Source organism: Lichenostomus cassidix, chromosome 11 (assembly GCF_008360975.1).
Source record: "Lichenostomus cassidix isolate B80296 chromosome 11, HeHo_3.0, whole genome shotgun sequence".
Taxonomy (NCBI): domain Eukaryota; kingdom Metazoa; phylum Chordata; class Aves; order Passeriformes; family Meliphagidae; genus Lichenostomus; species Lichenostomus cassidix.
The window spans coordinates 5,051,169-5,195,347 of NC_139492.1; the positions used below are offsets into that span (position 1 = coordinate 5,051,169).

At 40.5% G+C, this 144,179-nt stretch overlaps 1 long non-coding RNA gene across 1 annotated transcript; it reads left to right on the top strand.

Moving 5' to 3' along the window:
• Window positions 1-13,979: 13,979 nt before the first annotated feature.
• Window positions 13,980-96,214, top strand: LOC146432101 (uncharacterized). Its single transcript, XR_014854403.1, has 6 exons — window positions 13,980-14,150; window positions 16,652-16,728; window positions 33,066-33,189; window positions 43,823-43,964; window positions 67,105-67,279; window positions 94,690-96,214. It is a non-coding gene; the product is annotated as an uncharacterized LOC146432101 (long non-coding RNA).
• Window positions 96,215-144,179: the final 47,965 nt, after the last annotated feature.

The following is a 144,179-nucleotide window of genomic DNA, read 5'->3' on the forward strand; positions in this document are numbered from 1 at the left end:
TCCCTTATATATTCCTTTCCTCAGAGCTGAGGATGTGAGAGGTCAGCATGGGAATTGCTCCTCAGAGACCTCTCTGCTCTGCTGATTTTAAGTCCATTGGACACTCAAATGGACCTGGCAATATTGCTTTTTTGAGCATCTTTTAACACTTCTGTCCCACAGATGGATTCAGAGTGATCCAACACAGCCTTGCTGGGTCATGCAATGAAACCCAAAAGCTGTGTTTCCACTCCTTCACGCAGCACAGCTACCACAAGTCATCCACTTGCAAGAGGGGCTGTTGAGGAAAGACAAAAAGGAGATCATGGTAATGCCATGTCTCAGAAATTACTGTATGACTATTTTCTTGGTTGCTAAAACAAGGCACAAAGCCTCCGAAGAAAATATTTATTAAGCCACAGATGGCAAAGCTGAGCCTCTGATTTCCCTAAATCCTTAAGAGGATTGTGATACAGCTTATAGGAGCATCTTAGTGGCTGGATGCTCAGCTTCTTATTAGATATGTCATCCATCTATACACCCACAGTGACTTGAGGAGAGACAGTGTTTGCATCCCAGCTCTGCTAATTGCACACCTTAAATTAGGGTAACAGAGAACTATTCTTTCTTTGTTATTTTATGTTTGTGCAATGCCAGGCTTCTCAGCACAATGCAACAATCCCATTTTTTATGTCTGATTTTAGATATGCTGTATCTATTGTCTTGATTTTAGTTACAAAATTGGGAGAAAGCTGAAACAGAAAAGTGAATGATCAGGGTAGTCATAACTTTGTTTTGAACAATGTGAAGAAAAGCACAGGATTGCACAGATAAGTACAGAAAAAATAAAGGAAAAGATGTAATTACTTTTATTGATGTGCCTTTTTTTCTGAGATGCTGTTTTACTTGCACTCCTTTGTTCCCTGAAATGCCTGTCTCTTGTTCTCCTGCTCCTATTCATCTTCATTTCTTCATATTTTACAGTTGCAGAGAGATGAGGACTGAAAATGTGTTTGGAAGAGATCACAGTAATCTTTGTCCAGTCTTGGCACAGACTATTTCCAAGTCCTGTCTCAGCTGTCTTCATTACACTGTCTTACACAGTGCTGGGATTCCTCTGGTTCCTAGTGGTTGGTAATGGTGGTTTTTCAGCAGAATATGCTCAGTCCAGACAGTTGACAGCACACCCTAATTTTGCTGAAAGTTCCCTCATTCAGACCATGGCTTTTCTAGAAAATCCAGAGCAGTTTTTCTAGTAAAGAATGTGACCAGATGACAGTAAATGTGATTTTTCAAGGAAAAGCCAGCACAATAGATTTTTCTGTTTGTCCATTTTTAGATGAGGGTAACTCTCACATTTCCTGACTGAAAGAAAACATGAGCTAATGTGAGGGAGTACAGGAGAGAAGATGTACAGCAGTCCTGTGATGCCACCCAAGTGAGTAGAAACAAATCTCTGCTGCTGGACCACATTTCTCAGGTTAGTTCTCAGTGCTGATCTTAGTTATCATCCATACCTTTATTACTGAGACAGAGTATTTGAGCTAAGTGCTGCTTGGAAAAGGGCTTGGAAGTTTGGCCATATTAGCCATCTTCCCTTACTTAGTTTCTGCAGCTTTAGGGAAATGAAACTTTGTATATTGCTTGACAAGATTAATTGGATTATAGGAAAGTAACAGTTGAGTTTACATTAATGTTATCTTCCTGTCAAATTAATAGATTCCAAAATGCTGCAAGCAGCCAGATCCAAGGAAGAAAGTCACTTTATAAGCACTCATGCACCAGATTTTGACAAGTTGCAGTCAATTTTTGAACTTCTCTTTTTGCAACAAATTCTCAGAAGGATTCTGTGATATCCACTGAAAATTACAAGCAGCATATTATAGTGCTCCTGTCTCGTCTGTATTCTGGAGAGATCAAAGAAACCATCCAGTGCAGAGATTTAGCATAGTCTGGTTGTTCTGCTCCAGAAGAGACCTAGAGACAGTCCAGCATGGATACAGGGGGAATGGTCAGGAAAAGAAGGTCTTGGGTTGCAATGGGGAGTGAGAAAAATGAGCAATGTAAATATAACTGGAGAATTCAGCACTGAGTACATTCAGTTTTCAATTGCCATGATACTAAACCAAACAGTAACAATGACTGTGAAATGTAATTATAAATATCTGAAATAAGGTCAGCTAGGATAAAAATCAGGCATGCTGTAAAGTGTATAGAACCATGATTTTTCCACTCCATAATGGAGACACACCTACCAAAATCATACCTATGACAGAGGAAACATTATTTCATAGAACAAGTAATATTTTCTCCTGACTGACTTACCAGACTTCCTAATTCATGGAAAACACTGTAATACCAAGGGAAGTTTCTTGGGTGTTGACTTTAAGAATACATCCAGTTTTTTAGTTTCTGAAAATCCACTGGAAAGTGGAACTATCTGTGCAGCCTCAGGTATCAGCTGAAATACAGACTGTCTGGAGGAAAAAGAAAGTGCTGCTTATTTTTGAATGGCAAAAGAATGTTGTGGTTTCTGGCTAACTTTGAACAAGCCATCAAGGATGAGTTGTTCCTTAATAGCATGATGGATTATGTCATGAGAAAATGCCCTGTGCAGGACAGAGATCATCTGTGATACAAAGGAACCATGCAATTACCTCAGGATCCTGTGCTGCCAACCTGGGCCACTTGTCCAGCTGAAGGGCAGAACTGATAAAGTTGTGGAATTTAAAGGCTGACTTGCATAATGCTGGATTCTGATTGCAAACCTGTTCTCTTGGATAATTTGCACTGTAAAAAAACCTTTGAATATTTATTGGTGGTTGCAGTGTTCCGGAACCTGTAGGAGGATTCCTAGATTAGCTGCTTTTTACCTCATTCCATGCTTTGTAGGGTAGTTTGGGGCAATTGTGTTCCAGAAGAGTCAGGTGAAACTGGAGAGCACAAAGGGAAGGTTTTGTGCCTGGCAAAGGTGTCTTTGAGATTTGCTCAAGACTTTCCTCCCTAATTAAATGGGTGTCTTCCTTGACTTTGATCTTATGAGTCATTCATCTAGAAACTACTGACATTCTGCAAGACATCCCTGAATAAGTCTCTCAATGTATTTATATCTGTAAGATGATTTAATACTGTTAATGATTTAGGGACCTATCTGATTCCCAAGAAAAGCCAGAGACTCTCACTGTCCCCAACTAACCAACTGGGTATAATACCTACTTACATTTAAATACCGTTTACATTTCCACAAAAGAATTTATATTGCTTTCTAATACCTTGGATGCAGAGCTTTTTATAGATTACTACCCCATAAATTGTTAATCCTTACTTTTAAAGTTATCTTTCATTAGAAATGGAACAAAAAACAAAGCTACAATTACAGACCTAAACCCTTCACATTTTGAGAAGTTCCAGATTCAGGTACCTTGAACATAAACTTCATTCTGTGGCTTTAGATTTAGACTAAACAGAAAATAAGCCTATTTTCAGGTTCCAATTTGAACATATGGTAAATTCTTAGGAGATTATTTGGCCTGATGGGTTTGTGACACTGGAAGAAGGCTGAAATCAGAAAAGGTAATTTCCTTGCTCTCTACTGAAAAGCAGTAAAATTGATTTGTTGCTGATATTTTAGGGAGATTTGTTTCTAGAGACAGTGGGGAAAAGCCAATTCAGCCAGAAAGTCTTCCTGTTTTCCAGGACAAATCTGTCTGTTTTTCTGTTACATTGTCATTGCCTTCAGCAGATGGGGAATTAGTAGCCAAGGAGTACAGGCGCTGCTAAGAAATTCCATCTTTGACTTTAGAAATCTAATGCATGGAAAATTAATTTTTGACTTGGGAGCTCTGGTGGCACATGCCTGCCTCACGAGGCAATCTGGAAAGACACTTTGGGAAATTCAGGAGCTGAGCACCATCTCTCTTTGGCTGTTGGTGTCACTGAGGCATCCAGTTCCTCAGGAGCTGAGCTGGGCTGATGAGAGCATGGCTCTGGGTGAACACCCAGGACAGACCCAGCAGAGATAATAATTCCTGCAAAGGCGGGTGGGGAATGTCTCGCTCTCACCGAGGACAACACGGAGCCAAACCACCCACGAGGCATCACCAGGATGATAACTTAATTGAAAAGAGTTGCTCAAGCATGTACCACGCCTGGCACAGAGTTAGAAACTTCTGCTTCAGGTAATGTTTTAACAAGTTGTTTTCTTTTTTCTGTTGTCACCTGAACCAGAAGATTCTGGTGCCTGCTTATTGCGTAGATACACCTCGGGTTATGCACTACGACTGGTTTTTTTTCTTTCCTTTGTTTTGTTTCTGAAATGTTGTGTTCATGAGCTCAGACCTCTTCAGCACTTCAGATCCCAAGTGAAACAAAAAATGGGAGGATGCAGAACAAAGCCACCATGAGTACACAGGGGAGAGGTGGAGTGTTCTACTTCATTCCAGAGAACAGGAATCATATCTGGTCAGTCAAGCTTTTATTCCAGCTCCAATTTTTATAGAAAATATTTGCAGGGGAAAAAAAAAAAGCACTTGAAGTTAGACTCCCAAATCTAAATTGTATGGGCTGATTAATAACAAGAATCAAAAGTCCAGCACTTTTTTATTGATTGTAATTCAGGGTTAAATGCAAAAAAGTAGCATCAAAACATCAGTTTTAATAGTAGCATAAAACTATCAATGATACGCACCAAAGTAAAGAGGAAAAACGCCCTAACCTGCCTGACAATTCCTTCTCCTTTGAAGACACCCTTGCCTCTTTTCCTGTCCTCCAGAGAAGCAAATTACAGCGTATCTAGAAGAATAACTAATTTAAGCTACTCTGGGCAAACAGGAGAGAACCAATTCCTATGACAAGCCTCTTCAAACAACACTGAAGTTCTGAAGTATTGAATGGGTTGGAGCTTGAATATTTTGGGTGAGGTGCACTGTGCCTCTCTCTGGTGCTCTGGGTGCTTGCAGAAGGACAGAAATTTACTGTGCTGCAACTGCTGCATTGCTGGTCTGGTCTGGTCTGGCTTTGCACAGGGACCTGTGACTGAGGAGAGGGTTGGTGTCTTGTACACCTTCAGTTTCTGGGTGACTTGAAATGGGACTACTGGCAGCTCATGACTTGTGAAGTCCACAGGGAAGGAGAATATTTAATGTCACTGTTTGTGGAGGAAAGTGAATAAAAGCTGTGGGAAGCTGTTTGTCCGAAGGAGACTGGGGATCTTAATCAGATTCTCTGAATTGTGAAATGTTGGCAACCAGCCTCCAATATCTCTGTTCACAATCTGTGCCACTTCCAGACCTGATCTTACCCTGCCATGTTAATAAAAGACACATTCTTGCCTTCCTGATGTCATCAGAATTGACACTGCCTCACTCCTGATAGCCTTGCCTGTGCATTTAGTGAAAGGAAGCATAAATTTGGAACTTTGTAAAAACACCCCTTCGAGTACAGAAGAGTTTATGATGGTGACAGATATGTCCAGGTGACCTGCTATCAGGGAGTGAACATCTTGTCTTTTCTTAACATGACTGTAAGAAGAGATCAACCAACCCAATCAGCACAGCCTGTACCATACACACTCTGGTGCTTGGATTGACAGAGATCCAGCTGATCTGAGCCCCTGGAATGCTGCTGTGTTTTCTGTGTGGGGAAAGAGAAGTTTAAAGAAGATATCGTATTGTTCCTTATGTCCAAAAGGAAATCACAGACTGGTTTCTTTATGAAAGCACCAACAGTGTTTCATTTCAGTGACCTGGCAGCCTACTGCCCAGCAAGCTGGCTCACAGGTAGAGGTTTACTTCAGCCTAGCCCCCCTAGCCCTAATCACTTCTGGGAAAGTTAAGCACTGCTGAAAGCTTCTGGTGTTGAGTTAGCAGGGAGCCTGCAGCCATCCACTAAACCCCACTGAGCACAGGGACTGGGGGGTCTGTTTGCAGCCCCTTGTGTGTTAAAGCTGCAAAGTCTCTGGGCACAGTCCAGTTGGATGTAAACAGCATTCCTCTGCTGGGGTGGCAAACGATACCTTCCTCCCTGCTGGGCCTCAAAATGTAGCCAAAACTTGTTTACTCTGTAATTTAGAGTTCATTGTAATCTAAATAGGGATTTTTGCAATGCAAATAGGGCTGTACAGAATGTAATACATTTTATTTATCGCTACTGTTAATTATGACTTTATAGCTTATCACTCATCACATAGCCTGGATTGCAAAACACAATGTTTCAAACACACTTAAACTCTCAGATCATGATCAGTAAAGAGAATATATTATACTTTTAATATGCACTTTCCTCCACAGAATTTTACAATGGCCTGCATAAACTCCATTTTGCAGAAAAGGTTTCCAAGAAATGAAAAAAATAAATATCTTGATTCATGTGTAAAGGTAGTTTCTGACTGTGTAAAGCGGGCAAGAAAGGTGTCCTTTTATTTGATTTCCTGAAGTGCCTGGTTGTCCTGGCTAGTACACATCTTTGAGGGAGCCTGCTATTAACCCTGAAATTCTGGGTGTTAAAAGATCATCCCAAAATGATTTAATGCTAAGATAAGTAATTGCCATTCGGCATGGCTAGAACAGTGTGATGGACTCAGTGCTCTTTAAAATACGAAATGGAGTGCAGAGATTCAGGACCAACCATGTTCAGTGAAGGAAAAGTCTCCTCTCTCCTCAGCCTGTAGGAGGTGATCTAGGTTTGCCTTTTCTATAATTTACACCTGTCATAAACTGATAATCATGCTCAATAAAAAAAATGAAATTAAAATACTGCCCAGTGAAGAGGGATGAAGTGGTTAATGTTTGTTACATATCCTGATGCTGGACCTTGACCTTCTGACAACACCCACCATTCTCAGGGTGCCATTGCAGATAAATGATTCCCTCCAGAGAGATAAAGTGCTAAATGCTTCACTGTTGTCCATGGAATACCATGACCCTTACGCAGCCCAGAGGTTAGATATCTTTTATTAGCTGATTACTGTTCTAAGTAAATGTATTTAGGCTAGGTCTAAGAAGCCTGGTTCTGTGAGTTTTACAGAATCCTCCACCTCTTCCTACACCCCACTGCATTTAAGAGGGCAGTAGAGCTGTGAAAGGTCACCCAGAGAGACCTGGAACCTCCATCCATCCATCCATCCATCCGTCCGTCCGTCCGTCCATCCAGGGAGGCTTTCAGGACCTGGCCAGGCAGAGCCAAGTTTGATCTAGAGCTGGCAATTTCCCTGTGCTGGGAGGAAGGTGGAACTAGATGGCAGCTATGGATTTCATCCAGTCTGTGCATCTCCTTTCAGCTACCCAGCTCCAGTCAGTCTGTGATAAGTGCTGGGGTGGTGTAGGTTTTACACATCGTATTTGAGACTACGGTTGGTCCTGCAAGGACTGCAAAAGTGAGAATGTGCCAGGAGATCCCAGTGCCTCAGGCATCTGTCTGAGTTCCCATGCAGCCCATGCACCTGGGTTCCTTCCCACAGTACATGAGCAAGAGGATTAGGTTGTGATATGCTTCTGGATTTTGGCCTAAAGTGGAATTGAGGACATGGCTGAAGAATATGAGTAGACTGAGGATATGCTGCACCTTCTACAGATCAGACAGAGCCCCAGTGCCTAAAAGAACTACTGATTTATGCTGAATTTTGCCACAATAAATTCTTTTTCAGCAATAAACTTAGTGGTGAGACTGGCCACCATAAGTGAGCACAGTGCTGGAGGGAGACACAGAAATCAATGCAGTTATTTGGCAAACTGGAATATCTGTGACAGTGTTGGAATTAACAAAGCTGGTTTAGCATTTCCCCTGCCAGTATCCACTCTTGTAAATAGAAATTTCATTTTTGTTGATATAATTGCAATCAGCAAAATGTTTTGTATGGAGAGAAGTTCTCTCTACAGTATTTTCTCTGATACCTGAAATTCAGAATGAACATGACATATTGTTGTGCTTTGACTTTCATTTAATTTGGGCATTATGATAATGCTGAAATAATGGGGAAGTGGTAGCAAACACTCTGCACTTGAATATGTTACCTTAGGTCTCACCAGCTGCACAAGTTACATTTACATAGACAGATGGTGGTGGAAGAGCCACCACTACTGACTGTTCCACAACGTTAAGTAGTTTTTCAGTCTGTGTAAGAGGCAGTGCTTATTGTGTTCGGAGTACTAGCAGCAACCTGTTTTCTTTTTTTCTTATATAATCAAAAACCCCAACAACTCCAAAACAGTAGTCACTGTGGAGTTGCTGCTGTAAAGACGGAGGCAGTAAAACTGTCATGTTTGAAAACGCCATTTGGGAGCTTCCACAATTTATTTTCTGAATGATTAGGGAGGCTGTCACAATGTAAAAGATTGGGAAGTAAACCGTCCAACGTTCAAAGGTACGCGGCTTGTCACAAGAATGGTTACACTGCAGCTAAATCCTTGGTGATGTAAACAGCTGTCAGCTCTCAATTAAATAGGGATCACTCCATGGTTTTGCCCTGCCTCTGAGATAAGCAAGCCTTGTTGTTTCCGTGCCAGAGCATCTACCTGTGCACAGAGCTGCTCAGCACGTTGCTGGTACCTGTTCTTTTCCCTGCACAAAGTACTGAGTATTACCAGGAAAGAAAAACCCTGACATTTCTGCCTCTACCTGAGGTTCATTGCTGCGCAAGGGTCAGGAAAATCCCTCCTGGCTGAAGAGCAGGGAGCAGCCCAGCTCAGAGGGTTGCTGGCCCAGGGGTGCCTGGCACTGATGGTGCTGTGGCCTCTGTCTCAAGGCCACAGGTTGCTGTTGGTCATGGTAGCATCAAGTAGCACTTTCATGCTCTTGGTTGAAAGGAGGCAGATTGCCTTGTTTTTTGCTCTGTGCTCTGCTTTCTCTCTGTGTAATGTATCAAACGTAGTCATGAACATAATGAAATATTTGCAACCATGTACATGTGCACAGGGCAGTCTAGATTAAAACATAAACTGAGCAAGCTTTATGGTATTTTCTCCAAGAACCCGATTAAAAAAAATGTGCTTTCCATCACAAAGATGCTATCAACCCAAAAACCTTACTTTATATTCCCAGGACAGATCATTAATAGTAGTTCAATCCAAATTTGATTATAATAATCCTAACCTGTTTAGTACAAGCCCTGCAGAGCTTTTGTTTTTTTAACTGTATGAAAATAATAACAATGCCATCATCAAAAAACTTTTAAAAAAGATATGTTTGATACAGAGGTAATTTGAACTCATTTCAGTAGAGATTATAGACTAGGGGCAAATGTTTTCTATAAAGCTGCTCCTTCTGAACACCAGCATTTATGAAAGTCACTAAATCCGTGGGTCTGTCTCATAAATGTTTTATCTAATTCCAGTGTTGCTAGCACGTCAGGGGGTTGTGCTTTTTGGGAGGTATCCAGTTGCCTGGTAAAAATCCAGTTGCTTATTCATGGATGAAATCTGATCAAGATGGAAGATATAGCAATGAGTGGAGTTACCTTTTGGCTTTGATGAGCTCTTCTGAAACTGGAGAGAGAAGCAAAATTCTATTATATATAATATTTTCTCTCCAGTTTTATTTATTTCCTTTCCCTCCCCTCCATCCTTGCACTTTTCTCTGGCACTTGGCAAATCCACAAGTGCCGCTAATGTTGTTCCTTGGCTGAACATTAAATGAGTATTTCTGAACACAACCTCCCTATCTTGAGCCTCACTGAATGCCCCAATACTGTTGGCTGAGGGATTGTACTTGTTCTTGGAATATCCCAAGGGAAATCCCATCACATTTCCCCCGTTCACATGACCTAATGATTGTTTGAAAGTGCCTGATTTTGCAGCTTCTTTCTTTTAAAGTCTGAGTTTTGAAGTTTATGTATCATATTTGGCTTCAGAGAATTTTAATTCAGTTTGCTTCTTTTAGCCTGGGCGTGAAAAATTTCACTGGAAATTATATGATGTCCATGTAAATACTGAGCTGTAGTTGGGCACTGGGTATTTGCCTTAAAGACAGAACACAAACAATGAAAATACACCAACCTTTAGCCCACAGTCATTATCTGTGGTACCTTAGTAATAGATGTAATGCAGAGTTCAAGGCTCTCATATTTATAGACTGAGGGATTTTCTTCCCACAGAGTTAAAAAGAAAGTGTTGTAACTAAAGACAACATTATTTTTAACAGTTTAAAATGTGTAGTGAATAATCTGAACAAGTACAAAAAAAGCCCCAATGCATGCTAGTCACTATTGGATATTTTTATCTGCCATTGCAGTCTACACCACTTCTGTATTAACCATCTTAAGCAAAAATATGCCAGACCATTTGGGCCTTAGGATAATGATGTTGTGATTTATTGCACTCTGCGTTTCCATCCTGCAGCAATTACCAGAAGAGCTGATAATGGTCTGCAATTTGTTTTCCAGAACTGGGAATAGCTGCCAGCGAGAGCCACTCTGAGGGAAAGGCAGTGGCTGTTTACCTGCCCTGCTCAGCCAGCCCAGGGAGGACAGGTCAGTGAAATCCTTGGGGATGCACAGCAGAGTTCCAGCCTGTTGAACTGACAACTCTTTCTTTTGAGGTGCTGCAGTGGGACCCAACTGTATAAAAACTGACTTGTTATTAAGTCTCTATAAAAAATTTGAGACCTGACTACACGAATGGGCAATGTATTGGTTTTTCTACCCTCCAGTTCACTCACATCAATTTAGGATGTGTCCTTCATTCCAAGAATCAAGTGTCTCCACCCCGTTTTTAAAGAGCTCACAGCTCCAGCTATTGGTGGAGGTTCCTTATATTGGAATTTACTGTAAGCACTTGCCATAGTTATATGGAATCTTTATAGTCCACGGGGTTAGAGATGTTTCCTGTTTTGAACTGGTTTCTTGATGACCTTGGTGTCAATGCATTGAGGCTCCACACACGTTTTTGGGGACTTGGTCCTGCCCAGCTGTGACAGCTGTTTGTCAGCTGCCAAGAGATGAGACCTGCTGAACCTCACTACAAAGGACAAATATTCATCTTTAAATATAAGATGATTTCATACTTATTGAAAGCTTTTGGGGTTCTGTTACTATCAGCAAGGTTGGTTTAGTTCCCTTTAATAGGAAAGGGATTGTAGGCTACAGAAAAATAGTTTGGCAGAAGGTGCCATAGCCTAGGTCTTGGTAAATATGCAGAGTAGGATTTCAGCACTTAATGAACTGAGAACATCAAGTGACACACAAATATTTTGCAGACAGAGAAAAAACTTTTTGGCTTCTCTAAGAAAAAGTTGGTCTATATGTTGTCATTGGAGAATGAAGCTAATTTTTTAAAAAAAACCTGCATTTGACTTAGCCTGTATTCTGTCTCCTCTTTTGCTGGTTCTCCTTGTGTGTTTAGAGGCCTGTTCTCTGTTCTGCTGTGCTCAGTACCTGGTATTTTTCATGAGCAGTCATATAAGTAACTGTATGCTAATGGATCATAATAAATACTGATTCTATGATTTTAACTTCTTAAGGCTTGGCATTCAAAGTTTTGGTAAGGTATAATGGACTTGTATTGTGCTTTATTTAAAGGAGAACAATTAAATGGTATACCTTCCTCAAAATAACTATTTTCCTGTAACATGGCTCATGGAAAGAAAGAAGGAATCCCATTGACATTCCCACTGGTGAAAGTCAGAACATAAGGCTCTGGATCACATCCAGTAACAGAACTAAAACCAGTTTTGTGTCAAGATGATGTAACCACCAGGGGATTGCAGATGCCAAGCACAGGTAAGAAAGGACTCTGCATTATTGCTTCTTTCTTCTCTCTGCTTTCTTTCACACATGCACTCCTGTTTGTGAGCATTCTCCCCTGCAATGTCCAAAGTCAGTGGAATTCCCAATAAGTTTTCAGCAAGAACAGGAATAGCAATAACTGCAGGCACTTGAATGCACTTTCACTTTGGCAAGGAGATATAAGTATTTTCCCACTATTCTTGTCCCCATTAGGAGCAGCAGCTCTTTCTTTTTTTACCTTCTTTTTGTCCCTCAGTCATTTTGCTCCAACACTTCAAAGGGGTTTTACTGAAATTACTTTTCAGTGAGAGACCAAAATAATCAGGTATTAATTACAGCTAAAGAACAAGGTCCAAAGCATGATTCATTACAATTCTTCAGTTCATCTAGAATAAATAGGACCTTATCTGTGGGGCTGCCCAGGTTTTTGACTTCAGTGATATGTGGAAACTATAGCTCAAGATCTTGGAGGAAACTTTGAACCCACTATACCAGTTTGAACAGGTTTGTGGCCTTTGGCTTTTTAATCTTTGCCTTGGTGCACTGTTAGATTTGAATGATTGCCAAGTAGTGTAAAAGCCTGGAAATTGGATATTAATCTTGAAACTCTTTCTTAGATTCTTTTCCCAAGGAGGATGTTGCACAATAAACATTGCCCATCCATCTGGCCATGGGAGAGTGTTTTCCACTTTTGTGTCAACTTTAGTTCTCAATAAGAATGGAAGAAACCCAGTGCTTTGCAAGAGTAGACACTGAAGCTACAAAGCAATACCAAGATGTCATGGTTTAAATGAATGTGTGGTTATTCTCATTAATATGGCTTTGCACTAATGTTAAACATATCCAGTAAAAGGTATCAAAAGGTTTGCAATTTATAATTCACCAAGCAAATACTTTCATTTTTGTGTCATCACAGAAGAAGTTGTGCTGGAGGTGGGAAGACATTGTGATGTTTAAGTGCCCCAACTGGCCTAACAGAAAATATTAACCACTTGTATATTATTTTAGTCACTTAAATTTCTACAGCTCTTTTGAGACAGTAGGGATTTGAATAATGGTTTCATTTTATAGATAGATATATATTAGTATTTCTATAGTTTCTATGTAAGTATATTGGAAGTTCAGCCTATAATTCACATAATTGTTTTGAAAACTCTTCCTTGCATGGCAACCTTTCAGTCTTTTGCCCACATAATTCCTGTTGGTTGAAGGACTCCAGCCAGTGCTCAGTTGATATGGAAACCAGACAAACAGACCCAATTAGTAATACAAATGGTTATTCCCATCTATGTATACATATATAAATAATACTTAAGATTTATGCCTGGTAGTGTTTTTTAGCTTCAGCTGGAGTATATGAAGAAAGTGCGAAGTATAACCATCCCTTGGTTATTTCACTAAACTTCCTTTTTGTGCCTTTATTTAAGTGACAAAGAGTGGTGTTTCCGTTCATCCATGGATGAAGGTGGCATCCAGAGCTTCTCAAGGACTTTGTAAGCCTCCAACTTTCTCCCACTCTAATGACAATAACATCAATTTCTCTTCCTGGGAGGTTTTAAGATCTGAAATGAGCTGTCACTGATTTTAAAACATTGAGTTTGGGCCCAAGGCAGACCCTGATAATCTTGATCAGGAAAAAAGCCCAACACAACTCATAACTTGGGCGAGCAGACCAAACAGAAAGAGTTCAGCAATGAAGCCTGTGTACATCTTAAAGGTGGTGTCCATCAGGTGCGAATCAGGTAGGTCCAGCAAAGTTAGGATTTGTCATCTGTGCTGATTTACCCTGGTTTTGGTCTGACCCTTTGCTCCTGACACTTTTGCAGAGAGCAAACTCTATTTGCAAGTCTAATAATGTGGCTGAAACTGGTAATTACTATACATACTTCTGGAAGATCTATAATATAATTAGCAGCTGCTTTGAGTTGCAAAATTACAATACGAGAAGATTTATGTGTCTCCCTTTAACTTAAGCATGGTTTACTTCGATAAATACAATTCTGAGATAAGAATAAATGCATATTGCATTGAGCAATCTTCCCTGTGACACTGAGATATGTATTACCTCTTTGCTCCAATTATCCAAAATGATGTTGCTTTCCCTTTTTCCCTGCTTTGATTACCTTTTCAAGTGTTCTGTACCACCCTTGCCAAAGGGGTGCAATTATCCCTACAGGTTAAACCTCTCGACTTTGGGTGGAGAAGTTGTGTAAATGTGTTGCCAGTGTGGCGGCTCAGTGAATCAAACCTTCTGCCCTTTCATAACTGCTTTCATTAGGAGTCCCACCTGAGAGTCTGAAGAAGCCTTGATGGTTTGGGTGGAAAATGACTGAAGCCAGTGAGCAAGAAAGCTGTTCTTGCCCTGGTCTGGCTGGTCTCTCACCATTGCTGTGCTGCCAAAGCTTGGTGCTGGTTTGCCTCCTCCCATCCTGGATGTTCCAGTGCAGAGACAGATGTAAGTGGCAGCCTTTGGACAATCATTTACCACTCCTCTAGACCTTCATTAAGCAGAAGCTGACCTGAAGTAGTGAATGAACTGTTGCCAGGGTCTTCTTAGGCTTTGAAACTCAAGGCAGGAGCCTTGCTGGCAACAGGTCCACTGATTTATATCTCAAAAGCCCAGAGGATTCTCAGTTCTTAAAGGCCAGCTCCACCACAGGGAGTCCTTCCCGACACAGCTTTTTAATTAAAAAATTGTGTGAATGGCCTCACCAGAATTTCATCCCTTTCAGGCATGGTTTCTCCAGGGGGACCAATGGCTTAAAGTTCTTCTGCTGAGGGTTAGGATTGCAGAGCTCATTACAGGGGTCTAAACTCTACTGAGGGTCTTCCTTGCTTTCCACCCGTGTTTAATATGGCAAAGACAAATTAATTCCATTGCCTTTCAAGCCCTCTGTGCTCAGAAGCAATTAAGATTTAAACCTTCTACTTCCCCCTCAAAGAAGGTGGAGTGAACATCAAAACAGCCTTGTGACTGAAAGTCTGACTGAAGCTAATAAAAACCTCTTCTCTTGAAACATCCTTGTTCCTGCATGAGGAGCACTTCTGTAACCTGCCAGCCTTCAGCTCCATTGTGCTGCTGTGGTGCAGTTCACTGATTAGAAACAATACCAGATGCACTTGTGATAAACTCTTTGTTGGACCTCTGATCTGTGCATGGCTGTGCTCACCTGAAATGGGGAAGCACAGACTACGTGCTGTGCAGCACTGCTCACCTCGCTTAGGCAACAGCTAAAACGCCAAAGATCTTGACAATAATAATAATAATAATGATGATGGTGATGATAAAAATAAAATGACGTAGTTGGAAAATCTCTCGTGTTACCTTTGCTTAGCCCAAGCAATTTAGAGAAAAAGTCCCGGTGCCCAAATCTTGGATTGGGAAAGAAACTCCCAGGCGGCAAAATTAGAGGCATAGTTATAATTTATTGAACAATGGAGTGGCTTTTTGGAGGTAAAAGAGGAGATGCTTTAGATTTAAAACATTAACGTTGCCTGAAGCACAGTGAGTGAATTGATGATAATGTGGAACCCTGGGTTTGACTCTTCATGGATGTGTCCCTATTGCCAGAATTTCAGTCCGAATTCAGAAACATTTTAACTATTTTTCAGAAAGGGATTAGACCCAATGAAAGCTTTTAGGCTGATCTTGGTAGGATTTTGAAAAAAACCCAAATGATAATAAGGTTTAGCCAGTGTATTTTCTGGTTCGCTCTTGTAGTTGTAACACTGCTCTCTCTAAAAACTGCAGGATGATCTGGGACTTCATCCAACTCATGCTGAAGTCTTTCCACTCAAATAGAATCCTTGTTGAAAAAAATTAGAGGTGATTCCTCAGTAAATACAATGCATTGTCTCTGCTGGGTCTTGCAGTTACTCCTGCATTTATTCCAAAGCCTGGTACAGGATGCTTAGGAGAACTGCACAGTATTACAGGCCTTTGTTTGAATTCTATCCTTTTTATTTTGCAGATTTTTTTTTTAATATGAAAAAGGAGGAGGAAATTTATGAAAATGTAGACCATGTCACCTTAGTTCAATTTCTCAACTTGTCATCTTGTCTCAGTTCTAACTGGAAGAGCCTGAAGAAGGCCCTATGGCCAACTTGTCAGCTCTAATCTCCCCTTCCACTCTTAGCGGATATTTTATTAACACTTTTTAAGACTTTTTTTATTTATTTTGCAGTCTACATGCTGAGGCAGCAGCCAGTTTGGTTTTCTTCATCTTTCTCTCTTCTTGCTCTCTGCTGCCTGAGAGAGAGGTTGGCTCCTCTGCCATCAGAGTCCACAAATCACAGCAAAAGGGATTGTTGCAGTTTTCATAAATGTGGTGTTACTTGAAAATTATAGACTGCAACTGCTTATTGCAGTTCTGTGCAATGGCTGTAAATTGGGCCCTGTATCTTTCTGGTGACAGTCATTCCCGCAACAGGCCTTTTAGGAAATTGGAAGGGAAATTAAACAAGAGCAAGGGGTAGCTTTCCTTTTATCTTTGACACGCCTTCCTGAAATCCTTATCTATCATATTCAGGCAGAGATGCTGCTGAAATGGTGCTGGATTTAGATGTTGTCTGTCTCTGAAGCCACAGACTGCTGATCCTGCATGCTCTTTGAAGCAGGGCTGTTGACGGGGTCCAGATACACATAAAATTTTGTGAATGATGGACCAGCATGACATGGCACCAGTGGAATATATTATTTCTCCATTTTCACTGTCCATTCATTTGAAAATCAGCTTTCTCAAAGCCGTTTAAAGTTGTTGAGCTTGCCACACTGTGGCCACAGGTAGGAAACAGTTTGCAGAGAAGATTGAGTGGTCAGTAAAGGAAGGTTACATGGTGACCTAACTTCTCTTGCCCAGGAGATCAAGATGAATGAACTGAATGTTCTGTTGTCCCCTTTTTTGTCTATCTGGATTATCTACAGAGTCTACCTGTTTGGTTTCTCATTCTATGCAGGATGTTTGTGGAGATGTGGACAGCTGTGATTGCCTGCTCATCCAATGGCCTGATTGCCTGAGCCAGTGCTAAAGATGGTAGGTAGTGCACAGAAAACTAATATAATCTACTATAATACATAATATATGTATATTTGTGTATATATCTTATATATAATGTATAATCTAATAACGATATAATACCATATAAGGAAGGAAACTGCAAATGCAAGGTGGTTTCTGAGACTCAAAGCCTCCTTGAGGTGATGCAGATTACTCACTGCCCTGTGCTGGGATGTGCCCAGTCCTAATCCAGCCCCGAAGTCCTGGCCTTCCTTCAAGTTTGGTTTGATGGGAAGGGCTCCTCACCTAACCTTACCTTTCTCTTCACCACACAGCTTGCCTGAAATGAACTCTGTGTTGACACTTGTGCAGGCAAAATGTCTCTGTCTGGAAAGAAAAGGCCTTTTTATATCTGTTCTACAGAAGAAGAACACATGTTAATTCTGGCTATGGCAGATCCTCTAGGCCCACACCTCTGACACACCCAATATAAAGAGAGTTGAAACAAGCACTTACCCTTAAGGGTGGGAGGAATGCTCAGTTTTATCACCTCACCACACCCCAGTCCTGGTTCCTCCAGGCTCTGTCAGAACAGCCAGGCTTGTTCCCTGTGTGTGGTGAGTGCTGAGATTGTGTCCATCAGCAGTCACCTGCTTCAGGATACCCTGAAAAGTGCCAGCTCCACAAGCACCTTCTTGCACAGGTTGGGGAGAATCAGTCAGTGCTAGGAAATGATGAATTTAACAGCCTCACACGTCTCAAACCAAAGCAGAAACCTCGAGACACCTGTGCCTCTGCAGCGTTGCTGGTGCCAGTGGAACAGAGCCTCACCTGAACCCAGGCAGCAGGACAAACCCCAGACACACCCGTTGGGAGCTGGCACAAGTCCCTGGCTGTTCTCAGCCCTCTGCCAGGGCAAAGCTGCATTGCTTCTGTGCCATGGTTAAATGAGCATGGGCAAATTAAAAGGTAGTTAAACCCAGTGATCTGCTTATCTTTGCTCTTAGTATTGCTTTCGATTATTCTGAATGATGGATGGCAAGAAACCAGATTTGCTTTTGATCTTTAATACCATGTGTTTACTTTTCACTAAGCCCAAACAAGGAAAACCTATAACTCTCTTTCACTTTTGTCTGTCCCCTATTTGTTTTCATGTATGAGCACAGTGCTTCAATGTTCAGGCTGTAGATGATGCCAAAGAAAATTGAACTCCAAACCAAGAAGCTGCTTTCACTGGAATTTAGAAAAACAAATACAGAGAACTTTCTGTTGCTCATTTTATTTCATTTTCAATAAATCTAAATTTTGGGTCAACTCAACCTGACAGTGTTTATCTAAATAAAAATGCAATGGGAATGAGAGCTGGACCTTAAATCAGAGAAGGAGGAGACTTTGATTAGTATTTGGCTAGGAAGAAGGCAAGTGTCTAAAGCAAGAGGATTTGAAGACCTTGCCATGTTCCACTGAAGTGGGTATAAATTTTATCAGTACCTTTGAAGCAAGTAGAATTGGACTCGAAATTAGTGATTCTGCATTTCTTAATAACTCTTACTCAAATCTAGTGCTTCTGGCTAACTTCAGTTTTTAGCTGGAGAGCTAACTGGAGGGGTTATTTGGAGTTGCCTTAAACCTATATTCTACTAAATGATTTACTGGATATTTAGATACCTATAATCCTGGAATTAGACCTACTGGGATATAAATCCCTGAAGCTCACAAGCAGTTAAATAATGACTAAACGGAAAAAGAAAAACCCATCTAATCCTTTCCATGCTAAGGTATATAATAGCACAAAATTGGAAAAATCCATCTTCTACACCAAATAGAGTGATTACAAATGAAGGCGAGAACATTATCCAAAAATATTGGAAGCTGGAGAAGTACTATTATCAAGTACAACAACAAACAATTCCTGAAAGAAAGGGAAACTACATTAATATTTATGTATGTGTTTTACAGGGTCTGCACTGACACCGAGTTCCTTCTGTACACACTTTTATCAAAATTTTTAGCCAAAAGAATTCCATAAGTTTTTTGCAAAGTTTTCCTTTTCCTTTGTCAGGAGGGCATATCCAAAGCTGTCATAAGGAGACTGAAACCATAGGCTGGATTTGCTAAGGTCTGTAAAACTTCTTCTGCCTTATTGGGAGCAAATATGGTCTGGATATGCTGCCAAGATGGACGTTTAGCAGCCTTTCTTCAAAACCTATTGTAGACAGCAGAAAGCTGCCTTGGGACTTCAGTGGCCCAGGAGCCAGGCCCTGTGAGTATCCTTGCTCTGTGTTTTCCACTTCCAAAGGGCTGGTAATACAGTTTTCATTGTAGACAACCAAACTCAGGAGCAACATCCACAGTTGTGGTTGCATTGTGCCAGGACAAATAGTTTTGAAGGACATCAGCATGACTCAGTGCTGATCCAAAATGCTGCACAATGGTGAAGAAATGAGGAAAAGAAGTTGAAGCTTATAGAATGGTGCTTTGCACAGCTGTTGCTGAAAGGGGAAAACAGTGTTCATTTGAAGGAATGTGTGACGCTGCATCTCTTAGATTGAGGGTTATTGGATGCACTGCAGAGATCCTGTGGGAGAGGATGTTGTATGCTTCCATCCTGATTCCCAAAGTATTCCTGGAAGAGCCAACAGCCAACTGCTGAACTGACTGTGGTGCTCCCAGCACCTTCTCTGGTCATTCTGAAATTTGTTTCACAAATATTTCATGTGTGCCAGCTGTCTTGATAAGGTGAACTTTAAGAAGAATTGACTCTACCCTCGCTCTGCTATGGAATCTCATCACCTTAATATTGTGGAAGTTCCTCTGTGTCCTGCAGTGCTGGTGTTAAGAAATTACGAGCAATTCCCTCAATAAGGTGACTGATGGCAAGTACTGCAGGCTCTCGTCCTGCACCACTTCTGTGTAAATGTAATTTTGTACAAACAATCACGTTCATGTGCGACTAGTGGATGTATTACTTTGATCATTTAACAAAACGAGCAGAGGCAGGTAATTAATTTTGGTTATTAGGTGTTTGCCCAGTATTCACAAGTAGGAGCAGATCATGGTTACTCTGCCTCTGGGGCTATCTTTGCATAATTTCCTTTGTTTGGAAACAACGTGCAATCCAGCGTGTCGGGGATGGGTCATATAATCCCTTTCTGGTGGAATCTCTGTGTTTACTAATACCCATGGACAGTCTGTGCAATGTATTTGTGACCAGTCTCTGCCCACTGACCTAGGCTGTGTTCCCATGGGGAAGGACCAGTCAGCACCTGCCCATCTCAGGAGGAAGCAAGAGGCCTTGGCCAAATGTGGTGTGCTGGAGTCATGTGTTTCCCAAATGGCTCAGTTTTATGTACTTTGCCCTTCAACATCTGATTTATGTTAGTGAGTTTTGGAGTCAGTGCTTCCCTTGGTGAATTTTATTCTGTGATGGGAGTTACTGAGATGGAGAAGTGACAGAGGTCACAGACCAGCATCTCTCATGTGCAGCACTGCCTGTCCTCCTCCCCCGGCTGCTCAGCATCAGTCAGTAGGGACTGGCTGTTTGATGAGCCTCAGGATATGTAGCAAAGCCACCAGCCCTTCTGAAATTTGCTGCTAGGTCAAAAAAGCTTCCTTAGAGGTTTATTTTTTCTTGGAGATGCACACTTTAAGAACTCCTCCAAACAAGAGCAGAAACAGGTAAATGTTCAGCTTCCTTTGCATTCCACAAGAGGTCCCAGCTGGTCTTTCTCTTCCAGTAATAACCCTGGGGCAGAAGGCAATGCTTTTTATTTCCTCTCACACTATGCAAAACAAAACCTTAATAAGGCTGTCACAGTTGTTCTTCTCCATGTGTAGTTTGGGGGGGTTCCCTAAAAACCCCTCTGGATGATGCAGGGTTGCCTAAGACATTCTAAACACTTTGGCTGAAATTCTATTCAAAGTTTTATCACAGGATTTTGCATGTGGAAGAATTTCAACCATAATTTCTATTTCATCTGATTTTTAAGGCCAGCAAGAACCATTATAATCATCTTAGCTGACTCCCATAAGCCAGAGCATTTTGCTTGGTGATTGTTGCATGAAGCTTGTGGTAGAGCTTGAGCACATAGTTTAGAAAGGCATTCAATCTTGATTTAAAAACTCAAGTGATAGGGAGTTTGTACTGGGTAGTTTAATACCTATCCTGGCTTGTTCTTGTGGATCAATTGTCTGAGTCACAGAATTTAGGCTGTACAAGAAAAGGAAGCAAAATATAGAAGTGTCTCCCTCCACAACCTAAGCCTCAGATAAGACTAAAAATTGAGTATATTGAGATTTACTTTTTACAAACCAGTACACAAGTAGTTTCAGAATTTCACAGAAATACACATTAAAACAAGACTCCCGGAGAGCTGAAGCTTTTTCTTTAAAATATTTGTAGTGAGGTTGCCTATATGTTATAAACTCCATAGATTTAATGGCAGTTGAAGAGTTTATTTAGGTACCTGGAGGCTTGATTCTGGGGGATAGAGAGATTGCAAAAAGAAAAAAAGATGCCATTCAGCAAGCCAACAGGGAGCTAAGAGTTGACAATTTGCTTTCAAAGAAAAAAGTATGTATTGCATGTACTGAAAAAGTGTCTGGATCTGTGTTGGTTGTGCTGAGGTTAACCTCTGCCTGACTGGACCTGTAGCCTTGTGCTCAGTCCAGCCCCTATCAGCTTCTTCTGGAAGTTTGCTGAGTTCACTGCACTCATTTCTGTGTTGATAAATGGAGCCCCAATACTCAGATTTCATGCCTCACCCTGATCTTGTTTGCTCATTATGGGAGCACATGGCACAAGCTGTAGAGTGGTGACCCCAACCTTTGCTGGCCTCTTGGCAAGAGTTTTGGTGAGGAGCAGCTGCAGGCAGCCCCACCTTTTACTGTCCTTGCTAAGCTGGACCCTTGCAGGAACATTTCCTTTGGCATCAGGGAGTGTTGAAGGCTCCTTGGGAAACATGCTGGCTCTGAGTCATGGGAACACTACTGTGAGAGACCAGGACAGAGGGCAGGGTACCAAAAAGTTATATAACGTTAGACAAGTGCAGGTTAAGGTCCTGTGGTAATAAAATAAGGGTTGTTCATAGGAGCAATCATTTTCTTGGTGGTTTTTTTTTGTTTGTTTTGGTTTTAGTTTTGGTTTGGCTTTTGTTTTGTTGTTTTGTGTGTGTTTGTTTGGGGTTTTTTTAGTATTTTTCTTTCTTACTCTGTGAATGTCTTATCAAAGTTCAGAAAGGAAGTCTCTACTAACAAACATGGGGAAGAAAATGTTATCAGCTCAAGGCCATTTAAGACTTTGCTTGTGGATGAGAATAATTGCGTCAGTAGTCGATTAGGCATTAATATCTGTAATTAATATCTTAAACCACTGGGAACTTGTAAATGGGGTAGGTATTATCAAACTGTCTGGGTGCTGTTTGACTTCAATAAACCTTAAAGAACCACCAGGAGGTGGTCAGAAGCACAAGGGTGTTCTGCAGGTGCTGCTACTGCCTCTCCTCTGCTTTTTTAGTCCAGACTTTACTAGATGAAAATTACTTTCCTACTGAAAAATGGAACATCTTTAACTATCCAAACTTAAACTGAATTCATGTGTTTCATTGTCAATAAATTAAAGAAAAAAAAAATTAATCCTTTGTAGGTTTATGCATCCAATCTTTCAATATTAAGCTGCTATTTGGACTATAATGCTTCTGTGTCTTTAATAAGGAACATTTTGTATGTTACATAGAGTACCTGTTTTTAAAATGTTTTCATTTACTAATACAATTGTTCTCTATACTTATATGAGACAATATCTGAATCACCTCATGATGCTAGGTAATTTTTAATTTTATGTAAATGTCAATATAGTATGTACATACAGAAGTACACAGTGAAGTCTTTAGGACAGGGGAGCACAAACCAGAGCTGAGTGGTGAGAATGAGAACAGCAGTCCTCATGTGAGAACAAGAAATCAGAGGGAAAAACCCTTTTTCTCTGCATTTAATTTCAGGATTGATGTATGTCCTAGATTATATAGGAACAAGATGTCATTGCCTCTCAAAATGTTCAGTGCTAGCAATGGATAGGCTCAGGTTCAGCAGAAGTGCCATTTTTGGCAGGGATGTTGCTGGGAATGTGTGTGAGGGACATGAGCTGCAGGTGCGATTCACTCTGACCCAGTCACATCACAGTAAGTGAGAACTTTCTCAAGGCTCCAATTATTTCCATCTGGCAAAGGAAGGATGCGCTTGACACAGGTGTCTGCTGGCCTTTTCAACTCTGAATGGCCAATCTCCAACTGGCTCAACGATGGGACTATTCACAGAGGAAGGGGAAACATCCCTGCGTGCACACTTCCTTTCAGAGCAAATCTTTGTGTGGTGAAGAACCTAAGATATTTCATCATGCTTTGGATTGAATTGGTTATCTAGAGAAAAAGTTTGATGCAGGTATTTGCTGCCCATTTTATCTTAAGCAGTGGGGAAGAGCTGGTTCTCCTGTGCTCTAAATCCTGGAATCAGAAGTGCCAAAGCAATGCCCTCTCTTTTTTTAATTTTAAACTGAAGAGAGCCCAGCGTGCTCTAGCTTTGCTTCTCAAGTTTTGCCCTTTCAATTTCTTTTTTTCCTAATAGGGACAAGCCTTGAGCACAGGTGGTTGCTGTGGTTTTTTATTTCTGATGATAGCTATTGACCTGCCAACTGGCTATTCTCATGGTAGTAGTAAACAGGTTCCTAATGGTTAAACTTTCTTCCATTTAAATTCTGTAGTCCAAAAATAATCTCGTATTTTATTAACCAGGGAACATATTATTAAACACATACATCATTTTTACCAGACGGTACCTCTATAAACCTAAGTAGTTTTAAATAAATGTTTTAGGGTTTTGTTGTTTTGGGTTTTTTTCTTTTAAAAAATTTGGGATAGGCCTCCAAAAAATGGAAATTAAAAAGTGAATTGAGTGATTTATATGTAAGTAGAAGGCCTGGGAGTTAGAAGCTATACACAATTTTGACAGTGTGTTTGAAGCTGCCTGAGAAAGAGTATCTATCTGACAAGTAGCAGACTCCTTGCTGGTTATGATAGACTCAGAATCAATAGGTGATTTCAAGGAGTATACTTCTCTGGATTATCTTGTTTTATATGAGTTATGACACGTAGACCTTTTTTTTTTTTTTGCTATTTACATAACTTGTTTAAATTGTAAAAATCCATTATACTTTCTCAGCTATTAAAAGAAAGGCAAGACCTTCCTGGCATCAGCTGCATGACCCCTTGAGTTAACTGTGAAAATATCAGAGTTTTCTTATGCTAATGTGGTCTGGGCCAGACCCCTTCTGGTGTAGCCAAACCAGATGGAATTTATATCTCCGTCAGTGCATGGGAAAATGAGATTATTTACTCCAGGACATGGTAATGCTCTCATTGACTCTCTGAATCTTTGTGAATGAGTGTGAATGCTTGGGGAGCTGACAGGCTGCTATCACAGGCTCAGCCCTAGCGCAATCCAGCAGGCTCTGGTCAAGCTCTTGCACACGCTGCTCTGCCAAAGCACTTCAGCCTTCATCTACAACATCCTTGTTTTTCCATTACTAAGTCTTTCCCAAACATGCAGAGCCAAAGGGACATATTAACACATGCCTGCATGCCAGAAGGCACAGCATGTCTCTGTGACCAGGAAACACACTGGTTATTTAACAATGGACGGAGCTCTCTGCATTTGTTTTTCACCTGAGTTAATCTTAGCCACCTTAGTATCATTTAGGTCACCTAAAATGTTATGTAAGTGAACTGTAGCTGGCCAGCATATCCAAATTTCCTTTTCCCACAATAATGGGAAAAGACAGCTTTAATTTTTCTCTTGTTGCCTCATTTGGATGTCACTTGGGTACAGTCCTGTCCTATTGTGCTCTTCTAGAAAGGTCTGTGGGTTCAGCATTGATGATCCAGCTCATCCCTTTGCAGGACTAAAAATCCATGTGCTATTACAATCAGTAACTTCTACCGTTGGCATGGCTGCTTCTTCTCCTCAGTGAAAGTCTAATTTCCTTTTTTTTTTCAAAATATAGTCCTGCTCTGTCTTAAAGCATTTTTCTACCTTTCTACCTATCCAAACTAAAAAAAAAAATTCAAAATGGGATTTTCTGGATTGCTCAGTTCTTGAAACAACCCTTGGCCAAAAATGGGTAGTCTCAGTGGAGAAGAAGGCAGAAGGCTCAAGAGGAGGAAGTGCTAAATGGCATGAAGATCAAGTGACCTAATCTAGAAATGTGTGGTCTGGGCCAAATTGTGGTTGTCTAGGTTTTTTATTTATTTGGTAGTTGTTAGTGAGAGAAGACTGCTTACTCTAAAATATTTTCTTATTTTTCTGAATAATTATAATGCATTTGGAAATTTTTTTTGTTCTTCTTCAAGAAGTGTTTTTGAAAATCCTAATTTTTTAGTCATTTGTGATATACATCCAATTCTTAATACATATGAAACTTAAAAAGTATATTTCTGATTTTTTTAGTGTAAACACAAACTTGTAAATCCACATGAGCTTTTCTCATGAATAATGAAAACTGAACCCAATGGGAAGAATTGGAGGACAGAGAAAACCTGGACATAATTGGTTCAGGGATAGGAGAGCAGTGCCAGAGAGGGGATTGCTCCAGAAACCTTTCCATGGCCACATATCCCTGCAGCAGGGCTCATCCTCCTGGGGCCTGATCACACCCCACTGCTTTGCACTGCTTCCCTTGCTGGGGAACTTCCCTTGCTGGGGAACTTCTCTCCCCACAGCTGACTGAGGAGAGCAATCTCAGGTTGGGTCACAGAGCTCCCACCTTGGAGCTCAGTGTGGAATTTGGGAGCTCTGTGGGACACCCAGAGCTGCTCGTTAGCTGCCCTTACATCTCAGCAGCAAACTGGCCAAACCTCTGCTCTCCCTGCCTCTGCTCTGCCCCCAGCACCACAGGCACGAGTGCTTTTGGATAAGTCTGTACTGAAGTTTGATTTAATAAATCCCTCTAATAAGTGCAACAAAGGAACAGGAAAGATCCCTTTGGTGGCTGAGCCAGCTTAAATGAGCAGAATGCTTTCTAATTAACAATCCAGTGGTTCACTTCACATGCTTGGCTTTTTATAAAGACCAAAGTGAAAAATACTTTTAAAGCATTCAAAGACATCTTTGTTTTAAAGGAGTGGAGAAATGCTGCTCTAGCCACTGACCACCACTGATCCTAAGGCCCTGCAGCCCTAGGTCACTCTCACAAAATGGTTGCCAATATTTTCTCAGCAAACTCTCTATTGATTGCATAAATACAGTACAGTACCCATGAGGTAGTGTTGACCTGTCACATAGTAAAGATGTGGCAAGCCCCATAATTCATTACCAGTTGGAAATAGAACATCATTGGAGAGATAAGGATAACAATGACTTTCCATCCAATGATAAATTACTAGCAGCTGCATTATTTTCCCTCACTTATATATGGCTCTCTTTATTGAATTTAGCTTGAGATAAATAAATGATCTGCCAGGAGCCTGGTTAATATTACTTCTCTGGGACCCATTTCAGGCCCAACTAGGCTTTTGCTGATAATATCTTTAAGCTTTTCAGTAGGGAGAGACATAACATTTGTTTCTGACAAGAACCCTATGTCGCCTTATCTGTTTCATTTGAGAGGCCGTCGACCTCAGCTTCTTTAGTTAAAATGAGAGCTTTACTGTAGAGGCTAAGTTTTTGAACTTGACTCTCTTCTTACAATGAGATTATATGTCCTGGTTGTAAATTTGAAGCCACACATGATATACAGTTATTCTTAGCATTTCCTGTTGATCACAGGGTGGTATTGATTGCCCCTGCTTTTGAATCTTTCTCTGATTTGTTTGAAAAGGAATTCCATCTTTTTTTTTTTTGTATTATTATTTTTCAGCCCACAATGATATGTGAGCTTGTTGATGCACTCATATTTAACGTCAGGCATTTGTTCCATTTGCAAATGACTGTTTTTTTCACAATCTCTCCCTCCTCCTTCCACCTTAGGAACAACATCTTAACAAACATATCCATTTGGTTAAAAATAAAAAAAACCAGTCTGAGAACAAAAGATTTACTCTTTCTGTGAATTAAGATGCCAAAGGAGGCATCTGAAGTCCCAAAATTCTTGTTGTTACCACTAATAATTTCCATACTGCTTCAGTGATCTTGGTTTTGCAGGTTGCTTTGGGAAATTCAAAGCAGGGAAGGGATGAAGTAGAGGTGTGAGGCAGCAGGCATGATCAGCCTGTGCTGCACTCCTCCAGTTACTGTTTGGATACCTCCATTGTGGTATTTTTGTTATTTCTGGGAAGCCCTATCATCAGGTTTTAGATTAAAATCGGACAGCTGCCATTTTTCATACCGCGTGAATTAGAGGAAATTAAACCCAACCACTTCTGATAAATCCTCTCATAAATAAGCTGGCTGGTGGTGTTAAATGTAGGTCCAGCCACAGTTTGATTCACATTGTAGAGAACAAAGAACAAGTTCTGTCTATTTTAATGCTCCATCATCATTATTGTTATTTATACTATAGGAATGCCTGAAGGCTCCAGCTGAGTTTGGAGACCCCATCTGCTAAGTGCATAATCAGACTTGCCTGGAAGGGTTTGCAATAGGAATAAGATAGAAAAAAAAAAAGAGGGAAAGAACTGTTATACCTCCCTGTGCCTTTTACTTTACAGTCAGGAAACTGAGGCTCAAGAAGGAAAGCAGTCTGCTCAAGGCAGCAAGGAAAGGCTTTGGCAAGGTTGGCAACTTCCAAAAGATCATCTGAGCTTCTGCCAGGTGCCTTGATGTAAGACCCTTTCCTACAGTCTTTTTGGGGGGTCACCTGTCTTCTTTATGCTTTCCCACTAGGCAAAAGTTAGAAGATAAAATGGGAATATGACGATAAATCTCTTTTATCTGATGTTAGAAGAATTTGCGGTTAGAAAAAGAGGCACACCCTAAATAGCATCTTGCATAGATTTGTGTAAAAGAAGATGTAATCTGTGTGCATTTTAATTTTAATTCAAACAATGCCATGTCTTGAAATGAAATAAGGAAAATTTGCCTTTTTATATAATAGGAGTAATTTTGGCATGTACTGGCCGTTTTCCATGTTGCATTGGAAGACAAAAAAATCTTGCACAATGGTTCTAAAAGGCAGAAAAGGTAATGTCTATTAAATCAGAAAAATAGGACAGTCACATGACATGCAATTGGTGTCAACCAGAACCTATTCTTGTTTGTCTTGAGAGATTGACAGGATCTTCTCACCAATGATTATTAGCTAAGCTCTTCAGAAATCAATTTCACTTCCAATCACAAACACAGGCAGCAGGGGAAAATAAAAAAGAGTGGTGGATATTAAATAAATTATTTGTTGCCAAAGAATGAGAATGCATTTTCCATTTCTGCTGTGCTGCCGTTCTAACATTTCTCTGAGTACCCAGAAAGTATCAGGATGAGATTCATACACTTGCACGAAGCCAAATTAAAGAGGCTTCACGCAGAGCTTTCCACAGAAGACTGAATTGACTTTGTGCCCTTGTGTATGCATGGTGTGTGAGTAGAGGGAGGGGAGGGGACTGCAGCAGTTGTAGCAGTCCCCAGAGCAAGCTGGGACAACAGTTCAGGGGGTTCTGACCAGGGATTCCATAGCTTTTGTCACCAGATAACTTATCTCATTTTCTGTGTGGTGATGCCTTAGGGCCTGGAGGTGCAGGGGTTGCTTCGGGAAGACATCAGACACCCCTCACTTCTGTCAAAGCCATGCCATTGCAGAGGGGAGGGTGATACCTACCAGTGGAAAAGTTTACTCTGATGAATCATTCTTGCTAAGATCTTGTGCAGTGGTGGGTAAATGCAGCCTCTCCTTTTTGTGAGCCTCAGAAATGGAATGCTTAGGTCACTTGACCAACATGAAGGGAAGCTCAACTGGGAATAAAACCATTCTGGATTTGATTAATAGAACAGTCCTCCTTTCCTTGCTAGGAAGGGACTGCTTTTTCCTGGTACATGGGTGGTGCCTGGATTACCAGCCATGTGGCATTCATCTGTTGCTCTGTGCTTTCTTCACTCTGCATGGAGGACTCTTGATCTGTATTGCTGTTTCCACAGAATTGGTTTTTCTACACAAACCATGTCTATTGCACAAAGTATTTGCCTGATCTACTCTGAGGCTACCAGAGAATTTCATTTCAGTGAGCTGCTGAGAGGTTTTACAGCATTGCTGTCAGTACATCTTTGACAAGGATCTTCTGCAAACTCTGGCAGAGGAAGTGTAGCTTCTGTATCTACCTCTAAATCCGGTTTGGTTCAGCTGAACCACAGACTCCTTGTCTTTTGATGTTTAGTCATCCTCCACTCTGACCACCTGTGTGCAGTGACGCTGCAGTAACTTACTGCCAGTCACTAGATGCCACCTTTACAGGCAATTAGACCCATCTTTGGTGATGATTGTTATCCCTCCCACTGGAGTCACTACAGCTGATTTACAGCAGCAGATCACACCAATGCTCTGTGGCTCCTGCCAGTGTCAAGTGTGCAGATTTAACCTGTCTTCCTCACTGGTGCCTCAAGAGTGGTGAGGTGTTGGTCACTCGCAGTGTTGCTCACAGGGACCTGGGCCAAGGCCAGCAACTCAATTCACGTTATTGGCTGAGTAAGAAAAATGACACTGGTGCTGACCTTGTCATAAATCTGCAGCCTCTGTCCCCATGCCACCAGCTGTCGAGACCAGCCTTTTAAAGACTGATTGTATCTTGTTCTCTGGTTGCTCAAATTGTTTGGGTTTTTTGTTATTTCGGCTCTGTGGTCTCAGAGGAGAAAATTCCTCTATAATTTTCCTTCTCATCACCACTCTGTACTGTGTGCCAGCAAGGCTGGAGAGCAAGGCCATCTTTAAATGAAAAAGCCCTGCCTTTTCCTCCTCACAGTCATACAGGTTAAACACGACTTCTCGCTTCTGTCATTCATGCTATTAAGAAAACCCCAGACTGCCAAGTGCAACCTCATTTGCCAGTTTCCAGGGGATGGCAAGCACTTACACCTGAATCATAAACCCTAAAGGAAGGGCCTTATCTGATGTGGTACACCAGGCTTAATGGGCTGGTCTGTGCAGCTGCATCACCTTGGGTAAGAACTTCAACAGCACCTCTTAAAAATAGCCTGCTTGATGTTACACGCTCTGTGCTGAAGGATTTGGCTGTTTGTGTTTACAGACCTTGAACTTCACTGCTTCAAGTGGTTCTTTGGTGGCAAAATCTAATTGAGCAATATTCTAAACTGGTTGGATTCAGTTTGAATTCCAGCTCTGCAGTGAGATTTTGGGTTGAATGAGGTTGGATCAGTTATCACCCTCTCTTGGCCTCACTTGTAGGATGGAGATGCATTAATGTGTTGATGATGTAAGACTGGAGGAAGACTTTGCTTGTAGCCATTATTGCTGAACCAGTTGTTCTGATGATTTACCCAGAAAGCCCTAAGTGTCCTTATAAATGTAAAATTTCTTTATCTTTTTTTTTTTTTTTTTTTAATTCTTGAGCAGATGGAAGACTTAGATGGAAAGGAATAAAAACATAATTTGCCAAAGTCCTCAATTAATCATAATCAAGTTTGTGCATGTTATACACTAGAAGGGTAACAACAATGAAACACAAGGAGAAAGGGATGCTTTCCTCAGGCAGTTCTGGAGACATAAAAGCAATAAAGAAGCATACTTCAGAATAATGTGGAGATATATGACTGCATTAAATAAAAATGCTTCTTTAACGTACTGTAAAAATAAAGATGTTTAGTTAGATTTATCATTCTTGTTACAAACACAAATTGATCCCTTGGACTACAGCACTGGCTCTGAAAGTATCCAAGGGAAGGTTGCAGCCCACTATTTTCTGTAATTACTTAAACATTGTTTTATTTGTTAAAGAGCTAACTGGATTATTCCTTCTTTTCATTCCAAGATTAATATATGGAGCACTTGATCATGCAGATAGGGATTTTTGACTTTTACACTATATTCAAAACATCTTTTAATTTGGTATCCTGAAAGGAATGGTTTGCTTATTATTTTCCATGAGTCACATCCAAACCTGTGAAAAGACATTTTTAAAACTAGTTTTACAAATAGCAACACAAGGTAATTGAAAGCAACCCCACTCCCCAAATCCTCTCCTGACTGACTTGAGAACATTCAAAACCAGTGAGATTCGTTTCTGCAGCCTCATTCAACCATTGCAATGAGCAAATGAAACAATTGTTTTATTTGTAAGAGGAGATTATCCCTTGAAGGCAGATAGAAGGATACTGCCTACAGAACCCCATTTGCAGGCACAAAGAGCGCTTAGTCAATTTTTGGCAGTGATACTGAAGCTATTAGTTTTGGATATGAGTTCACTGATGTTCAGTGCTGTAGATTTCCAGTTAGTTCATGAAGGGCCTTTAAAATTACACACAGAGCTTCATTAATTGCCTCAGAAAAGAAGCAACAAATATCAGGCCCTTAAAGTGTGTGTGCACAGAATGGCCATTGATTTCAATGAATATTCCCCACTGGGGAGCTGGTCCTATGTCCTGGGAAGGCAATCACAGTTTGTACAGTAATTGCATCAGCATTGCCTCAAAGTACAAGGGCTTTTGCAGGATCAGGCCCTTGTAGCTGCTTTTCCTTCCTTCCTTCCTTCCTTCCTTCCTTCCTTCCTTCCTTCCTTCCTTCCTTCCTTCCTTCCTTCCTTCCTTCCTTCCTTCCTTCCTTCCTTCCTTCCTTCCTTCCTTCCTTCCTTCCTCCTTCCTTCCTTCCTTCCTTCCTTCCTTCCTTCCTTCCTTCCTTCCTTCCTTCCTTCCTTCCCTCCTTCCCTCCCTCCCTCCCTCCTTCCCTCCTTCCCTCCTTCCCTCCTTCCCTCCTTCCCTCCTTCCTTCCCTCCTTCCCTCCTTCCCTCCTTCCCTCCTTCCCTCTTTCCTTCCCTCCCTCCCTCCTTCCCTCCTTCCCTCCTGCATCCATGTTTTATATACATGTCCACATGCATACATAAAGATAATCCTGGTTCAGTGTGTTAAAAATCTAACAGTGAATGTGTTAAGTTAGAAACCAGTACAAGATGACAAAGTCAGGGTCTTTCAAAAGAAAAAAATATAAATCCATCTCTGTGGTGTTGAAGGTTTTTTTTGTCCTTTTTCCTTTTGATGGGATAGTGCCTGAACATTTGTTCTGCAAACAGCTATCCATAAAGGAGAATTTCCTATGCTTTCCTTGCAAACGGCACAACCTCATGTGATCCCTGATCACAACAAATTGATTTATTTAAATAAAAATAATGATCTTCTTTCCTTTCTCCAGCCCCAGCAGCAAAATCCCATGTAACCCTGATCAGCAAATTGATACAGTTATCTTCTTTTGCCCTCCTTTCTCGAACCCAAACAATACCATCCTGATCCCCAAGTAATAAGAAAATGATTTATGCAAACAAAAATAATTATCTTTCTTTGCTCTCCACCCTCTGACTGTATAATCTCAGCAGCTCCTTGTTTAATAAATTGATTTATTTAAATTAAACAAATAGTGATCTCCTTTTGACCTTTATGGAGCACCTCTGTGGCAGACTCAAACCACTGCAACCACCTTACCCGTGTGCTTAGAAGGATGTATTTTAAAATATAACAGCACTTCAAACTAACCTTGGTACTTTGTAATCCCTTTAATCAAAGCTCATGGAAGTTCTTTTCCTGTGAAATGAAATTAGGACATATGTCATCTAAAAATTAGGAAAAGTAAGTTAAATGTTACTGGACCATCACTGATGAAACTTTCATCAAGCAGAGGCAGAGTCCTGCTTGTCAGTGGTTCCACTGACATGATCTTGTTCCACGTTTGACAGTCCTGAAGGTGTATAAATACATATATACGTGCATACATTTGTGTATTTTTCACTGTGCTGGTTTTACTTAAATTTGTATTTTCTGTGCTGTCCAACCAATGCCTGTGTTTTGTGCAGCTGCTACTTCAACAGTCATTTGGGCATTATACAGAATTACATAATTATATGTGCCATAAGCAAAAGTGCAAACAGTCCCACTTAGCACCTAATCAGATGATATCTGTTGTGAAATGCTGGCGAAGGAGCCAATAGATATGACTTATTTTGCTATTAGCTCTGCTTCTTTGGAGGCAAGCACGGACTGCAGCTGGAATTTGGCAGAGATGGAAGAGGGATTAAGTGGTAGTGGGAGCCTGAGTGTGTTGTGTACAGAAACATTCTTTCCTCGAGTGAGTTTCTGTGGTGTGCAATGCTCAGAGCAGGACAGTGCAGTCTCCCAGATTTTGAAATACTTTTGTTTTTTTGTGGTTGGTTCACACGCTGTGTCTGCTTTGGTTTCAGACCCACGGTGCTCTCCGACAGGAGACAGTGACATGACAGGAATGGTGACACAAGGCTCTCACTGTTCCATTCAATAATTGATTCTCCTGGATGGATTGTGACTCCCTAAAGGTTGCAAAGAGAGGTAAGAATGATTGGACAGCTTCAAAAACATTAGTTCCTTCCAAAGTCAGAAAGTTTTCAGTCCCTTGCATCCTTCCCCTTCACGGTCTAGCACTCTTTGGGATTCTGGAAATTCATGGAAAAATCATCAAGAGAGATTGTTGTTATAAACCAGGCATTTTCTTCTTTAATTTTTGGATGGTTTTGAGTGGTTTTTTGTAATGTTCAACACTGAATTGGAAACACCATGTGAAAAACCTGATTGTGTCTGATTGTCACAAAGTCTACATGGAAAATCTAAATGAAAGGGAAAACATTGCAAAAACTGCTCAAGAAGTTGCAAAGTAGAAATATAATACCTCTAAAGGTTTTTAATTCCACTTTTGGGGTTTTTTTTGTCCATTTGAAATATAGTTTTTTATTCTTCCAAAATCCAAATAATTTAGGTTTTTGCATGTGAACACCTTTGGAGATATAATCTCGAAATATACTTGGACATTTGGTTCAGAATATTCCATTTCAAAATTCAGTCCTTCCTGTGCATTTTCATTACCTTTACTCGCACAATAGAATGAGTTGATACTCACGCTATAACATTATGCGAAAATAGTCCCATAAAAATAATAATCTTATTCTGAAATTATACACAGAAGATTATTAGAGCTGCAGCCATTTAAAAAATTCAGCCACTCTCTATTGACTTGCCAGAGAGGCAGGTATTTCTACAGATGGCTTGGAATTAGTGGAACATGAAATAATGTCAATGGTACTGGTAAGAGGATTAACCAGCAGTTCTGATGTTATTGAACGGTTTGCAGAGACCATATTAAACAGCCACATCAGTCCACAGGTCAGCCCTGCAGTTCTTCTGCTAAGCAAACACAGATGTAGAGCTCCCTTTCATGGCCATCATTTCATGCCTTTGACATATGTTAGGCTCTCGGGACTCAGTGGCATATTTACAGCCTGAATGTTAAAGATTCCTTTTTTTAGATCATTAGTGGACACCAATGTCTAAGTTGGCAGCAAAAGGAAAAGCAGGAGCCCAGGACAGTGGGGATGGATGAACCCCAGCAACACAAATGCATCAGTGAGAAATTAAGCTGCTGGAAAGTTCCCTGATGAAATGCTGGGGGCTTTTTCAGTTGCTGACAAAAATTCTCCTTAAGAATGCAGTCAGTGTTAAATCTCTTTTTCTTTCGGGTTGTTCTCCTCTGTGTTTGGCCAAAGCTGCCTATGAAGTCGCAGCGGTTGAGTTTCACAAGGCAAGAGGGCTCAGCTCATGTCAGCACTGCCAGGCTTGTTCAAAGTTTGTGCAAATCTGCTGGGACTACAAATTGGCCAGAAGAAACTGAGGGAACAGTCTGTCTTACAATATTCCTGTTCCTATTCTATTCCAACAGAAACTTTGGCAGTTCTTTAATATTTTCCTCATTTTTTTGCTTCTCTGAAACTAGGAGTCAGAAATGAAGAAAATAAATATCACAACGGTGAAAAACTGGTATTTTTTTGATACACAAAATTCTCACTTGCATATGTGTAGTGAGAACAAGGTGGACAGGTTCTTCTTGTTTGTCTGAATAGTTTTAGCTGTCTCAATCCTGAAAACTTGTCAGTTTTCAAATAAAGACATAGGTATAGGCATGCTGTGTTCAGGGTAGAGTTCCTGAATGTAAAGGTTGTTGACAAAGAATTTGTATAGAAAGGAGAAGATAAATTGAGTGATAAAACACAGAGCTTTTTGTCAATAATTATTTAATATGATGCAAATTTTAAGTGAAATTTCCAGCATACAACTGCTCCACGTGTAGCCACTTCTTCCTGCAAGGGGAAATAAACACACAACTGGAGAGTGTAACAATGAATTACATTCAACCTAGAAGTGCTTTAGCATGTCTTCAAGAGCTGCTGCCTGCTTCAGTGATGGATTATAAGTTAGCATGGAATCCCACAGGCATGGCAAGGTATTTATGTAGTGTTCTGATTCCTCAGACACTTCCAACAAATGTACAGCCAGAGCAGAAATCAGAGTATCACCGTCTCCCACTTTATTTCATTTATTTATATTTAGCAAGTGCTGGAGTATTACAAACCACCAAGCACAGCTGTAGCTGGAATATAGTTTCCAAAGCTTATTTACAGTAGCTCTCACTCACAATGGGTAATGGTGTATTAGTCCATCAGTATTTCCATTGATTTCAAGAGATCCATTAGAGAGATTTTATTCCTTGCACAGCTGAGTGTATCTTGATTTCGTCCCATGGTTGGAATATAGAAAGATCTCCTTTACTGCAGTGTTCTTAAATGCATGAACAGTTTGAAAAAATCCCTACTCCAATCCCTCACCCAAAAGCTTATAATAGTGCAAAATACTGATGAGGCTAGAGGGATGCAGGTTTTGCAATATTTTATTTCCTTGCAGAAGCAGTGATACATGTTCTCCAGTTATACACAGATGAATGTGCATTCCATGTGCTGTTTTCAGCTGTGTACTTACACCAGTCCAAAATCCCAGCAGAGAAAAGGAAAAGCTGAGATTCACATCAGTAGCAAAGAACATCAGGTGATGTTGATTTAAAGAAAACATTAATCAATCCAGATTTGCTTGGAACGGAGCCCAGGTTCACTCAACAGGTTGGTGAACCTTAGCAAATGTTTCTGTGAATCTGTTCTGTGTTTTGACTTTGTAACGTGATCTGAAATCATCTGAGTTTCATGTGGTTTTGTTGTGCACGTTTGGAACACTCATGAGGCGAATCCAGGGGAAGACAGAGGTGCTAAATTTTGCATGACTTGCTAAGGTAAGAAGTGTTTCACTCTTACTGACACTCCCTGATACCAAAGTGAGCAGCAGTTGATGCTGTCAGCACAGTTTTAAAAGAGGAGACAGTCACTGTCTGTCAGGCTCCTTGTGTCTCCAATAGTCTTTATTTCAGAGCCAACAGACAGTCTTCAAATCATATCCTGAAAAACCCTATCATGAGTTTTGGACTGTTATTTTCTTTTTCTCTGCTGCTGGTAAATGTCAAAAGTTTGACTGCATAGGCAGGTACTGGAGTTGTGAACAGTATGTTATGTTTCTTGATGTTTATTGGTTTGAAGAAGTTTTATAGTGCTTCTAAAAATTAGGGTTTTATGTTGAGGCTGTGGATGAACAGCTTGTGTTTTAACTTTATTCGGTTTGTATCTGAATTCATAAATAGGTGTACTCAGTCTCCATAGCTGGATATAAAGTATTTAAGATCCATCTACACCAATCAGGTAAAAAATATGATGAGGTGACACTTTCTATTAATTTTATTTTCAGTCCAAACTAGAGCCCAGAGCAATAGAGATGTGAGACACTCTGCACAAAAAACAAGATCTAATTCATCAGAGGATGCCAAATTTTTCATTCTGTTTCAGGGTGAGCAACAGAATTTTGCTGGAGCTGAGATTGTGGAGAGAAAGGCAGGTGGGAGAGGCTGTTTATTATTTTACACTGATTCACTGCCTCATAATTGAGACCTGTTTTTGGATCACTGGGGTGACAGGGAGCTTGCAGAAAAGGAGGTCAGTGACTGTAGTTTAGTGGTCTGGCACGTATACAAGGTCAGACTAGATGATTTAACTGTCTCTTCTGGCTTTAAACCTGAGGAATCTCAAAGGAAAAATCAAAGTCTGCAGAGGTAGTAGGTAAAAAAAAAAAAACAAACAAAAAAATTAACAGGCTGGAGTGTCCTTCAATGCCCCAAGGTTCAGCATTCCCTGAGCCATTGAGGAGGCTGGGGTACAGCCACAGATGGAATGGTCCTGCCAGTCCATTCAGAAGTACAGGAGGAAGGAAGAGCAACTTGCCAGTAATATTCAGGCTGAAGCTGATCTCTCTATTCTCTTCTAGAAGAGTTCAGTTTGCACCTGCTTGCATCATTGCATTTTTCCACTAAGGTTGTCTCACTTATTTAACTTGACACAGGGAGTCCCCTCTGAGGGCTTTGAGACTCCAACCAGCATTGGAAGTGACAGCCCAGCTAATGCAGGTAATCATATCAGACCTTGGGGGACCTCACTGACTACTTTTTAATTGATAATTCCAAGTTTCTGTAATAAATTTATTTCTTAATTATATACATCATGTCATACATGGTGGCTAATGATTACCACTAGTTGAAGTCTGCAGCCTTCAAGATGTCCTCCTCCCTACCATATAATCATAATTTTCCTTCCAAATTGAGATTGTCTCGGAAAAGAAAAGAACAAAACCTGCACATTAAATCCAATTCCTTCCAAATAAAACAAAAGTAGGTAAATTTAAGACACTAAGTTGAGTAAGCGATTTTAATTAGCGGATCATTTCAGGAAGATCATAAAACATTTAAATAACACTGAAGTTATGTATATTTAAGCAGTTTTATGGAGAATTAAAGTCTTAAATGGTAAATTTCAAATGTAAATACAAAAGTCGATGGAGGAATGTTAATTGCTTTTCCTAAGTTTCTCACATGGCCTAGATGTTATGAGAGGTATCCAGAATTACATTCATAGTAATAATGTGCCCAATTCAAAGCTTATTAAAGTCCTTGGAATTTTTCCATGGATTTTAGCAGCCATTGTATGAAAACAACAAATGCTTTTCAATGTTTAACTTCCAGTACTGTGAAAGTCGCTTATATGTCAAAGTTATATATGTGATGTCAATATTCTAACATAATGGTAAATTTTTAGTTCTAAATTCCTTTTAATAGCCAGGAAATTTAAATAGACCTTGGGAACTTATCCAGTTTCCTCTTAAACAAATAAAATTACATCTGCAGGAACACACATTTTACACCAGCAGATGAGTTTGCATAAAAGAAAACTTATATCCAAGGAAAAGCTACTGTGATTAGACAACAAAATGTGGCAACAAATTGAATTATCAAGAATGTGAATTCTCACGTGCCTGTCTGTACGTCAGCAATACTCTCACATTATTTTTGACTTAAATAGATCAAATTAAAACTTAATTTTACAGTTTGATAATAATGAAATGCATAAGGCTTGAAAATAATGAAATTAAAATCAGGGATAGTAAGGCTGAAAAGTCGTGGTGTATACATTTTCTAAATTCCTTATTGTAAACCACTTGGAAATGAATATCTCATTGGAAGAAGGAGCACAGAAATCAGTCCTCAGCAGTTTTCCTTGATTCTCTGAAATAATTTGCTTTTCTGGGAGAGCCTGGAGGAACCACGGGCACATGTCTTCCCACGTCAGTGTCAGATTGCAGGTGGAAGTGGTGCAAGCTTTTTACTCCATGTAGACATAGGAATCATATTGCAGAGGCACCAGCAGTCAAAAAAAAAGTGGGAATGCTGTCACTGGAGTCTCCTTGTGATGAAATTGTCAGCATGAGTGAGGAAAAGATACTTTAAGGGACTTGGAGTTCTCAGTGCCCAAAAAAAAAAATCCAGAAGAAGCTTTTTTTTTTTTCGCCTCTAGAAAAGATTTGCCCGCTGTGCTGGAATGATTTATTTCAGAATTAGGCAGCAGCTTAGGCAGTGCAATGTTTGTTTTCATCTGGTCCCTGGTGAGCCAAGTTCCATAGTTTTTTCCAGGGAAAGCTGTCCTGGTGCAGATGGCAGTGCCCATCTCTCCTGTGCCCCAGTGCCTGGTGGAGGTGATGCCAACCTCAAAGGCCATCCAGAGCCTCCATGGACATTTCTGGGAGAGGGATGCATGTGCATGGCAGGAGTTCAGCCTCATGGAGAAGCCACCTGCCCATCTGTGAGAGAGAAGGGCTGGGGGCAGCATAAACCTGCTCTTTTCTTTCTCTTCAAAGCCTTCAACATCCTCATTACGCACAATCCGAGGCACACGATCCAGGATGCTGCTCTGCCTCTGTTTCTTCAGCTGTTGGATGGGGATATTATTCTGCTCTTTTCTTGGATGCTGAGAGGGTTAATTAATTATGTTTATGAAACCCTTTGAGATTCTCAGATGAAAGGTGGCTTTGGAATTGTTAGGTGTTATTATAAGAAAAAAAGAATGATTTTATTGCTTTATGTTAATGGTTAACATCTGCACCACAAAACCTGCTTGATCACATAAAGATTCTGCTAAGCATTTAATCCTAATTTGCAGGCTGATGCATATTCATTTTATTTAGAAGATTAATTTAGTCATCAAAGGTTAATCTGCCTCGGGTTTGTAATTAGACAGAGCAGTGACTTGGCGTCTCTGGGCTCACTCAGGTTGCACTGGGTTTTCTGTGGGCAGGGCTGTAACTGTCACCAGTTTTCACTTCCACATAGTGCTCAGAGGGGCTTAATTTCTGGGGAAATGGTGAGTGGTAAAAGCCTTGGCCAGTTTGAAGATTGAAAATAAAAAGAGAGGCACAAGCCAGTGAACAGTCAATACAGTGAATCTCAGAATGCTGCTTTAATTCGTCCCTGGCAGGCTTACTCAATGCAATGTCAGGGGAATAAGCAAGGGATTTTTTTTTAATATGTATATGTAAGAATGATTTAGCAGATTTCACAATCTTTGCTGTATGAATCCTGCCCCTCTTTCAGAATTACTGATAAGCAGTATGCAGAAAGTTTCTGAAATGAAAGACAGTGAGGCTTTCTGCTGAAAAGCTCAGATTTTAACTTTTACCTGCTGTTAGGAGACACTGCTAAAAGGTTATAAAATGTGACCTGTAGCTGCTTGTTCCCCTGAAAATTAACCCTTTTGTGCTTAAGGTTGGCTCCTTTAATGAGAAGTCACTAAAGAAAATGTGGTCCTTGTGTAGAACGAAAACCACGTTTCCTTTGCAGGTACACCAGAAGGCATCTTTAATTACTGTTTATAAAGCTGTCTGTTACTAAGTGTGAAGGATGATTAGTGCCAGGCTATTGTCTTTTGAAGTGAGGAAGAACAGTGGCTCCTCTTTGTCATGTGCTCATGGTTTCCCTGTTGGGAAGCAGTGGGGAGGGTGATATCAGAGGGTGTGTGTTGTGCCTCTGTGCCTCAGCATGGAGTGAGGCAGCCAGGTGGCCTCCAAAAAACTGGGGGATGTGACCCCAGGGTGGCTTGGGACATGCTCATCCTCACTGCCAGGGGCTGTCAGAGGGCAGCTCTGTGCTTTGGGGATCCGACTCACACAGGGCAGGGTGTGGGGAGCTCAGTGTGGGAGACAGGGCTGGGAAATGGCAGAGGAAAACCTTGCAAGTGGAAAATTTGTCTGAAAAACAGCGGTTTGCCCAATGTGAAATCAATACGTGCTGCAAAATAAGGACTGTAAATGAAAATGGTGATATTAGAATTTAGGAATTTGGCCAAAGTTTTACATTTCATTGCAGCTTGGCTTTGGTTGAGTTCAGAATCCAGATTCTGTGGGGGGGTTTACTTTTTGTTTCCCAGCACAGCTCTCACATCTCTATTATGATTTGCCAGCTTTCCCCTCCTCTTTCTGGTGCAGAACCTCAGAAGCATCCAAGAAAGTATTTTGGAGACCATAAACAGTTCTTAATTGACAACAGCCCAAAATCGAGTTAAGTGCTAGCTTGACTATCAGAATATAAATGAAACTCTTTTATTAAAGCATTTTATTTTAATTATTATGAAGAACAAGTGGCCTAACGTGAAAAAGCTTTGAACATAGCAGTTATTTGCTTGAGAGCTGATAAGTTAATTTTGGACAGATGATTATAGCTATTGCTTCTTCTCTTCTTCACTTTCATTTTTACTTGACCTAATGAGTGCTTACTGATTTTCGTTTGGACTTGTGGTGAACTCCTAATTCAATTGCTAATAAATTCAGATTGTTTGAGGCCTGTTATTGAAATCAGGCTTCCTATTTCCAGTTTAGAAAGCCAATGGAGTTTTGCTGGTGTTTTGAAGGAAGTTGGAAGTGTTTTGCAACTGATGATTTGCAGAGCTGTTTGCGGGTTGACCCATCGGTAATCAACAGTAAACACATCTCACTTTGTTCTTTACAAGAAGGATAACCAACCATGCAATGAGAGAATGTGATGGCAGTTCACTACAACTGGGGAAAAAGCCCCAAACAGCCAGAGTAGGTGTCACTTCAAGCAGGTACTGAACAATAACGTTAATGTTACCATTACATCATTCAAGCCCTTTTCTTTTTTTGTAGCCAAGAAAATGAGAGTGGAATTACACACAGGTTTGCCACAGATTTTAGACTTTTTATGCTGTTTTAGTTCTCTCCTCAACCTTTAGTGTCTTCACTTGCATCTTAATCCTGCTCTGATTTGTCTGAATGGTAGACAGGTAGCACTGAAATGGGGATCGTGAGCTTCATCTGTCATGCCTGCTGCTGCAGCATTGACTTCAGAGCTTCCAGAGGAATGAGTCTGGCCCACAAGAGGATGTGAACTGTCAAGAAGACAAACCTCTTTCTCATCCATTTGAAATGTTTGTGGGAAAGAATGCCCTAAATATTTAGCAGGTTGTGTAATTTGAGAGGCAATGCAGGGTTTTTTAAAATTTTATTTTTCTCCCTACCTTTCCATTTTCTTTATTAAATACAAGAAAACCTTGCCTTAGGCCCAGTGTGCTTATGAGAGGAGAAAAATATCTGCCAGAATCTCCATTATTGCTCAGGCCTGTATGTATTGTTATTGCTCTTGCATTTGTAATAGCAAAAAGTGACTATGTTGCTCATGAAAAATCCTGTTTGCAGAAAAACACCCTCTTCCATCCACCTTTCCCAAACCCAGCATAGTGTGTAAAGAACCCAGGAGCATTTTTGTTGGTTCTGTTAATGCAGCAGGGCTTGAAGCAGCATGGCTGTGAGGGCTGGGCACGTGCCATTGCAGTGATGTACCTGAGTGATGCAGCTCCTGGAAGCAGGAGGAAGCAGAGATGTTTTAAACCAGTTTAGCTTCCTCTCCCTTGCATATTTGGATGTCAGTGGAGCTATAGAGAGAGCATCAGTCAAATCTAGTACAGCCCACCCTGGCTCCTTCTGGGCAGAAGAGCTAATGTGGAACTTCAGTGCTGCAAATTTCCTATGTCCCTGCTGTCACCTATTTCAGCCCTTCAAAAAGGCAACCACACTGACTACTTGCTTCAACCACCATCAAAGGTCTTGCCCCTTCCTATTTCAGCTGCAGGGAGCTGCAGTGAGTCAGGCTTGGGTGGAGGGGGGAGATCCTCCACCCAGATTGCCAGCTCAAGCTTGCCAGGGCTTTATCTTGTGTTCTTAGGCAATGTGTTGAGTTCTGCTTCTGGAGGAGCTCAGGGTCACACTCTTAGAGCAAAAGCAGAATCCATCACCATCCTGTACCAGTGTCTGGCTGCTGCCAAGTCAGTCCAGTGTGGAGAAGGACCCTGAGAGACACCCATGTCTGTGCTTTGGTGGAGATGGTTTACATTTCATGCCTAAAAAGGGGTGGCACAAGGCTGGTGAATAATGCTGAGCATGGGAATATTCTCCCTGGGAGTGGGTCTAAGGGTATATGTAAAAATTCACATTGATGCAACACTGAATTTATACAACACTGTCCACAAAATCAACCTTTTGGAGCATTCTTAGCCTTTCTCCCTTTTGCTGGATGACACTGAAGCAGATTCTCCTTGACTGGGATATCTAGGCAGCAGGTCCCTGGCACTGCTATCTATCTCTCCAAGAGGTGTGCCAACTCCAAGGCTTGTTGCTGGTACCTTCAAAGGATGAGAAGTTGGCACCTCCTTTGGCTCCTGTGCAACTGAGTGCTCCTCTTTCCCAGCAGAAAGATCTCTGCTTTCTGCCTTTGCCCTCGCCTAAGGCTGAGATGTCTTTATCACATTTACCCTGTGGGCACAGGAAGTGATATTATATAAGAAATAATTTTGCAACCCGATTTCTACTAATCTTTGCCACTCCTACCATAATAACAGACAGATGCAACATACACGATTCATGTTTCTATTATTTTTTGCTACAGTTTGCATGTGTTTTCCATTTAATTACAGTATATGAATTTCATATCTCTCATTTTCTCCCTTCTTGCATTTAAAATTGAATTTGATAGCTGTGATATATAGATAGGCCTGTGGTAAATCGTTTGATGCACTTTACACTCTTAAGTCTGTCTCTGCAAATCTCTTAAGTGCTCTGAATATTTTCCAGTTTTGTTGGTGATGCAATAGTATCTGGGATACTATTTGAGTAGTTTCTGCATAAGACAGAAGAGTAGCTTGAGCATGTAAAGAAACTTTGCTTGACAACAGTACCAACACCAAAACCAATCACAACTATTTTTAGTTGTTAGAGAACTCTTTGCACCTTTATATATCAAAAAAAATTTCAAAGGACTTTGCAGGAGGAGAAAACTGAGATGTTCTGTTCAGTGATGACCAGGATATCATCAAGAGAGTAGTGACAGCACTGAAGTAGAAACCACATTTTTGTGACTGACCTGCTCAATGGGAAACACGTCTTCAAATAATTCAGGCTTGAAGAACCTGTGGTGTGCTGCTCATCAGATTCTTTACCAACCTGTAATCCCATGTTTGAATTGAGCATGTTGTAAAACTTGAGCCAGGAGATTTCAGTCCAAGTTTTACATAAAAAAGACCAGCTGAACCAGGGAGAAACAACAAAACATTGCTAAATGTTTGTTCCTACCCTATTTTAATGTCAGTTATTGGAAATCTTACTAACAGTAGCTTCTGCCTTCACTCTAACTTTCCATGTATTTCAGAAAGAGTTGAATTATCCTGCTACTCACCAAGAGAAAAACAGCCTAAGAGCATTGGTTGAAGGGCATGTTTTGGATTCACACTGGATCCTGGAAGCAGAATTGTCCCCTGTGGATGTAGAAGTATCACAGTAACTCCCCCCAGGTATAGTCAAGCCTTATTTTTTCTGAAGTGCAATCACAGTGTGTTCGATCAACTGCAAATGACACATTTTTAAAACAGTGGTGAATGCCTACTTAGTTCACACATAGCCCACAGAGGTTTTGAAGGCTTGATGTACTCTATTGAGTAAATAACTATAAATAAAACAGACTATTAAAAAATCTTTAAATGTGCATTATGCCATCAAGCTATGCTGTTTGGAAAGAGCTGTGGTGTTTGGGAAAAATTAAACATTTTCAACAACTGTCCAAATACATATTTAGACATGGTTTATGATGTACACAAAGATATGTCTGTGGCAACCCTTGGGCCCCAACAAGTTGTATTAATTACTCTCTGAATACAGTATTTTCAGTCACTTAAACACTGCAAGTAGACAGGAGACAGCTAATCATAGAGAGAAATGCTGATTTCAAGGGGAGTTGGAACTTACTTCTCCCACAACCTTTAGTAGGAAAGGTCCTAATATTGGCATGGGATGTATGGAATAGACCTGTATGGGGAGGGGACAGAGAATTGTAGTTCATGTAGGCCTTTGGTACATGTTTGTTCAGCCAGGTGAATAAAAAGGCATTTTTCCTAGTGAGAGCTCTCCTGGTCAGTTCCAGCTGGAAATGACCACCACTAGGGCTGTTGTCACTGAAGGTATTCTTCATTAACTTGTATGCCATCTATGACCTGCAGATATTTTGGTATTCTGAATTCCCTAGACACCAAATATTAGATGTTTTCAGTGTCCTAATTCATGTTCAGTCAATGAGAAGCAGAGTCCATGGGCTTCTGTCTTCGTTGTTTAACAGGGTATAGTGTGATACTGGAAAGACAAAATTTCTTTTGATAAGAAACTTCAGAGGAGGGACCTTACTTTCCTGCTTGCCTGTGATGTTATCAAGCAATAATCCTTGTTAAGTAAGGATTAATGTTCAAACATGATCACGCTGATGAAACGTCTTTTTGGCTGCAGAGACCTGGCAGAGCTTCCCTCTGCCTGCCTTTGGATTGTTTTATAGAGCTCATTCACATGAGCCACTTTACCTGAGTGGGGTGGGGAATCATCAGCTTCTCCCACTGCCACTGAGGAGCATCTAGGACTGAGATCTCACCTGCGTCTGGGAATAATGCCCTGCAAAAGCATCGTTTAGTTGTAAAGCTCTGAAACCAAGTTCTGTGACTCGCTATCAGCTCTAAAGTTGTTTTGGATTTCATCAGCTTTGTTTTATCACATGCTAGAGAGTGCCAGTGTTAAGAAGACTTGTCTTAAGCAATCCTCTTAGTGTTCCTGTGAGACGTGGCTATATTTTAAATAGAGTGAGTCAATCTGTTGTCCATCTCTCATGGACAACTTGATCAGACCCCATGGGGCAAAGTTAATGGAGTCTTGTAATATCTGAAAAGCCCCTTTTGCAGCAGCACCATTTACTTTTCGGTTGTACTGCTTATTTGCTAATTCCCATCTCGATGTAAAACTTTCTAGGTACTGTGATTTCTTTATCTGACCTGTTAGGAGTGAACATGGCCCTTAAGGACTCCTTTATTTTTGGACAGTTGTCAGTTTTACCAATTAAAAGAACGCCTTTGGATGGTTATCAGAAGCTGGAGCTGAAAGCATGTTTGTAATTACTGATGACATAGCTGTTTCTATTTGCTGCTCTCTCTTTTAATTCCAAAAAGTGATATTTTTTTTGGCAGTAGATATGAGAAAATATGTCACTGTGCATAATTACAAAATGCTGTTCATTTCTGTCTTGTAACTGTGGGGGGTTAGTTGGTACAATACATTTGGTTCATTCTTGGCTCACTCAACTGCATGACACACATTTAAGTGTATTATTAATTGTCATGTTAATATTCATTACCATGTTAATTTCCATGGAATCATATAATTCTGCATGCCTCCAAATTGATGTTCAAGGGTATATGCAAGCATGAAAAAGCCCCACTGAATGGTTTTCTAGGACATTGTAATAAGACTCAAATAAAAGCACCTTCTGAATAGTTTCCTCTAGGAGACCTGGGCTTTTTCAGCAGACTTTGACCCCACCATGATAACTGCTACAAAACAAGATTCATCCCTGGGAATGGGCTTTGTACAAAACTGATTTAAATGTTTGTTGGGCTTTCAACCAGATTCAAAATACAAATCCACAGTAGTGGCTTTACTTTAATTTCCTAGGTTGCATCTACCATCTTATCAGAGCAATCTGACTGCACAGTGCACTGAAGAAGCTGCATAATATTTTTAGTGGCCTGAGTTTTTCACTTGATATATATAACAAATACATGAATAATGGCTCTAAAAGTATCTGTGAAATCTTCAGTAGATTGTTTTGCAAGAGGAAGTTCTACTAGAAACAGTAACTAAGGAACAGTGAATTTGTGGGATAAGAGGTGAACTCAATTTAAGTGACTGCTGCCTGGGAATTTAAAAGAAAAGGATTGATACAAATATTTTGGGCTCAACCTCCTGCATGCACAAACTCCTGAAATCAGTGAGAATTTTTCATTGGTTTTGAATATATATCAGACTTCCAATGCATGTATTTCTCAAAGAGAGAGGACACATAATGTCTGAAGTGCTCTATTTTTCCAGAAAGGCCCATCTGATGAAAACTTGTCCATTTTTGAGAAATTAGTTACAAGTGAGTGCACCTGCTGCAGTTTGTAGATGGGTGGGTTCTTTTCTCTAATCCTGCTGAAGCCTTAAGGGGTTTCAAATAGGTTCATTATACTTCTGTTGGAGAACACACAGGCTTAGGCAAGAGAGAGGGTGCCTTTAGCTTCCTGCCTCGACTGGGAAGTTGTCACTCTGAGCAGGCAGAAGGCCATGGCACGAAACCAGGGTGGGGTCACAGCACTGGAAATTTTATTGTGGCGTAAAAATAGCTCCCTGCCAAAGTCCTCGTAGAGCAATGCATTTCAAGGTCAGTTGCACTCCAGAATCACCTCAAAACGTGCTTGTAAATAAATTGCATGGGCTTAGCTCTGCTGTCATTGACATTTCCCCCCAGATAAATGCCAGGCCTGCTGTGGAGAATATTCCACTGACTGAGAACCTCACACCTGAGCAGGCTTAGAGCTTCTCCTCTCAGCTGGGAGTTAGTAGTCTCAGTTCTAGGTGGCAGCAAAGCCCTTCTCAAACCTCTGGGCTGCCTGGGGTGCACCTGCCCTGGGTAATGAAGAGCAGAGCTACCTGAGTCACTGCTGGACAGGGCGGCTCTGGAATCAGCCTGGCTGGAAAGCAGAGCTGGAAAAGCAGGACACTGCTGCTCCAACAGGAGCTGGGGCTGAGCAGGGCTCTGGAGACACAGCTGCTTCCCAGAGATAGCCTGTTTATTTGGGCAGGAGTTGCATATTTTTCTGTGCTGTAGCTTCAATTCCCAGGGTAGGACTCTGCTGCACTGTGTCTTTCTGCTGGGTGACAGCACAGGCAGTTTCAGGCATAGGTGAGCTCTTACCAAGCATTTGTGTATTTGCCTACAACAGCTAGCTCTGTTTCATCATCAGCATTATTATTATTATTACTATTATTCTTTTAATCAACATCTTGTATCAGAAGTCATAAATCTTGTTTAAGGATAAAGACCTGCTTGAACAAAGCCATTAAGAAGTGCGACATCTAAATTAATATATTGGTAATGTGTTAGGAAGGATATTTTGGAACTTCTTTTTAAGCAGAAATTACCATTTTATCTGAAAATAGTAATGGAGAGAAAATTGTGTAGTCTAGCAAGGTATATAATTTAGACTTGATGATGGAATAATTGTTTTCCATCAAGCAAACAGAAGAAGAATCCATAATAAAATTTTACAAGTTAGCTGCCACCAAGAATAAACTCAAGAGCACTATATGAAATGAATTGTGTGTTTTAACTGAATCTTCTCTCAGGACAATAACTCTAATGTAGAGCCAAGGTCTGAAGAGGTCACCTGCAGAAAACCCTCCTGGGGCATTTCAGAGGAGAAAGGAAATATTCTTCTCCCTGTCAGGTTCACTTCGTGTCCTAATATGTCTGAGGATGTGCATTGAAAACATAATCCACAGCCACCACTCTGAGTTGGGGTTTAGATAACAAGGGTCATTAAGAATTCTCTGAGGATGACAAACTTAACCCTGTATGAACTTAAAGATCATATCCTGCTACTAATGCGAAGAGTAAGTCTGGTTGATTGTAATTGTGACTGAACTAAAATGTCATTTACCATTAAGATCAATTTCTCTTTTTTTTTTTTAAGAATTGCAGCATTTCTCTTAAAATATATGTAAGATCATAACTGGCATCTATTGAACAGAGTCTGTACTGATCTTTTCCAGTGCTATATGAGAGAACATCTGGATTTCCATATGTTTCCAAAGATTTGCCATATCTCAGATTGCATTTGCAGGAGCAGGGTGTGGTAATTCAGTGCAGGATCCCAAATTAAAATACCTATTGAGAAACCTCTACATTTGTCATCAGAAGGATCTAACTCCACAACTTCTGCTCAGGCCCTTTGGGTAAACCAGGGTGCATCAGGACTCTTCCTGCTCCCAAAGGATGACGTGTGCTTCCTGAAGGATGTGCAACACTCCTGGCTGTGAGTTTGGAAGCATGGGTGCTGCTGGGCTCTCAGTTGGCTGTGCTGGGATGAAGAACTCCAAGTGTGTTTTCAGGGATTCCCATGTTAGCAGTGTGGGAATGTCAGGATGTTTGCCTGTTAGGGTGGTTGGGTACTGGAATAGATTTTCTGGGGCAGTGGCCACAGTCCCAAGCCTGACAGAGCTCAAAAATATTTGGACAACACTTAGGCACAGGGTGGGATTGTTGGAGTGTCCTCTGCAGGGTCAGAACTGGACTTGATCCTTGTGGTTCCCTCCCAGCTCTGCATATTCTGTGATTCTCTGTGCCATATACAATGGAGAGAGTTTGAAGTTGCCTTGCCAGTGGCAGTGTGAAAGATTCCTGACTGTTGGCATTATAAAAATCATTCCCTGAGCATTCTCAGAGCTTTATCACAATGGCCCAATTTATGCCTGTGAGAAGCAAAGAGGCCACTTTAACTGCCCTTGCCCAAATCCCCATGCTCCATCCTACAGGCATGCCTTTGAGCCTTGAGCCTCATGTAAATTTTTATAGCTCCATTAACTGGGATGTCATCATTTGAACAATTACAAATTACAATGATATTAAAATATCCAAGCAGCACTAGCTAGAAGTCAGCAAGGATGACAATTATCACATTCCTTGCTCTTCAGTCGTGTTGAGGCTCCTTGCTTGGTTTCTATGCCGCTTGTCTTGCATCAGGGGGTTGGGGTGTCAAAGTTTTCTTTGTATTTTAGCTTCCTTGAACTGCTAAAAGTGAAGGAATTTGGCTAAGCACAGAATTTGAGAATACTGTGTTTACCTAAGGGATTTTAGGTGCTTACAGAAAACGCTGGCTAGATAGAAACTAACTACAAGGATTATGGGTGAATTTTATTTAGCTCTACTCACTCAGTCCCATTCGGTAAGGCTTTTTGGATTTCTAAGCTGTGGGTGTCTTTTGTTCTAAGTAAAAAAAAAAAAGAAAAAAAAGAAAAAAAAGAAAAAAAAAAGAAGAAAAAAAAAGAAAAAAAGGAAAAAAAGAAAAAAATTCTCTTGGGCATCTTTCATGGACAAGAATGATAGAAGGAGCCTTCTTTGCTTTAGACAGAAACAACTACATTGCCCATTTGTCAGTAGGTCCGTCTCTGCATTGCTGAGCTGGTGTCAGGGTGCTGCAGATGACAAAACCATCTCCTTTCTCCTGGGATTAGCATGAATGTTTGTCTCACTGTTTTTTTCTCTCAGAATGCTTTTTTGATTCCTGATGATCGGATGCACTGGCTTTATAGCTTTTTCTCCCCACTTCTTTTTCTCTTGGTTTTGCCACAGGACACAGTTATGTTAATTTTTAGGGTGATCCAAGGTGCAGTATATAATTGAAGACACCATGCAGCATAGTGTCTTTGGGATGTTAATAGCCACACAGTCACAAGGGAGGGACAAATTCAAGTCCCTGGGAGACAGGAAGCCCTGCTTTTTGGAGGACTTGTGGTCTTGAGATGAAATAGGCTCAGACTAATACTCCTTTCAGTACAATAAATCAGGAGTGATTTCCTTGAACTAAAAAAGGGTCACAAAGAGATAAAACTAGTGACAGGAGAATCATTGCCCTTCTCTCTTAAGAGCAGACAGTTGGTTAAATTCCTTTGCTCCTCAGATAGTGTTGAATGTCATGCAAGTGATCATTGGGTCTGTGGGGAGTGGCATAAAACCAGGATGCTAATGTGCTGCCAGTGCAGCTGTTTCTTCCCTGGTGTCACCCATGCTTTGACTCACCTTTGCTGCCAAAGTGCTCCTTCAGTGCTGTTCATTGGTAACTCCAATCTTCACCTGCACACATTTGTGACTGAGATTTGAAAGAGACAATTTTATGCTCTAAAAGGGCAGAATTACTTTACAACTATACCTGTTGTCTGTGCAACTGCTTGACAACCTCGCAAGAATTCCTTTCACTCTGTCCCTCTGGTTCTCTTTGTCAGTAAGAAACAGAACATGTTTAGTTCTAAGTGTTGAAAATCAAATACTGACGTGATATATTAGCTTGTCTTTCCCCCCCTCTGCCCCCCAGTGTTCTAAATATGGCTCTACTTTGAAATTAAGTGCACTACAGAATATTCGGTTGCAGCACATTGCTGGCATACAGTTTATAAATTGTTAGTGTTTGGCAGCCCTTGGTTTTTAAATTCCTACTGATCACAAGTAGCTGGCACTAATCAGCTCCAATAGAGTTACAGTGCTGTGTACCTTCTTAAATGGCTGGAGAAGAGATATACATCTAAAACCCCATATATAATAGCCACATGTCAGAAACACTTTACTCTGAGCAGGGTTTTTATTTTACTTTTTACATCTCTCACATTTTACATCTGGTTCAACAGTTCTGAAGGAAACTACATCTGATGTGATAGCAGGAGATCTATATCACACATCTCAAAACCTGCCAGAAATGCAATTTAAATATAGTTTTGGACAGAGTAAAAGAAGTATTATTGGTATCAGATATTTGGGCAGTGAGAAGTTGAGCTCCATCCCCCCGTGATTTTTTTTGTACAGAAGGAAATCATAATGTGAAATTCTAGTTCTGCTAAAACTTGTGAGAGCTTTGCTGTTGATTTCAGTCCTCAGTTTCACCTTGAAGCTGTAAAGTACCTGCCAAGTTCAAGCCAAACTGTGTAGCTGGAGCAGCAAAGACAGACCTGGATGTGGCCTTTTGCAGAGATGAGCAGGTTTTGGGCTGGTTTTAATAACTATCAGCTGTACTGTGTCACAGACTTCAGAGAGATCTTCTACAGTGTTTGGAGTCACAAAAAGTTTGGGGAGGGCAGGCTGGTTCTGGTACACGTCACTTCATTCCAGTTTATTTTCACGGTGCAAGTTTAGAAATATCTGAAATTTCAGATAATCTAGTTCAAGTCAGGAGTTTTATGCCTTGGTCATCTGAGAGTGCACATAACCACCTGAACTGAACTGCAGAAGTTTGTGGGAGTCATTCATCAGCAGTGGAAGGAGAACACGACCTGCTGGCTGCGTCTGTCACAAATTAGCACCTCCATGGCTCACGTCTGAAGGGACTCCTGCACGTCCTCCCCACATGGCAGTGGGCTTAGTTGCTTGGAAATAGGATAGCCTGTGTGTTAAAGAGGTGTAATTTTAAGGCTGTTGGTACTTGGGGTTTGCTGAAAAACAGACCTCACTGATCCAGGGCACTGAAACCTGCTAATAACAGCTGTCAGTCAAAGGTTGGCAATGTGTTCAGCCACTTGTGTGCCAGCAGTGTGCCAAAGCACCTAGCATGTGTCCCAAATGCGTTTTGTTCTTGTGCTGGGTATGTAAGAGATGTCATTGAGCTAGTCTGGGGCTGCCTGAACACACAAACCGAGATTCACTTGGTTGTTAGGATCCTAATTGTTATTATTTCATCACCCCAGAGCCCTAATGAAGGACAGGGACCCCAGTGTGATGGACTCAGTAAGAAGACGAGCTTCAGCCCTTCCTTTGAAGCAGCTACGTTTTTGTCTCATTACTCCTGATCACAATCCAGCACCAAAAGAAATCAAAAGCTGTCTCTGAATTCAGTGAGAGCTGAGGGCACACGAAAGCTCTCAGGAAATGCTCAGTGTGTTGTCAGGATCAGGTCTGTAATGTGTAACTCCAGCCTAGAAAACTCATTTCCTTTGAAGCTCAGTTGAGTGTTACTACTACACATCAGCATGTTGCACCACACAGAGTATATCAAATTTGATGTCATTTTTTTTTCTTCCTTTTTCCCTGGGAACCTGTAAATATCCTTTGGTAGCAAAACCAGAGAGGAATAAATTCTCCTCGATGTATTTACAAATGTGAGAAGCTTTTCAAGTTGTATTTGCAATTCTCTTTTTTGCAATGACCTCTATTTTCATAATCCTTCATGGAATATCATGGTTTAAAGAGCTTTCTCTCCCTGCTGTTTTTGTTAAAAGGTTTTTGGTGTGATATTTGGAAAGTCAAATTCTGCATTTAAATGTTGTGTTTTCACAGATATAAATGAAAGAGGTCATATTTATCTTTTCCCCCCTCTTTTCCCTTTTTCTGAGAACATCAAGCAATTCCACTTTTCTCCATGTATTGTTAACTAAACCGTGAGAGCATACAGCAGCTTTAATAGTAAAGCAATTGTGATTACATCTTGCTTGTAATTACATTTATTTCCTCACATATGTCCAAAAAGGCAAGCATTAGTTTGGCCTGTATAGGCATGTGCTAATGGCAAGAAAATCATCTGGCAGCTTGACAGCAAGGAAAATAGCTTACAGTCACTTAAAGTCTTTCATGTCATGGACACTTGCAAAGACTCTGAGCACTCAGGCTTTCCCTTGCATGCTTTTAAAATCGATTGCATTCTGAGAGAGAGGGAATTTGCCATGTGCTGAGGATTTGCATCTAAATAATCCAAATATGAAGAGATACAATTGGCAAGGTATGGGTGTGTGATCACAAATTTGAAAAAGCCAGTGATGGCACTCTACAGAACTAATCTGCAGATATCTGTGGGCACTGTGCTCTGCTCTGTGTCAGCCTGGCAGAAATGCCTGCAGCTGCCCACAGAACAAAGGTGGGCAAATAGAGAATCCCTGGTACTTGGAAGGACTCTGAGGCTCATTTGTATCCCACATCCCAACCCATTGATTGGACTGAGCTCTGTGTGTAGGACAGTGCAATTCAGAGTGACCCAGAGGGTCACAGCTCGTTCCTGTTGGAACAGGGCTGTGCCAACCTGGCATTCCTGGCACCAGGTGACCACACTGGTGAGTGTTCTTTTCACTTTTTAACAGAAACCTGGCTAGAATTTTTACAGACTGATTTATGACAAAGCTGAAATCTCATGCATTTTTTCAGTGAAGAAAAGTTTCTTATCACAAATGATAAATGTAAAAAAGTCATTCAGAAGCTGCCATATAACATTTAACTGAGCAGTGTCCCAAATACTCTCTGGGAAGAATGAGAATATTTCAGTGTTCATATAATCCACAAACTAGGGCAATTTCCAGGATTTTCTGAAACTAGAGGTACATTTATATCTTCAGTGTATTCTGCTTGCCTTTTGCTGCTGTGGCTACCAAGAATCTCAACAAATTCACTATTTTCTCCACTGGAATGAGTGCCTAGCCAGAACAAGTACATTCCCAGAAGGTATGCCTTGATCCTGTGTTAGATCTTTCCCAGATTTGTGGGCACTCACAGGACATTTGATTGCCAGTATCCATGGTCCATGACTACACAAATTATATCCACAGCTATAGAGATCATTACTGAAAATTCAGTCAAGAGTAGGTAAATACATAAACAAATGTTAATCTGCACACCCAACTTGGCAACTAATGGCACGAGCTTGCAAATTTGTCCAATTTGATATTTTTCTTGCTTAGCTAGAGGGGAGCCATGGCATAAATCCTGTAGCTCTGTGCCAGGTGGTGAGACAGACAGACAGACAGACAGACATATCCATGGGTATAAATGACCCAGCTCCACTGGCAAGGCTGGCAGTCCCTGAGTTCCCCTTACCAGATGAGCCATCAGCCACTGGTTTTTGCTGAGTAATTGGGCTGGGCAAGCAGAGGAGCCAAACTAATGCTCCTGCAAAGCTGGCTCAGCCCTCCAGGCAGCATGGACAAAGAAACAGCAAAATAATAATGGAAGTTGTTCACTGGGTCTGTTGCTGCTGTCTGCAAGGGTCAGGCATGTTCTGGATTTCTTGGGGCAATAAAGTTCTCAGTGAATGCTGGGCAAGGTCCTTGTCCTCTTTGTAGACATCCCTCATGCTTTAGGTGCTCACAAAATTGGCAGTCATTAAATCTTTTAAAATAGAATTTTCGAGGGTAGCTGGCAGCCACTATAGGACTCAAACCCAAGGCTTTTTTTTTTGTTTATTTTTTTGTAACTCTGTAGCTTTATTGTGTTTATTGTTCCCTGTCTCTCAAACCTCCCATTGAGCTAAAATCTTTCACCAGCAAGAGCACAGAGTAACTCTAGTTAGTATTTATGATTTACCTCCCAGCAAAAGAGGCTAAGCTTTCCCCTCCAAGCATTATAAAGGAAGGTAAGATTATTATTTGCCATGGAAATGGGAGAATGGAGGAATTAGTATGGACACAATGATAAAATAAAGGTTCATGATCTGTGTTACGCTGCAGAAATGAGGTTTGTCTTCTGGCTAGAATTGAGGTCAAATTACAACATCTGAGTACTGGGTGAGGAAAAGCAGAAGGTTGGACTGGAGTTTTGGTCTGTTCTCTGTGCCAGAATTTAGGGAGTGCTGAGAAATCTGCCTTTAGATCTATTTCTGGATTTGTATGCTGTGTCTCTAAGCATTATATTAGCTTTTTCCATGCTGCCATCTGAAAATGTTAATATTTAGGGGAATTTTTTTCATAAAAACAGCAACAACGTGGAAAATATTAACAGGAAACATTTTAGATGCTACAGGAAATTACGGCTGTGAAAAGTGTTTCATATTGTATTAGCAGGAGATTGAATGAGGCTTCTTCCCATCCAAACTTAAATCCATGAAGAGGAGGAATGTCTCTGACTCCATGTACCTGCTCTGAAGTGGTATGAAATCTTTAAAGAATGGGTATTATTGTTTGATTTGCTTTCACTGGCCTGGGAATCAGCAGATACACTTAGGTTTTAAGACAGCTGAGTTGCACAGTTCTGGGGATTGTGAATGAAGTGACAGAGACGTCACAGCTGATGGTCTGATATCCTGACTGGGGTGCTGTCAGTGGGACACAGTGTTTGGCAGGCAGTGTTTGCTCCTGCCTGGGATCCTGCTTTCCAAAAGGGAGGATGGTCTGTCCTCTGTCCCTCACATCAGGGAGGGAAGTTGGTATTTCAGAGCTGCTCTTGTGGGATAGTGGAGCTGCAGAGCCACCTGAGCCTGCAGCTCACCAGCAGCCTGGACCTGGCAAGGTCAGAGTGAGCAGTGAAGCTCCCTGAGCCACCCGTGAATGAAGCAATGCTGAACTCTGTTTTGTTAGCTAGCTAGCATAGGTCTGCTCTGGTTACTTCAATATTAAATTTGCAGTTTCACAGTTTATATCCCTCAAGCAGTTATGGTGACTCACACCAGGTGACTGGTTTGCTCTCAGATCCTGCCTGTGTTCCTCCATATGTGGTTTATTTTCTGACTCAACTGACCTAGAGAGAATATTGCTGCTGGATGAGCCTTTCCATGAGAAGATGATGTGCTTGTTTCATCCTGTTTAGAAATCTCCCTAGACTGAATGCACAGAAATAGTAACAACAACAAAAAAATAATTGAGGTTATCTCGAGAGGAATTCTCTACTCTGGAAAGTGCATAAAATCAGAGATAACCTCTGCTTCTGCTGTGCCTGTCCTCAGGCCTGTAGGGAACCACCAGATTCCCTGTGAGCTGAACCAGCTTTGCTCAGTTTGTGGTCTCAGACCAGGCACTGCCCTGGAGAAGTCAACCCTGGCAGTGCTGGGAGTGTGTTCTGTGCTCCCCAGCATCGCCTGCCCTCCCTGAACATCCACTTTCCACACCCACAGGATGGCATCCCTCCTGCATGTGCTCATATCCACAGAAGTGCTGTGCTCTGCAGTCTGCCAGGGGCGGATAGAGCTGATCTGCCTCAAACTAACAAATCCCCCTGTGCTCGGAAATAAAACAAACCTCAGAAGGGGGAAACGTTCCCTCTTCTGAAATGATCAGATGCTATAATACAGTTTCTTTTGAGCCCAATTCTGTTGGGCAGAGAGCTATTGATGTGGTCCCCATTGTCACTTAGGTATTTGGTCTATTCATTATTTTCATTTATATTGTTTATGTAGAGCACCTAGAGGCCTGTGATAAGCAAATTTCACCAAATAAAATAAGCCAACTTTAGTAGGTCAATTAGCATTCTCCAAAGATCATGCATTTTAGCAGGGAGGTTTGCAGTTTACTGTTGTCTAAGGAGAAAATGGAAAGTAGACCCCTCCCCTCGTACACAGTGTCAAATATCAACTCTAAATTAGAATGTTACTTATTCTTACTGAAACTGGGAATTCATTGTATGAGCTGAGTAATCACAATGCTGTGCTCTGATTTCATTTCTGGAGATCATCCAATGAAAACAGCCTGTTGTTACCTACTGGGAAGAAATAGGCAAATACAGTCATGTCTCTAATATGTGTACACAGTATATCAGTGCTCTCCAGGTTGCTTGCTAAATGCAGCTTAAGAATGTTCTAAGATACAAGCAGGGAGATTTGTAATGAGACCTGTGCAATGTATTTCTAGTGTCTGCTGTTTTCTTTATAGTTATAAAATCAATAAAACTTAGGTGTACCAAAGAATATAGCTCTGTAATACAGTTGCAGGCTGATGGAAGTGGTTCTGATGGGGAATTTATTTTTGATTTGAACATTACGAGCTTCCTGCTTTCCCTACTTACACAGCTTCTGACTGTTTTATTGTACCTTTCTCTTCATTTGGTTGTCCTCTTTTAGGGCTCCTCTGAGATGCTTTTTATTCTGCATAAGTTTTCAGCAGTTCTTTCATGATGCCTCTCTGCTCAAAACTCTTTCCTTATTTTAGGTACCCTTTGACTGTGACTTTTTCAATACTGAGAGTCCTAACAAAACCGGTTAATTGGTAATACTGCTGCAGCACAACAATATAACATTTATACATTGTCTGCCATACTAAGTTTGTGCCTTTCATCCCAGTTTACAAAGGTCAATTTGCCTAGAATTGGTTATTTTTACCTTTATAGCTCTTCATCTGAATAAGTGATCTAATCTTTACTCACAGTTTTACTGACTTCTAGTTCTTGACTTGAGCTTGTTGATTGGTTTCTGGTTTGCTAATTTTGGCTTAAACTTTCTGCCCGACTCAGCCAGACCAAGCCATATGAGCTGTCTACTTTCACAGTCTGCCTCATGTCTGCTCTTCCAGTCAGCTTTGGAATTCCCAGTTTGGGAATCTGACCTTCCTAGGAATCAACCTCAGAAACTGCATTTTATTTTTTTGGGAGGGGCTAAGTTTGTTCTGACCAAAGAAGTCAAGAAGAGGTGCATGAGTGGGCAGAAGAGTTGGGAGAAAAGAAACAGGGAGCGGAAGGATTGCTGCCATCCAGACTCCTGGGTTCAAGGCTCATGGTCCTGGGTGAATTCCAAATGCACAGAGAAATGGAGTGTGGGAGGAGCTGTGCTAGATATGGTCAAATCTGAATGCTGGAGTGCAGAGGTTTGGAGTCTCAGGTCTGCAGTTTTGCCTCAGAGCTCTCAGTGTAGGTGGTCAGCAGATCTGTCTGTTAAGGGGAACTTTCTCTTCCCTCTGGCACTGCAGAGATGCCAATGATTCCAGGCCCTGAAAGGTAGTTGGGTTTCCAACTCCAGTTGATTTTTGTGTGTTCAAGGATGATGAGAAATGAATTGTTAATGAATCCATGAAAGTCTTACAGCTCTTGTTGGTCAGAGTAGATAAACAAACTGAAGAAAGGGAAACCACCATTTAAAAGATGTCCAGAATGACTGTATTAATGTAAAATGTGAAATACGAGTTTTTTCCAGGAAATGTGGGCCTTGAGTACCTAAAGCAGTTCTCAACTCAGCTACATTGATTTTTTCCCATGGTTGCTGGTGTCTCATACAGCCTCATCATACAGTGAGTGTTTCTCTAAACCAGAACTTTTCCATTACAGTCATAGATATTTCTGCTTCCCACCTTATTTATTCACCAGTCATGTGAGAGTCATCATATGCTTCACTGCAGTCCAAATATTCCGTTTGTAATGATAATACATAAAATATTTTGATTTGTGATTGCGTTAGCCTCTGAAAGCTTGTCCTTTGCTTGTGCCACAAAAATCATCCTTAAAAATATTGCTGGTGGCTCCAGAACTTTATAATTATTATCAGTGATGAGAAACAAACCAAGAAAATGAGATACAAACCAACCAACTGCATCCCAAGAACATCAGCTACATCCAACTGCTAATACTGTATTGAAAGACTTTTAATCCTGGAATGTGAAATACCCAGCCCAAGCCAAAACAAAACTGAGAACCAACTACCATCCTAAATCTAGTGAGGTTTTATCTAATTTTTTTCCTGGGATATAATGAATTAAACATAGTATGAAATGCAAAATGGTTACATTGAGACATATAATATTTGAAGGTTTAATTCATTTTTCTAGTGTATAAGACACAAGGCTATTAAATTTTTAAAGCAGTGATCTCCTGAAGTCCCTACTTTATGAGGGCTTTCTTCATAAAGATAAATGGTTTCCTTGCCAAATCAAATGCAGATTTGAAACAAATTAAGTTAATGTTCAATGGTACAAGGTAGAATGGATGGGGGAACTGTTTTATTTTGCATTGTAATAACCATATACACCTAAATCAATAGCTGTGGAAAAAAAAGGCAATAATATCACGTAACTGCAGGAAATGAAATATAGTGAGATGAAGGGGGGAGCGGGTTGCAGAATGAAAGGATTTGTATTGGAATAATGACATTTCATTAAAAAGGGAAGGAGTGCTATTGAATATAAGTCCATACCAGTAAATTCTATTTCTTATAATAACACTTGAGATGAGTTAAAGTTGCCCGAGTATTGTGATAAAGTATCTTGCTGCATTCCTTTCCTATATTATGCTGTAATTTTACGTTAAAAGAAATATTTGAAATGTTAAAGAGGCAGTGCATGCTTTCTAAAGTGCTTTCTATTTCTCCAAATGTTTCATTTAACTTGTTATATTATCCTGTGCTCCTGTAATCTAAGCAGGAGGAAGTTTATCAGTTTCGTTCTTCTGTAAGCTCGTATTAAAGAAACAAAACAAAATGTGAATCTGGCAGTGGTGAAAGGCATTGGATTGAGAGTCCTGGGGATTAAAGCTCACTATTTATCTGCAGCACTGGCTCAGGCTGGTGAGTAACAATGAGGACTGAGAGTGTGTGAATCTGCAATACAAGGATCAGATCCCTGGCTGGTGCAGATCAGCAGCAGCCAGTGCTGATACACGGGGTAATGGTACTGAACAGGACTGGATGCAGCCTTTTTCAGAGTATTTCACAAAGAAATTGTTGTTACTCTGAAGCCAATGGCAAAAATCTCATTGATTTCATGGAAGCAGGGATTTTAACCTTGTTTTTATTGTGTGTCACCCCGAAGTCTCCCTGAAAGTCTCACCAGATAGAAAGGAAAATATTCCGTGTGCTTCACTTCAGTCACTTCCCTGATTTCCTTCGTTCTTTTGAGGTTGCCCACAAAAGGGAACAGTTCCACTTGCTGGGCAAACTGAGAGACACATGTGGCTGCTAGGAATTAAAGTGATACCCTGCCGTTCGTGTCCCATGTGTCAGACCGAGAGTTCATTAGAGGGACAAATCCATTTTGTTCTTTCATGGGAAGAGCATCCACTGAAACAGGAGCATGGCTGGGTGGGCACCTCTGCTGAACCTCTGCCAAGCAATCATCTGGAAAATCACTTGTACTAGTAAGAGGTGTATAGGATTGCAAAGAAAGTAAGATTGGCAGTGTCATAATACTTCTATATCAGTGGCAGAAACATTGTGGAATGTGGATGTCATCAGTGTCAGAGCTTCTCTCTGCCATTCCTGACACTGTGTGTGCAGCCTACATGAAATTGTTGTTATCCCTGTCAGGTTTTTGAACTCTGTCTTCTGTTACCAAAACCAGAAAAGTGCCATAGCAGCAGGGTCTCTGTGAGATGGAAATAGAGCTAGACCTGTATTTTTATATTAATAAGGAGAAGGTTTGGAACTTGACTGTAGTTCATAGAGTTGTTCATGGTTGGGTACAGAGGAGTCCATCATGAGAATGGTACCTCCTTGAGCATTCTCATACCACAATATCATGTCCTAGTCTGGCTCCTGTGGTGTATTTCTGGCAATTAAAGAAATCGACTAATGCTTCACTTAGATCTCCTGGACTAATTATGCAAATTTAATGTGGTCAGAAATGCATGAAAATCCAGAGGACATTTGGATAAGACTTGGCTTTTCATTTAGGGCCTTAGAAATTGTTGTATCGTGTCTCCCCATCATAGAAGAGGCATTTCAGTGCAGAGATTGTGACTGAAATTCTTTTGAGCAGACATCTGAGCAATCCCCTGTGCACAGTTAAAGGATGAAACTTGTCCATACACACACAGCTCAGCATCCTCCTGTCCCCAGTGCAATTTGCATCTGTGCTGTTGCTCCTTATACCCTGCACAGCCAATGAACCATCCCTTTGTGTGAGCCAGTGGGGGTCTTGCTGTGAGTTATTTTTGTAGTCATAATCAGCTATGAGCTTCACTCATTGGTTCATTTGTTTCAATAAGAATGGGCAAAGCATTCTCAGGCAAATTTCAGACCTCATTCAGTTTGAAGAGTCTCATCCCTGTGAGCATTATGAAGAGGTACATAGCTGCACTTGAGGTTTTCTCAGTTCCTTAGTCTGTTTCAAAATAAGATCCAAAGAAGAATTCACTGGAGCAAATCAGCTTTTCAGAGCTGCATATTGTGAAATTGGTACCCATCTCTGCCAGCAGCAATTGACACTGTGCTGCTGAACAATCCTAACTATGTACCTTACCTGAGTGAGTCACAGGCTGCACTTTTCATGAAAAGAGTATCAGTTTCAGGAACATTATTTATATTCTCTCCTTTCTCACATTCATCAGCTAAGGTGTCACCAGATTTTTGCCAAGGGGCCAGGGGTAACTGATAGCATCTGAGGAGATTTGGCTGTTTCCCACTCAGGATATGAGTGAAATGGTTTGCCCAGTGAAATGAAATGTTTTTTTAAAAATAAAAAAAAGGCCACCAAATATATCCAGGCTCTCGTATAAAATGCCACAGGGAGTTTTATTTTAGAATATGTACAGCTAATCAAGCTCTGATTTGTGCATTGCTATCACATTTTCTGGTCTCTGTTTCCTCTGGATAGGACACTTGGGATGTGATCCTTTCAAATTGCTTTTAATTTTACTCCCCATGAAATTAATTATTGACAAGTCCTAGAATCTGAGCCACTCTAACCAACTGTTCATGGATTTGTCATGTACACGTACTAGTAAAATTCACAAGTCATATTGTACTATGAATTATATAAGTCAGTTGGAAAAAAGAAAGAGTGCTGCACGGTTTGTCTAAATAATAAACACAGTTGTGATGGGAAACATTCACTCTGAACTTTCCAAGAACATCTTGAAGCATAAAAAAATTTACTGCAGAAATTCTCGGATAGTGTTTTTAGATAATGGTTAAATGTAAGAATTTCACTGTGTTGCAGGAACAGTAAAAAAAGATGAAATATATTGAATAAAGATTTTATTGTGAGTTATTTGCTCAGCTCTGTAGCACCATCAATTTTTTCTCCCTATATAAAAATAATGAAGTCAATAAATGTGTTTAGGTGACCTCTGAGACTTACAAAAAGGATGTTATGAGATGGGTGAATACTGGATACAGTATTTCATTCAGATGCCGAACAGCTGTTGTGCTAGACAATGCTGGCATCCTATTTTTCACCACAGTGCTAATGCAAATTGTGCTTTGATTGTATTTATATTCTATCATATTGTGGGAATGTGAAAAAGACTGTTGGGCTGTCAGCCCTGGTGTCCCACCTGGTTATGCCATTTGCTGATGTGTAATTGCAGACAGTCAGTCAGGAACCTTGGTGACCAGAGTGGGAGAACTCAGATTGGTTCAGCTCTGCTCAAAGCCAGCCTGGGGCTGAACTGGGCTGCAGCCTCTGCCCAAAACCTCTGGGCCATATTGTCCTGATGATTTCAATAGCCATGTGACAGAGGTATGAAGTTACCTGGTTTTTTTCCACCCTCCCGAAGTGGATTTTATTCCAATGCATTTGTGAACATCTGGACTATATCCTGACCCCATCACTGTGGGCTGTTAATTGTTCCATCTCCTTTCCAAAGGGGTGATCCCAGCTTGCTGCACATCACATCAGAGAGCAGAAGAGATTTGTTAGGGATCAGAATTGCTTGTGTGTGTTACAGAACATCCCCCATCAATCACAAAATGGGAGGGGAGGACCCTTTGTGCTTCCCTTTCCTGTGTGGTGATCCTGTAGGTTGCCTGCCCTGGCACCTGTTTTGTCATCAGTTCTGTGTGTTCACAGAAACCGTAAAAGTATTTTTCAAGGAAAGATATAAATTAGCACTTTAGAACTAATTCTTGTGCAGATTTAATATTTATACCTGTTGTGACTTTTTCCATTGCAGGATGATGAGAAAAGAAATATGTGTTAACAATTAACGATATGATGAGGATTCTGTTTGCTTAACCACATTTTCTATATAGTTTCTTTGAGTTCAGTATTTATTTTCTTTGCAGTCTGACTGCTGTTCAAAGGTAGGTGCCCACCTTGTCACTTACAGAATGGCCTCTGCTGTAAATTGACTGAGGGTGTGTGATTTGCCCTGGAGCATCTTTTTTAAGTAATTAGTATAAATCAGTCAATAGATTTGTGTTAGTGACATCTGAAAAATTGCAGTAGTTTGGAAACACTGCATATGTTATCCCCTTAAGTGCCATTGGTTTAAAATGTGAGAGAATTATCCATTTTCAAAAGTAGATCACTAGTACTTTGATTAAGCAGCTTTTGTTTTAGGGAGCTCTTATTATGTATTTATTCAGGAGACAGTTGACTGTACCTGCAGCTTTCTGCTTGTTTCATGGAATCATAGAATCATGGAATTGTTTGGGTTGGAAGGAACCTTAAAGATAATTTTGTTCCAGTGAAACAACTTCCACTTTAAAAAAGTACTTTCAAAATATTTCTCCATAAACTGCTCACAGAGAAAATAAGGGTAGAGAAGGATCCTCTTGACCTGCATTCAAGTGAAGTCTTCAAAAGTAAGTTGCCTACACTCTGGAATGTTCCAGCATCTCTGTACTCTGATTTTCTGCTGTTGCTGAGCTGTGGTGGTGATGACCCAAGGCTCTCCCTAAAGTGGGAAGCAAGAGAAAGATACTTGTTGTAGGCAAGGGATTGGTAAAAGAATTTCCTTGGGAATGAGGGATTTGTTAGTCAACAGGCAAGTTCCAATGTCCATTTTGGCATATTAGTGAGTCACTCATGCCTGTCGAAATCCAGTTTAGCTTCCTGGGTGCACTTCTTTCATCCATAATCCAGGGATGCTTCTTTGCACCAACCAGTTCTTTGCCACTTACAGATTTCTTGCTAGTTGAGTCCAACCTTTTTTTTTAAAGGGAGTGGGATATCATTTCAGTCTCTGCCTTTGTAAGATTTTGCGTTTTTTCAACTCTGTGTTTCTATTTTCTTTTCAAAATCTGCACTTTGTAACCACAGGGAGACTTTCTCCAGTGGGGCTGATTGCCATGAGAAATGTTCTTAGAAGCACCTCTAGGAGCCTTTACTACTTTACTCTCATGTACTGGAGTGGTCTTGCTTGTTTCTTGTGTGAATAACTAAAAATGTTTTTTTTAGTGCTTTAGAAAATTTAATCAAAACTGAAAATTGTCTTAGATCCTGAATAGGTACCAGCTTTGAAAATGCTGATTACAATAGCTCTGTCATCCCCAAGATGAACCTTGCCTGCCTGTCTAGCTGTGCATAGAAAACAGGCTGTTTAGAGGAAAAAAAACAGGGACCTTTTTTCAAAAAAAAATCTGTAATTAGGCAATCATAACAGCCCTTTCAATAAATACAGCTTGCCTTTACATTTTAACATGCACTTGTGGTGTTTGTTTAACTTTATTTCTTTTTCCCCCATTTTAACATCATAGCAAATGTCCAGCAGTGCCTCCCCTGCCCCAGCCTGTCACAGCCTGTGAGTTGTTCCTCAGAGCCCTCTGGACTCAGGCTGGCAGGATGCCTGACGCTGTCACTGCTTAGCAGGAGTGGCTTTGAACCCAAAAGCCAACCCTTTAGAAAGACACATTGTTCTGCCCACCCCCAGATCAGAATCTACTAAAGCAATTAAAACTTAATTGTGATCAGAAATTGTGTGTGTTCGTCTCAAGCCTCGGCTGCAGGAAGTTCAGCGTTCCCTGGAGTTGGAGATCTAGGCTGGTTTTTCACACGAGCTCAGCAGGCACAAAGTCTTGTTGAGAACAATAGGGGTGCTCCTCAAGATTGGCTGCCTTTGAAAATCTGATCATGTCACTTTATTTATTTATGTAGATTTGTGTATGCACAAATGTATACAACATGCCCAGAAACAAGCACGTACACATACATGACAGCTCTAGGGTCTGGATTTTCAAAGGAGCCTAGGAGAAGTCAGTGGGAGATGGGTGTCTAATTAAAATTCATATCCTTCCTGCCTTTGGCATAACTTAAGCCTACAGCTAAGTTAATACCAAAACATGACTAAAGGGCAGCAGGATAATTCAGTAAAACCCACAAGAAGGAAGCCAGGCAAATCAGCCTTCTTTTCACCAGCCTTACATTTTCCCATTTCTTATTTTCAAAGATGGAAATAAAATTACAAATGAATGCCAAATCTCTTTAAAATACTGCCCTTAGGTGGAATGTTTTGGGTTGTCTGGGGTCAGGACCTATCTCTGGTTATTGTGTGTAGACAGCAAAAAGTGACTGATTTTTCTTGGGACTTCACTGTACTGTTGCACTGGTGTATGAAAACCATAACCAGGTATCCAAGCACATTTGGACACCTGTAAACCATTCTGTGAACTGTAAAATCATAGCAGAAACAATGCTTCTTCCCCTTCAATATACTGCAAACCAAACAATCAGACAAAAAAGCCCCCTGGTTTAGGATTTTCCAGAATGTTGTCCCTCATCCAGGTGCACAAAAAGAAAATCCTGCATCCTGGAAGATGCTTTACCAAGCCAACTTTTTTATGATAGTGCACAATACAGTTTACATTCCAGCCTTGGTCCCAGGAGGGAGGAGCACACTGAGTTCAGTGCCAAGCATCTCTGCTTTATCCAATGCAGATACTCCAGACAGCCCACCAGAGCCCAAACTGGAAAAATGGAATGCATTCTTAACAAGGGCTCTTACACCACCATGAATCTTGAAATCTTTGCTGCCCAGGATATATCCTCAACAGGTAGTTTGGCAGAAAGAGTTCTCAGGAGACCACTGTGTGGAGGGAGGAATCTGAATGCACCTCTTTTCTAGCCTGGGTGAGAGACAGGTCTGCAAACCTAGAACAGAATTGTTTCTCCAGCCACTGAAGTTTAAAAGTGGCTGCAAATACATTTTTCAAGAGATGCAATTCTTCTGTTTTCCTTAGAAAAGACTTACAGGAATGGGCCTCTAAGGAGAGAATTGTTAATTCATGTGTCCTGCCAAGACTTAGTAAGAAATCAGCACCAAATCAGTCCTCTCAGGTGGTACTTGGACATCCAAAGAGACAAATCATGGTATGGGGTGACACATATGGTCAGTTTGCTACCCCTGACCAGAAGTACAGGACCCCTGAAAGGGATGAGGGCTCACAGTTTGCATTTTTCCTCATGGAGTCTGCCTGAGTTGTATTTCACCAGGGGCACTGAGCCCCAAGGGAGAGCATTTCAAATCTAATAGGGCCTAGTGTTTTCTTCCCTGTTGTTTGGTGTCAGTCTGTGCTTTTTTTTTAGTGTGAGTTGCTTTATGGACTTAGAAGGAATGAATTCCAAACCTCTTTCTTTTCCAGAACCAGTCAGGTTTGCTGCAGTTCTCTCTGTCTGCTGTGAGATGCTACAGACAGTGGAGAACAGATTTTTAATTAAAGGGAAAAAAGGTATTAACAAATACCTTACATCAAAGCAACTGGTCTCTAACCTGAGTAGCCCAGGATGCTTGCCCCTGCTAGGCTCCTGGACAAACACACTTCACCACTGTGATCTTAAGAGGCTGAAGTATCTTTCAGACAAGCTCATTCCTTAGACTTAATTAAAACCTAGTTCGCTCCTTTATTCAATTTATGAGGCCTAGCCAGTAGGATTAAGCGATTACAGGCAAAAAGCCCCATTTGTGAAACACTCATAAGCTCAAGCTGCTAGACTGCTCAGTTGTACTCCATTAAATTAATAAGGAATGAATAGACTGATCCATTATGAATAAAGCTGTGGGGAGCCTCAGCATTGCCTCAGACTCTCTGCACACTCCTTAGAGAACATTTGTGCAAAATGATTATGTTCATATTCATTCAATTGGAATTCTATAAAAGTGGAATGCATAAATTACTCTAAAGATGGGGAGTTTATCTTAAACATTAACTATGTGTGTGAATTAATAAGACTATTATAAAACCATTAGCATTCAGTGTATTTACCTACATATGCTGCATACCTAAACTAAATTCAACAATTGTTCCTAATTGCTATTCTTGTTGTGTGATCAAGCTGTGGTTCATTTTCCCTTGTAGTCATAATATTTATGAATTGCATTTCTTCCTGTTAAAACTTCTCAATCTCCCCTTTCCCCCCCAGCTTTTCACTTGCTCCTGCAGTTTTTGCATTGGGAAATGCAAGATCAACAGATGCTTACAGATGTGTTAAAATAAAACATTGGATATCACCTGCAAGTAAACATGTCAACAAAACCTTTTTCTTTTACAGAGTAGGAGTTGAAGAAGGATGGCAGTGATTCCTGGGTCAGTGTCACTGAATATTCTGCTGTTCAATAGAATCCCAGTTTCAAAATGCAAAGGGTAGAAAATTCACCCACCAGCCTTTGCCCTGCTGTGAACAGCACAGTCTGTTTCTTCTGGAGGAACTCCAGGTGACTCAAAAGGTAAAAAACAAACCCAAAAACTGAAATGAAGTGATGACTTGATTAAAAAAAAAACCCAACCAGCTTTGAGAAGACTTGGCAAACAAGGAGTTAAAAGGAATGCACACGGGTTAGTTGCTAAGGTTATAAAAGCAAGTGCTCAACCAGCGAGTGGTAGGGATGTGCTGCAGGATGAGAGAAGAGCTCAGGGCTGAGCTGCTGGACAGACACTTGGAGCAGGCAACCTTTCCTCCTGCCCTGCATCTCCTTCCCAGCCTCTGACACTGCCTGACAGAGCGACCAGAGCTGCAAACCCCGTGGGGTTGCTGAGTGGATTCACCAGGGACTGGGCTGGAGCAAAAAGACTGCATTATTAGGGCTGATGCGATGTGATGGCGATGAAATGGCAAGCAGGGCTATCCAGGCACGGTGTTATTTTCAGAGCTGTTCCTGAGCAGAGCGAGGAAGTTCCGTGTTAACACAGGTTAGCTGGCATGTCTGACCTTCATTGTTCCCAGTGGAAACAGTGACAGTCTATTAGTCCTCCACAAGGGATATCACTGTCTCACAGCAGCTCTGAAAATCCCCCAGGACACTCCTGGAACAACAATAATTCTGCAGGAGTTCACACAGCGTTAGAGCTCTGTGAAATGTTTGCAGCAAATCTTGCCTGGATCCGAGAGGGGGATGTGGTAGGAAGGGGGAGAGGGATGGCTTTGAACTCAGCTGTGTTTGAGAGGAGACTCTAACCTTGCAGGCAAGCCAGACCAGGTGGGACTTTTGCGACAGGAAAGTCTTGCTAATTCTCTTGAAATGAAATAGCCAAATAGATAAAAGAAGGTGGAAATTAGTTTTTTAGCCTAATCTTGCTTCTGAAGTAGAATATCAACCTTTAAATCTGAATTTTGAAGTGAAAGACAAAGAATTTGAACAGTGGAACTCGTAGGGGCTAAAAGCCAAAGAAACCAATTTTCAGCTGAACATTTAGGAAATGGAGTGACAGAGTTTTAATACAGCTTATAGGAAGTAGAAGCTGAATCAAAGTATGATTGCCTTTGATAAAAAATAATGCTATGCATGGGGAAGTAAGTCTGTAGATTTTTACACATTGAGTAGCTGCTAAAATCTTTTCATGGCTTTACTTTTAGAATAAAAGAGTAAGAGTAAAGAAACTCTAAGGTCAACTACTGGATTTCTTACACCTGATCTTGTCCCCTTTGGTTACATTATCCTTTCCAACATTTGAAGTTGTACTCTTCAAACATTCCTGCAGCCTGTTGGCATGGTTGTGTGGTGTGTCCTGGCCTCAAACTCAGCACAGCCTGGGGGTTTTTACAAGGGCACAAGTGATGTCTATGCACAGATACCCTGACACAGATGTCCTGGGATTCAGCAAAGATAAACATGGACTATGGTCAGGGTAACCTCAGCTTGCTGCTCTGGAGATTTGTCACCTGGGAGGTGAACCTCAAGGCACGGAGTTACTAGATGTCATTAGGGCCCCTGGATGGCTTAATCCAGGCTTGATCGAAAGGATTAATAAATGAATTCTTGACAGAGCCAGCATGTGAAGTCTGTATTGGAGAAAGGCTTATTCCTTGGCCTGGCTCCAAGAGAAACTAATCATCATGAACTTCATGCAGATTTACGATTATTCTTTCTATAGAAAGGGTTACACCAGTGCTCCCTGACTGTGGTGGAAAGCCTGAAGCAAAGGAGAAAGCCAAACACACACAGGATGAACATTGTATGTGAGCTCCTTTCCTTGAAATCCTTCCCTTGGATTTTCTACATTTTCACAGAAAACTGTTGCAAGAGCACCATCATGTATTAAACCTGATAGAATCGTTATGCTCCTCTCAACTCCAGGAGACAGAAATATCATACAGTCTTATTTTTCTGAGGGAGATGATATCATGGAATAAAGTGATAAGAAAGAAAGCTACCGTGATAGTATGAAATATGTCTACTGGCTGCCTTCAGCACAGTAATCTTTTATGTTCAAACTATTACTCAAAGTAGGGATTATTGAAATGCTGTTCTTCTGTGGTGTTCTCTTGGGTGATCTATGGAAGCCTGTAGAAGTCAGTGTAAAGAATCTTATCATTTCTTCTTGTTCCTTAAAAAAATGGTAATAAAATAATCTATCTATTAAATTTCAGAACCCATATATATCCATGTATTGGGAATGCAATATAATAGTTGGGGTTTAAAAAGTGCTGTTTCATTATCAGATTTCTAACAATCTTATAAAATATCCAGGGGGAAAAAAAAGGAAAAACTGCAACCTGTTCATCCAGCTGTTTTTTTTTTAATTTTATAAATATTAGAAGGTAGTTGAAGACATTTTGTAATCTGTTTCCAGCACTGCATTTGCAGATATGCTTGGATTTGTTATCTCCTACTCATAGGATTTTGTTAAACAAGGTTGTGGAACAGTCATTAAAGTGAAGACCGAAGCTTTGTCCAGGAGCTTTTCCTTGGTCTTGAGATAGCTTTTTGCTTTTTATTTTTAATGCTGAATTTTTCACATTAAAGGATTCTTTTCCTGCCTCTTACACACAGAAAAGGACATAATGAGGGGACAGAGATAATACAGAGATTGGGGAATTCTTTCATTTTAGAAGCCAACAGACCAGTGGTCTGTAAGATCCAATATCTATCCCAAAAGAAAATTAAAATCCCTTGGTCAGGCAGGCAGTGCAAGATGACCACAATTCTGTGATCCCTGTGCATGATTAGGGTATTCCTAGAGCCATGGGGATTGTTAATCCTTGTGATTTAAGCTAAATAGTCTAACTACAGATGTTACTACTTTGTGGATTCTGCGTTATTTGGATCTCATTAGGGTGTGACAGAGTTTATGGGCTGCACGAGGTGGGATGTGTGAATGGGGCACAAGGACAGGCAGCTGGGTAAAGGCTGAGTTCATTTTGTGCACATGCTCTAATTAGACATGAAATCTGAGATCAACTTTTTGAAAGACAGATTTGATAAATGGTGATCCCTGGATAATGTCCTCATGAGTATATATGTCCAGGATATTCAGTTTCCTATGTTGAAATGGTATATATGGATTTTATATGCTCAGAATCAGTGATTTTACCATGACATGGAAACTGGAGGAGCCACTGTATGTGGAATTGAGGAATCATTTCCTCCTGTGCTCAGGACAGATATTTATTTAACAGTTTGTCATAGAAAATTATGCAAGGTGATTTTTCTATTTCTGAGATGAAGGAGAGAGAGCTATTTATTCTGTCATCTTCTATAACCTTTTTGGGAAGCATGGATCACTTGCATTTCTTAAGATGCTTTGATGAAACATTCCTGTCCCACTTCCTCAAAGAGATTCCTTCCTTATCTCCATGAAGCAACAGGTAATGATATGGACACACTTAATAGACTTGTCTTTGGATGTTTAGCATTCCAGTGTTAACATATCATCTGTATATATCTTCCCCCTTTAAACAAGCAAAATGCCAAGGAGTAGCACCACCCATGCTTAAACATCACAGGAGTCCCAAGGAGGAGACTTCAGTAATAATGTTTGCTTTCTTGGATGTATACATTTAATGTATGGTTATCCTTGGACTATGGGAGGTGTAGAAACTCCAGCCTAGAGGAATGAGCCACTCTCCTCTATGACAGTCTCACAAGGCTGGAGCTGAGGCAGAAGGAGAGATATTTGATTTGTGAGGAGCCAACATGCCCCAGAATGCCCCTCTTTGTCTGTCACGCTCACTGTGGTGCTTGCTGAGATAGAAATCAGTGGGAATCCTTCTAAAGAGGGGCTTCAATGGGTCTTCTAATAAATCGACTCCTTTTAAAAAAATACTTCTGATGAAAGCACAGTGCTGTCAGGAGAGGGATAAAGGTCACCTTGGTAATAAATGATAGCTATGTTGCAGTCTGGGGAGAAGTTCTAAGGTTTTCCAAAGTTTGAATAGGGATAAGTGGCCCGTTAGGTAATTTTCCATTTCTTGTAATATCTTGCCTTTTTTTGGCCAATTTGCCCTCTCCCTACATGCTCTATTTTGGCCAGTTTCCCTGGAAGTCAGCTAGAAACCCAGCATGTCCTAAAGGCCTGCAAATCAGATGATATATAACAATGATTTTCCAGTTCCAACTGCATGTATCTCTCATTTCCTGGTACAAGCAGGACTATACTGGGTGCCCAGCATGGCACACCAGTCCCAGTGTACTGACATTTTGTTGTCCTGTGGCTGTATCATGAATTAAGGGTTGAAGCCACACTGTCTCTGCTGGTCTGCAAGCACGTAATTCCAATGAGCAGTATCCCCCACAGGGTAATAAACTCTTTAATAACAGTAATGTAGCAACCACAATAATGAAAAAAGTGATTACATTCTACATAAAAATATAAAAGCTCATTTGATCCTGAGGTCCCCAGTGGCGCATTACCTGGACTTTTATTTAAAATATAACATTTCTTACGTCTTATTCAGGTCCTTTGTTAACACTAATATAAAACACCAGTAAAATTGTCATTGGAGGAATTTAATAAGGAGTGGGTATGGCTCAGCAGTGCACACTGCTGATTCTGAGTCCTTCCATGAATCTAATCTAGAAAAAACACTGCTCTGCTTGAGTGTTTCAGCATTGAACCCCACTTTGCATATGCAAGGCAGATCAGAAGATCCCTTCTTTAGAAGCAGGGCTCTTTCCTAAAATAGGAGTGCTTCTACAAGCGTGTGTTTCATGAAATGTGAGAGTCCCTTCTTGTACTTTTACTTGCTCTTCATTTATGATGGTTTCCCTGCAAATCCAGGCTGACTCCAGAGATCTAGAATGACACCAGGGGATTTTCTCCCAGGCACATGTCAGGGGTTCTGAAAGCAGAAGCCAGCCAAACCTTAGTCTCTACTCCACCTTGCTGTATTTCTGTTACATCTAATATTGGGAGGAAACCAACCCTACTAAGCATTACTTTTCGCCCACTATAGATAGTATAGACATTACTGAGCCCATGGGGAGACTTCAAAAGAACCTGAATTCCAGCAGCTTTTTTTTTTTTGCACTGTCCCTTCTTGTAATTTGTACAGTCGAGCAGAAATATATGCAGACTTTTCCCATTTCCTTTATTTTTCTGTCAGTGCCACATTATTTCCTGCTGGAGATTCTAGCCTTCCCATCATGTCGCTGAGGAATTAATCCCCTGTGCTGTAAGTAAGAACATATGGCAAACCATTAGTCATCAGCCAGTGCCTGGACACAGATTTGTTCTAGAAAGTGGGCTGGCCATGATGGTGAGTGGAAGGATGGGGTTTTTAATAGGAGTTTCTATCAGGGTTTGAAATGTTCTCAAATCTGAGATGGATCTGAAGATTTAGGAAGTGTGTGAGCACGTAAAGTGAGGTTAACCTCCTGTGAGGTTTAACATGGATGTTGTTACGTAAAATAAGCCTCTCCCTCCCTTTGTATGGAAGCTTCATGAGTTTTCAGAGGCCAAGGGTCTGCCTTCATTTCTAAGTGTGCAAATTTTTATCAAATGGGAGCAAACTCATTTAGGTAATGAAACACATTGCTTCGCTTTTTTCCAAGTATATGAATGTCTTGACTGTCATTCCAGGAGCTCCATTAAATATTTCTGTGGCCATTTAACATCATCTATGCCTCCTCCTCACATGATGTTGTCCCTGCAGCAGCTGGTGAACCCACAGGAAATGTCATATATGTTGTAACTCTCCCTGACCCTGCCCTTCCTCCCAGTCTTTGATCATATCCACTGCTGGTCTCACCAAATGTGCATGGTCAATCACAGCTCTAGGGCAAGGACTGCCTCTGTTTTAATATGCAAATAGGCATGTAATGCAACAGGACTGGTGTTTCTGGGTGTTAATGCAAGAAACCAAAATAATGGAAACCAAAGCAATGGACTGCCTGCAATGGAGGTGGTAGAGGGAAATGGCTTTTCAAAATAGTATCTGCCAAATATCTTTTTACCCAAAGAGAAAGTGAGAAGTCCCCACAAAGAGAGAAGTCACGTTACAAAGCTTTCATGTGTTCCTTTCCATGGAGTGACTGCAGCACCAACCAAGATTTTTAAACATCTTTTTTTTTAAGTGATGCCTTTTAAAAATAATATTGCATGGGTAGCCTTGGTAAATAGGAACTGAGGGAGATGTGCTACTATGCTTGTTCTCTTACTAGTCATTGACTGGAAATGCTCACAAAAGGAATAAAAAGTACATTTGCCTTGTTAATACAATTTGTATTACATATTCATAAACCATTTCATAAAGCTCCCAAGGAAAAATTCAATTGTACTGAAAGCACATAATGGTAGAGCGGCCATACAGAAAACAGGCAGCATGTTGCAGAATTAACTGCACAATGAATGAAATGCAATGTCTATAATAAACCCATTCAGATATAAATTATGGGAGAGTAGATGAAATGTTTGTTAAGCAATAAAGCTTGCAACCGTACATATGAAATTGAATGGGATTTATCATAAAATATTGTGGAGGATACAGTCTGAATATGTGTTACAAATTGAGTGAATTAAAAATAATCCAAGGAAAGCAAGCTTTTGGGAGGCTGAAAATTTTAGGAAATGAGTTCATAAGCTGTTTAGCTCTGACCCAAAGTCCCCCGGTGCCAAGAAAAAGAGAGGCAAGAAAATAAGATCAGAGTAATTTCTTAGAGGACCGCAGTTATGTTGTCTTAATTTTAACCTCCTAAATTTTGTCCAATAATCAGACTCTCTGTTGAACTAACAGCATCTCACTGGAGTAGAGGGTAGAGAATTTGGCCCAGCAGTGTTTGGTTAGTATGATTTACAGTGGAAGATTTTTTCCCCCCCAAACTATTTATCTCAGTGAGGCTGTTGTACTGAGGGCAGGATAGATGATATTTTGGTTGGACCTTAAAGAGATATGTGGTATGTTTTCCCAAAAGACTTTACCAGATATCTCAACACAAACAACAGAGTTGCTGAAGAACACATTCTGTGGGATTCCATATGAAACTTGACTGCAGTCCTCTTCTCAAGATGACAGAACCTAAGCTTTTGCTCAATTTTCAACAATTGAAAATACTTACGGTTTTTACAATATGATGGAAATATTGTACTTGTGAACAACAACCAAGAGAATCACTAAACCCTTAGAATTAAATTTAAAATTCAAATAGATGTTTATGGTGTAGGGGGATAAAAAGAGAGTGCATAATTTCCAACCACAAATAACATTTGTAGCTATGGAAACATAGGACAACTTAAGAAAAAGAGAGAAATAAGAGCTGTAGAATCTGTGCCTCAGAGGGTTAAGGGCATTATCCCTTTTCTTAATCTTACCTAGATGCTTTTCAGGTCTTTTCTTTCCTTTTCAAGCAGTGAATAATGACCATTTCTCAAAGTAGTTAAGTGTATACAAAGGAATCTGGAAATCAGAATACAAAGTGTTGTTTCTGTAGGGGGTTTAAGATGGTTGCTCTGATTTACAGATGGAAGATCCTGACCATAGACTAGAGATGGGTGCAGCCAAGTGACATGGCCTTTATTGGTCTGTTGACCATTGGATCTTTATTTCTGTGGGTGTGTGTCACTGTGGTGACATTCTGATAGAGTTTGTCACATTGAAGGAGTAAATAAATACATAACTTCACCCCATTAACACACCTGAGCCACCAGTAGACCTCCTTTAATCTCCTTGCCTGTGCAGCCCGACAGAATCCTTTTTGGTTTGCCTCTGCTGCTGTTTCATAAATAAAGGGGTCCCCATTCTCAGACCCACAAGTAAAAAGCACTTCCACTTGTTATCCAGCAGCACTTTAATTTTGACAGATAATGCTGAGCTATTTCAATGGACCATTATTGCAGAGTTAAATATAAATGAGGAGAAAATAACTAAAGTAGACTCCATTTTGCTTCTCTGCCGAGTGGCTGTATTTTCCCATGTGTAAGAGATTCTGTGGATTTTTTTTGTTCCCTTTTTTCCCTGGAAAACCCACACTGAGTACAAACATACATCGGCATCCCGCAGTGTATCAAGAGGCACTGGTAATCTTACCCTTTTAAGAAATGTGGCATGTGCCCAGCACTTTTGGATTGCATTTTATTTGTAGGAATACAGGCTATGAAAACCCTCATCCCTACTGAGGAAGAAAAGCCTGTTAACTTGTCAGCTTGCATCTGCAAGGCCAAGGGTTCAAAGCTGCTCATCAGTGTTGGTTGACATTCCCCCTTAGAGCCTTTGGAAGTATCAAGTTTGCCAGTTATTGACTGCATTGCTGAGTTATCTGTTGTATAAGCACAATTTCCATAAAGGACATAAGGCCAGGGACATGTTCACCAGGCATTTTAAGACATGGTTGATTTGATTTCCTCATTTCTTGTTTTCTCTAAACATATTTCTCTCAAATATTAAATTGTAACAATATTATTGATTGTGTTCTGCTCATGGAGCAGTAACATCTATTAGGCTTTCTACATTTTTTTTTTATTAATGATTTGCTCAGAGAGTGGAAAGAAGTAGAGGTGCTGAAGTAACTTTGTCCCTTGGAGATGATGGCATTCCAATGGAGACCAGCAACATGACAGTATGGGATCTGCTAGCACCGTGACAGACCAGGCAGAGCCCCTGAACACAAAACCTCTCTCTGCATTTCAGGAAGAGCTTCAGGACTTCACATCTAGACCTTAATAGTGAAACACCATGTTTTTCTTCAATTAGCAACTAAATTCCCACATGATTTGAATAAATCTGGAGGAGAATTCTCTGGGAGCACAAGAATTGTAGAGTCAGTTGAGGGGAAAAACACGCCATGTATAATCTGCCCTGGGCAAAGAAAATGCATCAAATTTTGAAATGCTGAATGCTGGCAATTCAGCAGAAAGTGAACTGTGGACAGAAACAGCGTTCAGCTGGTAGGACAACAGCCTGGATGTCTCAGTCAATTCTGTCTTTTTCCTGTTTACTGTGTGGTTGCAAGTGAAGAGGTAATACCACTCAATGAGGTAAATTTCATTCTTAGATTCATGCGCATAATTATCAGTGACCTTTTATATCTGAGAGAGAATTGATTTTGATGAGAGCTCTACCTCCTGCTCTTCGTGAAGGGTTTTGCCCAATTTGTTATACATGCTCAACAGTCATTATTTGGATGAACCAATCATGGAGATGGGCTGTTATTGATAGATCTTCCAGGAAATATGTCAAAGTTAAGTAAAAATAAATAAAACATGAAATTAACATGAACATGGGATTTTCCTAATCAGATACATGTTTCAGTAGCCCTTGCTCAAGAGGCACAATTTAACCAGGAGGATGCAATTGATATGAAAGGTTTATTAAGAAAAGCAATTCAACATATCCATACACAAGGGAATACTGAAAAAAATTAAAATTGTCCTCCAAAAAACATATATTGAGAGATGTACAGACCTGAATCAAACTGTCTTCTAAGACAGTCTTCTGTCATCAAAATGCTATAGAAAATTTTGTTATTCTAAAACAGATCTCATCCTGAGGAGCTGCCAGGTTTTCTGGCACACCAGAACAGAAGGTCAAATGATTTTTTATGACCCATATTTAATGTCCATTTAGCAGGTGAGAGAAACAGGGATTGCTCAAGCTCCAGTGCCCAGTAATCTTTGGTGTAATGGTTCAAAGCCAAGTCCTGCATCTTCTGGAAGAATCTTTCTTGGGCACAGGAGGAGCTCTCATCTTTCTGACTCAGATGGAAGAGTGCTTTGTGCCTTGCAAAACGAAGGTCCAGATGTTGGTCTGGATGGTTGACAGTGGTGCAGAGTGAGCCAGAATCTCTCTCTGGCTTTATGAAAAGCAGTAGATGCTCAGTGCCTGCGTGTCTCTGCTTGTTTACACACAGAATTGGGCTCCCAAAATTAACGAATGCTTTTCAAGAATTTTGTGCAAACAGCTTGCTTCAGTGAGTCAGTAGCAGAGGTATGAACGGAGCCCAGGGCTCCTCACTCCTGGCCCTGTGCACCAACCACCAAGACATTTACTTTTCTAGCCAGCGACAGAGTGAAGATGTGAAAATACCACAAGTGAAACTTTTTTTCCCCCCAACTTTTCCACTCAGTTTTGCAGACTCAGGAGGTTTGGTTAGCTCTCCACACTGAGCGAGAGGTTAATATTGGCTTCGCCGTGGAGTTTTTCACTTCTAGGTGTATGAAAGATGAGTCTTTCCTCTTGCTTTCCCCACTGACCTCTGCTTGAAGGTGAGTGGAGATGTGTGTTGGGTTAACTTTGCTTTGAAGAAGCTTGTGCAGAAGGAGAGGGGAGCGAGGAGAACTGGCCCATTGGGGTTCCAGCCCCAACCTCCTATTGGCAAAGAGCAAAGAGGATGGGGAGAACAGGAGGCCAGGAATAGCAAATGGTCCACAGTCCTGGTCTGTGCTGTTGAGTGCATCCTCTGGTGATCCAGCCAGGGGATCAGCAAGCCAGTTGTGCCCAGTCATTAAGGGAAGGCATGTCTGTAATTAATGGCAAAGGGCCTGATACAATAAAAGGCATGTCTGCCTCCTGCACGGCGAAGCCCACATAGGGCTGAGAAAGACGCCAAAGAAAATCAATGTTAAGCAGCTTGTATGGATTTGTGCAGACCTTTGCAGTGCCAAAGTCCAGACATATTTCTCATTGAGCTGAGTCCTCGTATGTTTTATTTATAATTTAATGCTAAAATTTATGAAGGCGGTGCATGGCAGAGGGAGAACCCATAACCTTGTCATTTCTTTTCTTAAAGCAGCAGCTACTAGATCTGGGAAAGAATTATGTCCCACTCCTCTCTCTGACTCCCCAGCATAAAACGTAACATGATAGAAATTTTATTCACTCTGAGTTTGTTTTCAGTGAAACAGTTGTACAGCTGAGGTGACCAATGCATATCAAACAAGTTTTTATCAAAATCAGTAACTGCCAGTCACTTCCTTTAAACTAAATCACCTCAGCTGTTATTCATCAGGCATGCCATGTAGCATTAGAGAATTTCATAACTCAGACACTTAAGGTATGAAAGAAATTAATTGCCTGTATTATTTTCCATAAAAACAAATAAACAGCACTCGGTGCCTTTTTAAACTCAATCGGAGGATTGATTTTTAAATCAAATTGTATTTCATGAGAGTTCAAGCACTCACCACTAGAAGCTGTAATCTTGGAACTTTAAATATGGATACTGTAATTCCAGAATGTCACATGCTTTAAACACTGAAATATAAACCATTGCCATAAGAAAATGTTGTGGTTTAACCCCAGCTGGCAAATAAACCTCACACAACTGATCTCTCCCTCTCCCCCACCAGTGGAATGGGGAAGAGAATTGGAAGAACAAAAGTGAGAAATACTGTGGGTTGAGATAATTTTAATAGGTAAAGCAAAAGCCACACAAGCAAGCAAAGCAAAACAAGGAATTAATTCACCACTTCCCATGGCAGGCAGGTGTCCAACCATTCCAGGGAAGCAGGACTCCATCATGTGTAAATGGTGACTTGGGAAGACAAATGCCATAACACCAAACATCACCCCTTCCTTCTTCCTCCCTCAGTTTTATATGCTGAAATATGTTTTCCTATGCCCTGGAATATCCCTTGGGTCAGTTGGGATCAGCTGTTCCAGCTGTGTCCCCTCAAAGTCCCTTGTACCCCACCCAGTCTCCTCCCTTGTGGGGTGAGGAGCAGAAAAGGCCTTGACTCTGTGTAAAGTTCTGCTCAGAAATAACAAAAACATCCCGGAATTATCAACACTGTTTTCAACACAAATCCAAAACACAGCCCATACCAGCTACTATGAAGAAAACTAACTCTACCCCGGGCAAAACCAGCACAGAAAATGAAAGGAGGATACATAAAAATATATTAAACATGACAGCAACATTAACAGCCTTGTTTGGAGAGAGGAAGTTTTTTTAACAGAATACATTATTTACTGGTCTCTACTGCATCGTTCCACCATGATGTCAGGATTGCATTTTCCCTGGAAGTGTGGATCAGGCTTTCCCCTGTCTGACATCAGTGATGTTTGTATTACCACACTCAGCTGAGACACCAAGGTGCAGGATTTCAGCTGGCAGGAATCCAACCTGATCAGCACTGCAGAGCCAGCTGAGTTTAGTAGAACTGTGCTGGAAACCTAAAAGTGAAGAGGCTGCCAGGGAAACAACACAGGTTCCTGCAATGGAGAAGACCCAGTGACAGGAGAACCTCAAAATGTTTTGTTTTGGTAAATTGCCAAGAAAAGGTAGAAGTCCAAAACTCACACAAGACTTATGGGTAAGGATCTAATAGTTGCAGATATTTTTGTGTTCAGTTAAATTACCCAAATGACCTGGTTCAGCAGAATGTGAGCTGGGAGTCTCAGGGAAATGTCTGTCACATGAGATGTTTAGTTAAATTTAGTTAAACAGTTAAATATTACCACTTTTATAAGCAAAAGAACAGAAACTCCACCTCATCCAAAACACCTCACATTTTCTTTAACAAAAACATCTTTCCTCTTTTATCCCTCCCCCTTTTTTGGGGGCCTGAAAAATGTCAGTTGTTTAAAAGATGTGACTGCCCTTATGAATGTATCGAAGATAAGCTAGGTTGTAAAGGATTCAGGTTCATGAACTGTGTTTATACAGTCTATTGTTTAGTACTCATGAATAATTGATTCTTGTCCTTCCTGCACAAATATTCAATCAGATACCATTCAAATTGATAGCAGGTGTCTGATCTAGGGAAAAATGGCAATGTTCTTTGACTGGAGATGTGATTGTAATACAACTCTACTCCAGCCATGGAGTACAGAGGAGTGTCACACATTTCAAATGGGACCTGTTGAGAGGGAGAGTTGCTAATTAAAACAGCTCACCGTGTAATTGTCTGGCATGTTTTGGGTAAGCAACCATACCAAAGCATGTTTATTGCATTTTATTTTTATGTGTGTATATGTGAAATGGAGGATGGATCATAATTTTTAAAAATTGCTTGTTCTGGTGAGAGGTTTGGTTCTGCAGGGAAGAATAGTTCTATATAGTCTGTAATTCTGTAGGATCCTTACATACTCAATATTAAAAATCTGACTCTGATTTCCCCAAGACCATGTGATGACCAGGAGACATAGAATAATTGCATTACGTGATATATTATTTAAGATCCAGTAAGAAGGTGCCTGTTCCTTAAAGCACAGATTCTTTTCCAATGAATTACAACTTTCCACTACTGGTGGCTTCCTGTAAGTCACACTGTGTGCTGCAGGAAGAGAAAAATGTGCACAGAAACAGAGCAGGGAGCAGGACCTGCTTGTGTATCCTTGAACCTTGGAGCACTGCTCATTTCTTGCTCAGGGAGGTTTGTGGATGTGAGCAAAGTTATGCCTGATATGGAAAGAGTAGCTGCAGATATAGTGAATATAGATATATAACTGGAATTTTGCTCCCAGGCACATGAAAATAAGTCTGAGGAGTCAGAGGTCCAACTAAAGTGAATATAAGTGTGATCATTGAGTTAACGAAGACAAAAATCAATCCTAAATTGGTATTAGGAAATGCAGTGTACAGTCCACTTGTGACTAACTGATATTAGTAGGAACTCTGGAAGAGCCATTGAGCAAATATGTAAATAGTTTTTATTTTTTGGCCACTGTCATCCTAAAAATGTTCCTGTGGGAGGCTTCAGCCTTTGGAAGGCTGTGGAAGAGCAGGGACATAGTGCTCATGTGTTTTGCATCAGGGGCCAAAAGCACCAAAAGCTATGAAGAAGAAAATTGTTTCAATTTCTTCTCATTCTTACCCAATCCATGGGTTTTCTTGCTGCATTCTGCAAGGGTATTTTTAGGGCCTCTGTTTTTATTTTGTTTTGCTTCTTCTCTTGAGTCCTCCCACCCCTGAGTTTAATGCTTACAGACCAATAATTGGAAGCTCTGAAAATTATTTTCTTCTGTTTGCTAGTAATGTCAGTTTTTCACATTTCTTTATTTACAGGACTTGGTACATTCATCCTCTTTTCTATCAAAATGGCTCTGGAGGTGTAGAAAAGAAGTTCTGTTGTACACCATTTATGGCCATTCAGTATTTGTCCATACACATTTGACTACCAACATGAAAAGACAATGTTGTTTACAGGTTGGGTATTCTCAGGCCATAAGCATTGATTCAATGAATGGTTGGCCACAGGAGGGTGAGGGTTTTTGTAGTCCTGTTGGATTTACACATTTGAACCAGGCAGCTGTTGGCAATGAACAGTTCTCCCACATTTTTCAGCTCACTTATCTCTTGTGTATTTCCAGAAAATTAATTCAGCCGTGGAGTGTTAATTCTCACTGTTTATTTGCATCTTGATGGTGGCTGACAATTCTTGAACAGTATCAAGAACCTGCTGCCACATCTCTCTAAAACCTTCAGACCCATTTACAACCCCCTGGTGTGCTTGATCCATCCTTTAGAACTGTCCCACAGCTCTCCATGCACTTGTTCCATGCTGTCCCCCAACACAGATGGACATTCCAGAAAGCTGTATCTGCCATACGAGTGCCAACACCAAGATGTGTTTCACAGTGCTTTGCTCTTGCTGATTGAAAAGCCCTTATTGGGTTGCTTATCTGGGTGAAATGTTTCTGCTCTAGAGCAGCATAAAATGCAGAAGTTCCTTTTCTTTCCTCTTTTGAATATAAGCAACTGCCTGTTTGTGGAGGTTCAAACAAATGCTTTACTCTGTCTGCTCAGCACTCCAGTGCACAAAACCTGATATTTTGAGGGAGTGCAGACCCTGAAGCCAGTAGCACACTAAAATGCTCAATCTTCCATAAATATTACCCTTCCCCTGACCTTCCTTCATTTTCCATGCTGGATTCCACTTCTGAATCTATTCATTCTGAATAGGCAGCAAAATCCTTCCCTGGAATAGACAACACAGATACACCTTGCCAGCTGTAGCAGTTCGTAATGTATATATTATTGAAATATTGGCAGTGGTCTCTGAAACCACAAACAGAATTAGTTGTACCCAGAGCAACATACTTTCTTTCAGTGGCTTAACTAGGCGACAATTATTAAAATATCCTCCTCCATTCCATAATTTCAGAAGATAACACAGTATTTAGTACACAAATGACATAACACATGAACCAGCTCCTCATAAAAACTTCTTTTTCCCATGGTACAATTATGCAGATGGGGCAGCTTCCCTTACAACTATTTAGATGGGGCAGCTCCCAAAGACAGCAATTTCTTTCTGTTTTTTATTAAGGGCATTTAATTCTTGCTCAAGGTTTCAAGTTGCCTGCCTTCCACTACTAAAGTTTCCCTTCAGCTAAGCACAAACTTGAAACCCATCCTGCAACCACCTTACATGTGGAACTTTGGGCATGGGAGTAACTGCAGAGATGTTTCCAGCCTCAGTGATGTTTCCAGTGATGTTTCTGCTAGAAACTGAGTGGTGGCAAGGCTGGGACCAGGTGCCTGTGAGAGACTGCCAGGGTGATGCTGTGGGAGGGGAACAGAGAAGGGTAATTCCCTTTCAACTCAGCAAATGGCATTTGCATTATTTTTTCTGGCAGTCTCTGCTCTCCACCTTGGGAGTGATCCATAGCTTGTAAATTGTTGCTTGTATCAGTGTGTTTACAACTATAAGGGCTCTGAAGAGCTGTCATACATACCAGTTTTTCAATGCTTATGAGTTTATTTAGAAGTGATGTGTATTTACAATAATCAAATGACAGTGGGAAGGATATGCTGTGCACTCGAGGAGAAACCAGGCTGGGAAACCAGTGGAAAAGACGTGTTGGATAGAAGAAAACATCTTGAGTTACTGCAGTAATGAGCATAAAACCCCAAAGTCAGAGCTTTTGGAGATCTGGACTCTGCTGCTATTCCTTGGCTTTGAATTCTTCATTTTTTTCTTTCTAATCAGCCAGGATTTGGTGATGTATTCCTTGCACAGCTTTGGTTTGTAGGAAACCAACCTAATAACCTGCAGCTTCCATAAGGTATCACTGACCTCTTCTATCCCTTGAAGTTGCACACTCTGGCATCTTTAGGAGTATCTTTTCCCCCTATGCTTATTTTTCTGACAATTTAACTCCATTAATTTGCTCATTCTTTACCTGCATGTGCAGAGCCAGGAACAGAGATGTGTTTGACCAATTATGTGAGGCACTGCCCAACCTGCAGTGGGAACCTTCACCTCTAGATTTGCTTGGAGTGTGAAGCTGGAAGGCTTTTGTGTATTCAGTTTAAATTTTTAGATATTTAGTTCTCTAGGAAGTTCTTAGAATGAGTCCATCAATCTTCTAGAAATAAAATAGCAGCATGGATTTTTGTTCAGCAAATGTTAAATTATATTCTGACAATTTTAGAGGATGAGGGAAGCCATAAGAAAGAGAAAAGTGTTCTATGTACCTTTTCAAAAGGAGAAAAACAAGGGTTCTGGAATTCATAAACCAGTCAGCCCAATTGCTATTCCTGAAAATACACCGGAACAAGTCTTAAAAAAAAAATCTTTCTAACTATTGAGATGATAAGAGGGTTGTAAAAGATAATGTGAGATTGAAGTGATTTGTTCTCAGCAAATCCATCTGATTTCTTTCTCTGAAAGAATAACTAGCCTGGGGAAAGGGGTAAGATATTGCTGAATTATCCTGATTTCAGCTTTGGTTTTGTCACACATAATGTCCTTGTGGAAAAAAAAAATCTAGTGGAGTGTGCACAGCTAAAGAACTGCACTGGGCACCATATTTTACATACCAAGAAAGCACATTAAATTGAGTGGAGTGTGACAGGACAATCTGAAATTTATAGAACATGTTCTATGAAGAAAAGTTGTGGGAACTGATAAACCTACAGAGAAATCATCCTGATAGTCTTTCCAATATGAGAAAGTTACGCAAAGGCTGGTGCTTATTGTTCTCCCTCCACTTGAGGGAATTCAAAAGAAACCAATTTAATTTTCAGCCAAGATGCATTAGGATGACTGGGAGGAAAACTTTCTAACCACAAGGGGAGTTGAGTAATGATGCAGACTTCATCAGAGCGTTTCCAGAACAGGGTAGACAGATGTTCAGGGGGGTTTGGCACTACTAACCATTCCAGGGCTGGGGAGGTCCTGCCCAGACCCAGGTTATTACCTGAGAACAGCAACCCAGGAGGAAAGAGTAAAAGCTACTGCCAAGAGACTAAGAACAACACTGGTTTTATCAGATGGTGATTAATAGCTCTTTCTTAGAGATGGTGGTGATATTACTTTCAAAAAAAAAAAAAAAGTTCTTTCATCCTGAATGGATGGTGATATATACATTTTAATATATGAAGGAAAGCACCATGTAAAATGTTATAAAGACACAGCATGGCAGTGATAGTCAATCACAGACTCTGTTTATATATTGTGATAATAGCCCTAACTTCTTATTTTAAACATCAGTTACACTGTGATCTAATAAAAGATTAGGGTTTTCTAAAGTAACTTTTACTAGATTTACATACATTTTTAGTTCACATACAAATTTTTGTAGGCCTCCTGAGAACTTATAATAATAGGACAGGAGAGAGTGATGCAGAATTCATTTTAATTTGCTTGTCTTGGAATGCCCTTTGCTGTTTATATTACAAATTTCAATATACATCTCAGAGGATCCGAGCAAGTATAAATATCTATACCAATTTAAAAATGTACCATTTTTAGAACCTGTCATATATTTTCTAGTAAGGCATGCTATTCATCATCTTCTGAGGACCATTTTTCTTAGAAATATGTAAAAGCATATATACAGCTAATGTACAGCATCCCAAAAGCTGTAGCTGGGAACATAAATTAAGCCCAAAGTGCTCAATTTTAAATGTACCTTGCTTTTTGACAGCACTTGGCTGTCTGGATCTGAGAGTGCTTTCAAATGTGAATGAGATGAGTTCCACAAAGTTCCAAAGAAGTTGGTAGCTATTACTGGGTTTGTGTCTATTATTGCAGAACATCATCCTCCAGAGAAAATGTTCATATTAAGATTATTACCCACTTTGCTTCCAAAGCCTAAACTGAAAATCTGTTTATCTGTCTAAGGTCATTTAAAAAGTTTATTCTCTTTCTTCCCCTACCACCTTACCTTCTGTAACTTCTAGTACTGAAAAAGAGAGCTGAATGATGTTAACATTGTAATTTTTTTGAGATTTTTATAGCTTTTGGTCACTCTCAGTGAGTCTTTATTCTGAAGAACATACCCAGACAACGTGTACTGGGGAATTAGTTGCAGGATATCACTTTGGCATGCTGGCACTTGGCTGCTCTCATTTCCACTTGCTCCTTGGCACTGACCTGTCTGCAGTTGCAGCTGAGCTGACTTTACAAGTTTCTATCAATAACAATGCGCAGAAACACTTGGAAGGAAATATAAATTACTGGTAATGGTGGTGCTCATGAGTGCTGAACCTTTAGCTCATTTATTGAACAGTTAAATATTGCCACTTCTGTAAGCTAAGAAAAAAAAAAGGAAACCTCACTTAATCCAAAACTTCTCATTTTGTCTTGCATGAAAGTATTTGTTTGCTCTTTCATCCCCCATTCTCTCTGCCATAGAGGTCATCTGTGGTGTATCTTTTGAAATCCTCAGCAGCCAAAATGTATTAGAGCTGCCCCAAAGTTGATTAAATTCACTAAAAATGTGTCAAAAATGGCTGGCAGACCACTACTGCTGGGTTATTTTATGTTATGCTACAGATTTTAAACAGTTAAGAAAACCAATTAGCATCAAGCTTGCATACAATACCATTTTGTTCTGTAATTCTACCTGTCACTTTTTTATTTCCCATTTCATTCTCATCTTTCTTCATAATTGGATAAAAAAAATACTAAGCTGTAACTCCTTGTGTGGAGAAAGATGAGAGGCAGACCCTGAATGGATCAGCTGTGTGTTAGGAGCTGTGCGTTGTGAAAACCCAAAACCAGTTGGAAAGTGATGATCCAGCCAGTAATGTGTGATAGATGGAATGGACTGGGAGGCCAGAAAGAGCTGAGCTGTGTGGCTGAGCTGCTCCAATGCTCACTGAGTTTTACAGATCAGTGCTTGCACATCTGTATTGGGCACTGAGGAAACAGCAGTAGCCATAAAATACTCAGCTATATCCTAAATATAACAATGGAGATTTGAAGACAAGGACACCAGGTTATGTATTTCATTCTTTTGCTTTACTGAGAATGTGAAAAACAACAAAAAGCAGGTGGCCAGGGCGACTGATGTAACATCTCCTTTGACACAGATTGCATTCCAGCATTTTTAATAACTCATTTTCCCAAGGGTGGGGTGATGAGGATGCTCTAAGTATCCCACGGTTATTTTTTAAAAAAGACATGCAGAGCAGGCAGAAGAAAGCCCTTTTGGCTTGTCTGATGCACTGTAAAATCTTCCAGGCACATGGATGAAGGACCTTGTTTATGGGCAACATTTCCAGATACACTTTGCTATCAGTAATGTTTTCCTAGGAAGTGAAGTGTCATTGCATGAAGTTTTGTTTCTGTGGCTAATTCCTGCAGTGTGCAACTGGTGGATTTCTGATTTTTCAAGGAAGGGTTGGTCTCTCCTTATTCCTAATAGAAAAAAAAAATATATTGAACATTCTGTTTACAAATATTGATGATTACAAGGAATGTTGGTCAAACAAAGAGGTACATTTGAGAAATTTTTATTTTGTCTTTGTACTTCTGTAGTCAAATACTCCAACTAATTTTTGCTTTCTTTTCTGTAATTTTGCTTCTGCTTCAGTAACTTGCACTGACTACACTGTAAGAAGAACCTTGTCCTTTTTTTGCACCCCTTTCCTTTAGGTAGTATGGAATTTTGGGGTCTTTCTGCATTTTCCATGACACCAGCATTAGTGTTGCTTTTTCTTTCTGACTTGCAACATCTCTGGATCATTTCTGCTTTATTTAGAGTACAGAATTTTTTCCTTCCCATCCATCCTTAAAATTCACCTCTGCCAGAGAGCTTCATGGGACTGAAGGAGGAGATGCTTTCCCACCATCAGAGTGGAAACTGGTTTATCCCAAATCCATCTTTGCCTTGTCTTCTGGGGTTAAAAGGAATGTCCAAATGATAAGTTTGCTCTTTTGGTGATAGGATTTTCTTCGTTTTCTTTTCTTGCATTTAGAAGTTTCTAAACAACTTAAAATGAATTAAAGGTAATAAAAATAGCCAATAATTTATGCTCAAATCCAGATAGTCTGACTGCAATCACTCATGTATTTTTTGGGGGTGATTCACTTCTAGAATTTCTTTGACCCCTTAACCAGAAGAGAGGGACAGACTGACATAGCTGTGGCCACAGCTCAAGGTCAGTGTAATTAATATTATTTCACATGCAGCTTTTAATTCTAAGAACTTGATGGGTAGGATCCTGGTTTATCCAAAGCTTATAACTCAAGTGTATGAAGTCAGGAGGCAGCTGCCAGAGTCAAGGCTAAGAATGCACTTTAGTGTTTTTCTGAACTGGGGAGCACCCTTTTCCCTCATAATTTAATATTTTGCACAACCCAAACATGTAGGTCAAGAGGCCAGAAAATTAGCACCGAGTTATAACACTCTTGTAAGGGGGTTTGATGGAAATTAAACCTAAAACCATTCATATGTTTTAAATGCTTTCCCTTCCCTCCATTCATGCAATGATACAGAACAGCTGGTCATGAAACCTGGCTGCATATTTGTTAAACGGGAACAGATTACTAAATCAAATTTGTTGACCAATTTTCAAGTATGTGGCCTTGAGATATTAAAAAAAAAAAATTTAAAAAAATGTGGGGGTTGCATTGCCTAAAGAGAGAAGGGGTAACAGGCCAGTGCTAGGAACATTTCATGCTGGTGGGATTTGGCAGGGGGGGAGGGAATCTAATCACTAACTTTCGCGTGAGTACCCAGCTGAAACCTCAGGGAATTTTATATAGTGCATGTTGTCAGTATTTTAATCATCCACAGCTGTCAAAACTCTTGTAACCCGCCTCTTCTATTTAAAATGTGTCTTCTAGGCATAAAATAATTAAAGGTGCAGGACCATAAGGTAGGCTCAGAGCCGCTGCAATGTGACAAAACTCCACATATGAAAGGCATTATTTCAGGAAGTTTTAAATATAAATTTTGTTTTGTCAGAAGGCTGCAGGGCACACATTTTCTATACTGTCAAGCTTGATAGTAACAATATTTATATTTCAAATAAAAAGATTAAATTGCAGTCTTATGTGTTTCTGGTTTTCACATAGTTTTTACCAGTGTATCATAGTGTTCCATATCAGTGTGTCATCGAAACTTTTTTTTTTGCTGACACCAGTTTTGCTTTATTGTAATATTAAGTCTTGTACTGTCAGTCCCTGAATTGAAATAATGAGGGCAGACAGTAGTTTAGTTGACTAGCCTATATCTCCCCTTTCCTCCCCCCTCTGGAAAAAACCTGAAAACAACACAAAATAAAAATGAATTCGTTCAGAAAGGCAATTGTAAAGACAGAGATTTGGAGGCTACAGATATAAAATGGCTTTTTGTGTGTGTTGTGTGCATGTGTGTGTTTGTGCAGCCTTGTGTCATCCTCGTGTCCAACACCCCACCTTGCAGAGTGGCCTTCATGTGCCAACCAAGTGCTGTGTACTTTGCAGAAGAATTAAAATGTTGTGGAGAATACAGATGGAAGAGGAGGGGAGGGCAGTGTAATTTCTGAATATTTTCAACTTTATTAGTTTGTTTTTAATATTAGAAGAACTAACCCCCCAAAAAGGGTGTCTTGGTTGTTTGGAGCTGTCTGGCTGGCAAGGCTGTTGTGCCACTGCTCTTTTTCTGTTAGTTTTGAGCTTTCTGCTGGTGCCTATGGGCTCTTCATTGTTCAGAGCCTGAGCCCTGGGTTGGGCTGCTGTCATCTGTGCAGCATCAGGGCTTGACAGAACAATGGGGAGGAATGGAAGAGGTTCTGACTCAGGCTCGTGTTGGAACTGCCAGTTGAAGTCACTGGGGCTGGGTTTGCTCCTTTTGGGTTGAAATCTGAATATTTCCTCACAATCCTTCTGTGGCAGTTTGGAATTGGCAAAGGCTTTCTGTGCTAATTGCCCTGGTTTTACCTCTGTGTGATGGTGAGGATTCTTCCTCCAGTGTCTGACAGTGCTGGCTGATGTGTAACAACTGCTCTGACCATGATGTGGTTGATGAACTGGGCTTATCAGAAAGCTGATTCTGAATTTGGGTGTTACAGAAACTCCTCCAGAATTGCTATCAGCTTACACATGATATGGGCTTCATTCCTCTCTCTGTGTTGCTGCACATTGGCCCTTCTTTCTGTCACTCTGAGCCTTTGGTCTGTCATTTGGCCAGTCATGATTTTACAATAATGAGAGTTTTGATTTTTTTACTGTAAAATGAGATTTGAGGGTTTTTGTGTTTTGGGTTTTTTTTCTTTTTTGTTGTTGTTTTTTGTTGTTGTTGTGGTTTAATTGCTGCTTATATACCTCAATAAACACATTTTGTTTTCTTCCATAACCATCCTAGAAGTTTCAGTCCATTGTAGAAATTAGCTGGAAAGCCTCACAGCTTGTATAAAGTATGTGATGTTAAAATGTCAGTGAAAAAATTGTGTTCATTGAAGAAGAGAAGTGCCTTTTCCAGGTATACATCCATGTCTCTGTACACCAAGCTGCTATGCTTTCCAAAAGAGCCTGCAGGATTAATCAAACTAGGAGCAATAGGGGAAAATATTTAAAATTAAAGTTATGTACAAGTAGAAGACTTTTGTATGGAAAAGGAGACAACAGGTGGCACTGCCAATTCTGGACTCACAGTCTGATCTCTGTTAACACCCCCAGACACCTTTTTCTCCAGTTTGAACTGATGGATATACAAATCAGGCTCTTGCAGCACACACATCTCAAATGAAGGAGCCCTATTCCAATGGAAACATCTGGTTTCATTACACCAGGTAACACCTGCATGAAATTACATCTGTGTGGAAAGTCCTTTAACAGAATTTAGTAATTAAAGTGAGGCAATCTAATCAAAGAAAGGCATAGGGAAGGTGATACATGAAGTTTTGTTCTCTGCCATGTAAATAAACTGCATTAGTATATTGGGTCTTTCAAGAAACAGTTAACATCAACAGCTTGCAATTGAATAGATTTCATGTTAAAAACAGCCTTCCATCCTATATCCCCAATATATATCCTGATCTTCCAAACTGATCTCCAGGGTGCTGTTTGAATTTATTGCACTTAATAGCATATTGTTTGCAGTGTACAATGTGGGGGTCCAACCGAGTTTTACTGAGGTATTCTGTGGCTCAGTTTCCTTTCAATATGTAACTGTGTCCCTTTCAAATTTTGCTTTAAAGCCTTGTGCAGACTTTGCTTTATACCTTTTCAACTGGTTTTTAAAATAAGGCTAACCTTGACCTGAGCATCAGCAAGGAGTTCCCCAGAGGAGGAACACAGAGCCTGGGATCTCTGTGATAGTTGGGGGTTTCTCTGTGTGTTGTTCCTGTGCTGTGTCTGAGCCTGGAACCACCTCAAAGTGGAGCTTCTGGAATCAGTTCTTAGTTCTCTTGTGGTTCTCAGGAGAGGAGGTGGTTTCTCTGTCCTGGAGGAGGTTCTGTGTTAGCCCCACAGGGTGTACAGGCATTGCTGGCTTTGTTTGCCTGAGATTTTGCCATCTGGCAGTGTCACCTGGAAGGCATAAATAAAGCCATTGTTTCATGGGTTCTATCAGGGGCTGCATATATTTTTCTTGTCAGAAAGTATAGAATAAAAGATCCAGCAGAAATCAAAAAATTGCTGCTACTGTTAGAAACTGATAAAGGACAGCAAGGTTAACACTCCTAAATTTAGGATGACTTCCAGGAACTCTTTAAGGACCTGACTGACATTTTTTTCTCACACTTTTTTTCTCTGAAAGCTGATTTTTTGGCCAAAGTAAAAAAAAATACATGCAAAATTTTCATCTTGGTAATGAACGACCTTGCCAAGATTAATAAGTTTTCCAAAACTTCCCTGGAGAAAGAACAATCCTTGGAGCATGGGTGGAAATCAAGGATTCAGCTCAGAAATCACCTTTTGGTAGAGTGTTTCCCTGCCTGCTTTTGAAACAGCATATTGCTAATCACCTGACCTTTGAACAAATGCAGCTGATTTGCTCAGGCACTTTCATCCACGTTAATCCAGATGTGCCTTTTAACCCATGCTTCTCCTGTTGACTGATTGATGCTCTCAGAATCCCTTTCTGTGCACTGCCCTGGAGGGTGGCACAGAGCAGGGCAGGATTGGGGTGAGCTGGGAGGGACAAGGAGCCCAAAGGTCACCTTGTCAGCAGCCTCCTGTTTGAAAAGGGAATGTTTTACACTGCTTGTCTCTGCTGATTGCTGCTGCTGCTTCTCCTGCTACAAGTTGAGGGCCAAACACAGCTTTTTGTGTAAGCTGTAGGCAGAGCCAGGAGCAACCTATGATGTCTCTCTTTCAACAGGAGCCATTTAATGCTTCAATCTGAGAGTCAACTGAGTGCATGGAGTTGTGGCTCCACAATTCCCCACAAAAATCTTTGCTTCCTTCTCCAGAATCTGTAAATACAGTTGAGATAGTATTCCCTTGCTGTTTAAAAAGGCCAAAAAAAAAAAAAAGATAAGAGAAACAAAGAAGGCAGTGGCAGTAAACTTTCTGCAGAGCTTTAGCCTACCAAAGATTTAAAGGATTGACATTTGCATTACATTTTTCCCCCACCCAGTCCTCCTCATTAGCTGGATATCTTTATTCTCTAAATATTTACCACCTAAACCAAATTTACAGTTTAATTTGCTGCATAAAATCATTTATTGACTGATAAAGCTCATTACTAAGGCCTAGCCCAAGCTGTAGCCTGCCACGACAGTTTTAATTCTTGTAGCAGCAGGCTACTGCAGGAGAAAAACAATCCTGTCACGTTAACGGCAGGGGGCTGAATTATTCAAATACACTAAATCCTCCCAGAACAGTTCCCCTGCTCATAATTTGTCTTTTCCCACCAACAATTAACTAGCAATATTCAAAGTTAACAATGCCAACTCTTTTGAAATCTCAAGGAAAATGGAAATATGTACATGCAAGAAATGTTTTTAGAGAAGAATACATTAAAAGACCGATGCTGGGAGACTTCTAGGGAATATAATCAGTTAAATGAACCCACTGGTTTCTCTAGCCCAGAACGAATTTGCTGGGTATTTGTGTGTGTACAGATGGGTTTGATACTGAATTGTGCTCTCAGGTGGCACAGATGCAGGGCTGCTTACACCTGCCAATGGCCCTTTCCATGGCACTCCTGATGGCTGATGTTTGTCAGTCCTGTTGAGCTCAGAGAAGGAGTTTCCTCTTCCATCTCCTCTCCTGTCACAGCTTTTGCTGTCGTCATGATTATGAGTTACTGTAAATAATTGCAGTACTAAGTGTAACATGCTGGGGCAAAATGATGCAATAGGCTATGAAAAGAGTGAAAATTGAGATATGGGTGAGGGTTGCTGGTACAGGTCATCTTGAAGAAGCTGAAGCTCTGAATCTGTCCCAGCTAGAAGCCTCAGAGCATTCTTTCCAAATCAGCCCACAGAATTCAGGCTGGCAGGTGGTCTTTACACAAATCTCCAATCAGGGCAATTTACAAAGTCAGGACAAACTGAGGCTGTCTGATCTGCTTTGGCTGTTGACCCACTGGGCACTTTGATTTGCAGAATAGGGTCTTAATGCTTTCATAATTTGTGTTTCTGCCCAGCTCTGTTAGGTGACAGACCCTCTCCTGCATCCTTGAATAGCCACTGAACAGAGGGTTTGAGATCACTCAGTGAGAGTGAGGAGGAGCTGGAATTCCCTGAAGGGACAAACAGTTTCATTCCACAGAGGACAATCCAATTCAGGTTTGTCCTTCTGCGTGTGTGACAACCACAGCCCATATATCACAGTCAGTGATGGGCAATAGGAAAGCCTTTAGCATTCTGGTGTCTCATATAAATATTGCTTCTACATAGCACTTTACACTCTTTCAGAACTGTAAGTCCATATTTCCCTTGTCCCATTCATTTTCTCCTTTCAATTTCTGTGGCAGTTCCAGTGCAGAATAGCTTCTTGTGCAGGCCTTCAAAGTGAAAATGATGGCTCCAATTTGTGACCAAATAGCTTTGACATTGTCTGTACGTTTGCTTGAGTTTATAAAAGACTTTGGTTTTCTTATTTAATCCTTTGATGTAGAAGCAGTCTGAAAAATCAGTAATTCTTTCTGCTGTGCCCTTAGTGACAATTTTAACTCTCCCATGAAATTCTCAGTTTTTAAACTCATAATGTGTCTTTTTATCCCTTCCAATAGCACACAGAGTGCTTTAATGCTGTGAAATCTTAGATCTCTGTAAAAGTGCATAAAGATAGGATGAAGTTAAAATATATATAAAAAGAATATAGAAGATTGTGCATTATTTGCTCCTCATCTATATCAGCATTTCACAAGATGTGGGCCATACCTCCTCTGGCTGATGCTCTGCAAAACGACTGAAAATTCCCCTTCATTCCCATTTAATTTAAAGGTTAAATCTGTGTTTCTAGTCCACTCCCTGGGTGGTGGTGGAGTGGGCAGTAGCACCTGCTGAATGGATATGTCTTTATTTGATCTGATATCTCTAGTAAGCAATGCATGTGCTGCAGGAACAGAGGGCACTACAGAAGGTCATGTATGTGCTTTCTGAGTAGCCATAATCTCTCCTATTCATACAGCCACAACAGTGCAACTGGACTTTGGCTCTAAACCCTCTGTTGCTGAAGATAAAAGGGAATTATCAGTGGGAGTGAGGCTCCTACCCAGTTTGGAGTGGCAGTGCTAGGACTGATCTCTGATATGTGCTCTGCCTGAGTGCTGCATGTGCTGAGATTCCCTCAGGTGCTTGAAAGCAGTGCAGGGACTGCTGGTGGTGCTGATTTGCCCCAGCAGCTATGGCAGGGTTAGATGTGCATCCTCACTGTGCATTTCCCCACTGCCAGTGCCCTCTTTAAAGCCATCCTTTGTGGTTTAAACACAGCTGTGATGGATAATCCACTGAAAACTGTGGGGTTTTTTTCTTTTATAATGAAGGTTATTTTAAAGCATCACCTTTCTCTCATAGGAGTTTTCCACGTTCACAGAAGATTCCTTATCCTCATCTATTTACATTACTTTCATGCTGTCTTTTTGATGGGTTTCTCATCTCACCTTTCTGAAATACCTGTGGTGGCATCTCTTTGTCCTGTAACAGTTTTATTGTAAAGATTGAGTAGACTTTGGGCATCCTGAAACCAGATTCTTTGTTCAGCTGTCTCAGATCAAGTTTTATGAGAAGACTTTGCATGCACAATTTCTGAGAGTATGCTGGGGTAGCTTGCAGGTAAAGCCTAACTTTGAACTTCCCATCTCCTTATCTCCTCTTTCTATAGAATCTCAGTCATTTTCGTGTATTTATTTCTGCTTCTGCTATCTCAGACCTCAGGGCAGTCACCAGACTGTTCAGTTTGTCCCTGGATGAGAAGAAGCATCTGCACCACGTTCATCAGAGCACTTCACCTGCACAGTGTCAGTGTGTTTGGGACTGATGGATCCAGTGCTGGCTGCTCGCAATCAATGGGGCCACAGCGAGTTCAGTGGAGCTGTGCTGCTTCCCACTGCCTCGAGACCTGCTGCTGCAATCCCAGATCACTCGTTTCCAGCTCCCTTTGACCGTCTGCCCCTGCTTGTTGCAGGCTGGAAGGAAGCCGTGGGGAACTTGACCTGTGCTTGTTTATTCCAAACGTGCCCACAACTGCAGGAAACCCTCTCTGCTCTGAACACTCTGTTCCAGCTCTTCTCTGCGTCTGAGGCTTGGAGACTGAAGCTGGTTAATTGTGGCAAATGTGGTTTTCTGGGACATCTAAGGGTTATGTCACTTTTCTAAAAATCTCTTTGATCTTGAATCAAAAGAAAGGGGTGGGTTTTTAGCGTCATCTTTACTGTGTGGCTTTTACAAATTAAAAACCTACTTGAAATTGGTTATACAAGATGCGCTTGTGTTTCTCTAAGACTGATGAGACCACCTTTGACTCTAAGCTGCTTTTTCTAGCAGATCATCAGGAAAACTGGTAATGAACAGTTAGGAAAAGCTAGAGGGAGCTTTTGAAATAAGAACTGTGCTTTTCTCTGTATTTTGAGAGCCAAGGCTTTAATTTACAATGAGCACAGTAAGGGCAGAAATGAAGCTGCTAGTGTGCCATCTCATGTCAGCAAGCAAAGCAGTAGAAAGAAATACATGTTTATTCTGTTCTTGTCACTAGAGTCATCACAGTCATTGATAATTAGTATCTAGAGTCCAAATCATATCCCACTGCTTTGGCCAGAATCTTGGAAATTACTAACTTTTGATAAACTGATTGTGTCTTATTACCTTGTAGCTCTATAAGATTTATAGAATCCCAGGACTTTTTTCTCAATTGTTTGCACCTTGTAAACTCTTTTATGTATGTTGTGAGCTGGAACTATGTGGCTGAGAAGAGCTTTAAGTTAATGGAGCCTTTCTTGTAGATCTGATAGACTTAACTACAGCAAATGGAAGCTTACTGAGTATAACTCTTGACATATTTCTGCATAGATTCCTGTGGAGTAGTCTGTGGACTTCAAAATGTCTCTGAAATACGAGTGGGAAATCACTTATTTAATTTATGGACTGGATTTTGCATTTTATGAAATGGGCAAAATGTATAAAATGTGGTTTTATCCAGTTAAAAAATCAGGTTTTGGATCTCTAGTACCTTATAAAACAGGCACAAACCAGAGCCTATGTTGGCCAAATGATGCTTTTGCTGTCAGAATTTCATGGTAGAAAAGACATTGATGAATTCCTGTTTTCTAGAAAAATGGGTTGGATGTTTCAGTTTGTCAATTTTATCAGAGCTTCAAAAATAGGAGAAAAATAAACTTTCCTTGAACAGTAATAATTATCACTGCTTCAGTTGTCTGGATTAAACCAGAGCAAAAGCGTTGGTGGTACCCAACTTTATGTAATACTTTTTTTGTGAGAGAAATGAGATTTCCTATTGTGTATGTTCAAATGATAGCAGTGCCAGTCTGTTCTCAGCATAATTGATGATCGTTGTTTGTGGGTAAGTTACTTGCCAAAATATCTGCGTACAGGAAAGACATTCAACTCTCATAGCCTTATTTTATTTGGTTTCCTTGTAGGTGCTCTTTTTACAACCACTGTGTATATTTAATTTATCTTAAGTATGTATACATGAGACAAAGATTACCACTTTTCAAAGCAACCAGTCCTTTGGTACAACTAGGTTTTGAGGAATAACTAAAAACAATTTTAAGAGATCGTATTTTATGTGAGAGAAACTCCCCCAAATCCTGAAAAAAATCCATGTTTTCATCAGGACTTTGATTTAGCCACCCAGAATGACTAGCTGGTAATGGCAAATCTGATCAGGATTAAAAAAAAACCAAAGTTAGAAACGAATGGCAACCAGTATTTTTCTGAACTTTTTGCAAATGGGACTGTTTGTTTGAAAAGCAAGCAGGAACCATTGTGAAAATCTGCCTGGTACTTTGCTCCCTTTGCTATTGTGGGAAAGTAGGCAACCCAGCTCTGCACCACTCCTGGTGCCAAAAAACTCCTGGTCTTCCACTGCTTGGGAGCTGCAGGCCCAGAGTGGTGTTGAGATAAATGCCCCAGAGCAGTGCCATGATCTCATGTCTATTGCTATGACATAGCCTTGTTGGCTCCTGCAGCCCTGCTTGACTCAAGGCTACTGTGAACACCTCATTTCTTTTATCTGAGCTCTTAAAAGGCTCATCTGATAAGGTCTGAGCAGCTTATGTGCACATCTGCTTTGCTACACCTAAAGCTTATTTCTCTCTGTCCTAAATGGAACTTTTCTGCCGTTTAGCTCCAGAGCTACTTTGCAAGGAAGTTGGTCTTCTGTTCCTATTATTAAATACATGTGATTCTTTGGGGGCACTTCACAGAGATTTGAGTTTTTCTTGTGTTGAATTCTGCTCTTGGATACAAATGCACAATTCCCAGAGTGATCTGCAGAGAATTAATCTGTCATTAGCAATATTGGGTGTAGTGCCTCTAATTCCCATGCACCACCCTGAAAATTTCCACCACCCCCACAAATGGAAAAGAAAAAGAGGACTATTCCATTTATTCTTTTTTATATGTAAATGAGACTTAAAATAATTGTTTGATAATGACATGGGTTTTTTGTTGTTGTTTGGAAATATCTCTTGACAATAATTTATCCTGCAATTATTGTTGCTTAGTCCTATCCTTATAATTAAGGCCAAGAAAGTGTTGTTCATCACCTCATTAAATGCTTTCTCTTTCAGGATGCCTGACTCCCTTTAACACAGCCAAGAGCTGATAAAGCCACTTGTATGCAGAGCTGGCTGCCTGCAGATCTTTGATCTTTTTTTCCCCCCTTCTTCAAGAATATGACTTTGTGAAGTAGTTGGTGCTGCAGTTTCAGTTTGTTGTTTTAAACAGTTCAGTTGCTATAAATACTCGTTCACTTTGATTTTCAATTGCCCTTGTAAGACAATTGTTTTCTTGTTGGATTCCCACTGAATAGTCGCTCGCCTTTTTCTTTTCCTAAAATATTATTAAAATATAACCCTCTTTTTAAGCTTTTCCACAGCTCACTTCTTCCTGAAAAGGTGAAATTTTAGCTCTAACCAATGCTAATGACTGAAGAATTCTTTGCATTTGTGTTCTGCATTTCCCTTGGTTTTAATGATGGGAAGAGGGGTGAGGGAGATGTCCTTACTGAGGCCATGCAGGAAATCAGAAATATTTCTTGGACATTTGTTGGAATTATTTGACAGAAATCTCACTTCATTCCATTGTACTTTTCCTCCTTTCTGCATTTTTTTTTGCATTGAATGTATAGTAGTTCCAAAAAGTCTATTTCTAGAAGCTTTTCTGTTGTCTGAGATATCAGTGGCCATGCTCCTGCAGAGATTCTTCCCCCTGTGAACACCTTTGTGCACCCTGAATCCTCTGTCATCACTGAGGTGAGTGGTTGTGGAAACCTTAGCTAAGAGCTGAAGAAGGGAAATTTTAGCTATTTTTAAAACTCAAGTACCTTAAAGGTCCTTATTACCTTCCATCCCCCTGAAGAAGCTCTCAATTGTGTATCTAATATTGTCATTCACATCTTTCCAAGCTCTATCAGTTATATTTTTGGTAATATTTTGTTGTAGAATAAATGAATTTTTTTGCTCTTTCAGGGCTCAGGATGAGGAACAAAATAAAAGCCTTCATGAAACTGTGGACAGAAGGAGAGAAGGGTACATTCTCTTGCTGTTTCCTGCCATGCCTTGCTATTCCTGGCATGTTCACATTTCTTTTGTTTCATCCCTTACATGGTGACTTTCATTCTGGAGCTCCTTTTTGTCTGCTTCTCCCCAGCTTCTCCCAGATGGAGCAAAGACCTTTACAAGTTGGAGGGACATACAAATGACATGACCTGAATTAGGAAGAATCCTCATCTTCCCACTTGTGTGAACATCCAGTTTGTGAGCAGAGGTAGAGAGGCTTTGAACACATGCCACAAAAGGTGTGTGTTTATATAAATGTGTGTGGGGAGCAAAGTGCCCTCCTCTGGGACATTTCCTTTTCCAGACAGTTTAATAACAGAAGCTGAGATTACTCCTTACACCTCTGCTTCAGCTTATCCCATGGTAAGATAAAGTAACAGCCAGTGAATTAATAAATCCATGGTGCTTTATATTAGGCAAGTGCCAGTGCACTACGTTGGCAATCATTTATTGAGCATTATTCAGTACTTTGTATAACTTTCATCTGCCTCGTTAAAATTGCCTATCGATGGCCAAGAATACAAAGACAGCAGCACAGGTTTAGGATCGAGAGTCATCCTTCAGTTTCCAAGGGGCTTCTCACCCACTAAAATTCACTTTCTGGTTCAGGGATTTTGATGAATTAGGGCCTAATAGCTGGGTGGAGCAGAGGGATTATTGTAGTAGTGATGAGTGCAGGTAGGGAAGCTCCTGAAACCAAAAGGAATGGCAGGCATTCCTGGCTAAGCCACTTAACTGATTAAAATGACCCAGTGACTCATTTAAATCAGAGTTTACTTGCTCAGGCTTGAAGTGTCTAGTAATAGTTGATCTTGACTATTTGTTTAATGTAATGGAAGTGACTTTCAGTGTTAGCACAAACAGCTGTTTTTATACCTGAAAGACTGTTGCTTAAAATAAGTTTAAATTAAACTCCATAACTTTTCCTTCTTACGCATTGTAGTCCTTGTATAGAGAAGGCTTGGCTGTTTCTTCTGCTTTAATAAAATGCAGAGTTGGTGGCAGGGAATAGAGTGAGACTGTGGTGAATAGAAGAGGGACTGAAGGAAGGGTTTTGTGCTGAAGGAAGGGAGTGCCCTGGCATCAGCTGCCACTGATCCCATGAGAGCTTTGTGTTCACAGCTTCTTGTGATGCTCCTGGGACAGGCTCTGCTGTGCAATTATGAGCAACAACTTCTGCATTCATGCAGCAGCTGAAGATGTTCAAGGAGAAAAGATCTGCTGGGAATTACTGTTAAATGTGAAGTCACCACTTGGACCAGGAGACTTCAGCAGTTGGGCAGTGCTGGTCTGGTCCCAGAGATGTCAGGGATCCACATGCTGCCAGTTCTGCTCCTTGCAGTCTCCTCTGTCCCAGATATTCCCTGAGCTCTGCAAATGAAAGGATCTTCCATATCTCTGGCTGGAGACCCTGTCTCATCATGTACCTCTAATAACATGCAGCTGGCCAGCCTTTCTTTTATCACTAAAGCCTCTTAAATGAGTCACTGGTGCTGTGTGTCTGTGTGTTTCAGTGGCTTACAAATCCTGCAGAACCCACGGGAGCAGCTTTAGTGGTAGCTACCTGGCAGCATAAATCTCTCAGACATTAGTTAAAATCCACTCCAGGCAGAGTGGTGAATTCCAGATGCTCAAGTGCACCTTGGCATGGGTGTACTGTGCACATAGAAATGGGATTGTGCTCCTAAGAATCCTGCTTTTCTCAGCTCAGATGGGTCACACCTGGGCTCTGCTGACAGCACAGCCACAAAGGTTCACAGGAACAAATCTCAGCTGTCACTCTGCTGTTTCTCTGAGGGAATGTGTGAGGTATACTTTTGTTTCTTATGCTGGGAAATCTAAATATTGCCCCATGAATTAAACTTGCTATCACAATGAACAATCAGTTATTTTGGTTATGTTTAGAATTTCTTTTTACATATCTAAATCAATAGGTGCCTAATTAAAAAAAAACCAGAATGTTTTTCAAGATTTGATTTTACTGGCTGAAACCAAGCTATATATTAGAAATAGAGTAAAATTTAAAGTATTGCCTTAAAATTTAAATCGAGGAGCTTGAGATCCTCAGAAATTAGTTCATCTTTATTCAGGACACTGGACAAAGGACTGTCCAACACTGTCACTTTTTTCCTGTCTGGTCAAAGTAACTAATTTTTGCTTTTTTTATATCCTGCATTTGTTGGTTTTCTGGTATGAAATCTCTGATGTTAAAACTGGTAGAATAGTTCTGACATTTTTAAAAATAATTTGTACTCAGATGATACATTAAAAATAGTTTCTGTTTCGGCCTGTGCCTATTGCACACTGATTAGCTCAGGAGGCATAACTGGGAAAGCCATTTCTAGCTGTTGAACAACACAGCACACCCATATCCATGAGGGCCAGGCTTCAGCATGAAGCCATGAGAGCATTTTAATTCCTTTTGCTATTAAAATCTGGGTTATATTAATGATTGGATACATATCTTGTGTTTGGATTATGCTTTGTGCTTCTCCACATTAATTTCTCCTAGAAGTAAAAGTTGCTGCTATCCATAAGTCACTTAAAGAGTTGCTCTTTGACAGCATCAGTTCAGCAAATCTTCTGTGGGTCTGGTTGTGATCTTGCCTGAATCATTCATATTTAACCTTTATAGCCATATGTACACTTCTGGTACTCCTGACTCATCCCAGGAGAAGTGAGAAGAGGATTTGTCCCACTGCTGTAGTGATTACCTGGGAGATGAGCATGATGTGCTTTCTAGGAATCTTTCACTCTTATAAAAATGGCTTAAATTTCTTTTTCTGAATTGTGTTGGGATCAAGATGAAGCTGTGTGCATTTTGCTGTCTGAGATACTCCTTTCCATATTCATCTTTAGTTTAATGTATTACATTTCAAGCTTTTGAGCAATTTTGATTTCAGAGTGTTGCCTTTATCACTTTCAATTTTATTTATTTATTGACTGCTTGGTCCTGCATTCATTGATGATAAATAAGGCTCCCATTGACTTTCATGGTGCAGAGTAAAGACCTTATATATGGTTGGAGTAATCAGATTGAGTTTTCTTTTCAGGTACAAGCATGTCTTTGATTCTCAGGTTATCAGTTATGAGAAATTTCAAAATCTCTGTTAATCAGGATTAGTACAGCCAGGGACATATTTGCCAAGGTTCTGCTTTGAAGCAAGTTTGCCAGAATGGGTGAAGGCAAGGTTTAATCTCCATGGCAGTCTGTGAGTTCCCAGGAAAATGCTATGGTAACAAATATATATGGGTTGTAGGGATACTGATCTCTTATGAATCACTAGTGTGTCCCACCAGCTTATTTTATTTAAACCATTGAAGTTTAATAAAAGAGTTGTGGCTTTTAGTGCAATCACTGTGGACTGTACTGGAGCTAAAATTCTGATGGCAAAATTCCTGAGCTAACTGCTTTCCACTCTCCAGTTAAATTTTAAAAACCATTATGATGATTAATCCTGGCTAATTATTGTTGTCATGAACACTAAACCAAATGTGGGGCCTCCAGACTGTCTCATGTCATGCTGCCTCATTGATTATTTTGTTCCCTCCTTGAAATATGTTCTGGGAAGAATAGCAGACCATAGTCTTCATGACATGTCCTCAAGTGCTCCGGGAGTTAAACATCAATTTCGATTTACATTTAACAAAAAAAAAAAAAAAAAAGAAAATAAAAGGTCAAAAAAACAGAATAAACATAATCATCTAGGATTCCAAAGTCTGGATCCCATGATGCTTGTGGCTTACATAGTTTACAGCTTGTAGCATATATGAGGGTGGAAAACAGGTGAAACACTTCTTTCACCTTTCAGTGCTCAACCAGCATAGTCCATCTTCATCCTTCTGCTCTCAGAGCTGTGCACCTTAATTATACTTCTGTGTGAAGAGTTCTGGGTGAGGCTCAGGCTGAACTCTGAGTTTGCTGTTGCTGCCTTGGTCAAATGAGATGATCTTGCAGTGCAGAATGAGCCATTCCTTCAGCAGCAGAGATATGAGAACAAATGAGGTTTTCTGTAATGCACAGTCATTATCCTAATGGATTAATAATAATAATAATCCTAATTCTCTGTTGTGACTTGAGACAATATTCTTTTCTCATTTCCCTCCTTTTGGTTTTTTCTTTTTGCTTTTGTTTTTTCTTTCCCCTTCCCTGCCTCCTCCTTCTAGCTTTCTGGATGTCTTCTGACCCTCCCCCTGTAATTTTCAGGACATTATATGTGTTTGGGGTTGGACATTGCTTCTGATCACTCTCAGGTCCCTCCATTTCCATTGTGTCACCAATGCTGTGGATAGTTGACTCAGGAACATGATCCTCTAGAGCTTCGCAGCACTGCTGACACTTATGCTCTGAGAGTTTTGCTGTGATTAAAATTGATTTAAAAATTCAGGAGGAAAGGAGGTGATGCACCATTCCCCCTGCTGTGTCTGGAGCAGGTAGCTCATTCTTGAGAGAGTCCTGAGCTGCATCTCCTGCGGGTGTTGGTGTCATCACAAGGGCTAAAATTGTGTATTAGGTGGTGGAATTTGATCTGCAACATGCAGGGGCAGATTGCAAATGTGGCACACCAAGGAGTATGCCTGTCAGATTTGCATGTCAATATTCCACTGCTTGGGAAATGTGTAGGACACGGATTGAAATACAGCCTTGGGGAAACTGCAGTTTTGTCCAAAGAAACGAAGAGATAATAATTTCATATAATTGCACAGATCTTTAGGAGGTGCAGCTCTGGAACAGGATCCAGTGTTGTCTTTGTCAGGTCCTGTCAGTGATGGCAAGTCAATCACAGTGCACAAACTTGAATTTCAGCTGGTAGATCCAGTCTCCATTGCACCTGTGCTGTTCCTTCAGCCCTCTAAATAGAACATGGCACACTAAGTTTCTGTTTTTCAAACACAAGCATAAAGCATAAGCACTTAAGAAAAAATAAAATTCAATATGAAACTCCAGTTTATGTAACTAATTTGTATGCATATGCTCTCCAAATTAAACATTTGCGTGTCCTCTGGGACACCTTCAAAGTAGGTAAACAGCAGAGGTATATACTGCTAGTCTTCCATAGAAAAAATGGGTGGAAATCCAACCCTGTTACCTAACAGGGTGGCTGGTGCAGCAGGGTATCTTTATTACTCTCCTACTAATGGCAGCAGTGATGTGAACCAGGGCAGGAAAATGCATTTCTTTGACTAAGTGAGGGATGTAACCTCAACTTTCATGTATGGATTATTATAGTGAAGCTGTTAGCTATCTGCCATTAACCAAATAGCTATTTAGCTGATCAGGGGAAAATAATTAAATCATCATGGTGTGAAAACGTCTGAAAAAAAATACGCCTGAAACCTGAAATGTTTTCCTCTAGACAGCAGACATTAGGCAGGTGCTCTTTGGGAAGAGTAAATTGTTTTCTACATGGGTTTTGTGAGAAAGTTGTTACCAAATCTTGCTACTCAGCTTTTTCACGGTTGGAACACTTTCCTCCAGACTGAGAAGCACATCCTTGAAGTGGAATCTGTGGCTAAAAACCTGACATTTCCCTTCAGCCCTCACTACAGTGCTGGTGGCCATTCACAGAGGTTTGGGTCTTACCACAAGTATCCTTCCTGGGCCCAGGATCTCGACTGGTCAGTGTTCAAACCACATTATTTCACCCCAGGGTGGTACCAGGTAGCCCTGAGTGTCTGTGCAGAGAGCTCCTGAATTCCCTGCCTTATTCCTCTTTCCCATGAGCAGCACAGCCCTTGCCCTGTGAGAGGAGGAGGAGGCACCAGGGACATGGCTTTAAGAAATTAGTCTGCTGCCTCGCTGGGTGTTACCTGTTGCTGCTTACTAAGTGTTTGTTTCTTTTCAACACTAATCTCTCTCAAAATATTTAACTCAAAAACCTTGGAGGCTTCCAGAGCAGGGAGAAAGTGGCAGAGCCAGCTCAGGGCAGGCTTTGCAGCTGCAGCTGCCCTGTTCTGGGAAGGGGTGCACGGGAAAAGCCTGCTTTTGGGAAGACGTGCAATTGGATATTACTTCATTTCTCTCTGGAACAACTCCTCCTGATTTCAGAGTCCATTCCAGCTCCATGTGCTGTAGTCTCAAGGGAAGGAGCAAGTCCTATAAGTTGCTCTATTTTTTGCCATGGTTTTCTTTGCTCACCCAGGGTTATGGCTTTGGTACATCTTGTCAAACCCAAAGTGAAAGCAGAACAGAGGACCTTCCCAGTTCCCAGGCTGACCCTGCCCACACCTCACATCAGCCCTTCTTGCCCAACACTGAAGCCTGAAGCTGTTTGACCTCCCCTCCATCAGCATTTGTCCTCCAGCATCCCCCAAAGTGCTGTCCCTGCAGCAGTTCTGTCCTTCCTGCTGCCCCCTCTGCACAGCCCATCCTCCTCACCACCAGCTTCTTCTTCTCTCCTCATGCCCTCCTACATCTCCTCATGTAATGACTCCAAAACCCTTCTCCTGCCTGATTCCTGCCTCTGGCTGACATCTCACTGCCTCCTCTGCCTCCAGATCTTTACGTATGATTCAACTATATTCCAGTCCCATGATCAAGCAAAATGGACAGATGGGGGCACAGAAGAGCCCATGACGTGGCTTTGCTCTAATCTTAGGTTTTCCCTGTCTTTGCTCCTTTGTTTGTGGTTACCCCTTACTGTGCTCCTGCGATTTCTAACACAGATGATAAATTAGGACAGTGGGGACTGTAAAAGATAAGGTAATAACAGAAATGAAATACCAGGCCAGGATTTTAGCTGGAGTAAATCAGCTGCTGATCTAAACCAGCTGGGGATTTGGCCCACTCTAAAATGAAACTGTAGGATACGAAGAATCCATATAATTATTCCCCAAAGAACACTTTTGTCATGATGCCAGACTGATGTTTCTATTCTTGTTTTTAAAATGATGTATTTTAGAAAGTGGTTGTCTCACTATTGCCCACCTGTGGTCACAATATTGGTTCTTTCAAAAGTGAACATGCCAAGTCCTTCAGGCACTCAGCAGTGCCTCTTGAAATGGCTGCCTTCAGCACCTGGAGTTTCTCTTAAAAACTGCTAATCCAAAAAAGAAACAACGTTCATTTCTCTGCCTGGGTCTCAGCAGCAGAATGCTGCATCTCAGAATCTCACCATCAAATTCTGCCTTGAGTTACAGAGTGTGCTTTTTAGTTCTTCACCTTTCTGCCAACTCCATTCAGTGTTGACCTGTTAAACCCAACCTTCTGCCAGGAAGGGCTTCTTGGGGAGATCAGGGAAGGTTGTGGGTTTTAGGGCCTGAGCAGTGTGTCCAGAGCCAGTGGGGAAGTGTCACTTGTGCCTTGCCCATGGCTGTGCTGGGAAGATGCATGGGTTTAGTTCCTGTGATGTGTCCATGTGCAACCAACACAGAACCTTCATTCAAGAATGGATTCCTTTATTTCTTTCAAAGTGTGGTGGAAAGCAGTGGGTTGCCCACGTCCTTTGGCAGGAAAGATGGCATTTATCAGGATATCCAGTATCATTCTTTCTTGGCTCCAGATTATTTCTGTGTTTACTACCTTGCATGACCAGGCACGGAGTGAACCTGAAGGCTTGGACTCCAGAGTGCTGTGAGAGCTGAGCTTTCTAGATGGCAGTCTGAAGTCTCCTATTGCTTGTGATCTCTGTCAAAGTGTAAACTGAGGAGATGGTCTTTACCAATCATTAACAGCCAGGCTGGCACAAAGGGCTAAGTCTAGTAATCATACTAAAAAAAAAAAATAAATTAACAACTCTCGATGTAGGCTCAGTTCAGCCTCACCAGCCGTGACATGTCCTTTCTTGCACACAGCAATGAAAATAGACCCAAGTACTGAAGGAGAAAAAAAAAAGAGAAATAAAAGAAAACCCAATTTGTTCCCTATTAAGCTGCTGAAAAGCTTAAACCCATTTCTATTCCAGTTAGTAGCTAAGTGAAAATGTAACTGCTTTATATATTTCACTAGAATTAAACTTAAACCTACAGAATTAGGTTTATTAATTTCTGTCAGTGCTCAATGGGGAAATAAGAGTGCCCATTCATTAAGGATACACAATTACTGCAGACAAAAATGAAGCACAGTGCTATTAACCATAATAAAAATGTTGAACACTGTGGAAATTTTCATTAAATAGAATCTATTCCTTATATGACTCTACTTAATCCTTTCTGTCTTTTTTCCCCCCTTTGTGTTCTCCAGCTCATTTTATTTTATTACTTACCTCTTATGTATGTTTCTTAATGTAATTATGATTAAATATTTTTAGTAGTAAACACTATTATTTCATAAAAAAAAATCTGTCCCCACACTTACTTCAGCGAAAAGTAGTCTTTGGAAAACAATACAAGCATTAAGTAGTTTCATTATTATTATAGCTCATGAAGATAAAAAAGAAACCTGCAGCAAATAAAAACAAAAACTGTATCAGCCCTTCCACTAAAGTAGAGCTGACTTTGTGGAGCAGATCTGTAGGTGGAGGACCCAGGTGTACCCAAATAAATCCACTGAAATCAACTGAAAATCAGGGGAGTGATTATGACTGAAAGAAATTAAATACTGAATTAATACCGAATGTGTTTAGGCTTTACTAAAAACATTTAAGCCAAAATAATTATTTATACAGAATATATTCTCAGATTTTCATTATCTTCACATAACACTCTGAGGAATCACTGATCCCTCATGTAGACTTAGAATTCTTTATAGGAAACCATATGTCATCCGAGGGACACAGCTTTAATTGCTTGAGAAGGATCATCAGTTAGTAACTATGATATGGATTAGCTGATGACTTCAGCTCATGAAACTCTATTGAAGCCAATGGGATTATGATCATTTCCAATAAAAAAAGACTTATCTCCAGTTGAGTTAAAAATGAATGTGACAGTGCCTGGTTGAGCGGGTGACCTGTATTTCTTGCATAGAAGTAAATGAATAATAAATAACTATGCCCTGTTGATCAAAGATATTTATTTAACCTGAGGGCTCCATTATTAAAGACCTCCTTAGGAATGTCAGAGGAGATTTTGCTCATGTTCTTGTACTCCAGGGTCTTGGGCAGTTCTCAGACTGTCAGCACTGGACCCACAATTCCAGCAGGTCTGTAGGTTTGGGGAGTATGGCACAGAGAGACTTGGATCCCCGCTGTTCATGTGAGGCACAGGAGATGCTGGATTTGAAGGCTCAGACTGAACTTTTGCTTTGGATGGCAGGGATCATTACCAGAATTCACTAAACCCAAACTGAGCATTGCCATGATTTTGGCTTAGCCCTGTGCTGCAGAGCCATGCTCCAGGTGTTGAGGGGCTGCTCCCTGCAGCATTTGGGCATTTTATATTGTCTGGGGCCATTTAAATGATTAGTCCTGATACAGCAAATTAAGGGCATAGACAGGAAACTAAGTGACTCTACTGTAAATGAGCTGTGTGGGGCAAGTTGCCTCCCTCTGGACAGAATCATGGACCTTCTGGGGCAGACCTTGGTGGTGCTCACAGGTCTTGGTGAGGGACTGCAGCTGCCTCACTGTAGTTTTTGTTTGTGCAGTTCAGAAGATGCAATCAAATGCGAGCATGAAAGATTTTTGACCAACCAACTGCTTTGTGGGGACAAGTGACTCTTGTGTCACAAGTCAGGTGGTCTGAATGTGGCTATTTGCACTTTAGGAAGGGTTGTATCAAAAGCCTTTTCAGAACTGGTCACATAGGTTATTTATAGATCTTTTTCTTGGATGACCTGATTGATGATATGCAGATGGTCAAGGGGGCATTAGATTATTCTAAAGCCTTATTGTGCCCAGAGCTGTTTGAAGTCTAGTTGCTTATTTCTCTCTATTAATAGCACCTTTCAGTTTGGGCCTTGGTTGCAGGCTTGGATGTTCTGACAGCATCTGTTTCCTTATCCCATCTCATCAGGGAGTTGAATAGGACACTTGTTAGACTTTCTGGCATTGAAATACTGGAAAGGAAGGCACCCTGAGATAGAAAAGATGAGAAACCACCATGCCTGTCCACCTCCACATCCCCCAATAACAGAGAACAGAACTCTATTGCCATGATTTCTGTGTTGCTCCTGTTGGACTCATTTCCACGTTGGGATGTCCTCTGTAGTTGCAGCTCTGAACCAGAGAGAAATGGTCATGACCTTTCTAGTTCTTGGACTTAATAATGGAAGAAGTGAGGTGTGGAAACATGTAGATGGATTACAGCCAAAACAGACTGTTTTCTGAATAGACCTCAACTACTTAGCATTCAGTAAACAGCTTTAATACAGGACAGTAAAAACTGCCTATGCACTTATTACCTTGGTATGGTTAACAAGGCAGAGTGTAACCACAGAAATATGAGTGCATTTCAGTAAACACACAAAATGGCTTCATTTTCAAAGTACAGTAGTTCCCCTAGGTATTCTAAAATCTATTCTTCTGTAGACAAATATTCATTCTCTTTCAGCATTAATTGTAGCATTGTTGCTGATAATGTTTCCTGCATTATACTCAGCTGCCTCATACTGTGGATAAGAGAAATCAGATTGAGAGCAAGAACAGAAAATACTAAGATTGCAGCTGCATCTCCTGGGGAAATTATTGCCATTTCAAATGTCATTCAGCCTGATTCATTATTAAGGGGGAGTACAAGACACCTCCTGCTTGAAAACTGGTCTGCACAGAAATGGCAAGCTGCTTTTATTGCTGCTGTCCTGATGATGTAACCTTATCAAAATACGAGCAGGTTCTGTTTTGTCTCCACTCTAAGCATAACCTTTGGTATCCTGGGTAGTGGCTAAATTAATCCTCTCCCTCAGAACAATGCAATTTCAAACACAACAAACCCCTCCTGTTGTTAAAGAGCATTTATCTGCTTTACTTTCATTTGCATTTTCCATAAATTGTGTGGCAGGAAGTGTGAAACACCTGAAGTTCAAAGTCTCTGGAATGCACAGATGTTGATTTTCATTATAGACTCCAAAGATTGGCTCCTAAGCAACACTGCAGAGATTTTTGTGTAACTTAACCACCTTCCATTGGTGTGCTGAGACTCTGAAAACTCTCCAAAGAGCAATACAGCAGATTCCTGGAGGACTGGGAATGACTAGTGTGCCAGAGTGAGAATTGAAGTTACTGTCAAGTAACCTTTTGATTATCTGGTGGGATATTTCCTTGGTCTGATTGGGTTTCTTTTTAAAGATAAAGTTAAAAAATACCAAAATGCTTTTTTTCTTTTACTACACCTCTACCCAAAGATGTGTGAATTGGCAACTCAAACTGGTGGTTGACTTCATGTCCAAATAATAATGTGATGCTTCCTGAAAATATCATCCAACACAGGTTAGGCACAAAATTTGCTTTCCTTGAGCAAAGGGAAAACTATGGTTTAAAATTCCAGTCCTCCCTTTGCCATCTACACGAATGCAACCAGCAAACTCCATCTTGGCCAGATATGTATATTATTATTGTCTACTGAGTGGAAACATTGTCTTGTCATCCTGCAGCTTTGCCTCTTCTCTCCTGTGGAAGGAGATATTCAAGTTGAAACGTTTGGATTGCAGTTATTGGGGAAATCAAACAAGTCAGCAGTGACACATATTTGTGCACCTCCATCTGAAGCTTAAACTGTTTCAAATTGCCCAGCAAATCACCTGAAGATCTAACATGAATACTGTGTTTGAACTGAATAATACATTTTTATTTGGAAGGAAAGTAGACAGAACCAAAATCCCACTGGAGTACCATTAATTAATTTCCCAATTTTCCATTCTTCTCTTTTTTGGTGGTTTCCAAAGACCAGTTTCCAGAAAGATAGGTACAAAGTTGCTTTGTCACTAAGTGCAGTGTAAAACTGTCTGCTTCACACCTCTTATCAAACTCATGTCTTCATGAGGAAAGGAAAAATCCCTGCAAATGGTTCTGAAGGATTATCAGAGGTATGAAACTCACCTTACATAAGAAATAGATTTTGCTACCTTTGTCCCTTCTGTGTGATTTCATGATTGTGAGTATTGACTTCTCCTGTCAGGCATTCAGGCAGTAGATGCTGACAGATGTCTGTATCAATCATCAGGGCAGTCCTGACCCATGCACTGAGAGGAGATAGAGTCTTTTATTGAATTATAGCAGGGAAGCACTCAACAGAACTGTGGCCAAGTCAACTTTGCACTTCACTGATCCTCAGCAGGTCGTTCAGGCCAGTTTAAATCTTCCCAGAGGGTCGGCAGTCCCTGGGAACCACCACAGCACACAAAATTTAGCTTATTCTTTAACTCACAAAGCAAGGACAGAACTTCCTTTATTTAATGTAGCCAGAGTGCAGCTCTTTTGAAAGTCATAAATATTGGTGGATAAATTTCTTCAGCTTGAAAAGGTGATAAAAATGGCGAGCACAAGCAAGTTTGCCTACTTGTCCTTTTCTTTCAAAACCTTGTTGTGATGATCTTGGCTACCTTGCAGTGCTGTGCTGTTAAATCATCCAACAGGGAGTGATGCAACACCAGACATGTGCAGAACCTGCTTGAGTGGCACCCAAAACTGCTGCGCTAGTTGGTGGGGATGAGTCAGAGGAGGAAGTCTCTGCAAGAGTATCGCACAAAGTATAAAGAATCCGAGGTAAAAAATGTGGAGAAGAGTGTTAGGGGTGAGGATGCTGGATCTTTATATACAGATAAAATAGTGCTGAAATGCTGATGAAGTGAACATCATTTCAGAACACACGAAACCTACAATTTACATCAACTAAATGTGAAGAGGGGAAAGAACAAACACGAACCATTATGGAAACAAGTTCAGCCATATTTGTAAAGAAGCAAATCTTGTGATGGCGCGTGCACATCTTTTAGTGCGTGCTCTGCAGTATGAGAACATTCACTTCTACTTGAAATTCTGCAATTTGCGTATTTGTTCCAAGCAATAATCAAAAAAGAGCTAGCTTACGAAGTATTTGGCCATCTAGTTTTTCTCTGTTGATGATGGTCTAGAATTGCAGGGGCTTCTTGCAATGAGTGCTGAGGTTATCTAAGGCCAACTCCTGCCACAGACTGTGACCTGAGCAGGAGTACCATTTGTTTCTCTTCTATCACTTTCTGCAGGGCAAAATCACCTCCTCTTTGATTTTTTTTTTTTTTCCATTATTGCTAACGAGGAATTTACAAATCCCTCTTTATTAAAGGAAATTGAGGACTGATATCTTCCAAGTGACATCAAGTTGGAAGGAATCTGTTATGTTCTTTGGAGTGTTGGAGAGAAATGTTGAAATTATCAGGATTACAAAAATCTCCTGAGAATTTTTTTAGTAAAATGGGTTTATTTAATAAATGTTAAACAGGGTATCAGTTTCTGCAAGATGGGATATTTAAAAGGGTCCTACAAAATGTTAACATGTTTTTTTAATGTGACTTGGAGAAAACTGAGGCTGGGTTCAGTTTCTCCCTGAGAAGGAGGAGATCATGAATTGAAGAGATTCCTGTTTCTGGAAAAATGAGCAGCAACAATTTTCAGAGCATACTGAGGGGTATTGTGGGAATTGTTTTTGTGTGAAATGCATGAGGATATTGTGTGTATACTCAATTTTCTTTAAAAAGTTGAAGACAGGAGATAAGCCAAATTTTTTTACAAGCACTGTAGGTATTAACAGCAAGCAGAGCAATTGTAAGAATTGTGATACTAACAGAAGGAGTCTTCTGATTTTTTTCACATCAAGCAAAATTAGACAAATAGAAAAGAATCAACAGAATGTTTTCAGAAAACTGAAATAAAGAAAATAAAAGTTTCCCTTCTTGAGCTTGTTTTTTTCAGCCAAGTAGGAGAATAAAATGAATTTTTGTTTGCTGGCTGAAAAATCAGAACTGGACACAAGAAGTTGGGTAATATTCATGGAACAAAAAATACTAGTTTTTCTTCAAAGTTTAAAAAATAGCTTTGGTGTGATAGACCTGAAAATAATCTCCTTTTGGGAACCAGGGTGTTTGTAGTACATCAGATAAAACAGCTCTCTTGGATTTTTTTTCTGTGGTCACATTGTTAAAAAGCTTTTAAATTTATGTTGTTGTTTTGGCAAAAAATATGAAATTGATGGAAAATTATAGCTGACAATGCAAGTTAGAATGAATAACTACACATATATGTTGATTTTAGCAGTTGATTTTGAATAGCAATAAATCTAGAATTCTACCAGCTCAACTTATGGGAGGCTTTCAGCACAGTCAACCACAAAATGCAGTTGAACCACTCACAGAGCATAATTAGAGCAGATGCTGGTATAACATCCAACTGCTGTTCACGCTTTATTATGTTAAATCCTGCCTTTCCTGTTTATTTGGGTTTTTTTTTTCTTCCTTCCCTAATACTTACCAAGACAGCTTTTAGAAATTCCCCACTAAAAGCCCGGAAGGACCTTGCTGTTTTGTTCCAGGAGCATCCCAGAAGAGTTTTGTGAGTGTGTCTGTTCTGTACAGTGTATTTTAAAAAGAAAAGCAACATTTTTGTTAGTAATGAGGCCCATGTAACTGGGCAGCAACAAGAACGTTTATGATTGAATTGAGGTTGCACAAAAAAATTCAGGTTTATTCCGAGCTTTTTACCTGTGATTTTACCTGACATTACTGCTTTTCTGCTATTCTCTGTGGCAAACTTCTATTTTTGATTGTAAATTAAGCTGTACAGGGAGATGGAAACTCCTTCTTCAGTAACTTTTAAAGCAGAATGGGATCTTAGTGGTGGTTGAGGCATCAGGTCAGTATTGTGATATAAATAAAAAATAAACAGGATGAACATAGTTGAGGAAAGTCATAAATTCATCTCACTGAATACAAAGTGGGGTCTTTTTTTTCTTTTTTTTCTTCTGGATTTATTGCAAATGGCTTGAAATGAAACTCTCCAGCTGACAGAAGAACATTCAGCATTAGCTATTTAAAAACTTTCACTGAAATGGAGTGAAATAAGTTTGTTATTTATGAAGTTCATCTCACAAGTTCCCAATTTGGTGAAAACTGTTTTATTTTGCTTCACATTTGAAACCTGCAAATAGCTGAGTTAATTTAACTAAAATGAGCATTTTCAAGATGACCTGTAAAGGGGAAAAAAATCCAACCCAACTGTACTTTAATCTAGAAACCATCAAAGCCTTCTTGACACATGTATTATTGTAGGGCTCAGAAAAAATAAACAGTTTATGTAGAAGATTAAGAGAGAGTTTGGATTTTGCTTTTGACATATCTTGTCTCCAAATCTCAGCTGAGGATTTATTAGAACACTATCATGTCAAAGCTACCTCATTTATATGATAACACATCTGTAATGTTTTACAAGTGCAGCAGTCCTCGTTCAGAATGTTGCTCTTTAAGTCCTAAATTACAGTACCTGGAGAGGTATGCATAATTATAGTGCATGTTAGCAAATGATAGGATGCATTTTCCCCTAGGCTCTCTGCATTAATCATCAGCAGAGTGGGTGCAATAAAATCATAATTGCTTCTTCAAAAGTTATAATCTAACTTATACAACTTTAAGTTAGTTGTATGGCAATATGATATCGACTGTCACAGAGCAAGCCCGTTTCCTTCATTTCCTTAAAATTAAGGTAGTGTTGCTTGGTGGTGAGCTGTAATTAGCATCATTTTCATTTACAGATTTGGGTTTTAGATCCTGAGTGAGTGCATGATAGTGTGAGCTCCAAGCTTGATGAAACGATGTTGATTTACATGAGCTGAGGGCCTCTGGGCTGATCTCTGCTTATTTGTTGGGCTGCCTGCAGTCAGCTGGGTGGATGATTAACCTCTTCTGTCTCCTTAACTAGCAGTTGGAGCTGAAAAAAGACAGTGTTAAGAAAAGAAGTTATTTTACATGAGAATCCCAGTTGGTGTTCTTTAGCTTGGGTATCAGTTTCACTCGAGGAGGATTTTGCTGCTCAGGGGTGCCCTGGTGCTGTGCAGTTGGACACTTCCAGTGGCAGTGAGGATTTGGGAGCTCTGGCACCTCCCTCTCCCCCACCTGCCTGCCCAGGTAACTCCCCTGGAGTCAGCACTGGTGATGCTTTGACCTCATGGTGATTCAGCTCGGAGATACAAACGGGCAGGAAACTGAACCCCTCCCCTCTCCCTGCTGGAATAGTTTCAAGCTAGTTTTGCTTCCTGAATTCACTCATTTTCTTGTCAGATGAACAGCACTGACCCTGTGTGAGGCTGTATAATAGGGAAGTGTAGGATGAAACCAGTTGAAGATACTCACATCAGCTGTCATAAAGCCAAGCCTACAATCAGAGATCAAAGCAAACCTTTAATTATTTAGGAAACATCACTGATGTAATCAATACACCTTACAAAAACAATTGTTTAATTCATTGCCTCTCAGGCTGATACATATGCACACACACACAGGCATGACATGGATATGTACACACACACGTGTGTATATATATTTATATACAAACATATAGACACACACACATAAAATGACATTTCTGTTCTTTGAAGTTTGGCCAACTTTTCGGTGTGGTTGCAGCAGCTGTGTGTAACTGCATGTCCACAGGGCCTATCTGAGACAAAATTTTGGGACTCAGAAGGGTAATGGATGTGATAACAGAGCGAGTTTTTTCAGTTTTGCACAATCCCATTCCTTAAGATCAGGTCTGTAAATTAAGATCTAAACCTACGTGTTGAAGGCTGGATCCTGCAAACAAGGCATTCTGGCCCCAATCCAGTAAAGCACTTAAATATATGTTTTAGCATTAGGTGCATGTCTTGTTATGGTATGACTTCAAAGGGACTTCTTTTGCTTAAAATTAAGCACATGCTTAAGCACAAGGTTATATATTTGAATGAGCCACATCCAAATGGCTGAGCTACTGCTGGAGAGCTCAGCACCTTGTTCCTTCCCTGAGCCAATATAATCACAAAGGAAAGAAACAAACAAAACAGAAGCCTCCACCTTTTCTAAATAACGCTTCCATTGTTGGTTTGTAGCTAATTTGCACAGAAACACAGAAGCTCACACTTCTCTCCAGAGCTTTAAACACATGGTGCTCACCGTGATGGGCATTGCAGAGTGAGGTCAGTGGAGGAACCCAGAGCTGGCAGTTCTCCTGTGGAATGCTCCATCTCCAGCCTGCTCCTTTGCTGGCATCAGAGAAAATCAGGGTTTTGGCCATTTCCCCCAACATCCAGAGAGCAGTTGGTGTGCTAAGGTGTCTCCCCAAGTCGTAACTCACATGCTCAGCCACTGCTGCCATCCAGCTTTGCCCTTCTGCCATGCCGGTTTTATGGGCATGGCAATTACACATTTAATACTTGATTTGCATGAGATTAAGCGGCACACTTGTGTAATGCAAACTGGTGCTAAACAGCCTTAAAAGGGCTTAGAAGCATCCAAAAATAATGTGTGTCACACCAGTTGAAGTATTTGCTGAAATGCAGAAAATGGGAGAAGTTCCTCTCCACAGTTCACTGTCTTGTTCAGTTTTTGAAGAAAGCTGTCCTTAAAGATATAAGACTCTCCCCATCTTATGCCAAAAATAAAAAATATAATAAATAGAGGGTAATATTCTACCAATCAAGGCATCTTTACTTATTTTTCTAAGGCTTTTAAGTCTCCTGCAGAATTTTGTTTCTCTCTCTGACTTGCTGGTGTTAATAACTAGTGCTGTTAAGCAACAAAATTTCTGAGAGTTAAAAATAGTCTTTCATTAGCTAAAATGTACCATGCAGTTGTGCATTTAAATTTAAATGCCATGTGCAGTTTGGGGGAAAATAATCTTAAAAAAAAAATAAAAAAAGAAGGAACAAAAAAGATTGACTTCATTTTTGTAGTCTAAAAAACTGGTGTTAAATTATTTTAAAATGCACCCCAAGTCACAGCAAGCTGCTGTGTATCAGGTCACACTGCCTCCTCCAAAATCATGCTTATCTTTAAATTTTCCTTTCATAAACATTTGGCAAATACAACATCAATTTAAGCTGTAATGACCACATTTAATTTTCATTTTAAATTTATTCTGTTACTATATATTGGTATCCTGGTTGATGCCAAGTCAGCCAGCCACAGGTCTGTTTTTCATTTATGCATTGAACTTCTTTAGGTTAGACATGCTCAAGAGTCCTGGTTTAATGCATAACCCTAATTATAACTTAGAATTAAGCTACTGCTGACTGCAGCATTTTAGGCAGGGGAGTCAAAGAATGTATCTAATGAAAAAAACACAACTCCACCCCTCACTAGTACCTTATCTTTATACATTTTTTTATGTTCCCTTTTTTTTTTTTTTTTTAGATTGAGTGCATAATACAGCTATAAACCAGCAGTTTAGATAATATAGTCAGCTTGTCAGTTTATATATGTCTGCTCTGAGCTTAAGGGTTTTTTTTTCTTTACTTTGAATTGGGCCTCACTTCTTATGAAAATGCTACAAGCTTTTAAGAGGTTGTAGTATCACAGACCAGTGATAGCTCAACATTCTAATATATCATTATGTTGGACCTATATCTGTGCACTCTAAAATTGCATTACTGTTTAAGCTGGTTGAAATATTTTTGCAAAATGTTTGGTTTTGGATGAAAGATGCCTTTTCAGCCATGCAGAACTTTGATGAGGAAATTCTTAGAATGTTCTGATGAAAACGGCTGTGGGTTTTTTTTGTGGAAAACCTAAAAATGCAGTTCAGAACACTGCTCAATTACAATAAAAGTTCTGGGGTTTCCCCACATTTTTAAAGAAAGTTAAATATTTTCAAGGACAAACTCTTGTGGTCGCTTCAAACTTGTCTGAATTTCACATATTGGATTGAATAATTGTGAACTCAATGGACAGGAAAGGCAGGATGTTATCACCTGGGTCTTTACTCCTAGAATAAATCTTTTCTTATTCATAGAAGCAGGTTTTTCGAGGGGGGTTTGTTGATGATGAGCCATGTTGCATGGGTCAGAAGGAAATGTGGCCTGGGGAGATGTTAGCATCATGAAAAATCAGATCAGGAAGAAGACTTCCATTTCCTTAGAATTAGTTCAGGTGTATGCTGGGCTTTGTGGCTGCAGATGAGAATCCTCTGCCATTGGAATCTGAGACTGTTTTTATTCCTGTGATGTCTGCAAGAGGCTCGTCAGTGAGAGTTATACACTGCGTGATAAAATACTAATGTTTTTCTTCTCTGGGAACAGGGAAATGAAAAAAAATCCTGGGTTTGTGCTAACATTCCACTTGTTCTGCGTGGGCATTCAGCTGTACTGCCAGGAGCTGGGAACGTTTACAGCCCTGGTGTAAATGAAAGCAGACAGAAGCAATGGAGAAACAGGCTGTGCGAGCCTGGGGGCTTGTCCATGCACAATAGTAGCATCAGTTCAGCTGCAAAATCCATTTAGCTGAACCAGTGTATGTCTCTGATTGGACACACTTAAATTGGTTTATAACCAGCTTACATCAAATTAGTTTAAATCAGGAAGTTACCATAATAGCTGCATCAACCCGTAATTGTCTAATTTGTGTACAGGATGGTCGCAAACCAGTAGCCTTTCCTCCATGCAGGCTTTTGCACCGCTTCAGATAATCTAAAAACTGTTAAACCAGCAAAACTTTTGTCTGTAGACAAGCCCTAAAGCCCAAGTTTGTGTGAGCTGGGGCAGGGAGTGTGCAGGGGCTCTGTGTTGGCTCTGTGCTGCAGCACATGCGCTCAAAGCCAGCGGAAAAGGAGACGACAGACGCTTTAGAGCAAGAATGGGACACAAGGCACTAATTTTCCAAAACAGTTTATTGCTCTATATGATGGAAAAGTATGAGGTAAAGGAGTTCAGAACTCCTTGCTGTGACCCAGGGGTTTTTATGAGCTGTGTTCACAGGCATGGAGAGGTCAAAGGGAAGCTGTCCTAGGGCTCCCTGAGCTCTCTGGGATCACATTTCGCCCCACGAGCTGCAGCAGCCTCGAGCCTTCTCTAGGTTTAGTCAAAGGATAACAACACCCAGCAGGCAGTGAGGCTGGTGAGACATGTTCCATCTCCTGAGCTGCTCAGGATGGAGCTGGAACAGGAAATGTTGCTTTTACTTCGTGTTAATGGTGGTTCAGAGCTGTTTTGGAAAGTCAAGCCACTCTGGACAGCAAAGGTAGGAGGTTAGAAAGTGTGACATTGTGGAAACAAAGGCAACAGGAGAATGACACCACAAGCAGGGTTATCTCAACATTTCTGTAACTAAAAATGGCCTAAATTGTTTTCCAAAATGAGCTCTTGCAGAGCAGAGAGAAAGCCTCTGATTTCAAGGGTTCCTAAAATACTTTTGGAACGAAACTCTCTGAATGTTCTGTGGGTGTTGATCGCTGGAGTGCTCAGTAGTACTCGAGCTCTGAGTTCACACCATTAAAGCTTTGTCGACATTACTGAAAGCGTCCTCTAACACACTGAAGCAAGCTCAAGAGGCTGTATTTATGTTCTCAGGCTGACTTTAGGGCTGTTGCTGGCAAGCTGTCAATAAAAGAACTTATTAGTCAGGGAGACAGCTTGGAAGGGAGAGTTGTTTAAGCAGCTCACTTATGAATGGGACACAAAGGTGAACAGAATGAACTTTCTGCATGTTTAGCAAATGGGAATAGCATGGAGAAGTTTTATCAAGGTAACTCTATTCAGGATGCCCAGCAGTAAATGTGCCAGAGAGTTTTTTTCCCGAGAAATACTCCTCCAGTTCTGCAAGTATATCTGGTAGAAGCTGTTATATCCTTTAAGAAATAGAAGGGAAAATTGGTTTGATGTTCTTCCCTCTTACTTTTTTTGAATGTGTGGAAGAGCAAGGCGTGGCTGTTTTCTCAGCAATAGAAAATGTAATGATGCATTTTCCCTGAGTGAGGATTCTGGACATTTTCATATTTCATAAAAGTGGACTGAGATGCCATGGAACCCACCAGATAATATTGCACCCACCAGATAATCCTACTGCACTTGAGAGCATTTTGGAATAACACTTCTGGTAAAGAGTAACTTGCAGAGGAATAGAAATAGCTATGAGAAATAGTCTAATGGCCAAAAAAGAGCAGTGCTTGGAGAAAGGAGCAGCCTACTTTTGTAAGAAGTATATTTCTTACACTATGCAAACCAACTTCAAAGACTGAAGTGATCCAAGTGAAAACCATGGGAAAGAGAAAATGAACGGAAAACAAATCAGTCTCTAAGGGGACTGACTGAAAGCTAAATCACAGTCTGTGGGAATCATTCCTTTGCTCCAGGTGGCTTTGTGTTGGCCTAAGAGGAACTTGTGATAAAACAGAGATGAAGACCTGGCTCACTGTGGCCCAAACCCAAAATTAATGTATAGGTGTGCCCCATTTACCAGAGATGGGTGGCTTTCCAAAAGCCCAGTTCATATAAATTTTGGTCAGGCCAAAGCTCTGAGAAGGACAGCAGATCTCATTATAGCCATACTGTTCCTGGATCATGGCTGTGGTGATTTGTTTTCTTTTGCTAGCACTGGTGGGGAGTCAGCCCTCCTTGGTTCATCCTGGGAATGGTCCTGGCCCTTTTTTGCTTGCAGTGGGAAGGCTGGTTGCCAATGTGCAGTCCTAAAGTCACATTTTCACTTGCATTCTGGGCAATACCTCCCACATTTTGGACTCTGCACTGCTCAGTGTAAATGGTTCCTTAGAGCTACTTTGGCAGCCAAAAAAAGCGATATTGTATTTAATTTCTGGCACTGCCACTCGCTGAATTGCCGACACAGCTGTAGCAGACCTCCAGTCTGGATATATCTGGCTAAAGCAGAAGATCCCTGTGTTTCCTGATTGGACTCCATGTAATCCATGCCACTCAAGATCTGATCTGGGGCAGCCAAGCAGAAATGTGACTCCTTTCTGCCAAAGGAATTTCGGCAGTGATTTCAAGGTTGTTCTGGAGGAAAGAGGGGACAGAGATAAATTCTCTGAGAAATTAGCCTTAGTAAGGCTAATTTAGTCTTTCTTCCAGTAGGGTTTACCAGGAAAGTCTGCTGTGTATAAGCCAAAGCTTAATTTTTTTTACATCACAACTTTTGAGGGAAAACAAACATCCCTGCCCCCAGGAACACATCTGTGCTTTGCCTTGGGTCAGACACTAGTGTTCATGTGGCTGGGTAGTGTGATATATCAGGAGACTGCTGTGGTTGACATCTAATTGTGTAATTTTTAATTTTTTTTTCTTGTATACCAAGGTAGTGGTGCGAACATGTTGGAGGCCTGGGAACCACTTGTTTCAGCAGCAGTTACCCTTATTCACCTTGACTTGGATCACATCCCTACCACAACATTAATAGCTTAGCATGCTCAGAGAAAGAACTAAATAAAGTAATATGAAAAAAGTACAGGGCATGTTTGCTATAAAGCTTTAACTTGCTTTCCTAGTGGTGCCACCATGGTAGCAGATCTGACTTGTGTCCAAAATGAGCATTTGAGAATTCATCTTCTAGGCAAAAAGGGCCACTGCTTTCAAAAGTGTTTCCTGCCCCTAGAAGCCATCCAGGATGATTTATGCTGGGTCTCAGTAAATTCAACCAGACTTGAGAAATCTCTTCAACATTGGAGTCTCCAGGAAGATTTTGCCCATTGGCTTAGGAGGGTGGCAGGCACTGTAATATACTGATGCCAACACTGACAAAACGCATGGAAGGAAATTGCTGCTGGTTTAATAAGTGCTGCACTGCTGGCAGTGGAAAATGTAGGTCCAAGTGAGCTAAGCTCCATCATCTTGCTCTGATAAAGGAAAAAATTGGAGCTTCTTCCCATGGTGGGCTCCACATCATTCCACAACCAAATGCCTTTAGTTTCCCACAGCAAACTCTTTTTCAGGGTAAAGTGCCTTTCAAGATCAAGGCAAGCTGTCATAGGAAGGTGTTGGTGGGGTTGCTGTTCACCACAGCACAGTGATTTGGGGCTGCAAACCCCTGGAGCTGAGGTGTTCTGGCCCTATAGCAGTGATCCATATGGGGTCACCCCTCTGACTCTTAGAGGAACAACCAGGCTGGAACAGCCCAGCCATCCAGCTTACTGTGGCTGGAGATGATTGTTTTCCTGTGGACCCAACCACAGTGTTTTAAAGCCACTATTTGTTGTGTCAAGAAGTGACACTGACACCATAAATGGCTTTGCAGAGCTCTCTCAGCCTCGTGAATCATCTGCTGTGATTCTTCAGGAGTGGGCAAGCAAGAGAGGTGCTGCAAGGAATGGGAATTTCTTATGTTGTTCCCATACTTCCCAGCATACTCTGCCATGTGAATCTGCCCTCCTGAAATTCATAAAACCCGCAAGCAGGCTCTCAAACATTTAATTGGAAAGATCTCTGTTTAAATAGTTTTTGACTTGTGCCAGGGCGAGCCTGTCCTCCAGTTAATTATGTTCTAAGCACACAAAGAGAGCTAGTGAAAACAGTCACTTCATAACCATTTTCTTTTTGTAAACTCAGAGTACTTAGATCTGCATCATTTAATCATAATAGAGCCATATGCATGCAGCTTAACTTTTCTGGAAACCAAAATTAGCTAGAAGACATTTTGGCCTATTTCTGAAATGCTTGTGTATGGGGAAAAGTGCTTTGAGAACTTCAAATGGGTATGAGCTCCCAGACTTTGCAGGAGTGGAGAAAAGTTCATGTCAGGAATGCTCCCACCTCTGCACAGGTCAGGCAGCCACAAATACATCCTCAGTGCAATTTTAGGGTAATGTTTACTGGTGGAGTTGTTAACTAGCACAAAGAAACTAAAAGAGGGACTAAGCTGCTGAATGTAGGGCAAAGATTAATCTTGTTATGGGGAAGCTTTTCAGGGTGTGAATACTTGGTCCACCGAAAATTGTTTTAGTTGTTGCAACATGACCCTTAAGTGGAGCAGAGGAATATTTCTTAATTATATATATTTATGTATTTTGCAAATATTGGAAAAAATATAATAGATTCAATGAAATTCAAACCTATTTGCTTAACGAGGCAGTGCTTTAATTTGCACGTCTGTTTAGATACATCTCTGGGTACCTTGAAAAGTCTGAAGGAGGCACATGCTTGAATCATTGTCTCAGAAATGCTCAGTGAACAGCCAGGGCAGTGCTCCCATCCAGGGGAGATTGCTGTAGCACACACACCAGGGCTCAGTGCTGAGCTTGCAGTTGTGCTTTGCCAGCAGGACTTTGCAGCAGTCACAGCAGCTTTGTTCCATGGCAATGGTGTCTGAGTCAATCCAGCATCTCCTGGTGCTCTTTGATACCCAGCTCTGCTCCCCTGCCAGAATCCCAACTGATGCAGAGAGAGGATGGTGAAACCATAGGGCATTCCAAAAAATTCCTAAAAAGCTTTGGGTAAGCTTAATGAAACAGTGTAATGATATATTGATAGATATCTTGCTACCACCCCAGTCCCCTGTATTAAAGCTGTCAAAACCTGATGCAAAAACTTTTTAGAGAATTTACCAATATGGCTTTAGTTTCTAAATAGTAGTTACTAACAGGGCAGATACTCTGAGTGTTACATGGATGAAACTGTTAATTAAAGGTCATTTACAGAACTCTCTGTGGCTGCAGGATTGCAACACGAATTTGCAGAGGAAATAAACATTAAAGGCTGCAGCCCATCTTGCAGCCAGCTGTTGGCCACCAGCTGAATACTCCCTCGCAGGGATAACACAGAACATACCTTGGTAAGATTAAAAGGCATATTTCTGGGATCCCCTCATTTGGGTGCGATTCTAGGAATTTTTACAGTAATTCTTTGCCCAGCTCTCAGTTCAAGAGATTTAGTGCATTTCCCTCTGGCCACTGTGGCTCTCTGTCATCCAAAGAGGCTCTGGCCAGTGAGGCTGAGCTGGTCCTGCTGGCAGCAGGGATTCCTGCTCTGGCATAATGGATTGGGGACAGCTGAGCTCCTTTAAAGGGTAAAGGGACACTGATTGAATGAAGAACAGGAGGATGATGAGGGAGAGGAAGACAGTGAGAGAGGAAAAGAGAGTAAAGCCAAGGAAATGCAGCTGATTGCAAATGCATTTATCCTTTCTCAGGAAGTTCATCCTCGGAGCAGCCCCTGAAGGTAGTGCTGGTAACTGATGCTACCTGGTCTAGGTCTAACTTGCTGTCGTGCTGACATGTATCAGGAAATTAAACCCCCTCTGTCTTGCCAGTGCTTCTGAATATTGATTCCTAATTCCACAACCTGGCCATTATTTGAAACTAAAGCTTGCCGCAGAGGAGAGCGTTAAAACACAGGTCAAGGACAAGCCTGCCCTCCATGCCTGCAGCCACTTCCCAAGTGCTTTATGAAAGCCGTTGTGCCATGAATGGATGGGGGGGAAAAATAGAGCATATTCAGCATGAATAAAACATGACAGCGATGTGCTAGCAAACTGTGATCTGTTTTGACTGTGATAACAGTGTAAACCTCAATGGGTGAGGACAAGATCACAGTGCACTGAAACCATGAAGTCAGCTTAACGTGACCACGGTCCACTCGAGCTTCTCTGTCACTGCTGCCAGCTCCCTGCGATGTGCTGTGACTGTGATGTGCATCCAGTGAGAGCAAAGTGACACATGAGCATGGCGTGACAGCAATGCCACAAAAGATTTGGTGCTTGCTGTTTTTGGCCAGTTAGCCACGTTAATGCAAAATGTATGGGGCAGTTTGTAAAGAGCTGGTACTGATCATTTGTGTGAATGGTTTTGACTGAAGAGCATTTGGGTTTGAATATCTGATACAGATTCGTCCTGTAGCAAGCCTGGATAAACATTCGGTTGCCACAGCTGTTGGCTGGAAGGTTCACCTTATTTAAAGTGCTTTCTGTGATTTTCTGCTGTCCTTTTTTGTCTTCATACCACACCACATTGGCAGATTATTAACCGAGATACGTATGGCGATCGATATAGTATAAAGATCAACATGTCCTTGAGTTTAGTGCACATCATTTTATAGGGAAGTGTTTTTTCCCCCTCTCCATTTGGCTTGATTATTCAAGAGTTCTTTAACCACTACAACAGAATCCTTTTCAGAAGAAGAACGTTTTTCTTTCACCCTAGTTGCTATGAGAACATGAATCATCTCTTTAGCACAATAGCAACAACTGTAGTGCTTAAGTGCATCCACTGATTTTTTACTGTTTGTTCTTTGCTCTCAACAAGATAAGCTGTTGTTATTTCTTTCTTCTTGAACAAGCATAACATGATTGCTGAAGTAGTCAGAATAATTGGACCAAATAGTGAGGCGGTTAATGTAAACAGAAAGAATTTATCTCTTTCAAGTACAGTAAATTGTCCTCCAAAAATATGGAAATCTTGTCTATTTCTTGTTGTGCCCTAGAGCAAATTTTGTTGAGTTTGTTGTCACATCATTATTTTCGGACTCTGTGAAATTGCTAATGAGGAACAGGCTGCTTTTGGTGGATAGCTGTGCGTGTTTAAGGCTGTGGTGAGATGTTATAGTCAGGGGGTAAATCACCAGCACAGGAGAGGTTGATGCTGTCCTTGAACTCCACACCCACCCCAGGTGTCACTTGCCACCAAAACTGCTGCCAGGGAGTGGGATGTGGGAGGATGGTGCTGCTTCCAGCTGCAGTGAATTATCTGCTGCAGAGAGGGTAGAAACCAAGTGAGCTGATGTGCAAGCTCTTTTGGTAGCTGTGATGGGAATGAGTTCTGCACTGGAGGAAGATGATGTCAAGAACTATTTCGCTTGCTCCTCAAAACGTTGAGCTATTGCCATAGATAACCTGTAAGCAAGTTTTCAAATTTCTTAAATAACTGCTAAAATGAGTTATTCTCATTGAGAGAGGAAGGATTTTTCTGTATGCTTTGTATATTAATTTTCAGACTGCTCTTGGTTGCACCCACTGTCAAAGGCAGTATTTTCACACCATTAATTCTGCTTGTATAAAATGGCTTCTGTGGAGAAGGATCCTTGAAAAGCAAAGGCTGGTGGACATGTTCTGACAGTCCTTGGTGTTTGCTAACCACTGCCTTCCTAAAGCCTTCCTTCAACCCTCCTCATCCTAATCACCAGAGATATTTGTGGAAATCAGTGTTGTTGGTAGATGAGAAAGGTGGGGTCTGTGACCAGTGGAAATGAGATGTGCTCTAGATGGCATGAGACAAGAGGTGGTGAGAAGTTTGTGAAAACATTTAAAGGATTTGAGGCTGGTGGCTCTTGGTGGGACTTGTGTCTGATTTGAGAAAGAAGTTGCTACTCCATCTTCATTTGGCCCCTGTGATTGATGTAATCCATGGCCCCTTTTAAAGAGGGGGATAAATGCTATGTAAATATGTCTAGACAGGTGAAATATGGTTAATGATCAGTTGAGGCAATTTTCCCAACAACCCTCTTAGATTTAAACCCTCTTAGATTTTAATTATTTATAGATCTATAACTACATACTATGCACTTCTGTAGCACAGGTGAATTAGAAGGGGGGAAAAAACCGAAAGCTTATATACAACCAGTGTTTTCAATAGTATCAAATTATTATGCCAATAAAACATGTAAAATCTGTTCAAGATCAAACAGGCATTTGATGTGCTGATTCCGTTTTGGAACAAAAAAAAAAAAATCCCCGAGTGATTGTTATCTGGTACTTGTAGCTTTGAATAGATAAAAGCAGTGCCCCAGACCTTGACTCGAGTAAATTAATACAACTGCATTGACTTCGGGGAAACAATGTGGATTTATACCAAGTGATGGATCTGTTCTTGCTGCCTGATAAAAATCTGGAGGTTAGGCTTCATCAATTTTTGTCTAAGAACTAAGGAAGGAAAAGATAATGGGGCTACAAGTAGGGATATGATTCAGTATTATTCTAATCTTAAACTTCTAACCTCAGGGGAAAGAGTCTGAATACTTGGCATGGATCTTCCTTAAGTTTGATGAACTGCTTTACCATTGTATTTAATTGTTTGCAGCTAGTATTATACTGAACTAAACTAAGATTATATGCAATTAAGCAAAAAAAAGGGTATTGCATTGAGTCTTATTTAGAGTGCCTCATTAATTTGTATTAGGTTGTTAATGTAGGAAAATGCACTAACATGATTTAAACAAAAAAATACCTAGGTAATCTGGCAAATCACACTAAGCTTCTAATCACTCTTTTTGAATATTTCCTGAAAATAACTAGGACCTGATTAAACTATCTTTATGTGTCATGTTTTCTCAATGGAAAAAAATCTTGAGGTTCCTGTTGCCTCAACAGAAAGAAGACAGAAGAAGCTCTAATGCAGAGGCAAGCAGAGATATTAATAGAAATAAAACCTAATATATATATATATTAAGAAATAACCCATGTGTAGTAGTAAAACCAATTTCTTGGACTGAACTAGATTTTGATAGCTTAATCGTAATTTGTGAAAGCTGACCTCAAATAAATGTAGAATCATAATTAAATTTAGAGATAATCTAATGAAATCTAACACTGACTATGAATCACAGTTTACTGTCAGGGTTATGTGTGTTTTGGTCTTGGATTTAGTGAAAACTAGGTTTTGGGAACTGACTATGTTGCACTGAGTGTGGGCCTTGTTATGTCTCATCAAAATGTGCAGTAAAACTTCAGCTGCTTTCCAAGGAAGGGGAATTCTGATTGTTCTCTTTGCAGACTAATCCCTTGGGACAGTCACATTTTATGTTGTTGTATGGAAATTTATGTTGGTAGCAAAGATTGTTTCACAAAGCTGTGATAACTTTTCCTATGGCAAAGGAAGGTGTATGAGTGACTGCTGCAAAAGACGTTTTCAAAAAATTGTGAAATCCTGCAACCACTTTGTTTTATACACCATGTCTCCTGTAATTTAAGGGCTATTAAAAAAAAAAAGAAAGAAAGAAATCTATTTAAAATTAGCCATTAGTTCATGTTAACTGCCAGCATTGACTAAATTTTTCAAGAGCTAGGTTTTAAATTATGGACATATTATGACTTAGGTAATGTGTGTTTTATATATCTGGATCATTAGTAAAACAAATATTTTAACGCTTATATGAAAACTAAAATTCAATCTAGTAATGTTGTTGTTTGATCTGCCTTTCAGTCCATATTATCTCCCTGTATTTAAATGCTATTACCCATTCTGGCTTTGCTGGGGTCAAAGCCCTTCAAGCACTGCCTTTGTCAGCAGTGGGACTTGGGCTGGGCTGTGGTTATTTCCAGGTCCTCAGTGCTCTCTGTGGGGATGGGTGGGAATTCCCCACTGACACTGCAGAGATTCCTGTGGGCTGCTGGAGCCTTTAGGGCACAGCTTGGAGCCCCAGGATCTGTGCTTAGAACCTGCTTTTCCCTGCCAGCCTTGCTGGGTTTCCTGACATCCTTTGCATGAGTGCAAAAGGTGGAGAGTGGTGTCTCGGTGCTTCCTGGCTCTGCAGTGCTTTTGCCAAGGGTGAACCATTTGATTTTCTCAGAGCACAGCCCTGTGACCCCTGAGACTGCAGGAGTGTCCTCTGCAGCCCTCCAGGTGCCTGAGTTCACTGCACGTGGCTCTCGTGTGATATCACCAGGCAAGAGAGAGAATCAAATGTCTGAAAGGCTCCAACTGTTACAAAAATAAATCTTGCTGATTCTGACTCAAGTAAAACATACAAATTAACATAAACTCAGTATCAGCGGGATCTTAATTTGATTTTTTTTCTTTTTTTTTCCTTCAAACTTTTGAAAGATGTTCTCATTTTTTAGACTCTCTGCATAATAGAGACCTGGTTTTCCCACCTCTTGTACACAGCATCATCAAGACATAAAATATGTTTCTGGCCATCTGAGTATAATAATGAGGCAGCTGTACAGCTCACTTTGGTTGTTTATACCTATTTGGGCTCAGACCTGTTGCAGTGTCCTCTGGATGAACCTTTCTCATCTCAGACCCTGCAATTTGATGTCTGCTCCAAGCATTGGTTAAAGACCAAGTTTCAGCAGTTCATTTACTCTGTGTGAAATTCAGTGGGTTTAAATCATCACCTTTCTGGTGAAACATGCCAGTTTGAGGCTTGGAGATCTTGTGGCTTTGTTTTAAATAATGTCTGGGGCTGGGCTTCAGCCTTTGGCTTTGAAACCTGTCAGGATGTTGCAGAGACTTGCAAAATAAATCAGAACAGTTTATGTTATCATAAACCATGGAATGGGGGATTTTTTGAAAGAGCTAAGAGAATTGCAGGTATATATATATAGTGTATGTATAATTGTACAAACTCAGTGAGGGGTAGTCTCTGTAGCTGTTTGAATTTCAATGGCTTTGTGTACACCTCAACTAGAGCTCTTTTTAAATTTTAGCTTAGCTGTCAGTCCTTCCAATTCCAGAATTGGAAAAGGGATTTTGTCCCACTCCAGATCTCATGCCAGTGTGTTTCTGATGAGTGTGCATCCTGTGCTGTGTCTTCAGCTGTAATTAATTAATGGATGTTCATGTAGGAATTCTTTTCTCTGTGAAACTGATCCCTACCAAACGGTCCTTAAATCTTATGTGAGTCTCGTTTTCCTTGTAAAACTGAAAGTCACCTTCATCTGGTGTGGAAACAGGTCTAGTACTCAGCTCTTTTTTTTTTTCTTTTTTTTAAATGTTTCTGTTTTGAGATTTGTCCCTTGCTAGGATCGCTGTCAGCCAGCACAACAACCAGGGACTTCTGCTGCAAAAATATTTTTAGAGATGCTAAATTACTACCAGAGATTTGCCACTGACCATGCCACTTTGTATGCAGCATATCCAGCAAAAACATTCATATGCCAAAATAGCTGTGAGCTTACAGGATGTTAGCCTGGGATAACTGTAGGTTTACAATCTAGCTTGTAAATTTTTATTCTGCACACAAGCCTCCGTATACATGCATAACTCATAACTTAAACCATGTTATCACTACTACACAAGCTAGTGCTGTAAAAATGCAACCAAAGCTAAATTTAAATACATGTGTAAGTGCAAAGCACTCAGCTGCTGTAACAAAGGTAAAATTGGGCTCCTGTGGTAAAGATATATGTCCTTAATTTAGCCTGAGAAATCACCAAACTCATTGTGTTGATGGTATGACCTAAACTAATCTTCTGTCCAGATTTTCAGAGATGAAAAAAATTCAGAAAACTAATCTAGTGCAATGCTGATAGCCTATGATGGTTGAGAGGTTGTACATTATTTTAAAATATTATAATATAGCTGATGTGTGATTTTCTGTAATGCAACATCAGTTGTCTGTTATTTGCTTCCAACTATATTTACATGGGAGAATAAGGCTAAAAAATCTCAGCAGGTCTGTTAATACTCAAGATGCAGGTTATCATAACTGCTGGTAATGTTTTTCTATTCCTGCTTTTTTCCTGTTATTACAGGTCTTTATGAAATATACAAGATATGTGGCAACATGAAACATAATGTAACCTGGTATTTTCCTTGTTTGATGCTGTTCTTTATTTCTTTAAATCAATTGGGAGTGCTGCAAGGTGCCCAGGCCCTTTAATATTTTGTTATACACTGTAGTCTACATAAACAGGGGAACTTTAAAGCACACCATGCCTTCTGTCTGTACTGGTATTTTTATTCAAAAAGCAAATTAAACACATCAAAACAAGCAATTTGGGGTGAAGAGCATTGGAATGGAAGCCTGGCATGTTGGTGAGGATGCTGCACTGAGTTTAAATTAGTTAAAATCCCATTTCACTGGTTCTAAGAACACATTCATTTTTCTTGGAGGGTTTTTTGGTCTGAAACCTATTCTGTGCTAAAGAGCTCGTGGTCTTATGGCTAAGGAAGGAATTTGATACTGAGGAACAGTCTGAGGAACTCCTGCCTGGAGGGGCTGAAACCATCCTGATTGGAAGCAGGAAAATCTTTGAGGAGTTGATGGTATGGACAAGAGGTTTTTTGCTTCCTTTAGTATAATTTTTCTTGCTCTGAGAACCTGGATTGTAAGTCCTATGTGCAAAATATTTTAAAGGCTCCTTTTCATTTTTCTGTAAAAGACTTTTTTATTTTTTTTTTTTGTACTATCTACTTGTTGTTCCAGACCTGGAAATCTTATGATGCAGATATAAAATATAACAAGCCAGGTAAGTGTGATGGTAGTAGAATGAATGCATAAAATGGAAGTAGCAGTGAGAATATCTGAGTGGAAATACGAGTTTCATTCTCAGTCCCTGCCTATAGGACATCTTGGACAAGTTTCCAGTACTGAAATCTCTACTATGATCCAAAACCTGGCCACAATTGATTGCTGTAGTTTCCAGACTCATCCTGCATACATCACAAGAAACCAAGCTGTCAAGTTATTTGAACAGTATAACATTTGCAGAATTCCAAATTCTCCCAAGTAGCATCTTGGGTGAACCACAAGAGCTGCATCTTACAGGACCACAGTCTGCCTCAGAAAACCTGGGGAAACTCCACTGTCTCAGATGGAAACTTCAAAGGATCCAGAAACTTTGAATCTTTTTTTCCGCTTTTAAGCTTTTTGGACTGTTTTATTTAAATGTTGAAGAATTATAAAAATGTTTCTAGTTACTGGGTAGCTTGGGCATGTGTTAGGGAGACTGGAAACCAAGTCACTGCTTCTAAACAGGCAGACTATTTTGTATAACTTAAGTATCTGCCACTAAAATGTTGTCATCCAGCAATGGTTACCACAGCACCAACTGAAATACCACAGCTGGTATAGAAAATATAATAACTAGTTGTCACAGGAGATTTGGGATAGGAAATAAGTGTGCCATCTCCCAGGATAGCCTTTTTAATGCCTATTTTTATAGGCAAGGTTCATCCCTGTACTTTTCCTAACTCCAGATGTTGCTTCCAGCAGGGCATAACAGAGCAGAATCCAATGGGGAAAGCAGGCAAATTAATTATGTTATAAAAGACTTCTGTTCAAACAGACTTATTCTGGAGCAGGATAGGCATGTGATGGAGTTTCTATTATTGCAGTCATTAACTCATATTGAATGACTTAAAAAAAGTTATATTCCCATGTTTTTAGGCTTCAGTCATTCTAATTTAATATTCATGGTGATCCTTCTGACCCTGGGTGGTTTCTCCCTTCTTGTTGGGGTGGCTTTTGTTAGTGACTGTGTATCATACAAGAGTTCCTTAAATTAGTAAGCAGGAGCTTGATCTACTCATGTTTTTAATGACCACATTCTCAGTGATTTAAATCTCAGTCCATCAGGACAGTGAAATTATATGAAAATGTTCCCAATCTTTCTGTTAAATTAGCAGAGTTTATTACAATCCTGGTAATAAACCCTTACTTGTCTTTTCATAGATCAAATTAGTAGGATATTTACTGAAATTTTGCTCCAAACAGAAGAAGGGTTAATTTCCTTTCTCTTGTCACCCAGCTTTTACTTCCAGTAAAAAAAAACCCAACAACAAAAAAACCCAAAAAACTCCAAAACCCAAAAAAACCCACCCAAACTCCACAAATACCTTGTCAGTTTGAAACTATCAAAATTTTAAACCATGAAAATAGAATAAGGATATGCTACACATAAAAACCTGCCCAGCTTGAGAAGTTTTCTTCTATTCAATTTAAAGGATCCTTTTTCACTCGGATCTTTGTAGTTTTGTTTCCTTTTGAGAAAGCAGGAGTTCAATTGCATGATCCTCCAACTTTGTTCCAAGATATTGGCAGTCTGAATAAGTTTAATAAAAAATCACAAATGGAGCATTGAAGCTAGGATTTAACCACCTATGTTACACCATACCAAAACCTAATGCAAACCAATTGTGGTCTAGAGTCTCATTTCCACTGTTGTAAAGAGAAAGATTCAAAGGAGTCATTCCTGGATTGCACCAATGAGAGGTCAAAATCCCATTCTCAGGATTATTACAATAATTAGATCCAGATTCTTTCTTGTGTCTGAAAGAAGACTTCAGGCTATCTAACTTCACATTCTGTTGTAAAGCTGCTAACAAAATGTTTTACTCTAAGAGTGTGTTGGATGGTAAAATTCCCAACAATGCTCACAAAATATGGCTCTTATGCTGAGCTTAATTGAATTTGGTTATTTATTATGCAACATAAAACATTTATTATGTGGAATGTGTTCAAGAACATCTCCATTTACCATATGTTTTCAAAAATGCTTTACGCAGTGCAAATTGAAAAGATAAATCTGCGATGTGAAGCCACCAAGGGTCAGGTAGTCCAACCTGAGGCTTCAGAGCCAACCAAGGACTAATCCCTCTTGAGATGCCTCAAGTGTCAACTGCTCACCATGGGCTGTCCTTTTTCCTTCTCCAAAATTATTTGTCTCCCTTCTGCTGTTCCTGTTTGTCCGGTTGTTGCAGAGTTTGTCAAGTATAACCACCCAGATTTTGTTTAGTTGCACATGATTTTCCATTTCTTCCCTCCTCTTTCTCAGCTCTTTGTCATGGAATGTTTTGGTCAGTGCTGTCCTGGCACAGTCCAGCTGTGGAAAAGGCACCATCCAATCACTCTCCATTTGTTTTGTTGACAGCCTGTGAACAGCAGGAAAGCTTGTGTGTGTGGCATGGTGTTGGCTGAAATCAGAGGCTAGGAAGCACAGGGAAATGGTTTTACTGTTGTTTCAGAGTCTGCAAAGCTATTTACTGCTCAGTGCAATTTTGCAATTCCTGGCAAGTCACCATAAATGTATGGTCTCACTCTGTTATGATTCCAAGACCATAAGTATTAACATTTTATTAAATACTCTTTCTGCTTTTCTGTTATCTTAATACTAGTTAAGATGAATTTTTGAGTGAAGGGAAAGGAGGTGGTAACTGCATTTCACTCTTTTGCAATAAGCTGTCCATATAAAATAATACCAGTTACATCCTAGGGCTTTTAAATTTGTCTGGTGTTGTATGTCATCTTGTGATGGGTAAAAGAACTCAAACTCCTTTGAGGCATTTTCTGAGGACATTGCAAACTTTTCTCAATGTCTTTGTGCTTAGATGTAAAACAGCAACTCTTCTATATTTATTTGGCAAATCCTTTCTTGTAAACGCAAATAATTTGTCTTGTTAATTATCTCTGATCTGATATAAATGCACACATGACCTGCTTTTTTCAACTATGCTTGAAAGGAGACTGTCTGGGTGAGGGGAAATCATATGGAAGGTTTGCATTCTGCCTCAGATCAAGGCCAGTCAGTTTCTAGGGAAGTAAATAAGAATGGGAAGATGCACATCCCTGAGCAAAATGTGGCACAACACATGGTGGAATCCTTCCCAGACACTGGCAAATCTTCTGTTTGGATTAGCATAGTGAAATCTGGGAACTAAACTTGGCCCAAAGTTTTCCATTAAGTTTCTGTGGATGTTTTTACTGAAACAGTCATTTGAGTCAAAATATATTTGCTATATTGGTATATGATTAAAAAATGTCTTTGGGTATTTGAGATGAATCCAGAGGAAAATAAATTCAAGTGATCTCTAACTGAAAATGACCCATTTCTCTGACCTGAAGAATCTTTTAGCTGCAATAGTGGCTTCTGGTAATTTTGATGGATAATTGCTGTTGAATCATGGTGAACTTGTCCTTCTGGAACCAAAGACCAACACGTTGGTGCCTGAAGTTTGGTTCCTCTCTTTCCTGCTGTAATATTAATGAAATGACTGCTCAGTACAACTTCAGCTGAGCTGCTGAACTTGTGCAGCTTTCAGATGAGCTTCAGCTGGTGGGATCTATGTTTAGTTTGTTTTGTTTATTCCTCAGCAATGGTAACATCTCAGTGACGTGGTGACAGTTGTTGACTCAGAGCTACCGTGGTTTTGAAGCAGTGGGGTTCTGGCCTCTGCACACCATGAGGAGCCTCTTCCAGTTGTTGCTCAGAAAGTAATTGTGCATGAGGCAAAAGGTCAGTTTTGGCTCTATGACCCACGTGGGAAGGCAGATGGCTTTGTGCTCTGCTGCTATAACCAGGCATTTATTCAGCTTTGCCATGGGGCTCCTAATATCAGGAGAGTCACTTGCTGTAGAGAATATTCACACATTCAATTTATAGAATAGTTATAGGAAACTTAAAAACTCTATTCAGTAATATACTTGTTCTCATAAAACTTACATTGGATCAAGCCAAAAGTGAAATATACTGCTGTTTAAACAGAAACAGGAATGAGTATCCCACGCTAGGTTAATTTAATATTACATTCAGATGTTCTGGAATTAAGTGATGGAGCAGATGGGACAGTGATGACCAATTCTTAATAAAATAAAAAGACAGATGATACTTTTTAGCTTATTTAGTTTTAAGAGCCATCAGGAATGGCTGTGGATAATAGAAAAGCCCATTTTTACTCTGATTCTTTTAAGAGTAAGGTTTATACTTGTTCATATGTCAATCCCCCATCCCCATAATAACATCTCTGCTTACAGTGCTCAACTGCCCACATTAATTTAACTCATTGTTAGGAAAAGTAATACTCCTTACTTTCTAATGGGGTTAGAGGAGTAGAATAGCTCTGGTTTACAGTAAAATTCTGTGAACTCTGCTCTCCCAGTTCTTGGAGGATGAAACTTTTTGGCAACAAGGCAAAGTATTTATATAAAGGCTGTAGCAGCTATTAGGGGACTTTGTTAAATACTCCACTATTTATTGATCAAATACATTTATACAAATAAGTCATCATTTAAAATGGCTTTTTTCTTGAAGATGGAATTAGCCATAGGCCAGGGGTCCCTAATGCCTTCCCTGCTCAGATTTCCATTTGTTATAGCCTCTAAATGACCAAACATGCTCTTTTGTTTCTCAGATTTCCCAGACTAACTTAATATCCTGAGGCAGCCATGTCTGCTGCCCTACCTAATCATGGAATTGAGGGTGAGAATAACAGAACCAAATTCACAACAAGCCATCATTAGGGAAGCCACTGGTGGTCAGCCAGGGTTGAAACAGACCTAGTTTTCAGGCATGTGCTGGTGTTTTGGGATCACCATACCCACGATTAGGTCTCCTGCTGAAGATTTAAATTTAAAGCATGGAGGAGCTTTGTCCTACAAACCAGAATAAGATAGATAGAGGCAAAGGCAATTAGAGCAAAGTGATGATTAACAGAGGACAAAACAGCAGCCGAGAAAGTTGGACTTCAAGGAAAAAAAGCTCCTGTGTAGAAGTAGGGAAAACAAAGCAGAAGCTTTTCTGTATAAAGTGACAATGAAGAATAAAGATCAGAAAGTAAAGATAAATCTGTTTTACTGTTCCTCTGGGGAAAGGATGAAAAGCAAGTAAATGCTGTTGACATGAATAATGCCTTAAACGCTGGACTAACTGATAAATGTTCAAGTTCTGTGAACTCAAACAGAATGCAGTTGCACAGGATATTTCTTTTCTAACCTGAACCCAAAATGTCCAAGAAAGACTAGATGCTCACAGGGCAGTGCATTGGTATGGGGGTTTGGAACTTTAAAGATGGCCTTATTAGAGAACTATTGCCATCTGCTCTGCCATTAGTCTAACTCCCATCCATGCATTGTAGCTTCATGAAAATTGTTCAGAGATAGGATGAAGTAACTTCCATGAACCAACAAGGAGGAGAAGAGGAGAGCTGTGAGAGGTGGTGGAATGTGAATCACTGTTCTGGAAGGGCTGGAGGCATCTGTGTTAACAGCACTTGAAATAGGCACTGTTAGCCATGGAGATACAGCAATGCCTCGTGTTATTGCACTGCAGAGAGTCAGTGGAATTGGTTTTCAGTCCTTATTTTGAAGGATACCTGTGTATTCTGCTTGGAACCATTCCTAATTTGAAAGAAATGAAGGTTATGTAGTCCTTCCTAATCCAAATTCCCTTTACAGAAATAGCTTCCCTGTTGCTTTTTGCTTCTATCCTCATAACCAAATGAAAGAAGTTAAGTCATTAGTACACCCGGCTGGTCTTCAATATTCTTTGTACAAAGTTATGGGGAAAGTAATCAATAAACATTTTTGTTTCTTTTAGTCTCTTGGTTGTAGTGTGATTGCAGTGGAACTGAGAGCAGAGATCCATCTTTAATGCTGCTTTTTTCCCGATAGAGCTTATGAGCCAATACACATTGTTTACTCAAGGGGCCATATGCAGCTAATCTTTATGGAAATAAAGGACAAAAATATTCATATCTAGTAACATTTAGCTAACTTGTTTTTTTCCCATCTAAGTAGGGCAGGTAAACACATCCCTGATTTAGAGTAAATCACTTGTTTGAAGGATTTTATTATTTTCCCTATTCTTTTCTGCATGTCTTGAACTAAGAAAAATAAATCCATAAAAAGAATACATTAACCTAATATAGGTGCATTGAATATCTGCTGCTACTTTCTGCACGTATAATTCTCCTCTGATTTACTTCAAAACATTGTGATCCCAGCTGTAGAACAGCAACAACTGCAAACTAAAAATACTTGGAATTACTGAGTCAAAAAGCTGGGCTTTTAAAGAGCATAAAATCGACTGGGACCAGATGGTATAGCAGGAGAGCAATTGATGGGTTTTAAATTCACCTTTTCCAAAGTGAGATCATTAAAAGCCAGGTAAAAGTTGGAGTTATAAGTAGGAATCAGGAATGCAGGCAGGGAGCAGAAAAGCTCAGTCACCAAAAAGAGCAGCCAGTGATGTTCAACTTTGGGATGTGGAATCCTGTTTCATTTCTCTCCCCACCAACACCATCCCAAAAGGGAAAAGTGAATATATTTTTGTAACATCCCTTCTGTGCCATCCCTTACCCTGAAGCCATCGAATTCTAACACCCATGGGAGTGGAGAGAGGAATCCTAGGCTCGAGGGAAAGGATATCTCTTCCAAAGGGGGTGGAAAATGTTCACAGACCTCAGGTGAGCAGGGCAGTTCTGCTGTTTTGTAGGTGTCTGATCCCAAAGGGTGGTGAGAAAATAACCTCTCTGCCCAGCTGACTGGGAGGCAGTGAGTGTGAGATGTGCAGCTCCATTCATTCTAGCCTGGCACAATTACTCTGCATCTGATCCAGCCTCTTCAGAGAGGGGAGTTATTCACTTGCAAATCACGGTAGGAAGAGAAAATCACGACAGGAACAAAACTGAGTTTAGCTGAGTAATGAGAAGGGTGGAGAGAATCTTGTCTGTAACACCATGGAGGGGAGTCTTGCTTTTTTTGCTTTTATCAGATGGATGACTATGAAATGCATACTAATCTATCAGAAGGGTAGGAAATAGGTAAATGGTTTTAAGAGCTCATTTGGTTAATGAATTAAAATGCAGAAGAAAAAGAACCCTTGTAGATATACCCACTTGGTCATTTATCACTGCAGGCACTCCTAACAGCCATGCCAAATTCAGGCTCCAGGTTATTCACTAATAGCCACAGGCAAATGAAATTAGCATACTGGTGAATAAATTAATCTGAGTTCAGTAGGAAACTTCTGTATCCACAGGAAGCACTAAAGTGCAATGAAAAAGTGTTGGTTTGGGGTTTTTCCCCACAGGCTGTGGATAATATGACAGAGATGAGCTGGTCATGTAGAATGAGCAAAATGCCATCCAGGTGGCACCTGTAGACAATAGGAATCTGGCCAGAAACCAGGGAAGTAAGGAGAGAATTCCATAAGCTGGATGTTCCTTCATCTATGTCCTTTTGGTAGTATTTGATACCTGGTTTTCAGCTGCAGATAAAAAGTGTTTCCTAGTGTTTGAGGAGAGTGTGTCTGGCCGAGGAAGGACTGTCATTAATGCTGGTTGTTTTCACTTCGATTTCTCAGTAGCAGTCCCAAAAAGAGGGTACTGTGCAGTATCACTATTATTTTGCATTATAATGGCCAAATTGTAGTGAGAGTAAGAAAGATGATGACATGACACAGACCTGAAATGTCTGATGTAACACTGTCCCTAATGGGTAAAAGATGATAAAGAGGGGGAAAAAGGGGTAAAGAGAGGGATAACATAATGAGAGGATGCATTTAATCCTTGCAGGTCCCTCTTGAAGGCTGTACTATTCAGAAATTATTCTAATGTTAGGAATATTTGTTGACTTAAATACTTTTTGCAAAGGAAGAGATTACCCTATGTATTCTGTTGGGAAACTTGTTATGTGTTTGCTAACAAGTGAGGTGAAGCAAGGTAACGTGTTTGACAGGTGTAATTCTCCAGAGAGTCACAGTGGCATTCTCTCTGCCCACGCCTGGTGTTCCCTGGACTTCAAAGGCACTTCCTATTACTCACTGGCTCTGCTCCCTGCTGGCGTGTTTGCTGCAGGGTGAAAGACTGAAATACAGGAATAGATGTAAGGGAGATGTATCCTCCTTTTACTAACTATGCTGGTCCAAGAGGATGGCTAAAATCTCTCTGGGCTTCATGTTTCTTCATTAATTAACAGAGCTATGCATTTGATGGTTAGTTTTTCTTTTTTTATTACTTAGGAGACAGAGAAGATGCCAGTCAAAGATGGCTTGACCAAATGACTATGATGTGATCTTATATATAGCAGAATTTTTTGCATCTAATGTGTCTGACTTTAGTTCAAGCTTCCAGATATCCAGATAAATACTGCTATAATCACTTCATGTATCACCAAAAAATTGCTTTACAAAGTGATTTGCAAAATATTGGAGAACTGGGTACAAAAAGGGACTGATGGCTCTCATAGTGGGGGGGAGATTGTCTGCATTGTATGGGGCCATAAGAAAATTGGATCTAGCTTGTTTGTGTGAGGACTGAGAATACAGGACATGAGTAGTCATTCTTTGCCCCAAAGTATGGTTTTTTGCTGGTCTTTTTTCCCCTCTTAAAATTGCTTCTAATTGGGGATATCTTGAATTTTCCTTTTGCTGGGCACACAGTGACAGCTCTGCTGCAAAAACAAACACTCCCTGTGCAGCACAGTCCATCACTGTGAGCCACTCAGCACTGTTGTTGCAGTGATATAAATGGATCCCCATGCAATGAGATAGTGATTAATGGCAGGTAGAGCACAGTCTGCAAAGACGTGGTACTGTATTTGTCACCCCCCCAGCAGTTGTCATTTAATGCACTCTATCAGGAGCAGTTTTATGTAATGGACATGGGAAGATCCATAAAAGTAACATCTGAGACTGCAGTAGGGCAAGTATTGATTTATTTGTTACAATAAAATTTTTGTCATTACTATGCAATTGGTCTATCTCTGGAAGAATTGATATATGTTGTTGGATGTTACAACCCACTATGCAAAACTTTTTTTTTTTTCCTCTTTTTTTTTTTTTGTCTTCCATAATTTCCTGTAACTCTTCTAAGGAATCATTATTCCTTATTACATAGGCCTGGCATGCCACCTATTTAGATAAATGCCTGAACAAGTGTGCAGTAAATATTCACAGCAGCTCATGTTTCAACTATATATGCCACTAATTAGATAATTTAGTGGCTCAAATAAATAAACACAAAAATAGAACAGACCTGAAAAAACCGTGGAGTAAAATGTACTGCCACTGTTCTGTGGGCCAAGATACCAACTTTCAGTCTGTATCAAGGGGCTCTAATATACTGAAGATGGGCAAAATACAGAAGGAAAAACAATAGGACTAGAAAGAAAACCCCATCTTACACTCAGTTAGCAGGTACAATAACAAAATATATGGGAATATTCAAAATAATGACTCCTCTGCATCACATGTGTTTGTCCATAGGTTTTTGGCACCTTTCTCACTGAAAGCTCAGGGAACGTGCCAAGCAGAGTGTACCCAGGATTTCAATATCCAGAGCCCTTTGTTTACAGACCTCAAAGCACTTGTCAAAGGGGCGAAGCATCATTGTCTCCCATTGACAGAGGGAGAATAGCCTGCGGCTCACCCAAGGTCACGGCACTGAGCTCCCATGCAAAAGAGCTGCTGGGGTTTTCTGCCTGCCTTTGCCTTTTTTTAGGTAAATAATGCAGCCCTTAGATGTGCTGGCAGGAATCATGGCCCCAGTGCTGGGGACTCCCACGTGAGAGCTCAGATGATGTGTGAGTGATGCAAGAAACACAGCAAATGCTTTCTCCAGGCCACAGAACTTTTATTTGTAGAATTTTTACCTGTTGACTGGTTTAGTTTTCCTTATGATTTCTTTACAACTTCATTTATCAGTCCTGTGGTCTTTAAACCTTAGATTAAACCCACAGATCCTGAAACTGCTAAGCAAGTTATTTAAGCAGGGTGGAGAAAATAGGTGGAAGTTTTCTTTTGAATATCAACCATTGTGGTCTCCAGTGAGAGTACCTGTGTGTGAAGAAACTTTAGATCCTCAGCTTGGCATGATTCAACCTTGTTTATTATTTGAACACTGTGTCTGATAGGGCAGATGTATTCAGTCATGTACTGTTCATCATTTTCATTGCTATTCCTGATCCTAGTGAAGTCCATTTTTGCTCTTGCAAGTTTTTGGAAGTAAATGTTGGGTGGGAAGGAGTCATAAGTTTCCCAAACAGCTTTATTTTTCCTCTTGCTTACCTCAGTAATTGGTGGTGAGCAACCTAATTTGCTGTTTTCTCCTTGATTGTATTTTTTGATAAAAACAGCTAGTGATTCAATTTGCCCTAGCATGCTCCCTGGCTAGACAGGATTTTTTTGTTTTCTTTCCCCAAAACTTACTCAGTGCTTCAAAAGGAGCACATGCAGCTTTTTCTCGAGACTCTGGCTCAGCAGTGAGGTGTGTGACTGTCATCTGCATGTCAGGGGCTGCACTGCTCAGTGACACAGAGATGCAGCACCTCTTTAGCAGTGATGCTGTTCACTTTTCACCACTTAGGACAAAAATCATGTTCAAAATCTGCTCCAGCATAACAAGGGCTCCAAGCTTCCCTTTAGGTCATGCCGTTAGTCAGTGCAGAGAGCTCAGATGCTGAGGTCTCAGTCTGGTTCTCACTGGAAGCTTTAACTGGGGTTAGGACTCTTTGTGCTCAGCAGAGACAGGGCTGAGCTTGCTTGGAGGGGGCTGAGGGCAGGGGAATTAGCCTGGAAGGAGCCCAGGTGGAGAGGGGCTGGGAGAGATAAATCAGGGGCTGTGTGAGCAGATCTGGCTCTGCACTGTTCTGTGCTAAGCTGCTCCTGGAAGACCCCCAGACTGAACCAGTAAAACTGGGGTGCTTTGAGGACAGTGTTCCAGGCTTGACTCTGTCTTTTATCATCTTAAGGGTTTTAAGGTGGTTTCAACATTGATTTTCATGTCTGAGTTTTCCCATGTTGGATTTTCATTATTGCTCAGATAACACAAACTACAAATATTTGTGGTTACTGATCAGCTGATGGAAATATGAGGATTGCGTGACTTGCTACTCAGTTCCATCTGAGGATATTCAGTATCAGTTAAGGTTAGGATCCAACAACAGCCAAAGGAACACTCAAGAGAGGTCAATAAACTGCAAATGAGATCTCTTCTAGATTATCCTTTTTCCCTGTTTCAAGCTGTTTGAAATGAACTTTTCTTCACATTTCACACAAAGACACTTGCTAGCATTTGTCATTTATAAACTGATCAAAACCGAATCATTTATCAGTCTATAATGTTCATGCCTGTGCTGCTTAACATGAAAACACAAAAATATGTAATAAATAAAAGAACGATTTTGGCTTTAATTCTCAGCATCCAAGGAATACACTGCTTTTAAGTAGTGAGATAATTTCCAGCTATCCAGAGCTAAGCAGAAATATCATACCACTTCACTAAACATCCGTGGTTTATATAAAAATATAGATTTCCTTTAAGTGCTTTACTTAAGTCTTTGGTAAGTCACATTTACGTTATTATTGTTTATGTTCCGAGAAGTCAGTAGGAGGACAGCATTGTTGCAGTTTATGTGGTTTCATGATTCACACTTGATGAGGTCGCTATCAAATGAGGGAGAAGAAACCACTGAGGAGTTTATAGCTGTGCTGTGCCATAGGACACATGGCAAGAGCACAGCAGCACAGGCAGGTCGCTGTGGTTTCATAATCGGCATTTTATACTCCCAAACATGGTTTTGTTTTCATCCTCTAAAATCATTCCGCCCAGGAAGGTATTGTTTTGACCTGAAGTTTGACTTTGCCGTGGTGTGAATATGTTAATCTGGTTAAGTATCACCCCAAACAGCTAATAACTGCAGATTGCAAGGCTCAGTATTTTGAAGAGATTTCACTGGAATCCTCAACCCATCCTAAATTAAAGTAAAAGCAGAAGAAAAGTGGATCATAAAATCTCCTGGTGGTGGATGGTGCAAGAGGGAAGCATCTGGTTCTCATGATGATGTAATTGGGCAGATCCAGATTACCAAGGTTTGAACTCTGACTTTCCTGATACTGATTTTTTTTTTTCCCTGTGATGTCAGGAGTTTATTTATTGCATTGTCACATTCTGTCTGCTTCGTCCAAATTTCAAGAAAGTACTTGTGAATCTCAAAGGGTGCACACAAGTGTGATGCAGTGGACTCTGTCAAGCCAGACAGGTGACCCTGGCACAGCAACAATCCTGAAGTGCAGTAACAGATTTTTGGATCAAAATTGTTTCTTCCAATTGTAACTACATCTTTTATTTATGCTGCCTCTCTGCTAAAGGTGCTTTGGACTAGGAAAAGAACTTTACCCTGTTCAAGGCCCCAGTTTAGATGTCTGGGTGCTGGTTAGGGGATTGACATTTGCCATTGTGAGTTGTGTTTGTTTGTCTGCCCAAGGTTGATAGGAATCAGCTGTGCTGGTGGGTGAAGGATGCAGTAGTACTTGATTGTTTCACAGAGATGATCGTGGTGAATTTCTTGTGGTCAACCTCTCTATGGGTTGTCCAGCAGGATCTGCTGCTGTTTCTCACCTTTTTTTGATGTCTTGTTTGGGCAGACCTGGACTACAGAGGAAACTTGCAGCTTGTCTGGCTGTACTGCTCTGCAAAATATTTGTTTCTTTTTCTCTTTCCAACTGCCCTGTTAGATTATTAAGCCTCTTCAAAGGTCTCCAGAGCTCAAGTCTCATGCTGGAAAATTCCATTCAGAGGATGCTGTGAATTCCTACTCAGATATAAGTGCTGTTTTGAGTGTCTTCAGGGAGGATATGGATACTTTCTTAAAGCTTCTTTTTAAAATGTGTGTAGGTGTATTTGTGACTTTTCCCAAGGCTGATAAATCAAAGCAAAGATGCCAGGAAATTAATTTTAATCAGATGAAATCCAAAGTGCTCTGAAGCTGGTTTCTACCAGCTCTACTGAGTTTTGGATCAAACTACATGAGAAATCTTAAGCAATTCAATAAAGAGCATATAAAACTGCTAGTGGAGGGAACTGGGACTTGTTTCTGAACCAATAAACTACCAGGAAAGTCCATGGTAGGAAGAACATCTCTTGGTCCCTGTTCCTCTGAAGAAGAAAGGAAGAGACAAGGAATTACTACCAGGATAACTTTATAAAAGCAGGTCTAGGTAATGCAGGAGTTGACCCATGAGTCTGTCAAGTGTGAGGTTTTTGGGTGACACACACCAATGGGAAAGGCAGAGTGGCTGTGGAATGCTGGCCAGAGCTTCAGCTTGCACTGAGCAATGGGAAGGGCAGGAACAGCATTTTCTTGTCTGGCTTTTGTTTAACACTGCAGAGGGAGGCAGGCAGGGTCATTCAGCCCTCCTTTCTAGACCCAAAACTGGAGGGAAGAGAAAGCAGGTCAGTTCTTGAAAACATCTTTCTTTTGGCTCTTTCCAACAAGATTCTTCAATGTGTTTATTATCATTTGGATGCTTGGGGATCACTGAGAAGGGAGTTTTATCTTAGACTGAGTTCACAGGGCTTGGACTTTGCTCCTCGAAGCTGGTGTCAGAAGCTCTGTGCAGAGCTGAAGTGAACCATGATAATTTCAAG